This window comes from Oncorhynchus nerka, linkage group LG14, assembly GCF_034236695.1.
Source record: "Oncorhynchus nerka isolate Pitt River linkage group LG14, Oner_Uvic_2.0, whole genome shotgun sequence".
NCBI classification, from domain to species: domain Eukaryota; kingdom Metazoa; phylum Chordata; class Actinopteri; order Salmoniformes; family Salmonidae; genus Oncorhynchus; species Oncorhynchus nerka.
Window position 1 is genome coordinate 73,967,776 of NC_088409.1, and position 121,896 is coordinate 74,089,671.

At 42.4% G+C, this 121,896-nt stretch overlaps 3 protein-coding genes, 1 non-coding gene and 1 pseudogene across 8 annotated transcripts; 4 read left to right on the top strand and 1 right to left on the bottom strand.

Moving 5' to 3' along the window:
* The first annotated feature begins 33,640 nt into the window (after window positions 1–33,640).
* Window positions 33,641–92,347, top strand: LOC115141865 (CD166 antigen homolog A-like). 2 transcript variants are annotated; one of them, XM_029681176.2, is made up of 16 exons: window positions 33,641–33,908; window positions 73,077–73,183; window positions 78,996–79,197; window positions 79,372–79,436; window positions 79,880–79,967; window positions 80,241–80,399; window positions 82,746–82,870; window positions 83,123–83,255; window positions 83,807–83,919; window positions 84,218–84,344; window positions 84,625–84,746; window positions 86,247–86,379; window positions 87,001–87,030; window positions 90,500–90,611; window positions 90,721–90,870; window positions 90,982–92,347. In XM_029681176.2, exons 1-15 carry the CDS (start codon window positions 33,857–33,859, stop codon window positions 90,833–90,835), a joined length of 1,683 nt encoding a protein of 560 aa, XP_029537036.2. In that variant the 5' UTR covers window positions 33,641–33,856; the 3' UTR covers window positions 90,836–90,870; window positions 90,982–92,347. The 2 variants fall into 2 exon arrangements, with proteins under 2 accessions (XP_029537036.2, XP_029537037.2); XM_029681177.2 differs by lacking the exon at window positions 87,001–87,030.
* Window positions 92,348–93,602: 1,255 nt separating this feature from the next.
* On the top strand, window positions 93,603–105,917 carry LOC115141866 (dual specificity tyrosine-phosphorylation-regulated kinase 1A-like). 4 transcript variants are annotated; one of them, XM_029681179.2, is made up of 12 exons: window positions 93,603–94,375; window positions 96,128–96,197; window positions 97,726–97,922; window positions 98,097–98,189; window positions 98,331–98,519; window positions 100,115–100,262; window positions 100,391–100,677; window positions 100,859–101,005; window positions 101,131–101,271; window positions 101,394–101,697; window positions 101,912–102,036; window positions 102,367–105,917. In XM_029681179.2, the coding sequence occupies exons 2-12, from the start codon at window positions 96,188–96,190 to the stop codon at window positions 102,934–102,936; spliced, it is 2,211 nt and encodes a 736-aa protein (XP_029537039.1). In that variant the 5' UTR covers window positions 93,603–94,375; window positions 96,128–96,187; the 3' UTR covers window positions 102,937–105,917. The 4 variants fall into 4 exon arrangements, with proteins under 4 accessions (XP_029537039.1, XP_029537042.1, XP_029537040.1 ...); XM_029681180.2 differs by lacking the exon at window positions 93,603–94,375 and adding an exon at window positions 94,382–95,190; XM_029681181.2 differs by lacking the exon at window positions 93,603–94,375 and adding an exon at window positions 94,382–95,126.
* Window positions 105,918–106,333: 416 nt separating this feature from the next.
* Window positions 106,334–106,405, top strand: trnap-cgg (transfer RNA proline (anticodon CGG)). The gene has a single exon. It is a non-coding gene; the product is annotated as a tRNA-Pro (tRNA).
* Window positions 106,406–107,089: 684 nt separating this feature from the next.
* LOC115141868 (52 kDa repressor of the inhibitor of the protein kinase-like) lies at window positions 107,090–110,640 on the top strand. The gene is made up of 5 exons (XM_029681183.2): window positions 107,090–107,349; window positions 107,806–107,926; window positions 108,097–108,204; window positions 108,367–108,403; window positions 108,501–110,640. The coding sequence occupies exons 1-5, from the start codon at window positions 107,261–107,263 to the stop codon at window positions 110,402–110,404; spliced, it is 2,259 nt and encodes a 752-aa protein (XP_029537043.1). The 5' UTR covers window positions 107,090–107,260; the 3' UTR covers window positions 110,405–110,640.
* Window positions 110,641–118,790: 8,150 nt separating this feature from the next.
* Window positions 118,791–121,419, bottom strand: LOC115141293 (diacylglycerol O-acyltransferase 2-like; annotated as a pseudogene).
* Window positions 121,420–121,896: the final 477 nt, after the last annotated feature.

Below are 121,896 nucleotides of genomic sequence, written 5' to 3' on the forward strand. Positions count from 1 at the left end.
CTTGACGATATCCTGATTTTTTCACCGTCACTCCAGATTCATGTTCAGCACGTTCGACGTGTCCTCCAGCGCCTTTTAGAGAATTGTCTTTATGTGAAGGCTGAGAAGTGCTCTTTTCATGCCTCCTCCGTCACATTTCTCGGTTCTGTTATTTCCGCTGAAGGCATTAAGATGGATCCCGCTAAGGTCCAAGCTGTCATCGATTGGCCCGTCCCTAAGTCACGCGTCGAGCTGCAGCGCTTTCTCGGCTTCGCGAATTTCTATCGTCGTTTCATCTGTAATTTCGGTCAGGTGGCAGCTCCTCTCTCACAGCCCTTACTTCTGTCAAGACGTGCTTTAAGTGGTCCGTTTCTGCCCAGGGAGCTTTTGATCTCCTCAAGAAGCGTTTTACATCTGCACCTATCCTTGTTACACCTGACGTCTCTAGACAGTTCATTGTCGAGGTTGATGCGTCAGAGGTGGGCGTGGGAGCCATTCTTTCCCAGCGCTCCCGTTCTGACGACAAGGTCCACCCTTGCGCGTATTTTTCTCATCGCCTGTCACCGTCGGAACGTAACTATGATGTGGGAAACCGCGAACTGCTCGCCATCCGCTTAGCCCTAGGCGAATGGCGACAGTGGTTGGAGGGGGCGACCGTTCCTTTTGTCGTTTTGGACTGACCATAGGAACCTTGAGTACATCCGTTCTGCCAAACGACTTAATGCGCGTCAGGCTCGTTGGGCGCTGTTTTTCGCTCGTTTCGAGTTCGTAATTTCTTATCGTCCGGGCTCTAAGAACACCAAGCCTGATGCTTTATCCCGTCTCTTCAGTTCTTCAGTAGCCTCCACCGACCCCGAGGGGATTCTCCCTGAGGGGCGTGTTGTCGGGTTGACTGTCTGGGGAATTGAGAGGCAGGTAAAGCAAGCACTCACTCACACTCCGTCGCCGCGCGCTTGTCCTAGGAACCTTCTTTTCGTTCCCGTTCCTACTCGTCTGGCCGTTCTTCAGTGGGCTCACTCTGCCAAGTTAGCCGGCCACCCCGGCGTTCGGGGTACGCTTGCTTCTATTCGCCAGCGTTTTTGGTGGCCCACTCAGGAGCGTGACGCGTCGTTTCGTGGCTGCTTGTTCGGACTGCGCGCAGACTAAGTCCGGTAACTCCCCTCCTGCCAGCCGTCTCAGACCGCTTTCCATTCCCTCTCGACCGTGGTCTCACATCGCCTTAGACTTTATTACCGGACTGCCTTCGTCAGCGGGGAAGACTGTTATTCTAACGGTTGTCGATAGGTTCTCTAAGGCGGCTCATTTTATTCCCCTCGCTAAGCTTCCTTCTGCTAAAGAGACGGCACAAATCATCATTGAGAATGTTTTCAGAATTCATGGCCTTCCGTCAGACGTCGTTGCTCACAACTCGCTTCCTTCGTCTGCGACCGGGCTATCTCCTTTTCAGAGTAGCCTCGGGTACCAGCCTCCTCTGTTCTCGTCTCAGCTCGCCGAGTCCAGCGTCCCCTCCGCTCAGGCTTTTGTCCAACGTTGTGAGCGCACCTGGAAGAGGGTCAGGTCTGCACTTTGCCGTTATAGGGCGCAGACTGTGAGAGCCGCTAATAAGCGTAGGACTAAGAGTCCTAGATATTGTCGCGGTCAGAGAGTATGGCTCTCCACTCAAAACCTTCCCCTTAAGACAGCTTCTCGCAAGTTGACCCCGCGGTTCATTGGCCCGTTCCGTATTTCTCAGGTCATTAATCCTGTCGCAGTGCGACTTCTTCTTCCGCGACATCTTCGTCGCGTCCACCCGGTCTTCCATGTCTCCTGTGTTAAGCCCTTTCTTCGCGCCCCGTTCGTCTCCCCCCCATCCTTGTCGAGGGCGCACCTATCTACAGGGTCCGTAAGATTTTGGACATGCGTCCTCTGGGCCGTGGTCATCAGTACCTAGTGGATTGGGAGGGGTACGGTCCTGAGGAAAGGAGTTGGGTTCCATGTCGGGACGTGCTGGACCGTTCGCTGATCGATGATTTCCTCCGTTGCCGCCAGGTTTCCTCCTCGAGTGCGCCAGGAGGCGCTCGGTGAGTGGGGGGGTACTGTCATGTATTGTCATGTTATGTCTTGTTCCTGTTCTTTCTCTTCACTTCGTTTCCCCCTGCTGGTCTTATTAGGTTACCTTCTCTTCCTTTCCTTCCCCCAGCTGTTCCTCATCTCCTTTAACTACCTCGTTTACCCTCTCCCACCTGTTCCCTTTTTCCCTCTGATTAGGTCTCTATTTCTCTCTCTGTTTCTGCTTCTGTCTTTGTCAGATTCTCGTTTGCTTCACCCTTGTCCCGTCCTGTCGTAATCTGCCTCTTCATCAGATGCTACGTGTGATCAGGTACCTCTGTCCTCTACAACCCGCGCCTACCCGGAGAGACCAGCAGTCTGTTGCCGCTAACCCTGCTATTCTCCTCTGCTGCTAGAAGGGGACTCTCCTGTAAAGATCAGAGGACTTTATGATTTATTTGTCGCCCTCTCTGCGGGTTGTCTATTTTGTCAATCGATACATCTGAAGAGGATCTATGTCTTCCCTGTGTTTTGACATTAAAAGACTCTGTTTCTGTTAAACCGCTTTTGGGTCCTCACTCACTTGCATAACAATACCACTGTGCACAGCTGAAGCAAGTGCCAGACATGGCTAACATGAGGGGACAGGTGGAGAGAACTGAGCAACTATTGGCAAAAGCAGGAAATTAAAACATTCTGCTAGTCGCGGAACTGCGTTTGAAATCTGAACAATTAAAAGTAATTGCAAATACTTATGACGATGAACGAGCACAAACTCTTCAACAAAATCGTTGTCTCCAGGAACAACTCGATTTACCCAAAACTAAATACTCGGTATTCCACTCCAAACTAGATAAATCTGTTGAGTTATCTACAAACAGGAGCACGCAATTTGATAACATGCAGGCAGTTTTGTTGAACGTTACTCAGAGTAACACGGTTCTACTCAAAATTCTGCAGACCAAAGACAGTCAATTGATGAACACAATGACTAAGTTGGATGACAAATCAGCAGAACTATTGAATTCGCTGACCAAATGAATGATGAGAGAACTCGGGTGATGAAGATGGAAATCTTGATTTCTAAGCAAGAGGAAGAAATCTCATCACTGAATCTCTCGCTCTGTACTCAAGACCTCTATCTGCAAACCATGACAGATAAGTTTGAGACTGAAAGTAGCAAGTACGACACTCACGTGTCCAAAATCAGTACTCTAAGCGCTCAAGTGGACTCTGCAATGCAGCAGAATACCACCCTTAGGTACCATCTGGAGGAAATCCAGAATGGTCACGCTCCACAGTGTGACTACCCATCCAAGCAACCGGAGCCCTGTACTCAAAGGAGGGAAGATGATAGGTTTCAGACATTGCCTCCATTAAGTGTCCCTCAGTCTTCTCCTCTTGGCCATTCGGCACTGAGTTATATGGCGCCAACAAAGCCCAAGCTTGGCTTCTCCTCTTGGCCTTTCGGCCCCACTTTCCCCACAGGATGAAGCCAACCCTCTCCGCCCGCTTGATGCGGAATACCTTGATAAACTCGTAAAGAATTTCCCCACCTTTGACCCCGTTCCAGGTCAGCCAAACGATACTGAGACGTTCCTAGCTGACATAGAGGACGCGTTGGATGGCTACCCGAACGCTACGGGTTCTGACAGGGTTTACCTGTTGAAGCGAACATCGAATAGACACGTGACAAGGTTCATTCGCCTACAACAGCAACACGTGCTAAATTACTACCCTAAACTTGCCACAGCTTTGAAATTAGAATTCAGTGGTTCTGCAAATCGAAAACACGATAGCTCACTGGCTAACACGGTCAAACAAGCTCGGAACGAACATCCACAAGCTTACTATCATAGGCTTCGTTCAGCTTACTTTGGCCTACTCACTGAAACAGGCATGGAACACCTGTTACCATTTAAACAAATGTTCCTGTTGAACATGTATCCTACCTTCATTACCTACTTGGGCCCTGCAGCCCACGTTGGCTTGCCTATCTTACAACTCAGAGTGCTTGCAAGCACAGCTTTTGAGGCATCAAAAGTTTGCAACGCTAAGAGCCCTGACCACTCGGTTTTGAAGTTTGACCAGGAGCACTCACTCCAGTTAGAGGGTGCATTATCAGGTATTGGAGCGTTAAGAGAGGACGCACAACAACAGTTTCTACCATGAAACCATGATTCCAATAACCTCTGCGGTTGAAATAACTGTAAAGCACGTCACCATCAAAACGACTACCGCTACAATCGACCTGTTCACTACGTTCCTGCACCCAACCCACACAAAGTGTCAAAGCACAAGGGTAACATAGGGTTGAAGGATGATCAAAACGTAGACCAATGTTCTCCAGAAATTCCACTACATGAAGAACTAAAGCGAGAAACATTTGAGAAAAGCGTAAAAGATAAGTCACAAGGACTAGACGGGGAATTACCGGACACCAGGTCCGCAGGAATTAACACCCATAGCAAGGACGATAAAATTCAAATCTCTCCCGCTCTCACTTGAGACCCTATCCAGGGCTTGCTTGATCAAGAAACAAGCCCACTGGCTTTGTCTATAGACTCTGATACAAAAGTTGCGAAGAAAAAGTTCAAACGCTTCGTTAAAGCCAAGCCCACTCAAAATCGAAAAAGTCGATCTGCTTCCACCTTGAACAGAATTGACACATCACGTCGTTGCGAACGACCACTCCACTCTGTGGGGAATATGTCCACTAAACACGGATCGAAACGCCCATACATGGAAACAGTCCTGGAGGACTGCTTAACTTGTCATGTGCTAATTGATTCGGGTGCGACAATATCACTCTTCTCTCAAACATTGTTTGATGATCTAAAAAGGGCTTTGAAGCCAACTAAACGTTGGGTAAAAGTGGAACGAGGCGACACTACACTTCCGAGGGGTCACTCAGACTACCTCGCCTTTCACATTGAGAGTCATGCTGAAACTACACTTCCAGGACATATCGCTCATTCACCCTGTGTATGTTACCAGCCTCGAAACTGTACCCCTGCTACTTGGAGCAGACTTGATGGATCGGTTACTCCCATTGATGGATTGGAAAACCAACCAGGTATGGTCACAGGCCACAGTGCCTTCTCCACCGAACACACTGTCCTCCCCTAATGCTAGCTGTAACACAGTCATTTCCGAGGAGTATCTGTCAAATGCACCCCTTGGGAAAAAGACGTTTAGAAACCTCTTGGTGCAGAATTCTATCCATGGAGATATTACCATATCTCAACACATTCCATCAGCCAATCTGATTGACCATTCTTGTCATGATTTCGAGCCAGCTGTCTATGTGAATGAGAAACTTCCCTCCTCCTTACAGTCATGCAATACGGTAGTTGAGATGAACTTCTCTTGCCTTTCGGACACTTCCGCAAGCACTGCAGCCGTCTCAGCAAGAAAAACATTGATTTGCAGAGTATACACTGCTTCCGATGACACACCTTATGCTTTGTGGGGGACTGTCAACCCTTACAATGACACTAATGGCGTCAGTCCATCAGACCCGATGACTCCCACTGGTGAAACACTTTGCGATATGTTCGAGTTGCGTCAATTCTAATCTGGTGTCAGGATAAACATGACAATGAGTCACAGATTGTAGACTATGTATTTTTATTAGCTAAGCATTAAGTGATAAATGCAATTTTCATATATATGGGCTCTCTGTCCCACCTCGCAGGGAAAACAGAGAACTGCCTTGTTCTTGACAAAGATATTATAAATATACCCTGACAGAAATAGTTCCTGCTTCTGAGCCGGCCTGTCAGAGTAGAGACTGGGCGTGGTTTAAACTCACCCAGCCTATCGTTGATTGTTGGCGCAGAGGCTGGTCCCAGCCCCCTAAGCGCTTCAGTTGATAGATGTAACTGTTGCTGTGAAGAATATATATGCGCTCATGCTCGATACCGTTATCTCGCACCTGGCTCCTGTTATCTAACAAAAGACTGTTTGTTCTCGCAACACTACGTTATGAATGTGCCCCCCAACTCATTGCACAGTTCCTGTCTTCATGTTATTCTGTATTTTTCCATCATGAGAAAGGCCCATGGCCCTGAAACTGTTAACAATGTTTCAAGTCAGCTATGTTTCAAAACACATACATACATCCACACAAGCCAACAGCAGATAATATTCAATCACAAATATGGTAAAGGGCTATAGTGCATAACACAGAATCCTCATAGATATCACAGACCATGATATCCTCGTCTCAGTTCGCAGGTACTGAAGAGGTTGCCACACGCGGACGCGGTGGTGACTGACAGACCTCGACAGCCACTGAGGGTGTTGAAGCACAAACACCAGGAGATTTGGTTGAAAGGTTACAGCCATTCTCACAATAATGCGGCCACTGACAACTCGTACATAGGGTCCGAACCTTTCGTTTGCGCCTCGGATACCAACACTACATGCTGGTGGGGGGATCCTGAGACACAAATGGAGGGAATAGTAGCCCAGACCCATGATGAGCCTTATCGAGGCCGGTGGGGGGTCGAGACTATGGACAACACCGTACGAGGCTGCCAGAGCATGAATCAAATCTAGTTGTAAACTCCCCTTTGAGAACAGTGAGGAGCAGACAGGCCCCTAGATGGAGATTATCTTAGAACACATCTAAGATAGTACTGAGGTGTACCACACTGGTCGTAAAGGAAGTCCAGTGGACTTGCCCACCTCCAAAACAAATGGCAACAATAATCATTCCTGGCCATGTGTAGTAGTCACTACAAGACAACTAGTAAAATGCTCTAATCATGTATTCCTGTAGGATAACATTTCAGAATAAATCGGTAGGACAACTGGACCCCTTGAGTACCAGTACCAATACCACAGTCAGTCCAGCAACACTCAGTAAGAGGATTAGTAACCTCACAAGTTAAATTGCTATTGATAATAGCGACAAAAGTTATTAGAAGTCATGAACCACGATCACACCACGTACGACTGGTCTAATACGTAGAGTACTTCCGTCATGAGGTTAGCTCCTCCGTGGATAACATAGCTATGAAGTAGACTTCTTCATACCTACCGCCACTACAATAGTGGAAGACAGTGACTGGTAGTAAAACCACTACAGACACCAATTCTGACTGACCTCCAGGCATTGACCTGAAAATTACCTGACGACGTCAGACTCATTCTGAACAAGTTGTAATCTGCCAGGATACTTGGTTTCCTTCCCTTGACATGTGTGCTTGCATAAGCATAAACTCACACGCACAACGGAACATCCAATTAGGATTTATGCTAGGATCACTTAAGGGTCCGAGCAAAATACCAGCCTTAGTAAAGTTGAACATTTATTTTAGGGCCTTTAACTCTACAGCTACAGCACTCACCAGTTTTCTTCTCAGAAGTCCATAGGTCATCCTTGTAGACTGCCCAAAACTAATGCAGTACAGCTGTAGACTTATCATATAGTTATCAACTTAGGATAGTACCCTAAGCAACACCCCGCAAATTAGGAAAGCCCTAGATATGACATTAGACAATGCCATGATAAGGTCATTTTGCCAAGACCATGTACGTAGACAGAATACAGTCCAAGTAGATGATTAAGGCGGCATAACTATATTTTGTTTTGTTTATGCTTTCATTCATTTTGTTTAATTTTCTTCTGCACTTAGAAAGTGATAGAGCCTAAAACAACATCCACATACAACCATCAGTTAGTGGCAAAACGCCGCTCGTTTGGGAGGAAATGTAATGATATATTTCAGGAGTGTGTGTGCGTTGTTAACATCTGCCTAAGTTACTTCCCAGATCTCCCAGTCTGGACGACCAGACGACGGGTCTGCAACGGCGATCCCAATCCGGACATCCACTGCCCAGCCATGGAGCAGGCTTCTTCATTTGCAGACACCCTACCCGGGTCGACCACACCAGAGGGGGGACAGCAACAGCGATCATCAACTGGTCATCTGCTGTCCAGCCATGGAGCGGACTTCTTCATTTGCAGACACCCTACCCGGGTCGACCACCAGATGGGGGCCACATCGATGGTCTTACAACCAGGACAACCCACAGTCATTTTTTATGTTGGTTTGCAACATGCAGGTTAATCGCAAGATTGAACCCAACATGGGGGGACTGTCATGACGTTGGCTTGGGGGATAGGTTTATGACAGTCATAAATACCTCTTCCCCCCTTTTTCCTCTCTACCCTACTGAGGTTACATTTGCAAAACCCTTGGTTAACATAGAGATTCTGGGAATGTGGGGGGAAAGGAACTATATTCTGGTAATCCGAACAATTGAACATATGCATGTGGTGGTACTTAATGAATATGATGTCAGTTCGGTTGTCATCTGAGACATTCTCATCAATGATAAGATGGCATAAACTCTACAGTGGAAAGTCTACACATCAGAGTTAACGGATTCACATGGAATTGTTGTTCAATTTAAATGTTTGAATATTAAATGATTTGTGATGGGATTAAATGTGATTTTAGCTTCTAAAATGTGAAATGTGGGTTTTCATAAGATATTGCTGCTCACTCAGTGGTCGCCCACATGAAGAGACAGAGGTTGTAAACTATGACACACACCCCTTTTCTCCCTTCCTATATAAAGCCTTGACGACAATAGAACTTCCTGTTCCGATGAGGTAGGATGACGGTCCTATGTCAGAATGGTTCAGATAATAACTACAGAACGAAGCCAACATCAGCATGAGCGTTGGTTGCGAATGGTATGAACTTTGAACTCTTATTCACGACAGAAGTGATACCTCCTAGCCGTTGAGTTAGCGACCGCAGCTGCAAACACAGGTTAGGTAGGAACAGACAGCGACGTTACTACAATTTATCCAAGTGACCACCAGAGACATTCTTCAAAGGACAGAGGACTCGGTTTGGCAACACGGTCTTCCATCTACCATCAACCTACTGAAGCGCAGCTCAGAGTAAATATTTATTGCATTTTTCTTTTCCAAATGGGTGGTAATTTAGAGGTATAAAATACTGTATTTACGATAGTCCAGCTTCTTCCCTTTGTTCCTCAGTCTTCCCGCTCCTTCACTCAAACCCAGCCCCTTTTCTTTTGTGTAACAAGCTGTCATATCTGTTCCGCCCGCTAGGGACGTTTTTCTTTATGACGTAATTTGTAATGAGTTATGATTTATTGTGTGTATGTGAATTCTGTGTGATTAGTTAGGTATTTACTAAATAAATAATTAAACCCAATTTTGTATTGCTGATTCAAATTGTTAGCCAGGGTTCTTGCAGATACCCAAGAATTGACAACTTTCAGATTATGAGACTGAAGTAAGATGAAGATTAATGTTGACTGCTATTGATGTAAAATATTACTAGGTCTTTAAGAGTTTATTCAGAAGATAACAGCTCTATAAATATTATTTTGTGGTGCCCGACTCTCTAGTTAATTACATTTACATGATTAGCTCAATCAGGTGATATTAATTACGGATAAATTATTTTATAGAATAGCATGTCATATCACTTAATCCGGCATAGCCAAAGACACGACATATTGGAGCCCCCTGCGTGGAATCTAAAATAGAATGAGACTTTCATTTTCATTCATCAAACAATTGGCATATACATTACTCTTACAGAATGTCCATGTGGGAGAGGGTATTGGAAATGTAATCAAAGTCTATTTATTGGATGTCAACTTGTTTTTAACCAGGACAGAATCATTTATAACTGACTTCTTCCTACATAATATAGGTACAGCAGGTCCCCTTGTTGTATGGGACACTTTTAAATGTGACTTTAGAGGCAATGCAATTCAATACCCATCTTTAAAACAAAAGCAATTTAAGTCAAAATAATTCATATTAAGAAAGGAAATAGAGTGACTAACTACAGATAGATAGCAATAAAAACAGTACCATAGAGGCACATAATACATTAAAAACTAAAATAAATGGAGGAACTTATTCAAGAAAGAACAAGTGTAATATATTATTTAAAAGCGGACTGGATGGAAAAATGCAACATTTCTCTTCATCTTCAGCATAGAAATGCTACCAAAAAGAATTTACTGAAACTTACAAATGACGGAATCACCCATGATTCACCAAACAATATTTTGAAAGATGAATCAAAGTACTTTAAGCATATATTTTTGTTTCAGTCTCCATCTCCACTAAACAAAGTTAATTGTAAGGATTTGTTTCCTATTAATAATGTAAAATTGACAGCTGTACAGAAAGACTCATGTGAATGCCAAATTACAGAGGAGAAACTTAAAGCCTTAAAGTCAGAGAAAACTCCAGGGCTGGATGGCATACCAGTTGAGGTATTCCTTTGATGTATTCAAAGGCCCATTATTAGCACGTTTTAATCACTCCTAAAAAATGATAGATTATCAGATAGATTATCAGATAGTCTACAAGAAGGTCTGATTTCATTATTACTGAAACAGGATCCAAGTGGTAAATTTAAAGATCCAGTCCACTGTAACGTGGTCCCTGTAACGTGTCTGCTGGGAGTCAGAAAGCAAGTTCAGGGAGTGAATACATTTAATGAATGAACAAAACATAATACAAAACAAGAAACATGAACAATGTGCAGACATGAAACTGAAACAGAAACAATAATGCCTGGGGAAGGAACCAAAGGGAGTGACATAAATAGGGCAGGTAATCAAGGAGGTGATGGAGTCCAGGTGAGTGTCATAATTTTAGAAAGAGAGGGTCCAGATTGTCTAGCCCAGCTGATTTGTACTGGTCCAGGTTTTGCAGCTCTTTCAGAACATCTGCTGTCTGGATTTGGGTGAGGGAAAAGCTGGCGAGGCTTGGGCAAGTAGCTGAAAAGACAGAACAAATAGGTACACTTCAACTGTGAGAGACAAAAATCCAGAAAATCACATTGTATGATTTTTAAGTAATTAATTTGCATTTTATTGCATGACATAAGTATTTGATACATCAGAAAAGCGGAACTTAATATTTGGTAGAGAAACCTTTGTTTGCAATTACAGAGATCATACGTTTCCTGTAGTTCTTGACCAGGTTTGCACACACTGCAGCAGGGATTTTGGCCCACTCCTCCATACAGACCTTCTCCCGATCTTTCAGGTTTCGGGGCTGTCGCTGGGCAATACGGACTTTCAGGTCCCTCCAAAGATGTTCTATTGGGTTCAGGTCTGGAGACTAGGCCACTCCAGGACCTTAAGATGCTTCTTACGGAGCCACTCCTTAGTTGCCCTGGCTGTGTGTTTCGGGTCGTTGTCATGCTGCAAGAACCAGCCACGATCCATCTTCAATGCTCTTACTGAGAGAAGGAGGTTGTTGGCTAAGATCTCGCGATACATGGCCCCATCCATCCTCCCCTCAATACGGTGCAGTCGTCCTGTCCCCTTTGCAGAAAAGCATCCCCAAAGAATGATGTTTCCACCTCCATGCTTCATGGTTGGGATGGTGTTCTTGAGGTTGTACTCATCCTTCTTCTTCCTCCAAACACGGCGAGTGGAGTTTAGACCAAAATGCTCTATTTTTGTCTCATCAGACCACATCACCTTCTCCCATTCCTCCTCTGGATCCTCCAGATGGTCATTGTCAAACTTCAGATGGGCCTGGACATGCGCTGGCTTGAGCAAGGGGACCTTGCGTGCGCTGCAGGATTTTAATCCATGACGGCGTAGTGTGTTACTAATGGTTTTCTTTGAGACTGTGGTCCCAGCTCTCTTCAGGTCATTGACCAGGTCCTGCTGTGTAGTTCTGGGCTGATCCCTCACCTTCCTCATGATCATTGATGCCCCACGAGGTGAGATCTTGCATGGAGCCCCATACCGAGGGTGATTGACCGTCATCTTGAACTTCTTCCATTTTCTAATAATTGTGCCAACAGTTGTTGCCTTCTCACCAAGCTGCTTGCCTATTGTCCAGTAGCCCATCCCAGCCTTGTGCAGGTCTACAATTTTATCCTGATAACATTTTATCCCAGTCCGCCACAGGAAGATTTTGTGCTGGTTAAGGGCAGTCAGGTCTGGAGTGAACCAAGGGCTATATCTGTTCTTAGTTCTACATTTATGGAAAGGGGCATGCTTATTTAAGGCATCCTCGACTGACGGGATGAGGTCAATATCCTTCCAGGATACCCGGGCCAGGTCGATTAGAAAGGCCTGCTCGCAGAAGTGTTTTAGGGAGCATTTGACAGTGATGAGGGGTGGTTGTTTGACTGCGGACCCATAGCGGATGCAGGCAATAAGGCAGTGATCGCTGAGTTCCTGATTGAAAACAGCAGAGGTGTATTTGGAGGGCAAATTGGTCAGGATAATATCTATGAGGGTGCCCTTGTTTACAGATTTAGGGTTGTACCTGGTGGGTTCCTTGATAATTTGTGTGAGATTGAGGGCATCTTGCTTAGATTGTAGGACGGGGTGTTAAGCATATCCCAATTTAGGTCACCTAACAGAACGAACTCTGAAGATAGATGGGGGGCAATCAATTCACATTCACACAGGGCACACCTGGGAGCTGAGGGGAGTCTATAACAGGCGGCCTATAACAGGCGGCAACAGTGAGAGACTTATTTCTGGAGAGAATCATTTTTAAATTAGAAGCTCGAACTGTTTGGACATAGACCTGGAAAGTATGACAGAACTTTGCAGGCTATCTCTGGAGTAGAATGCAACTCCTCCCCCTTTGGCAGTTCTATCTTGATGGAAAATGTTGTAGTTGGGTATGGACATCTCAGAATTTTTGGTGGCCTTCCTAAGGCAGGATTCAGATAAAGTATGACTGGAATTTATATATAAATGCCTGGAATATTTTAATTTTGGAGAATCTCTTATACAATAGGTTAAAGTCATGCATAGTAAACCTAGTATCATGGCTCAGGATAAGACCAAGATGCAGACACAGGAGGCGGATATTTCGAATATCAGATATTTATTATAACACAGGGAGCAGGCAAATGACAGGTCGAGGGCAGGCAGAGGTTCATAAACTAGGTCAGAGTCAGGCAGGTACAGGACGACAGGCAGGTTCAGGGTCAGGACAGGCAGAAAGTTCAGAACCGGGAAGACTATAAACAAATCTTGAGAACAGGAAAATGGCAAGACGAACGGGCAACAGACAAACAGAAAATGCAAGTATAAATACACAGGAGAAAATGGGGGAAAATGGAATGGGGGTGGAGACAAGCACAAGACAGGTGAAACAGATCAGGGTGTGACACCTAGCTGTAAAATAGTAAATAATTCTCGAACGTATTAAACTGTAAAACAAGGTTATCCACTATCAGCATATCTATTATTATGAAACGTTAGCTATTAAAATCAGATCCAACAATAATATCAAGGGTCTAGAAATCCACGGCTTAAAAACAAAGGTGTCATTGTAAACTGATGTTTGCTTTTAAACCCACAGCCTCATAGATGATCTAGATGCTTTTTTCAAACCTCTCTGGATTACATGATGAGTGTACTATATTTCGTATTGTATCACAAAAAAATACAACTTTTACATTACCGTGTAGTTAATAAAATGGTCTGACAATGAAGTGGACATACTCGGTATTCATATCCCGAAAGAAAGAAATTCTCACTACAATATATTTTAATTAGAAAGATGGGAAAACAGAAAATTCCTGTCTATTTGTGGTAAAATCACCTTGATTAACTCTTTAGTCATATCCCAATTCACCAATTTACATATGGCCTTGCCTACAGCTAGCAACTTAAATAATAATATTCAATTTTATTTGGAACAGCAAGCCAGAGAAAATCAAACGGGCCTATTGTTCAGAGATAGATGGGAGAGGTTGAGTAGAGCTGAAGGATGGGACTAAAAACAAACAAAAGATAACTATTGTAAAATATACTGTGTCCGTAAAATGTATATGGTATGTATAAGCTGGAAGTAGAAGCCTAAGTGTTGTTGTCCATTAGTTTACTCCAATTAGGGGGCAGGGTAGCCTAGTGGTAAGAGTGTTGAACTAGTAACCGAAAGGTTGCATAGTTCAAATCCCCGAGCTGACAAGGTACGAATCGATCGTTCTGCCCCTGAACAGGCAGTAAACTGACTTGCCTAGTTAAATCATGTTAAGAAAATAATATATATAAATAAATCTTCCATATCTTAATTTACTTCCACAATTAACAAATAATATGTGTAATAATACTGGCAGTTCATACGAAGGATTGTTACCTTTAACCAGGATTAACATTACATTAAAATTACATTTTTGGAAAGCAATTATTATTTCTGTAAACAATTATTGTGATTCATCCTGTATTGTCCCTAACATCATTACCCAATAGCAACAGATATGGGTTACATAAACCACACACACACACACAATCCCCACCGTTCCCCCACAAACAGTCACAAGCTCAGATGTTCAACAATTGTTCCATCCCTGAGCCCAACTCAAGAGAAGACTTGATTTGTGAATACATTAATGTAAAGTATTGGGTGGCAGGCACAAAATGCATCAGTTTGTGCATTTTACCATGGGGCTGGCCATGGGCCTCTTTGTTTTTAATTTTTTTTTAAATGTATTTCACCTTTATTTAACCAGGTAGGCTAGTTGAGAACAAGTTCTCATTTGCAACTGCGACCTGGCCAAGATAAAGCATAGCAGTGTGAACAGACAACACAGAGTTACACATGGAGTAAACAATTAACAAGTCAATAACACAGTAGAAAAAAAGGGGAGTCTATATACAATGTGTGCAAAAGGCATGAAGTAGGCGAATAATTACAATATTGCAGATTAAAACTGGAGTGATAAATGATCAGATGATCATGTACAGGTAGAGATATTGGTGTGCAAAAGAGCAGAAAAGTAAATAAATAAAAACTGTGGGGATGAGGTAGGTGAAAATGGGTGGGCTGTTTACCAATAGATTATGTACAGCTGCAGCGATCGGTTAGCTGCTCAGATAGCAGATGTTTGAAGTTGGTGAGGGAGATAAAAGTCTCCAACTTCAGCGATTTTTGCAATTCGTTCCAGTCACAGGCAGCAGAGTACTGGAACGAAAGGCAGCCGAATGAGGTGTTGGCTTTAGGGATGATCAGTGAGATACACCTGCTGGAGCGCGTGCTACGGATGGGTGTTGCCATCGTGACCAGTGAACTGAGATAAGGCGGAGCTTTACCTAGCATGGCCTTGTAGATGACCTGGAGCCAGTGGGTCTGGCGACGAATATGTAGCGAGGGCCAGCCGACTAGAGCATACAAGTCGCAGTGGTGGGTAGTAATAAGGTGCTTTAGTGACAAAACGGATGGCACTGTGATAAACTGCATCCAGTTTGCTGAGTAGAGTGTTGGAAGCAATTTTGTAGATGACATCGCCGAAGTCGAGGATCGGTAGGATAGTCAGTTTTACTAGGGTAAGCTTGGCAGCGTGAGTGAAGGAGGCTTTGTTGCGGAATAAAAAGCCGACTCTTGATTTGATTTTCGATTGGAGATGTTTGATATGGGTCTGGAAGGAGAGTTTGCAGTCTAGCCAGACACCTAGGTACTTATAGGTGTCCACATATTCAAGGTCGGAACCATCCAGTGTGGTGATGCTAGTCGGGCATGCGGGTGCAGGCAGCGATCGGTTGAAAAGCATGCATTTGGTTTTACTAGCGTTTAAGAGCAGTTGGAGGCCACGGAAGGAGTGTTGTATGGCATTGAAGCTCGTTTGGAGGTTAGATAGCACAGTGTCCAATGACGGGCCGAAAGTATATAGAATGGTGTCGTCTGCGTAGAGGTGGATCAGGGAATCGCCCGCAGCAAGAGCAACATCATTGATATATACAGAGAAAAGAGTCGGCCCGAGAATTGAACCCTGTGGCACCCCATAGAGACTGCCAGAGGACCGGACAGCATGCCCTCCGATTTGACACACTGAACTCTGTCTGCAAAGTAATTGGTGAACCAGGCAAGGCAGTCATCCGAAAACCGAGGCTACTGAGTCTGCCGATAAGAATATGGTGATTGACAGAGTCGAAAGCCTTGGCAAGGTCGATGAAGAGGGCTGCACAGTACTGTCTTTTATCGATGGCGGTTATGATGTCGTTTAGTACCTTGAGTGTGGCTGAGGTGCACCCGTGACCGTCTCGAAACCAGATTGCATAGCGGAGAAGGTACGGTGGGATTCGAGATGGTCAGTGACCTGTTTGTTGACTTGGCTTTCAAGACCTTAGATAGGCAGGGCAGAATGGATATAGGTCTGTAACAGTTTGGGTCCAGGGTGTCTCCCCCTTTGAAGAGGGGGATGACTGCGGCAGCTTTCAATCCTTGGGGATCTCAGACGATATGAAAGAGAGGTTGAACAGGCTGGTAATAGGGGTTGCGACAATGGCGGCGGATAGTTTCAGAAATAGAGGGTCCAGATTGTCAAGCCCAGCTGATTTATACGGGTCCAGGTTTTGCAGCTCTTTCAGAACATCTGCTATCTGGATTTGGGTAAAGGAGAACCTGGAGAGGCTTGGGCGAGGAGCTGCGGGGGCCGGAGCTGTTGGCCGAGGTAGGAGTAGCCAGGCGGAAGGCATGACCAGCCGTTGAGAAATGCTTGTTGAAGTTTTCGATAATCATGGATTTGTCGGTGGTGACCGTGTTCCCTAGCCTCAGTGCAGTGGGCAGCTGGGAGGAGGTGCTCTTGTTCTCCATGGACTTCACAGTGTCCCAGAACTTTTGGAGTTGGAGCTACAGGATGCAAACTTCTGCCTGAAGAAGCTGGCCTTAGCTTTCCTGACTGACTTCGTGTATTGGTTCCTGACTTCCCTGAACAGTTGCATATCGCGGGGACTGTTCGATGCTATTGCAGTCCGCCACAGGATGTTTTTGTGCTGGTCGAGGGCAGTCAGGTCTGGAGTGAACCAAGGGCTGTATCTGTTCTTAGTTCTGCATTTTTTGAACGGAGCATGCTTATCTAAAATGGTGAGGAAGTTACTCTTAAAGAATGACCAGGCATCCTCAACTGACGGGATGAGGTCAATGTCCTTCCAGGATACCCGGGCCAGGTCGATTAGAAAGGCCTGCTCACAGAAGTGTTTTAGGGAGCGTTTGACAGTGATGAGGGGTGGTCGTTTGACTGCGGCACCGTAGCGGATACAGGCAATGAGGCAGTGGTCGCTGAGATCCTGGTTGAAGACAGCAGAGGTGTATTTGGAAGGCCAGTTGGTCAGGATGACGTCTATGAGGGTGCCCTTGCTTACAGAGTTAGGGTTGTACCTGGTGGGTTCCTTGATGATTTGTGTGAGATTGAGGGCATCTAGCTTAGATTGTAGGACTGCCGGGGTGTTAAGCATATCCCAGTTTAGGTCACCTAACAGAACAAACTCTGAAGCTAGATGGGGGGCAATCAGTTCACAAATGGTGTCCAGGGCACAGCTGGGAGCTGTGGGGGGTCGGTAGCAGGCGGCAACAGTGAGAGACTTATTTCTGGAGAGAGTAATTTTCAGAATTAGTAGTTCGAACTGTTTGGGTATGGACCTGGAAAGTATGACATTACTTTGCAGGCTATCTCTGCAGTAGACTGCAACTCCTCCCCCCTTTGGCAGTTCTATCTTGACGGAAGATGTTATAGTTGGGTATGGAAATCTCTGAATTTTTGGTGGCCTTCCTGAGCCAGGATTCAGACACGGCAAGGACATCAGGGTTAGCAGAGTGTGCTAAAGCAGTGAGTAAAACAAACTTAGGGAGGAGGCTTCTGATGTTGACATGCATGAAACCAAGGCTTTTTCGATCACAGAAGTCAACAAATGAGGGTGCCTGGGGACATGCAGGGCCTGGGTTTACCTCCACATCACCCGCGGAAGAGAGAAGGAGTAGTATGAGGGTGCGGCTAAAGGCTATCAAAACTGGTCGCCTAGAGCGTTGGGGACAGAGAATAAGAGGAGCAGGTTTCTGGGCATGGTAGAATATATTCAGGGAATAATGCGCAGACAGGGGTATGGTGGGGTGCGGGTATGGCGGAGGTAAGCCCAGGCACTGGGTGATGATGAGAGAGGTTTTATCTCTGGACATGCTGGTTGTAATGGGTGAGGTCACCGCATATGTGGGAGGTGGGACAAAGGAGGTATCAGGGGTATGAGGAGGGGACTAGGGGCTCCATTGTGAACTAAAACAATGATAACTAACCTGAGCAACAGTATACAAGGCATATTGACATTTGAGAGAGACATACAGCGAGGCATACAGTAATCACAGGTGTTGAATTCGGAAAGCTAGCTAAAACAGTGGGTGAGACAACAGCTAATCAGCTAGCATAACAACAGCAGGTAAAATGGCATTGACTAGGCAACGGGGCCGACAGATAAAACAAACAAGCAGAATGGAGTACCGTGATTAATGGACAGTCCAGCGTGCATCAGCTATGTAGCCAAGTGATCAGAGTCCAGGGGCACAGGTGTTAAATTCGGAAAGCTAGCTAAAACAGTGGGTGAGACAACAGCTAATCAGCTAGCATAACAACAGCAGGTAAAATGGCATTGACTAGGCAACGGGGCCGACAGGTAAAACAAACAAGCAGAATGGAGTACCGTGATTAATGGACAGTGCAGCGTGCATCAGCTATGTAGCCAAGTGATCAGAGTCCAGGGGCAGCGGTGGATGGGACAGGGGGGTTAGCGGACCTGGGTTAAACAAGCTAGCAGTTAGCATGCCGAATTAGCAAGCAAGGAGATAGCGAGGGCTAGAGAGTTAGCCTTTGGAGGACGTCGCGGTGGGGTGAGTCTGTTTATTCCTTTTAATGCAGTGACATCGATAGACCGGTCGTGAGTCCGGGTATTGTAGCCCAGGAGTATGCTAGGAGCACAGGAGGTCTGGCCGGGTTAGCTTCAAGCTACGTGGGTGGAAACGCTAGCCAGGAGTAATCAACCAGGGTTGCTGTTTAGCTCGATAGCTAGTTGTGAAGATCCAGCTGAAAAATGTTCAGTGTACGGTGGGAATCCGGGGATAAAAAATAAATAGGTCCGTTATGCTCTGGTTAGCGTCGCGTTGTTCGAACTGGCGAGAGCTTTCCGAGCTAAAGGTTAGCTGATGACCGGTTAGCTGAAGACCGCTAGCATAGCTGGTGGTTAGCTTCAGTTGAGGGGTTCCGGTTCCGAAGTAAATATAAATACTTTAGGAAAAGTAGCTACATTGGGTGAGGCGGGTTGCAGGAGAGTATTTGGAAGCTTAGGTTTAGCAAAATGTTTTTAAAGGTATGCGAAGAAAAATATCTAAAACGAAACGAAAAAGAGAAAAAAGATATTTACAGAGAGACGATATGACAGGACGACTTACTGCTACGCCATCTTGGATTACCTTGATCTGCTTCACCTGTCCCTGTGATTGTCTCCACCCCCTCCAAGTGTTGCTTATTTTATAAGTGTATTTATCCTTGTTTTTCCTGTCTCTCTCTGTGCCAGTTCGTCTTGTATGTTTTCCAAGTCAACCAGCATTTTTCCCGTTCTCCTGTTTTTTGCTATTCTCCTTTTTCTAGTCCTCCTGGTTTTGACCCTTGCCTGTTTCTGGACTCTGTACCCGCCTGCCTGACCTTTCTGCCTGCATTGACCACGAGCCTGTCTGCCACTTTGTACCTCCTTGTCACGGTCGTCCTCCTCTTCATCTGAAGAGGAGAGGTGAGAAGGATCGGAGGACCAAAATGCAGCGTGATATGTGTTCATGTTGAATGTTTAATTAAAGAAAGAACTGAACACTGAAACACTATACAAAAACAGTAAACATAATAACAACCGTGAAGCTAATGCGAGCTGCGCTGAAACAAGCCATCAACATAGACAATCACCCACAAACGAACAGTGCTACCCAGGCTACCTAAGTATGATTCTCAATCAGAGACAACTAATGACACCTGCCTCTGATTGAGAACCATACTAGGCCGAAATATAGAAATACCCAAATCATAGAAAAACAAACATAGACTGCCCACCCAACTCACGCCCTGACCATACTAAATAAATACAAAACAAAGGAAATAAAGGTCAGAACGTGACACTCCTGCACTCTGATCTTGTATTGACCTTTTGTCTGTCCACGACCATTCTCTTGCCTACTCCTTTTGGATTAATAAACATTGTAAGACTCCAACCATCTGCCTCCTTTGTCTGCATCTGGGTCTTGCCTTGTGTCATGATACTTTGGTGTTGTATAGAGTAGGAATCAGATCCCCATTGGTACACGTACATTAAAATCACAGCAGTACCACACTCTCCAACACATTTACCAAGGCCTGAGTCAAAGAATTAAAGAGGGCTCAAATAGATTTGGTTCCTTTTGAGAAAAACATCACAGGTTGTTTTCATGCAGCAAACAATCCTCAACCATAATCGGGAGAAAAGATTGGATTCCACTTCTTTGTCAGCTATTTTAATATCAGAACATATTTCCCTATGAATGAAAGTACCCGGTGTGAGATGAAACAAAATTGCACAAAACAACAGTTGAAAAAGAACATCAAATAAAAGAAACCGTGTACCCCCCATGTAGAATACTTACAGACAATAATTTATGTGACTACAGGCTACATAGAAATGAATTGATTCTTTTCAGATGTCTTATACTGTCTGGATTCTTACAATAGACCTAGTCATCAAACATTTACATATCCTGCTTGAAATCCACCGTACCATCCAAAGGCTTATCAAAGGCATTGCTATAGGGAGAAAAATATTGCCAAGATGGGCTTTACTGTTAGCTGCTACTTTCTCAGAGACAAATCATATCCTCTTGAAACAGGTAATCCATTTCATAAAGATTGTGTTTCACTAGAACACATTAGTTTTGAATGGCACAATTAGATAATCTCCATATGAAATTAATGCAACAAAGAATAAAAATTAGGCGCAAAGTTCAATTTTTTCAAATAAGCCATTGGGGGAGGCAGTTGAGGTTGTGAGGAGTGAGAAGGCACCAGAGCAGGGACACGGGGGCTTGCTCAGTCAAGTGCTGAATTACTTAGACCCCCCCCCCCCATATGTTCCTGCACTGAAACCTTTTCTACCAAAGGTAATTAAAATCTGCAGCAAGCACTTAACAAGATTAATTCCATCTTGATCTCCCAAATAAGGGGGGTTGCCAACATATGTGTCTCAAAATATGTTTGAGCTAGGAGGCACTGCACTCTAATAAATTCCCAGGTTTTCTAAAATAACTCAAGCAATGAGCTTCAAAGTAAACACACCAAGACAGTCATGGAGGGGGTACAACAACACCTTTTCCCCTCAGGAGATTGAAAAGATTTTGCATGGGTCCCCAGATCCTCAAAAAGTTTTACAGCGGTTGCATCACCGTCTGGTATGGCAACTGCTCGGCATCTGACCATAAGGCGCTCCAGAGGGTAGTGCGTACGGGGTAGTGGGACAAAGCTTTCTGCCATCCAAGACGGTAGGCTGTCATTGTAAATAAGAATTTGTTCTTAACTGACTTGCCTAGTTAAATAAAGGTTTTTAAAAAATATTATAATAATAATTAAAACTGTACTGGAGCTCCAAGTCTAGGGCCAAAAGGCTCATTAACAGCTTCTACCCCCAAGCCATAAGACTGCTGAACAATTAATCAAATAGCCCCCCGGACTATTTACATTGACACCTCCCCCCAAATTCAAATGTCACGGGACTTACCTTCTCCGCTGTTCTGCTTTGTCCCCTAGGCCAACTTTAGAGTGAACTACCTCTGTTGAACCAATCTATTAATCAGTTATGTTTGATGATTGAGCCGTTGACAGAAAGTTGAACTGGATCAGGTGTTACCTGTCTGTAAATTGAGAGAGGGGGTTGGAGGACAGGAGTTCTGTACAGTCATCCCTCTGGCGCTGGACAACATGCTCTCCACAGGTTCTTGTCACCACTCTTGTCATGACAGTAACAAATTACTTTTGCCTGTCTTTTTTGTTTTGACTTTGCAACTTTGGAATTGCGGTTACCTAAACCATTACATAACTTCAGTTGTTCCATGAGGGCTAGAGCCATGAGAGCTAAAACGCTTAATAAGCTAAAATGTTGAATGTAAATTGCCTTTCACGTTCCTTTTCTTGCCCATACCATCAGTTATCAAGGGAAGGATCACTTATACGGCAAGAATGTTAATCAACTCAATCATATAAATACAGTTGTTTTTATCGTTTTGGTGCTATTTTCATAAGTATGTGGTGAATTTTAAAAACTCCGTACAAAAATCCAAACTGGTAACACTTGTAATGTCTCATATTTAAACGTTTAAAATTAATTTTGCTTGAAGACAACCATTGATACAAAATCTAAGTTTACTGTGAAATACCATGAGAACATTGATTTAATTGCCAAAAAACAAGATAATGATATCTTCTCAATTTAGTTATTTGAACAGTCAAATCAAATCACATTTTATTTGTCTCGTGCCGAATACAACAGGTGAAATGCTTACTTACAAGAACTTAACCAACAATGCATTTTTAAGAAAATAGAGTTAAGACAATATTTACTAAATAAACTAAAGTAAAAACTGTTTTTTTAAGTAACACAATAAAACAACAATAACGAAGCTATTTACAGGGGGTAGCGGTACCGAGTCAATGTGCGAGGTAATTTGTACATGTACAGTACCAGTCAAAATTTTGGACACACTTACTCATTCAAGGGTTTTTCTTCATTTTTACTATTTTCTACATTGTAGAATAATAGTGAAGACATCAAAACTATGAAATAACACATATGGAATCATGTAGTAACCAAAAAAGTGTTTTATATATTTTATATTCTTCAAGGTTGCCACCCTTTGCATCTATATTTAACCAGGCAAGTCAGTTAAGAACAAATTCTTATTTACAGTAAAGTCCTAGGAACAGTGGGTTAACTGCCTTGTTCAGGAGCAGAATGACAGATTTGTACCTTGTCAGCAGGGGGATTCTAGCAACCTTTCGGTTACTGGCCCAAAACTCTAGCCACTAGGGTACCTGCCTTGATGACAGCTTTGCACACTCATGGAATTCTCTCAACCAGTTTCACCTGGAATGCTTTTCCAACAGTCTTGAAGGAGTTCCCACATATGCTTTTTTATTTACATTTTATTTAACCTTTATTTAACTAGGAAAGTAAGTGTAGAACAAATTCTTATTTACAATGACGGCCTACAAGCTGAGCACTTGTTGGCTGCTTTTCCTTCACTCTGCGGTCCAACTCATCACAAACCATCTCAATTGGGCTGAGGTTGGGTGATTGTGGAGGCTAGGTCATCTGATGCAGCACTCCATCACTCTCCTTCTTGGTCAAATAGCCCATACACAGCCTGGAGATGTGTTGGGTCATTGGCCAGTTGAAAAACAAATGATAGTCCCACTAAGCACAGACCAGATGGGAGCGCATATCGCCTCGGCGGGAGTCGCCAAGGAGCATGGAAGGACAGCGACGACGCCGGGGTCCACGGCCACAGAAACCCCAAGATTTTTTTAGGGGTGGGGCACGAGGGGTGGCCGCTCGAGCCGAGGAGAGAGCCAGAGCCCCTCTGGGTGTCGATGGAACAATGTAAGGAAGGATACCAGAGAGAGGAGTTAGCAAGGAGTAGGCTGCAGCGCAGGCAGGCTGGAGAGAGGGTCATCAGTCTGGTGAGTCCTGGGCCAGCTCTCCGCACCCTTCCTGAAGTGTGTGTCACCAGTCCGGTGCAACCTGTGCCGGCTCCACGCATCAGGCCTCCAGTGCGCCTTCCCAGTCCGGTACGTCCTGTGTCAACTCCCCGTACTCTCCCTGAAGTGCTTGTCACCAGTCCGGTGACACCTGTGCCGTCTCCACGCATCAGGCCTCCAGTGCGCCTTCCCAGTCCGGTACGTCCTGTGTCAACTCCCCGTACTCTCCCTGAAGTGCTTGTCACCAGTCCGGTGACACCTGTGCCGTCTCCACGCACCAGGCCTCCAGTGCGCCTCCCCAGTCCGGTACGTCCTGTGCCAGCTCCCCGCACTCGCCCTGAAGTGTATCACCAGTCTGGTGCCACCTGTGCCGGCTCCACACACCAGGCCTCCAGTGCGTCTCCCTAATCCGGCACGTCCTGTGCCAGCTCCCCGCACTCTCCCTGAAGTGAGTGTCACCAGTCCGGTGCCACCTGTGCCAGCTCCACGCACCAGGCCTCCAGTGCATCACCCCAGCCTGGTACGTCCGGTGCCAGCTCCAAGGCCGGAGTCTTCCTCTACGCCGGTGCCCAGTCCAGGCACTGTGTCCAGTCCCGCTCCAGGGCAGGAGCCTTCCTCTGCGTCGGTATCCAGTCCAGGCACGGCGTCCAGTCCCGCTCCATGGCCGGAGCCTTCTTCTGCGCCGGTGCCCAGTCCAGGCACGGCGTCCAGTCCCGCTCCAGGGCAGGAGCCCTCCTCTGCACCGATTCCCAGTCGAGGCACGGTGTCCAGTCCCGCTCCAGGGCAGGAGTCTTCCTCTGCGCCAGTGCCCAGTCCAAGCACGGCATCCAGTCCCGCTCCATGGCCGGAGCCTTATTCTGCGCAGGTGCCCAGTCCAGGTATGGCGTCCCATCCAGCTCTATGGCCAGTGTCCTCCTTTGCGCCGATGCCCAGTCCAGGCACGGCGTTCAGCCCGGTGCCATGGCCGGATCTGTGGTCTGGACAGGGGCTACGACCTGCACCGGAGCCGCCACCGACACTAGTCACCCCCCCTACCCTCCCCATTTGGTTTCAGGTTTTGCGACCAGAGTCCGCACCTTTGGGGGGGGGGGGGGGTGCTGTCACGCCCTGACCATAGAGAGCCCTTGGTTCTCTATGGTGTAGTAGGTCAGGGCATGACTAGGGGTGTTCTAGTTCAACATTTCTATGTTGGTGTTTTGTATGGTTCCCAGCCTTTTTATTCTCTATTTTGGTAAGGTTGAGGTGTGACTAGGGTGGGTGATCTAGTGTGTTTATATCTATGTTGGCATGGTATGGTTCCCAATCAGATCCAGCTGGTAATCGTTGCCTCTAATTGGGGATCAAATTTCGGTAGCCATTTTTCCCACCTGTGTTTGTGGGATATTGTTTGTTAGAGTGTTTGGGCACTACTACTTCACGTTCTTTGTAAGTTTTGTATTTTTGTTTCCAGTTTCACTTTGTATTAAAAAGATGTGGAACTCAATGCACGCGCCTTTGTCCGCTCATTTTGAAGATCGTGACACTGTCTTAGGTCAGTTAGGATCACCACTTTATTTTAAGAATATGAAATGTCAGAATAGTAGTAGAGAGAATGGTATTAGTATTTGGTAGCATTGCCTTTAAATTGGATTAAACATTTTGGGTAGCCTTCCACACACTTCCCACAATAAGTTGGGTGAATTTTGGCCCATTCCTCCTGGCAGAGCTGGTGTAATTGAGTCGGGTTTGTAGGCCTCCTAGCTCACACGCTTTTTCAGTTCTGCCAGGATTGAGGTCCAATACCTTGACTTTGTTGTCCTTAGCAATGTCATGACGTTGGCCTGGGGGTAGGTTTATGATAGTCATAAATACCTCTTTCCCCCTTTTTCCACTCTCTACCCTACTGATGTTACATTTGCAAAACCCTTGGTTAACATAGAGATTCTGGGGACATCAGAAGGTGGGGAGAAATTAACCATATTCTGGTAATCTGACCAATTGAACATATGCGGTGGTACTTAATGAATATGATGTCAGTTCGGGTGCCATCTGGGATATTCTCATCAATGATAAGATGACAAACTCTACGGTGTAAAGTCTACACATCAGAGTTATCAGATTCACATGGAATTGTCATTCAATTTAAATGTTTGAATATGAAATGATTCGTGATGGGATGAAATGTGATTTTAGCTTCTAAAATGTGAGATTTGGGTTTTCATAAGATAGGGCTCTACTCAATCAGTGGCCCGCCCCTGTGAAGGTACATGGGCTATAAAACTTTTCAAACACACCCTCTTCTCCCTTCCCATATAAAGCCTTGACGACAATATAACCTCCTGTTCCGAGGACGTGAATACGACGGTCCAATGTCAGAATGGTTCAGATAATAACTACAGAACGAAGCTAAAATCAGAGTGAGCTTTGGTTGCGAATGGTATGAACTTTGAACTCTTATTCACTACAGAAGTGATACCTCCTAGCCGTTGAGTTAGCAACAGCAGCTGCAAACGAGGGTAGGAAGGAACAGACAGAGTATCCCGTCTACCACACAACGACGTTACTACAACGTATTCAATTTACCTTCATTTACCTTCAAGTACCTTCAAGGAATTGAAAAATGCTCCCAAAGATGAACCAGACTTGTGGAGGTATATCATTTTTTGGGGTCTTGGCAGATTTTTTTTGATTTTCCCATGATGTCAGGCACTGAGTTTGAAGGTAGGCCTTGAAATACATCCACAGGTACACCTCCAATTGACTCAAATTATGTCAATTAGCCTATCAGAAGCTTCTAAAACCATGACATCCTTTTTTGGAATTTTCCAAGCTGTTTAAAGGCACAGTCAACTTAGTGTATGTAAACTTCTGACCCACTGGAATTGTGGTACAGTGAATTATAAGTGAAATAATATGTCTGTAAACAATTGTTGGAAAAATTACTTGTGTCATGCACAAAGTAGATGTGCTAACGGACTTGCCAAAACTATAGTTTGTTAACAAGAAATTTGTGGAGTGGTTGAAAAACGAGTTTTAATGACTCCAAACTAAGTGTATGTAAACTTCCAACTTCAACTGTATATTTCTAGATGAAACACTGATTACGTTTGGTGAAGAAGTGACTGTATGATTTTGTGTGTTGTGCTTAGTCAATTGAAAATGTGCTTAGAGTTTTGAAACATCTGCCTTTTTGATTATCCGTTTTGAGTTTTGTACTATGAGTGGTGAAAATGTTACCACATACTTGTGAAAATTGCACCAAAGCAATAAAAAAACTGTAATTTCTTGCTTTGAGGCAAAAGATAATAGGCTAGCTACCCTTACCTAACATTGCATGTATCGATTCCCTTTCTTCTGAATGCAGTACTTTGGAATTTGAAAGGGATTCATATAATTTATTTAAAGCCTGGAAATATGGGAAAGTACAGGCCAAAACAAAGTGGTTCAAAAACTACTCCAGAGAAAATACTTTTTGATGTAATGACAGCTCTTTCAACCCCTAGCCCAAAAATGGTATCCGTAGATCCAGCTGCTTCGTTTGTGGTGGAAAAATAGTGTCTTTAATGTTGGATTTCTGTGTCATCTCTTTGATTTTCTTGACATGCCCTTTTCACTCAAATCTTTCAGGTTTTATCTAGCTTTTTCTGTTATATATCTCTAGCTTTTGCTTTCGAGATTAAATGGCTAATAGAATATCAACCTCCTTTCTTTCTCACAAAGACTTCTGTTTTGTTTGAATTTGGATCTGTAGCAAATGCTGGCGAACAGAAAGAGGACTATTACAACCTCTAAAGTCAAACACAGCTGGGTCAGAGGATTTCCAATGCTTTCAATTGTTATAAAGCCACACTATTAAACCTACTCTATAGTGAATAGGAAGCATATAAAACTGATGAAGTAATTAATACCTTGATACCTAAAGTGTAGTAAGTAAAGTAGTATTAAAGTAATAAACTATTATTGGTTGTAAACATCTTTCACTACATTTTTGGAGAGTCCGCTGTCTTTGGAGACTGAGTAAAATGAATCAGCAAAAGGGTCCACAGTCCCAGACTTGTTCGAGGCAAGACAACATTGCAAAGTTGGAGATCCATACTCTTTGGCAGCTTGGCAGATGCATAGGTTATTGCAGGTCTGTGAGCAAGCCCAAACCATCCCCATGATAGACACAATGTTTATAATTACGTATCAAAATCCAATAATCAAGATACTGTAGTGTTCCAGTGCAATAACTATGAATTGGACTAGACTCCTAAATTAATGTGGGATTTGATCTGGCCTCACATTAAAGAGAGCGAAGTTCAACATTTAATGATTTTCCAGTTTTCCTGTAAAAAAACAACAACAACAACATATATCACGGAGGCACTCCGCACTGCTAAAGCTAACTCTCTCTCCTCTGCTCTCATCCTTCTAGACCTATCGGCTGCCTTCGATACTGTGAACCATCAGATCCTCCTCTCCACCCTCTCCGAGTTGGGCATCTCCGGCGCGGCCCATGCTTGGATTGCGTCCTACCTGACAGGTCGCTCCTACCAGGTGGCGTGGCGAGAATCTGTCTCCTCACCACGCGCTCTCACCACTGGTGTCCCCCAGGGCTCTGTTCTAGGCCCTCTCCTATTCTCGCTATACACCAAGTCACTTGGCTCTGTCATAACCTCACATGGTCTCTCCTATCATTGCTATGCAGACGACACACAATTAATCTTCTCCTTTCCCCCCTCTGATGACCAGGTGGCGAATCGCATCTCTGCATGTCTGGCAGACATATCAGTGTGGATGACGGATCACCACCTCAAGCTGAACCTCGGCAAGACGGAGCTGCTCTTCCTCCCGGGAAGGACTGCCCGTCCATGATCTCGCCATCACGGTTGACAACTCCATCGTGTCCTCCTCCCAGAGCGCTAAGAACCTTGGCGTGATCCTGGACAACACCCTGTCGTTCTCAACTAACATCAAGGCGGTGGCCCGTTCCTGTAGGTTCATGCTCTACAACATCCGCAGAGTACGACCCTGCCTCACACAGGAAGCGGCGCAGGTCCTAATCCAGGCACTTGTCATCTCCCGTCTGGATTACTGCAACTTGCTGTTGGCTGGGCTCCCTGCCTGTGCCATTAAACCCCTACAACTCACCCAGAACGCCGCAGCCCGTCTGGTGTTCAACCTTCCCAAGTTCTCTCACGTCACCCCGCTCCTCCGCTCTCTCCACTGGCTTCCAGTTGAAGCTCGCATCCGCTACAAGACCATGGTGCTTGCCTACGGAGCTGTGAGGGGAACGGCACCTCAGTACCTCCAGGCTCTGATCAGGCCCTACACCCAAACAAGGGCACTGCGTTCATCCACCTCTGGCCTGCTCGCCTCCCTACCACTGAGGAAGTACAGTTCCCGCTCAGCCCAGTCAAAACTGTTCGCTGCTCTGGCCCCCCAATGGTGGAACAAACTCCCTCACGACGCCAGGACAGCGGAGTCAATCACCACCTTCCGGAGACACCTGAAACCCCACCTCTTTAAGGAATACCTAGGATAGGATAAAGTAATCCTTCTCACCCCCCCTTAAAAGATTTAGATGCACTATTGTAAAGTGGCTGTTCCACTGGATGTCATAAGGTGAAAGCACCAATTTGTAAGTCGCTCTGGATAAGAGCGTCTGCTAAATGACTTAAATGTAATGTAAATGTACATTTAAACACAATCCATAATTAACCTGTATCATTGTCTGCATTCATTGCATTAGCTTGTAATGTTATACAAACAGTTGGATTAATGAAACGCTTCAGACCATTGTGCACATGTTGCACATTGGGAGAAAAGAGTAATTAGGTATCTATTAACATAGCCGGGAAGATGTTTTGCTGTCAATATTTTCTCTAGAGGGGGGACCAGATGTATTTTTTTGCCAGTGCTACAGACGGCTATGATGGTCCGCTAATACAGGACTAGTAATGGCCCAGTGCACTACTTTTGTAAAGAAAAAAACATGTTTTATTCTGATTTTTCAGTGGGTGCTGCAGCACCCTCAGAACCCCTACTTTCCCGCGGCTATGTCTATAAATCTCACCTCATTAAACACACAATTTTCAAAAGTTATCATTTGTTTATTTTCTGGGTTTGCTTTCTGATTGTAAGCCTGCAGGCGGAGAAAACATAAGTACGGTTGATTCCAGAGGCATCATTAGCTGACAAACCAACAAATAATTGCAGGTTTGGGTGAGCATAAACATTAGTGATGCCTGACAGCTGCCTGAATCCTAGCAGACAGGCCGATGTCTTTATGAATAAATTCTTCACCTCTCTAGCTAACAGCGAGTAACACTTTGGCATATAACAGGTACCAAACAAACAGCACAACACAGCACAGCACAACACAGCAGCATGCATGGCAGACTACACAGTGAATGCCACAGACTGAGTAATAGAGACTGTGAGTAATTAGCCCAAGAGAAACAATATGATGGGCCTAACTACAATAAAGATGCAACCTGCCTTGTTGCTTTAATAGATAGCATCAATAACCCATTTTTTATTGATTACCTTAATATAATGATGGAGGACCTGAAGGGGATCAAAAAAGTTGAACTCTACAAAGAACAATAACATCGATTCCGACACTGACTCTTCGCAGAGGCAGAGCTAACCTGCCATCGACCACTGGGCGCTCGCACACTCAATCAGATTAACTAGTGAAGCAATCATCGATTGGAGGCTCTGCGGCTGGCTGACACAGGGCCGGCCATTAAGTGGATCCTCATCTCCCATGGACACAGCACAGAGAGAATGTCAGGGTCACTGTGTTCTCCGTCCGCTCTGTTCCACGGGCTTGTCACAGAGCCTATTCACTGGGAGACTAATCACTCCACCACTGGCCCCTGGAGGAGATGTGACCTAGGCCTCCTGCTTCATGGGACTTGCAATATCATGTCCAATATCATGTCCCCAAGGCCCAGTCTGGGGACAGCATGCACTGTGTCATATCATACATGCTGGATGGTGTAATTAATGCACCATGTTTCATTAAAATGTCACACTGCTGTCCTGCTCAATGCTTTATATCGCCTATTCAGAGCATGAGATGATAAAATGCACTTAGGTAATCAATATATCATTATGTTACAGTCACTTAAGACCCTCAAAATAAGTCATAAAAACTCACCAGCAATGTAATGATTTCAACCCATGAAAGATTCACTGTGTCGGTATGTTGACTGCCCCTAGATATAACTAGTTTTATTCTACGAATCCATAGAAACGCAAGGTTATTTTTATTCACCCTGATAAGCAAGGGCAATGTCACAAGATGTCTCAAAAGATGTCAAGGCGAGAACATTCTCTTTCATCAAATAAAAGATGTGAGCATCGGTACAGTGGCTCAGATATGACATGATATGCTGTAATTCATTCTTCTCTGTGAAACCTTATTATTTAGCTCTGTGGATAGCAAATACTTTCCAGTGCATACTAAATAGTACTACTAAATTACTGGGTATTCATTATCATTCTTTCCCTCCTAAACATTTTTTTTTCTTCCCTAGCCACTGTGCTTCTACATCTGCATTGCTTGCTCTTTGTGGTTTTAGGTGGAGTATCTGTATGAGCACTTTGTGACAATTGATGGTGTAAAAAGGGCTTTATAAATATTTTTGATTGATTTTAGTATTGTACTATTTTGTGTGCATCTTTTAGAACTAACAAAGCTAAATTTGCTAGGATTAGCATAATATGTCATTTGTAATCTATAACACAATAAAAAAAAACTCTGCATTTTCTTGCAATCTTGTATAGTATGAGGAGTTAGAGATAAAGTTTTTATGTTCTTGTTCAACTATCTCAACTATATATGTTGGCCATCACTTCTTTCAGATGTTCAGTCTTGGGAGTTATTTGCTTTAGCCTTGTCTACCCTAGCTAGTTTATGGGTCTCCTGAGATCCTAGCTCAAGTGCCAATTATACCAACCTGTTTTTGTTTGGTAATTGAATGCCGAAGTCTAAGGCTTTGTTACCATTCTGACCTAATCATTCTCACCCGTGTGGAAAAAAAAAAAGTTATCTTTTTCTTCCTGTGCAGCCAGGCATATCCCTCTCACAGAATATTGCTTTGTGGTTCACTCCTAATCAAATTGCATTTAGTTTTTCACAACCAGTGCACGCAGTACATCCTTACAAAACCATTGTACTTGAAATCCTTCCCCGGTTAGATACATTTTCACCCCCACAAATCGGCTTTTTACCCAAGCTTGACGACTCAGTTAATAGCACAGTGAGAGCTAAGTTCACAGTGTCTGGTTTTGTCAAACGCAAACTCCATAATCTCACTCACTTCTGATTCTCAGTCCCACCTCTGAATGTCTAGCAGCATTAGAAATTATGCTCTGCTCGTCTGATCAGAGCACCACCTCCTGAAATTGGTGCTTTGGTGGAGTCACTGGCAGAGGCTTCAAGGTAAGATATGAAGCTCAACAGACACAGAAATAAACTCTGAGTCACAGAAACCATCTAAAACCCACGGCCATCTCAGTTAACTGCAGCAGCAGCACACCTCAGCCTTGTACAAATTACCTCGACTAACCCCGCACATTGACTCGGTACCTCCTGTATATAGCCTCGTTATTGTTATGTAATTTGTATTAATTACTCTTTTCTTTTTTTCTTTAGTTTATTTAGCAAATATTTTCTTAACTCTATTTCTTGAACTGCATTGTTGGTTAAGGGCTTGTAAGTAAGCGTTTCACAGTAAAGTCTACACCTGTTGTATTCGGCATATGTGACAAATACAACTTGATTTGAAAACAAGTAAAGCCAGCAGCAGCACAGTCTGAGTCTAGTGGGAGTATTGACTGTATAGTACTACCTACCCAAACATAAGTACTGACAGCTCACATATTCTCCAACCTTTTAAGATACCGCTGTCCTCATTTCAGTCAACACAGGATTCAAGTTTAACACCTGACGTTGCACAATGCTGAGCCTCGAATCAGGACGTTAGTGAGGCGGTAGTTTGAACACCTACTGTCTCTCTCTGCCATCAGCAACTGAAATCAGGATTCAGTATGGGAGGAGCAATGTAATCTAGACATCATGCATTTGACATTTTAGTAATTTAGCAGACACTTATCCAGAGCGACATAGAGCAGACATTGGCAGATTTTTCACATAGCGGGCTCTGGGATTTCAACCAGCAACCTTTCGGTTACTGGCCCAACGCTCTTAACTTCTAGACTACCTGCCACCCTCATCATGCATTTTATTTCAGTCATTAGCATTAGAAACTTGGGTGGCACATAAAACAGCACCTTAGCTATGAGGAGTCACAATAGAAACTGGCTGCAGTGGAGGCTTTAGTGCTAGCCCACACCCCACCCTTTTCACATCCAGCCTGGCCTCAGAGCCATACGAAACATACTATACTTGGGTGTAATCCACGATAGTCTAGCAATCCAAAGGTTGTAAATTCCACTGTTATTTTATTCAATATATCTCTTACAATGCAAAGAGGCAATGTAAAATAACAGTGCGCTGCAGTTATGAATTTAAACTATGAAGAGCCACCTTGAGCCTTCCCACTGGGCAAAAACTGGTTGAATCAACGTTCAATGTGATGATGTTGAATCAACGTGGAAAACTTATTGATAAGGGAAATTCTTGTTTTTTAACCTAAATCCAATGACATGGTGATTTCACATTGAATTCACATTAGTTGACAACTCAACCAAATGTAAATCAAAACTAGATGTTGAAATGACATCTGGCCACTGTGTATGCATATATTTGTCTTATTTCACACATGTACAAGTGTGTATTAATTTCAAAATGTGTTCTTTGCATATCCCAGTCTCCCTGAGAACCTCTGAGTGTGGGGTCACGGACAGGGTCTGCCATTATCAACAGCGAACCTGAAGCAATTTGGGTTAAGTGCCTTGCTCAAGGGCACATCAACAGATTTTTCAAATTGTTGGCTCAGAGATTCTAACTAGCAACTTTTTCGTTACTGGCCCAACACTCTAACCGCTAGTCTGTGTGTGTGTGTGTGTGTGTGTGTGTGTGCGTGCGTGTGCGTGTGTGCGGGTAATGCAGTGCGGAGTGGGTTCCACAAGATTGTGGTAGATCCTGGGCGGAGTTGCTGTAAAATCCTACCCTACAGAGTTTCCCGTCGTGGCTCACTCGATGCGCTCCCACATTTGTTTGCCAAGGCAAGTGAGAGAGCACATGTTATACAGCAGTAACTGCACACAGTTAGTGAACATTTAACCCTGAAGTTTACGGAAAGAAGTTAACTGATCGATAATAACAAACATATTATCGAACTTTAGGAACAGCAGGGCAAGGATATCTGGCATTCGCCAGGATGCATTTTTCCGGCTGTCTGTGTGCCCTCCTCGTCGCGCTTGTCTACCAAGGTACTGTATGTAGCCTATCATGCATCATATCTTACATTGTTTAAAAGAAAACTGATACATTTTGTCAACATTTTTAATAAACACATCATGGGAATTGCATGGTGATGATGAGTTTGTAGACGATACATCTGAAGTGAAAATACATGTCATTCGATTAGCAATCTTGATTTACACTGCGGTTTGTGAATACAGAGTTTTAGCTAGTTATAGTCATGGTTAGAACGTTATTTTGCCGCTCTACCATTATTGCTCATAGCATAACTACTGCGTAACTACAAATTGTATAGCGCATTAAGTGTGTACAACCACTGGCCACACTTCGTGGGAGTGTTGAGCAGGTTTCGCCAGGTGATAGTCATGCGCTCTCAATTTGGGAGCGCTGTCCTCTCATTTTATTTCAATAATTACAACAGTAAATCGACTTTTCACAATAATTTGTGTGTTAATTGTTCATTCCGAAACATATACATTACGCACTCAAACGCACACACTTACCAGTGTTTTCCAACGAGGCAGGAACGCCTTTGCAGATTAAAGTTGGGCTTTTTTACATTCTGTAAATGTCGTTAAAGAAAGCTTTTTTTTCAATCCAACAAGTATGCACCATGTGTTTAAGCATTCAGACGCAACATTTAACCAATCTGCAGTGGAGCTCTGAATAGTCCTTTGGGAGAGGGAAAAACCTGTTCTCAGATCATTTCGTATTATTTTTTACGTAAATCAGAGACATGCCATTTAGTATGAAATGTAAATCAGAGACACTCCATTTAGTATGATATGTTATGTTTCGTATGGTATGTATTAATTTATGGATGTCCATCACCCATTTCATGTGATATGTTACGAAATACAATTAGTATAATATGTTACGAATTGTCAAACTTTCAATATGTTACGAATTTGCAAAATGCATGATTTGTTACGAATTCCAGCTAGGTTACGCTAGCTAGGCTAGGGTTTAGGTTTAAGATTAGGAGTTAGGTTAAATCAAAATCAAATCAAATGTTATTTGTCACATGCGCCGAGGGGTTAGGTTTAGGGGAATAATTAGCTAAAAGGGTTAAGGTTAGGGGAAGGGTTAATTAACATGCTACGCTGTTGCAAAGTAGTAAGTAGTTGAAAAGTTGCTAATTAGCAAAAAAATGTAAGTTGTCCGTGATGAGACACAACCTTTGGGTTGCTAGACGTTTGCGTTATATGCCCGACCAACCAACTGCCCGTTGTTTCTGTCTTAAGCAACCATCTGTCTTATGTAACCATACCAAACATAACATATCATACTAAATAGCGCGTCTCGGAATTACATACAGAATAATACGAAATGCTCTGCGACCAGGTTGGGAAGGGAGGTGGGTGATCTGACTTAGGTCCTCCTCTGTCTGACACTGTCACTTGACATGCCTGTCATTGTAAATTACAGTGTGCCTCACTTGTCACTGTCACCCGCTCTCAGGCGTTTTTGCTTGAACTGGTTGGAAAAAAGAGCCTCCCCTATAATAATAGCATGTCGCGTGTTAACAGTTTTTCTCGTTGGACTGTGTGTTGTCGTTCTGTTGCCAATTGCCGCTGGTTTTAAAATAGTGGAATTGGAAGGCCTTTAGGGTGGGGCTGTAATTTAGGTTTATAGCCCCCCACATCAACATTTGATGAGTTAACATGATGCTGGCAGTTTGGCCGTCAGTCCTCCATAAATGGTGAAACCGTGTGTCTGTTTGCTTGTTCTATGGAGGGTTGATGATGACTTTTCAATGTGCTTGTTACTCATTACAACTTCATATGCAGTGTCATTTTAAGAAGCACTAGGCAACCATCTAGTTATTCATCTTCATCAAATCACAAAATTCCTTAGTCTAAACACCACATATTTCATCTATCACTCATGCCACCTTGTAAATGTAGAATTGGAGGTTATAAACTAAGTGCTCAGTTTGTGAAGGTAGTTTTCAGAATAGACACCATCAGTCAGTAATTAGATACACTGTTGATCTTTTATTCCAAAAATTCTCCTCTGGCAAGATGTTCAGGCCAATCATGACCAAAACCTCCCGCAACCTGAACAGTTTCTTTCCCCTGGCTGTGGCCCTCACCAACCGGCCATTGGGCCCATAGAGACTAAAGGACTATGCACTCTATGCTGCACACAGGATCAAGCCATCTCTGAACTGTACACAAAATAACTGCACTATACTGCATTGCACTCTGTTCATCGCTCTGCATTTAGATATATTCATACTGATACTGTACATCCACTGTATATCAACTGTATACCCATCATATATTTGTTTACTGACTGCACATTCTCTTATATGTTTATCCTCAATCTATCTAGTTGTATATAATGTACCATATGTCAACTTTGTTTAAACTCCACTGTCGGTATTCTGGCTCTAAAGGTTGTCTATCACTAGCAGCACCATATCACCAAGTCACATTCTGAGTATGTGTAAACGTACTTGGTGAATAAAGGTGATTCGGATTCCATTGTTTTAGAGGGAAGCGGAGGTGGTTAAACGCAGTTCCTCCGACTTAAACACTGAGAGCTGTGACCCTCAGCCTAGACCAGATAGTGCTGGAAAAACAGGGCCCTGAAAGACTTTTAGAACAAATAGTCTGCATAGGTGCATTTGTTTTTTTGTTCCCTGCTTTCCCGCCACCCCTCCCCCATTCTCGCCCTACCCCCTGGAATAGACAACACTCAGTCACACCTGGTATTACTCGTCCAGCAAGTAGGGCTCTTCATTTGCTAATGGTCTAATCTGGCCCCTGTTCGCGTGGGGACCACAAGGTTTCATTGTCTGAGTGAAACCTCATTGAAATATATTCATCCACTTTCTCACTCTCCGTAACCAGTTTTTGTCCTGACATGATAGATACATGTTCAGTTGATTGGTGTAGAGAAAGACTGGAGCGATTTGCATTCTCAGTTTGCACTTGGGATTTTGCGCATGTCAATTTGTGTGACTGTGCACGTCACGGCTTGTTTAGAGGCGGGTTTGTCTAGATGTTTGTGGTTGTTCTATCTCCCGTTGACTCCTTATACAATGTAGCCCTTCATGCAAAATGTAGTTTCATGGACGGAAAGCACAATAACATGAAACTCTTCATCCTTAATCGTAGATGTTTATGATCCAGATCCTATTTTCAAAGGAGAGTGTATGTGGGTGGGGCAAGACAGTGATATCAGATAATGCAATTGTAATATCATTATTAACTTGATGTCCTACAGTTAAATAAAGGTTAAATAATAAAAATGTAAATGCTGATGACAAGTTCCATGACAGTGTTACAGGGAGGTGACATGTTAGAATATAAATAAAGTACCACTGCCATGCTGAAAATGCCACACTTAGCTCTGAGGAGAGCGGGCGTCACTCAGGATGACATCATCATTTTGTGTGCTCTACACTTGCATTTACGGGTCTTCAATCTGTAAATCATTCCTGTAGTATCTTTACAGAAAATGTCACCATCCTACATCATAATACTGCAAATATGGATGTTTTTAATGAGTTATTTGTGCATTGCATGACAGCATCAACAGTTTGGTATACAGGACTATATATTTATTCCTATGAGTGTCTTTCTCTCCTTTTCTGAATTCATTTCCTACCCCTCATTTAGATATGCATTACTGAAAATGGCCTTAATCACACATCATACCCAATAAACATACCACTTTTATCTAGCTTTGCAAATGTTCAACTCGCACTGACAGCTCTTCATTTCCTTCAAAGCCACTGTGGGACAGTCAGTGTTGTGTTTGAACTGACAGTTTATGTATGTCATAGGAAATTGCAATGAGCAACGTTAAATGGTCTCATTCTTTGTGGGTATCTCTTGCTTTTCTCAGTCTTTCCACTATATCATTGAAGTGCTAGAAAACTAGAAAAGAAAATAACTTGTATATTTCGATAAGGGGCATCATATTTTGGGCAATATGGGAGTGGGAGGACATATTAATTCTAGTAAACCTACTGCACTATTGTGGCTCTGCCTCTTTATAATTTAATCCAGATTAGAGTCACAGAGACTAATTTAGTTTTAATCCACTTTGAGGCCTCTCGAGAAAAGGGGTGAGTGAAAGATGGAACCTATCCTTTTACCCAAATGCTGTGGATGAGGGTGAGCTAGCCAATAGGTCAGGGTTCCCCAACTGGCCGCCCGTGGGCCGAATTTGGCCCGCAGGTGGTTTTTATTTAACTGGGAGGACAATGTGTACAGAGACAGTTGACTAGGTGGAGGGTCCAGGATCCTACTGAGAGACCTGTAGTGGTTGCAATGGCCCTACTCTCTGTGTGTTCTCAGTCGTTAGTAGGACCAAAATTCAGTGTCTTTATGTCTACATATCATTACGATAACTGCTGGTGAACTGGCCAATATGTACCTATCTATTTGAAGTGGAGCTTTCCCGATACAGCTAATATCACAGGTGAGAGGGAGAGCATACAGCTCTATGAATGAAAACGCATCCCTACACTTTAGGAAAAGGGGTTCCAAAAGGGTTCTTCGGCTGTCCTCATAAGAGAACCTTTTTTGGTTCTGTGGAGAGGGTTCTATATTGAACCTAAAATGATTCTTCCTCGAACCAAAAAGGTTTCTTCAAAGAGATCTCTTATGGGGACAGCCGAAGAACCCTTTTAGGTTGTAGATAGCACCTTTTTTTTCTAGGAGTGTACATGAGTGAGAATGGGCTGTGATATACACACATCTAGCATACTAGATTCATTCACTCTGGTTCAATCTCTGATTTCTCCCCTGAAATGTTCAATTCTCAGTATTCACTTAGTTTAGAGAAAAGTATCGCCACTTTCTGTTAAGAGCTCAGGATTCTCCGACATTATCTGTAGTGAGAAAATGTTTCAGCACTACAGAGCTATAGTCAGGCAGCAATGAGAACATTTAAGCCAACACAGAAAACAGTGTATTTCCGCAATGTAAAAAATAGTATTCACAGTGACTGGACACACACAGCTACAAGATGTACAGCTTTGCTTAAGGAAAATGAAAGGGCTTGTGTGGCCATTGTAATCAGTCTCAAACAATGACTCACTGGTGAAAAAAACATTTTGTCTGCCTGTGACAGTTTTACACACGAGGGTATCAGTAAAACAGCCAAGGGAGTCTCAATTACACTAGCTAGTATGATTAGCTCATCCCAGTTTTAGAAAGGAGCGGGAGATACGTTCGGTTTCAACAGTCATGATTGAGATTTCCCCTTAATCCTCCCCTTATCCAGAAAACTCACAACTCTGCTTGTATTGTCACTGGTTAGACAGGTTATAAAGGCCTGGGTTGGGTTTTATTAGACAGCTTAAGATATATGACATGTTTTACATATAGATTACATTTCCAGTCACACATTCCTGCGTGAAAGCTATAATGTAAAAATGTTGAAGAATGGCACAGAACACCCTGGTATTTCATTGAATGGAGATGCCAGCCTTCGAGTCCGCATATATATTCTACTCCCCATTATCTCTCAGCAATCTTTCTTCATCATAGCACTCCTGCTTTTCACACACAAAAAATATATTTATTTGTTATATGGAGGGAGTAACTACATTTTAGAGAAAGCCTTTAATAACAGGAGTGAGATGACTGTGCAACAGCACTCTCTCTCCCTAGTCCCTTATGCTGAAATGCACCCATTGAAATGTATGAGGGTATCTTTGGTTTTGGGGAAAGCCTACAGATCACTGGAAACGGCTTGGCCCCTGTTTTGGGACAAAAAAAGTGAGGTTGTTTCTCTGTTTTGTTATTCACATTATCCCCCCTGGTTTCTCTGGGTTCCTGCGGACTCCTTCCGACAGTATTGATGCTGACTTCTCCTGCCGTCTCCTCTCTTTGTCATGAAGATGGAACAGCCCACCCCCCCCTGGGAGGGCATTGAGTATCTCCCCCCTGTTCTCCCACCTCTCATATGCGCAAGGCAATCCAAGCCTACTGGGGGAAAGTAGGTCTGCTCCATATGAACGCTAATGACATGGCCCATAATGAATGACACAACAATCTTAGTTGAAATATTCCTTGGAAAGCTTTTTACTAGGTGTCATTTAATTAGAATAGTTCATTAGCTATACCATTAGCTGTGTGCATGAAGAGGAAGGGGAGGTGTTCCCAAGCTCTTTGTTCTCAGAACTCATAGAAGAAAAGGTATCTTGTCTTCTTTTCCTCACATTGCCTGATGGAATCTGAAAAGAGAAAAAGCAGAAAAAGCAGAACTAGCTCTCAATAAGTGAGCTCCCAAGCACTAGGAACTCAACCAGACCCACTAAAGGTCAGTGGGGAAACTGCCAAAATGTACACACCCATAAAGTGATTATATTGCCACCTATTTACATGGAGTCAGGGCTGAAGCCGGTGGTACTATTGTATCACACCTATTTTTGAATCTCTCTGCAATCCAGAGCGGTCTATTGAGATGACAATGTCATTGTCCAAAAGATGAAGCAGAAATAAGAAGCATTGGGCAATAAAATGTCATGCAATTTTCACTTTCCCATTCACTTTTAAATCGCTTTTTGGTCAGAAACAGTCCATCAATAGTGACTGGTCTCTATTCATTCAAACTTTATTTTGCAATTTTCAGCCATGAAAACACAATGTCATATTTAGTGTAGCTCCATGAAGTATCCTGCCCCAGGGATCCAAACATAAGTGTTTTGTGTCTGCATTTGACCTCAGTAGTCCCCCATTCTAGCCTTTATAAAAGCTAGTTCTTTGTACACTGTTGATGTCCCTCATCTATCCTTCTGAGAAGGCGGCACACTACGGAGCCTGGAGCTATCTATGATTACATGCTGCTTCAGATGAACTTGCAGGAGTTCTCATTCAAACCCAGAGAGCGCCTCACTTTCAACAAGGGACAGACACTCAGTCACTGCATATCTCTGCTTTCTGGAGATTAAAACGCCTGTCATTTTTGCATGCCAGGGTATACAAACTCGTAAAAATACAGAATATCATATTCAACCCTTTTTCTTCAGCCCACTCACATGTCAAGAGTGCAGGGTGTACTCTTCCTTAGTTGCTTTGAAGTATTCTTCAAGGTCCTAAACATGTTGCTCAGGCAGTTTCAAATGCATGCTTCCTCTCATGCGTTGGATTCCTGGCTCTAAATCCCAGGTGGTAAAGGACTTTGTAAGAGAGTGGTATTTATGCTGATACTTATCTGGCTGTGGAGCTCTCGCTGCCTGGAATTCAAAGCCTTGTATTAGCCTTGGGTGTATGGAGTTCCTTCACCTGATGCGTACATGAAAAATCCAGAACCAAGGTTTTTGTGATCATTTGTAACAATACATTTTAGTTCATCTTTTATATATTCTAAACATAAATCTGAATGATTATTTTTACCATATGATAAAAGTATGTTAAAAGGTGTCTGGTGAGGTTGAGAACTAGACATATTTACTTGTCACTTACTGACCATAGAGAGCCCTTATTTTCTATGGTAGAGTAGGTCAGGGCGTGACTGGGGGGTTTTCTAGTTATTATTTTCTATGTGGGGTTCTAGTTTAGTTTTTCTATGTTGGTGTTTGGTATGATTCCCAATTAGAGGCAGCTGGCTATCGTTGTCTCTAATTGGGGATCATATTTAAGTAGCATTTTTTCCACCTGTGTTTTATGGGATATTGTTTTAAGTTAGTGTTGTGCACCTATTTGTTACGGTTCGTTGTTTGTTTCATTCTTTCTTTGTTGTTTTGTGCGTTTCTAATAAATAATATGTGGAAACCATATTGCGCTGCAGCTTGGTCCGATAATTATTCCAGCGAACGTGACATTGCTGGTCAGTCACTGGTTGATTCTGGCCTTAAGGGCGTGATCCTCATAAAACTGCATTGTGAACGACCACTGCAATTTACTGTTTATATAGAAGGTATATACAGTACAGTGTATTTTTTAAATTAAATCTAAGTACTCAGAATTCTTCACACCGGCTCTATTATCTTAGATGTTGAACCACTTCACTTTCAATGAAGTAAAATGATGCTCTAGTAAATGTGTCACAGTGTGGATGCCGTTGATAATGAATGCCATGTAAAACTGTGAGGTGTTTCATTAGCTAGTTGCTACTGTGCAGTAGCTCTATTCTAACCCTTCCATTGTCAGACATTAGTGGGTAGGTGAAAAGCCTCTTGTGCACCATTTAGATGGAGAACCTAATTATCTAATGGGACTCATCTTGAGAGGTCAAGTAGCCCCATGTTCCTGCAGAGAATTCTGAAAAGTACTTTACTCCCATCGGAGCTGTTAAACCAGGGTTTCCCAAACTCGGTCCTTGGGACCCCAAGGGGTGTACGTTTTGGTTTTTGCCATAGCTCTACATAGCTGGTTCAAATAATCACCTATTTATCAAACTAATCATCAAGCTTATCTATGCATTGTCATCTCACCCCTACCTACATGTACAAATTACCTCGACTAACCTGTACCCCCGCACATTGACTCTGTACCAGTACCCCCTGTATATAGCCTCGTTATTGTTATTTTATTGTGTTACTTTTTATTACATTTTTTTATTTAGTTTATTTATTAAATATTTTCTTAACTCTTTTTCTTGAACTACATTCTTGGTTTGTAAGTAAGCACCTGTTGTATTTGGTGAATGTAACAAATACAATTTGATTTGATATGAAAAGATTTAATAATTTGAATTAGCTTTGTAGTGTTAGGGCAAAAACAAAATGTGCACTCTTTGGGGTCCCCAGGACCGAGTTTGGGAAACGCTGTGTTAAGCAGTGAGACAGCTTAAGACGAACCACAGGAATTTGCAATGAAACACTAGAATCTGTTCTACAATGATGAGTCTTTTGCTTTAGAAACACCTTTCATGTTAGAGAGAAGGAATTGTGTTTTCTAAAGGAATCACAAACAAATTCAGCTGCATAGTTCCGTGTCAAATAAATGCTGCATTATTCGAAGTGCCAGCCCCAGTATATGAGAGCGAAGCAGTTGTAAAATAAACTTCCAGGTGTTTCATTGTGAGTAATGGAGGTGCCATAACCCATTATGAATGTGTTTACATTCTCACCTGCAGTAGATACAATGAGGAGAGGATTTCTCTTTTCCTAATGTAATGATAGTGATTTCATTTAAATTCTCCGGGTTATGCAATAAGAGATTCTCACAATGGAAAATGCATAACAATTGGCTGGTCATATTAGTTTATGTGTTGTATGGATGAATGGGTATGGCATTCCCCCTCTCTCTCTGAGGAATTCTCTGGATTACCTGTCCCATGCTCTAGACCTTGCCATTGTGTGTTTGCCTATAAACAGATCTGACACAGGCAATGCATCACAGTGGAGAGCATCACTACCCCTGTCTGCCATTACATGCACATTTACCCAGACAGTAATGTCTCCAGATGGCCCCGCCAGTAATTGGATCGCTTTGTCACCCTTTGGCACCAGACAGTACTTTTCCGGGTTCTCATATACATTTGTTATTGATGTCCATGCTTCATAGAGTGTTGTCTCATATTGTGATCCCCACACAGAATGTTGCTGTTGCTTGTTCTTTTGTCCGTGTGGACTGTTGAGAGGCTGTTGTTCTGTACGTACGGAATGTTCTAGGGCAGGTTTTACATTTGACTATTCAAAGTGTGAGGATCCAGCCCAAGAGCTCTCCAAGCCAACGGACTCTTTAATCAGGAGATGTTTGCTGCGTGGATTCATTCTGTTGGAATGATATGAGTCATACAGCTGAAATGTTGCTTATCGACAGGCTTCTGTGAAGTTATCATGTCTTTCTGCTGCTGGTGATAGTGAAGGCAAATCAGCTCATTATCAGGGGAATCTGCAAACCTCCTGTTCAAAAGCACCAATGTTGGAATATGTTCTGTACAGACAGACAGGAGGGGATACTAGTGAAAGACGCATGGCGCCAGGCTAAATGGTTTAAAGCACTTATGTTGATATATGGCTGCTCTCGTGTGATGATGGAAGGAGAAAATGTAATGGCCATTGAGTCATTTGTAGTAAAACTAATGAAAATATGTTACACCTGAGAATGAATGCTCATAAACGAGGGACACCTAAGTGAATGGTAATACTCGATGTGAGGTGACAGTTCTAACAATTTATTGATTTGAAAAGTAAATACAAGTGTTCAACTTCTCTCCTTTGTTTCTGAAGAACGTAATAATCTTACCAGAACGTAACCTTTTTAAACAAGTCATGTTTGCTACCCCACTCTGTGTATAAAATGTATTAATTTTAGTTTTATAATACTCCCTGTGTTTTCAAGCCTTTAAAAAAAGGGAACATTTGTCAGCAGTAGACAGTGAACTTAAATAAGCAATTTTGTCTTGTAATTGTGAGGGGAAGAGTGGCTGAAGTATGCAATTTTCTCAAAGTGCTTGAATGACATTTGAATGTATGCAATTTCTCCCATGGATTTTTGTGACAATGGCACGTTTTATAATAATGGGTCAAAAGCATACTTATATTATCATTTTTCATGTGCCCACATTTGCATATTTACTGTATGTAGTACACTTACCATTTTATGCTAACTGTAATCTCGCCAAAATCCCTGCACAGAAATGCTTATTACATACTTAGTGGAATACAGCCTCTTGAGGATTTAATCACATCTTATGAAAGTTGATAGTAAATTCATTATCTTTTCTGTACAGTTGTCTGTTGGGGAACAGCTTTGCATTGCACACGTTAATTGACTGAAAGCCTACTTAAATTGAAAAATACATCTGCATATTATGATTATGTTGGGAGAGCGCTCAAGCACTGCAGTGTGGTGGTTAGAAAACGACAGGTATTAAAACCTACTGCCTCCCGAGCTTTACAGGCTGCATCCTGCTCAACCAGTTTGAAAAATACTTTTTAATTTAAAAAAAAAAGTTGTATAATTGTAAGTGTCGCTCATTGCCAGCGAGGCCAGGCATGGAGACAGTGATAACAGTGTAGTAATAGTTGTAGTAATACTTGTAGTAATAGTTGAGTTCAGCAGGGCATTGGGTTTTCAACTCATGCTGTCCTGGAGGCATCCATGTTAGTCACTGGACTGTGTGCTCAGTCTGTTATTGGACCAGCGCAGCGTTCCCTCACTCCATTTCTCCTTAATCTCTGTGTTAATCTCTCTGAGGGAGTGGAGATCACTGCACTCTATTCTAGATACATGGCTCAACATTGACCTCAGGGTCAACAGGCAGAACCTTTGGCAGCCTAGCCCAGAACCCTAGAATGGGGGGTGCCAAAGAGTGTGCCAAGTCACACACAAAAGCTTTCTCTGTTTTGTTCTGCACATTGAATGTTACTTCCCGGTCCACTTTATTTAGATAGTGCATCTGTAGATGCTCTACCGACTGTCCACAGAATATCGGTAACATTTGTACTAACTATCTACTAACCCTAGCTCTAACCCTAACCTTGACCCTTATTCTAACTCTAAACTGAACCCTTACCCTAACCCTTATTCTAATCCTTACCCTAACCGTAATATTAGCAAGCAGATGCTTATCAACAGATAGTTTGTTGATATTATGACTGTTTTATCTATTATCTGTAGAGCATCTATCTGTAGAGCATCTAAAGATGCAAAATCTGCATTATACAAATAAAGTGTGACCTCCCTTGTTATACATTTACTAAAGCAGAGTAAACAATATTATTTCTGCAAGGAAGACACTCGAGAAACGACATCTTCCTTTTGGAATTGATAGAAACTGTAACTAGGAGCGTGATATTCCCCTCATAAATCAAATCAAATATTATTGGTCACATGCACTGAATACAACAGGTGTAGACTTTACAGTGAAATGCTTACTTACGAGGCCTTTTCCAACAATGCAGAGTTAAAAAGTAAGAGAAATATTTGCTAAATAAAAAAGGAAATCGTAACTATATAGAGACTATATACAAGGACTACCAGTACTGAGTCAATGTGCAGGGGTACGAGGTAGTTGAGGTAATTGAGGCAAGTCAGTATGTACATATAGGTAGGGGTAGAGTGACCAGGCAATCAGGATATATCATAAACAGGATATATAATGTGTGGGGCGTCAATATGTGTGTGTGTAGGTAGCCATTGGATGAACTGTTCAGCAGTCTTATGGCTTTGGGGTAGAAGTTGTTCAGGAGCTTTTTGGTCCCAGACTTGGCACTCTGGTACTACTTGCAGGGCAGTAGCAGAGAGAACAGCCTATGACTTGGGTGGCTGGAGTCTCTGACATAGCCTTAGACTTTGGACACATTTTCAACCTGTCACAGCAGTCCTCCAAAACATGTGACGTTGGTTGGTGGGCATAACATTTTAAAATACACAGACAGGATGCCCATGCAGGTATTTAATCATCTGTGTGTATTATCTGCATTCCATGTGTTCATTCATGTTATCTGTGTTGCCATCTGAGTGACCTCAAACCCCCAGTGTTTAGAATGTCAAGCAGAACACAAACTCTCCGAATTCACAGCTAATGCCCTCTTAATACCAACCAGGCTGTGGACCTTATTGGAATGGAAGACAGGCCTGGTCTGTTTCACAGTGAAGGGTTGAAAGGTCAGTTCTGTCATTAGATGTTCCACAACACAGTGCACTACTTAATGGGATCATGAGGAAGCATCAAGCACCGCTATGGCAATTACACAAGATGAAAGCCATTGCCGGCAGTCAGTTGAACAAATGGACATATTTGTATTAGCTTTTTTACAACATAATAAGACATACATTATTGATAGTGCAAAGTACAAACAAACAATGAAACTGTAGGTTCTGTTGAGTGTATACACCCATTAATCATTCATTTTGCATCGGGGAAATGTCAACTCCTGCTTCTTACACCATCTAATGAAGCACTTTCAGATCAATAGCTGGATGGTGTTTTGTTTACACATAAATATAAGTGATCAGCCTTGGGGTCGTATCACCTAACTCCCTCCACACACACCCCCATCCAAACAGCCAGGGCAGGAGTGGGGCTACTAGCATGATCGAGGCTATAGAAAAGGGAGAGAGAGAGAGAGAGAGAGAGAGAGGAAGGGGGTAGTAATGAGCCCTGCAGGGGGTGCTTTAGGCGGAGACGCGTGCCTGTAACTGAAACATACTAGATGTTTGAATGCAGGTTAAACTACAGTCATTCTTACACGAAAGGCAATGGGTTAAGAGCAGCCTATAGCTTTGGTTCCTCTCTGTTTTAATCTGACTACTCCAAAGTGCCTTTCCTTGTCATTGTTGATATAATAGGCTAGCCACAAGGGTTTTGGGTGTCCAGGCTTGCTTGTGAAGTGGTTTGTTACAGGGACATTGTTAGAAACCCCCAGGGCTACTAATGAAATTGAACTGAATGGTAAATTGAATGTCAAACGAACCCAGTCTGAGAGAGGACTGGGCCTAGAAATTGTGCTCATGCTCTGCTGCTTGTGTGCTAGCTTGGCCTCAGGCAGGGAAGGATAGGATAAGAATTTTATGGCTGGCCATATGCAAAAAAAAAACGAACATGTGCTGTCTGATGCAATACCTGTTGAAGAGGTGTGTTGAGAGTAGGAACACTTTGATGTCAAGAATGTTGTCTTCAAGTGCCAAGACCATTTTGAAGTTACCTCAATAACACTTTTGTCAGAGCGCAGTCAGACCAAGCCTGTCAGAATGGACCAGTGTGCTATGTAATGATATATCTGTGAGGAGGCCAATGTCTTTGTAAAGAATAGAAAGACCCTCACACTGTTTATGCTCCCAATTCCCCCGTTTTGTCTTTTCCATAGACATGGCGGAATCAATTCAATTTCAGCAGCAATTAGAAGAAACATGTTCTTCAAAGGTCACATGTCGACACAGCTGTTGAGCAGATGTTTAGTGAATAAGCTGGAAAGAAATAACACTGAGGTAAGAATGTCTGATTTGTCATCAAGTTCATTCAAAGTCAGACTCCAAAATGTGGTTCTGACTTGGTAATCAAGAAGCTCCATTAGCCCTCCCACACTGTTCTTTCACTCTGTAGTCTGACTAGTTCAAAGTTACATTAAGTGCTTCCGTAATATACAGTACGTAACCCATAGACTACTAGACTGAGGTAATCTCCGTTTCTGCAGAAGCAGCAGAATGACATCATTGCTACAAATCTGGATGCAGTGAATTAGATTAGGAGTTAATGGACCACAGGGGAAGCAGTGTGGCTGTGCTTTGTTAATGTCCTGATGTGGCTTTAATGGCACGCCGTTAATGGGAGATGTTGGTGGATCTTTGGGGTCAGTACTGTGAGCCTCTGTTGGGGTTTCTTCCCTGTTCCTTGTCAATCATTGGCTCATTGGTGAAATTAGCATTCAGACAATTGCAGACAGAAGTTGACAACAGGAACATAGCACACATGTTTCTGAGTAAGTTCTGCACCCCACCTAAGGGCACAGCTGATTTTTATACATGTGATCACTCCCTAGTGGTATGATCACCTACGTCAATGTATGTGTGTATCAATAAGCTGAGGTTACCTTATAAGGCAACCTAGTACAGTCGTTTCTCTGAATTTATTAGAATTGTCCTCTGTCACACAAGATCAAAATATCAAAACCAGACAGTGGTTACATCTCTTTATCTAGTTTCGGTCTGACTCAGGCCTAGGCTGCAAGCACACTCTCAGAACAGCCAGGGCTTAACCACAAAGACTAATATAGATAGCTTGTGCAACGTATAGTGGGAGAGTTTTTAGACACATAGCAACAGTATCTTATTATAAGGCCTGCAGCAAAACATATGAATCTTAAGGTCCCCCTAATCAATAATGGGGAGGGTCTTTGGGACCCATCCCCTACACCTCCCATGATCTGACCCTCCCTTGTCTGGAGAGAAGTCCCTTAACCACCCCTCCCCTGGGGTCCCCTCCCCGGCCGCCCCCTTCAAATACATCATTCACAACATAATGGATGTGATTTCAGAGTGCACTTATCCCGTAACCCAACAGAAGGCTGCTGTTTCTGAAAGCAGTTCCTGTACCCTCCCTGCTCATCCACAGAGATAATTTATTAGTTTTTTTAAGAGGCTTTACTGGAGCCTGCGTCGGGTTTGAGTGCATAGAAGAGGACATTTGAAAGGTTAATGATTCCCACAAAATCAATTTCAGGCCAACCATGCTGGTCTTTCTAATTTGGTGGTTTTTCTTTTTTCTTATGTGCTTTGTCTCTTCCTGTCTGTCTCGTCCACGTACATACATGCATACATACATACATACATGCATACATACATACATACATACATACATACATACATACATACATACATACATGCATACATACATACATACATACATACATACATACATACATACATACATACATGCATGCATGCATACATACATACATACATACATACATACATGCATGCATGCATGCATGCATGCATGCATACATACATACATACATACATACATACATACATACATACATACATACATACATACATACATACATACATACATACATACATACAGTGGGGCAACAAAGTATTTAGTCAGCCACCAATTGTGCAAGTTCTCCCACTTAAAAAGATGAGAGAGGCCTGTAATTTTCATCATAGGTACACTTCAACTATGACAGACAAAATGAGGGAAAAAAATTCAGAAAATCACAATGTAGGATTTTTAATGAATTTATTTGCAAATTATGGTGGAAAATAAGTATTTGGTCACCTACAAACAAGCAAGATTTCTGGCTCTCACAGACCTGTAACTTATTTTTTAAGAGGCTCCTCTGTCCTCCTCTGTACATACATACATACATACATACATACATACATACATACATACATACATACATACATACATACATACATACGCGAACACACCCTCATTCAACCTAATGTCCTCTCTTTTGTACTGCAGTATGGCACATCAGTCCTTAGACATAATGGCATAGCACAGCATAGATATAGCTTTGTAGTGTCCCAAAATTGAACTCTGTCTGTATTCTTACATAAATCCAGCTATACTAATATAGGTAGCTGCCAAATTTAATTTGGGAGTGAACTTTCCCATATAAAAAACAATTATCAGACTAAACTATAAAAATAAAAAAATGTTTTTTTTTTATTCAGCTTTATGGTAAGCATTTATTCCTAATTACTCTAAACTCCAAGGTAAACAGCATCCCCAGATATTCCTCTTTCTAAGTGAGTGCTCTGCTCAAGCATGTGAACATTTTTAATTAAACAATTTCAGTTAATTGGAAGTTAGAGATACAAGATTTTCTCTCTCGATTGCGCTGTCAGCAAGATTCAAAGCCTTCTTTAAATGAGCATAGGATACATTGCAGGTTGAAAATGGAAAATGTAAGTATTAATCATTTACTGAAATGATCTGCCAATGCTTTCCTCGTTTCATCACTGTAAAATCAACTGAGCTATTTTAGGCATTTACTGTTGGCAATAAAGATCAGTAACATCCATGTTTTATGTTCAGTGACTCCTGAGCTTGAATGCTATTGAGCTGGATCCTGTGTGAATATCAAGGCCTGTTTTCTTCTCTGTGACACTGGGATGTGGAAGGCATCTCTCATGGGAGGGCAGGTGGAGGAAAATGAGGCACCTGTTCACAAACAATGCAAAGACTGCTGGGTAATTTGTTTGCATCACCTAGCGATGGCTTAGGGCTCAGAGGAGACAAGAGACAGAGAGAGGCTTCATATTGTCTGCCTCTTTGTGTTTACTCTTCAAAATAAACTCTGGTGATGGAGAATCTAGAATATACTTTTCAGCAGGTGTTGCTGGTGCCTGTGTTGTAGGGTGATAAAATAAATGTGTTAAAAGGGCAATTCCACCACTTTTCAACATAATTTTTATTATCTCCAGTACAATACCAGTGTCCCTGTCTACATATGTGAAAACGGCGCATTTCCACGCTTTATAGAAAATATAAAAAGTTAAAAAGTTTTACCCGATGACATCTTAAAAAGTTAAAACATTTTAAAAACAGTCATTTTCAAACATTGTGAGATTCGCAGTGATGTGGAGAGCAAGAAAACACCCTCCCTCTGGCTAGAAACTCGTTGCAGGTTTTGAAAATTACCGTTTACATTTTTTACTTTTAATCCTACCTTTTGATGTCACAGACAAAGTTTTTTAGGACCTTTCTTGTTATTGTTTTAACCACAGTTCATAGAAACGCGTTGTTTTCACATACACTCTGTGGACACCACAAATTAGTGGATTTGGCTATTTCGGCCAGACCTGTTGCTGACAGTTGAATAAAATCGAGCACACAGCCATGCAATCTCAAAAGACAACATTGTCAATAGAATGGCCCGTACTGAAGAGCTCAGTGACTTTTAATGTGGCACCGTCACAGGCACTGTCAAATTTCTGCCCTGCTAGAGCTGTCCCGGTCAACTGTAAGTGATGTTATTGTGAAGTGGTAACATCTAGGGGCAACAACGGCTCAACCACAAAGTGGTAGGCAACACAAGCACACAGAACGGGACTGCCAAGTTCTGAAGCGGGTAGCCTAAGATCACCATGCGCAACGCCAAATGTCAGCTAGAGTGGTGTAAAGCTCGCCGCTATTGGACTCTGGGGAGGTGGAAATGCGTTCTCTGAGGTGGTGAATCATGCTTCTCCATCTACCAGTCCGACGGATGAGTCTGGGTTTGGCGGATGCCAGAAGAACGCTACCTGCACGAATGCATAGTGCCAACTGTACAGTTTGGTGGTGGAGGAATAATGATATGGGACTGTTTTTCATGGGTCAGGCAAGGGCCCTTAGTTCCATGGAAGGGAAATCTTAACTCTACAGCATACAATAACCTTCTAGATGATTCTGTGCTTCAAACTTTGTGGCAACAGTTCTCTGTTTTAGCATGACAATGCCTCCGTGCACAAACCGAGGTCCATACCGAAATGGTTTTTCGAGATCGGTGTGGAAGAACTTGACTGGCCTGCACAGAGCCCTGACCTCAACCTCATTAAACACCTTTGGGATGAATTGGAACGCCGACTGTGAGCCAGGCCTAATCGCCCAACATCAGTGCCCGACCTCAGTGACCTTTGTGGCTGAATGTAAGCAAGTCCCTGCAGCAATGTTCCAACATCTAGTGGAAAGCTTTCCCAGAAGAGTGGAGGCTGTTATAGCAGTGAATAGGGTACCAACTCTATATTAATGTCTGTGATTTTGGAATGAATTGTTCGATGAGCAGGTGTCCACATACTTTTGGCCATGTAGTGTATGTAGACACTGGTTTGGTGCTGGACATAATGAATGAGGTTGAAAAGTGGCGGAATTGCCCTTTAACCTGTTGGGTGTCTTTTCAGGGCCACATCCTGGATAGTATTAGAATAGTATCATTATGCACCGATCAAACAAAACATAGGTAACTGTGTATCATGCACCAACTTTATTTATTGGCATTGAGCAGTTGAAAGACGTCTAGTTTCTAGTCCTTCATGTTTTTATGTCTTTCTTCTCCTTTGTTTCCTGAGTATTCCCTGCTACCACAAAGAGAGGGAAAATGGGAGACCTGATACTGTCTAGTGGCAAGTCTGCACAGGTACTGACTGAGGTCTCCTCAGGATCTGTCTTGGACAGAGATGACAGGAGATGGAATTTCAGTCATTAGATGACAATGGATGCGGGACAGGTGGGACTGCAGGCTAGGTATGGTATGAGCCCTTAAGACGTAAGGTGCTTATATTTGTATTTATTATGGATCCCCATTAGCTGCTGCCTAGGCAGCAGCTACTCTTCCTGGGGTCCAGAAAATTTTTGGTAGTTATACATTTTTAAAACATTACAATAAATAATAATAATAAATAAAGGATTTCACAAAATCCATGTGTACATGTGTGTATAGTGTGTGTGTATAGTGTGTATAGTGCGTATGTTATTGTGTGTTTGTATGCATGTGTCTGTGTTGCTTCACAGTCCCCGCTGTTCAATAAGGTGTATTTTTATCTATTTTTTTATCTTCTAATTTTACTGCTAGCATGAGTTACTTGATGTGGAATAGAGTTCCATGTAGTCATGGCTCTATGTAGTACTGTGCGCCTCCCATATTCTGTTCTGGACTTGGGGACTGTGAAGAGACCTCTGTTGGCATGTCTTGTGGTATGGATGGGTGTCCAAGCTGTGTGCCAGTAGTTCAAACAGACAGCTTGGTGCATTCAACATGTCAATACCTCTCACAAATACAGGTAGTGATGAAGTCAATATCTCCACTTTCAGCCAAGAGAGATTGACATGCATATTATTCATGTTAGCTCTCTGTGTAAAACCAAGGGCCAGCCGTGCTGCCCTGTTCTGAGCCATTTGCATTTTCTCCCCATCCTAGCTACTGTTGTATCAACATGTTTTGACCATGTATCAGAACACAGGATAAGACTCAGATGCAGACAGCTAGAGTCACAGATGTTTATTGGCCCAAGCAGGGGGAGGCAAAAGACAGGTCAAAGGCAGGCAGAGGTCCATAATCCAGGGCAGAGTCAATAAGGTACAGAACAGAAGGCAGGCTCGGGGTCAGGTCAGGCAGAGGTTCGTAAACGGGTTAGAGTCAGGCAGGTACAGAACGGCAGGCAGGCTCGTGGTTAGGGCAGGCAGAAATGGTCAGAACCGGGGAAACTAGGAAACAGAACTTGAGAAAGCAGGGAAACGGGAAATACGCTGGTAAGACCTGACAAGACAAGACGATCTGGCAACAGACAAAAAGAGAACACATGTGTAAATACACTGGGGATATGAGGAAGATGGGCAACACCTGGAGGGGGTGGAGACAAGCACAAAGACAGGTGAAACAGATCAGGGTGTGACACCATGACAGTTTACAATCCAGGGTTACTCCAAGCAGTTTAGTCTCCTCAAATCTCTCTTATTTTCACTTTATTCATTACAATATTTAGTTAAGGTTTAGGGTTTAGTGAATGATTTGTCCCAAATACAATGCTTTTGAAATATTTAGGAATAACTTCTGCTCTTTGTTAAGTGTTGCTGTCATTTCAGTCGCTGTGGTAGCTGACGTGTATAGTGCTGAGTCATCCTCATACATAGACACACTAGCTTTACTCAAAGTCAGTGGCATGTCGTTAGTAAAGATTTTTTAAAGTAACTCTTTGTCCACAATATAGCAAGGGGAGTAAAGCCATAACACATACGTTTTTTTCAACAACAGACTATGATCGATAATGTCAAAAGCTGCACTGAAGTCTAACAAAACAGCCCCCACAATCTTTTTATCATCAATTTATCTCAGCCAATCATCAGTCAGTGCTGTGCTTGTTGAATGTCCTTCCCAATAAGCGTGCTGAAAGTCTGTTGTCAATTTGTTTACTGTAAAATAGCATTTTATCTCAAACACGTTTTTTCCCAAAAGTTTACTAAGGGTTGGTAACAAGCTGATTGGTTGGCTATTTGAGCCAGGTAAAGGGGCTTTACTATTATTTGGTAGGGGAATAACATTTGCTTCCCTCCAGGCCTGAGGTCACGCACTTTCTAGCAAGCTTAAATTGAAGATATGGAAAATAGGAGTGGCAATATCATTCGCTATTATCCTCAGTGTTTACTTATTTACACCAATATCTCACCAGTCATCTCAAACAGGCACAGCAGCTCAGGACAAGTTCCTTTTCAGCTGAGGTAGAGAACTCTGTTTATATGCCCCTTCTCCTCTAAGAGCTGCATGTTAAATATATTTTGTGCTTTTCTGGAGTGACTGTCACAGTAACACAACCATTTTTTTTGATGTGGCCAGTAAATAGAGTATTCACTATAGCTGCATCTTTCCTTTCTGGTATTTCCTTCTTCTGGTACACAGGATCTCACAAGGAATGTGTTTCTTACAATGCCCTTCTTGCATCATCAACAACATATTCTTTACTACTCGTCATAGAGGCTGCAAATTGTTGCTACACTAGCTTTGTGTAGAAAATAAAGCCAATGTTCCATCTGGAGGTTTTGTCACCATACATGATTGACTCTAATATCTGGGGAATCTACAGTAAGTCACATCTCCTATAGAGGACTGATTCATCATTGCACAGTTCAACAGAGCCCGGGGAAACACTTGTTTTGGTCTCAGTGTTAAAGAAACTACATGAACATTCAAAAGTACCCTTTTCAATAAATAATTGATTGCAAAATATATAGCCTAGCTTTGAAAGTGAGAAAGAAACCTTGGGTTCCTCCTCATTTTTCTGCGTCTCAGAATCTCTGTACGAAATGTTTCAGTCATAATCCCCTCAGCCATAGAATTGATGACCTGAATTGATAAAACCCCAGCTTAATTTAGTCCCCATTAGAATTCTAGAATATTGCTGTAGATCACTGATAATTTACAAGATAAAGCTCATTTTCTCACACATTGCAAATAAACAGACATAGCTCAAAAACAAAGAACAAATGACAATTACAAGTTAACTTACTTTTAAAGAGCACAACCTGACACCACATTCATGGCGATAGCAGTAACAGAAATGTAGTTTTCCATTGTGTGAAGACACTCACTATCAAACAAGGATTAACACTCAACATATTATTTACATATAAATAAATACAATTATCCAAAATGTGACCAATTTTTGTGACCAGTATTTGAAAACCCACACAAAGTAGACGATATGATTGACAATGATTCTTAATTCTGTAAAAATGTGAACAACTATTTCAGAATGTAGGTAACCTCTCTCAATAAGATTTAGTACAGACCAGGCCTGACACAAAATGTAGAAATAGCAGCCTACTGTGACAACAATTCAGTGAATGCAACAAGTATTAGATAGAGGCAGATAAAGAGAGAAGACACAAAACACAACAGTTCAGAAACAATAAAATATTTGTATGACAAAATATTTCACACTGTCACTTTAGTGTTTAGCCTTAAACATGTCATGGAACTTCTGGAAGCACTGCCCCATCCTGCAAAGTGGCATAGAACACAAAGTGGCACCGTGTGTAGAGCACACAAAGGATGTTTCTACTACACATCTCCAACTCTTTGCCCTGCGTCCACTTCGGATGCAGACCACACACCCTCTCTATTGCCCTTCAAACTTCACCTGCTTTCAAATTAGTTACAACTCAGTCTACACACCCTGGTGCCACAAGCTTGGCTCCCCTCTTCCTGCCACTGTAGCCATATCACAAAGTGGATGTACAAGCTGCATTTTGAATGCCTTCAGTGACCAAAGCCTGCAGTTTCTGGGAAGGGGCTTTGCAGGGTCCCCGACACAATGTATGCATTTATGATGGCAATGTTGAGCATCCCCCAAAACACATACTTCCATCATTTTCTGCCTGCGTGTCCAACATTGTAATAGCTCCTCAGTTGGTCAAGATGGTCAACCCCCTCCTATTTTCTTGTGGTAATCCATTACAAGCTCTGGAACAGATATAAGTTCCTACCACTTTTAAAAACAACTACAAAACCCCTGCCACTATCACTTATGGCCCAGGCTGTGTGGTACAAGGGTGAGACACACTCCATGGAAATGTAGGCTCCCCTCTCAGGTGTACTCTCCCTCTTCTTCCTCTTCTCCCTCTGCTTTCTCCTCTCCCTCTGCTCTGTACTCTACCTCTGCTTCATACTCTCCCTCCTCCTCTCCATGTTTGTCGCCCTCCAGTCTCCTCTCCCTCCTCTTTATTCTCCTCTTCCTCTCTCCCTTCACTCTCCTCTCGCTCTACTCCTTCCTCCTTGCGCCACATCACTATCCCTCCAATCATCTCTAACTCCTCTTCCTCCCTGCCTTTTGCTGCTGAGCCCTGACTTTACACATCACTTCCCTCACTTTCACTGACCTAGAGGAACAGAGTAACAGAGGGAGAGGAGAGGAGCAACAAATAGGATATTTGTGGTTAGGAACAAAATCTCTCTCCCTCTCACACTATTTCTCTCTTCCTTCCTCTTTCTTTTTCACAACCATACACATACTATCTTCCTAATAAGGTCTTTCCATAATAAATTGTGTGATACAGTTACTCACCTCCCCCCCACCCCCACACACACGCTCTCTCGCTCTCTCCCCTCCAATCAACTTCCTTTTTTGTCTGACAGACTAACTACAGAGTTTGCCAGTGTTAGCTGATTAGTTACTAAATTGGGACAGTTTCCAAATTAATTGCATCGGTAGAAACTGGACTAAACAAGCAACTTGTTAGCTATAAACAAATATCCAACTCATAATATGAGCTCTGCACGGGCATCTACTACCCTAACACGACAGCGAAGCTGTCAAATAATAGGTAAACAAAGCAATGTATAGCCTATGAATATCTGCACCTAGCAAACATGACAAACCATAACCCAAGCCCAACAGATAAAAACAAATGACTCTAGCCTTCATTCCGGTGGCTAGTTAGCTGGATGTCTTTATGGCTAGCTAGTGAAAGTGACAACTGAGTTTGACACTTTGTGAGCGCAGCCCTAATTTACTGCAACACACAACTTTTCTTGCCTGACAGACTAACTTGGGTTGTTTCCAAATGAATTACATCGGTAGAAACAAGACAAAACAACCAACTAGTTCGCTGACTATATACAGCTAAACACTGCAACTACTTCCATGAGACAGAGAGCAATCATTCGAGCTCTGTCGCTAATGTGCTCACCTGTACCAACCAAGTTAACATGACAGGATTTGCTAATCGGAGTGTTATTGCCCAAGTTTCACAGCATCAAACATCGACAACACCAAACATATATCTGCTGTTTACTTACTTCCCTCACCTCATCACTTTTCAAAGTGCAAGGACATGTCCAGATCAATTTACTGTAGGGGGTGTAGACATTTCATACATTTTTTCTCTCTTTACTGGTCCCCCATGCGAATCAATCCCACAACCCTGGTGTTGCAAGCACCATGCTCTACCAACTGAGCCACACATCACCAACATAGATGCAGCTTATTTTACAGTGAACAGTCGTGTCCGCTTCTGCGCCATCATTTTGAGTAATGAAGTTTTAAAAACGTTCAAACATCCAATGACAGAATACCCTGTATCCAGTTTCTGGTTGGTGACAACAGCCACGCGAATACGACAACAGGTTGCTAGCAAGTAGATTTTGCGATAGTGACACAGATATTATTGTTAGAAAAACAAGGCTGTTCACGGCCGCTATAGTATTTTAAAGAAAGGCCGTCGACGGCCGCTATGATTCAGTTGCCTTTACCCTGTCGTGTCTAATCATTAACCTAGTTGTGCTGGATAAAGTCTGCTGAACAACATGTAGCTTGTCAGGGGACAGCATCAGGCAGAACAACATGTAGCGTGTCAGGGGACAGCATCAGGCAGAACAACATGTAGCATGTCAGGGGACAGCATCAGGCAGAACAACATGTAGCGTGTCAGGGGACAGCATCAGGCAGAACAACATGTAGCGTGTCAGGGGACAGCATCAGGCAGAACAACATGTAGCGTGTCAGGGGACAGCATCAGGCAGAACAACATGTAGCGTGTCAGGGGACAGAATCAGGCAGAACAACATGTAGCGTGTCAGGGGACAGCATCAGGCAGAACAACATGTAGCGTGTCAGGGGACAGCATCAGGCAGAACAACATGTAGCGTGTCAGTGGACAGAATCAGGCAGAACAACATGTAGCGTGTCAGGGGACAGCATCAGGCAGAACAACATGTAGCGTGTCAGGGGACAGCATCAGGCAGAACAACATGTAGCGTGTCAGGGGACAGCATCAGGCAGAACAACATGTAGCGTGTCAGGGGACAGAATCAGGCAGAACAACATGTAGCTTGTCAGGGGACAGCATCAGGCAGAACAACATGTAGCGTGTCAGGGGACAGCATCAGGCAGAACAACATGTAGTTTGTCAGGGGACAGCATCAGGCAGAACAACATGTAGTGTGTCAGGGGACAGAATCAGGCAGAACAACATGTAGCTTGTCAGGGGACAGCATCAGGCAGGACACCATGTAGCATGTCAGGGGACAGCATCAGGCAGAACAACATGTAGTTTGTCAGGGGACAGCATCAGGCAGAACAACATGTAGTTTGTCAGGGGACAGAATCAGGCAGAACAACATGTAGCATGTCAGGGGACAGCATCAGGCAGAACAACATGTAGCTTGTCAGGGGACAGCATCAGGCAGAACAACATGTAGCTTGTCAGGGGACAGCATCAGGCAGAACAACATGTAGCTTGTCAGGGGACAGCATCAGGCAGAACAACATGTAGCTTGTCAGGGGACAGCATCAGGCAGAACAACATGTAGCGTGTCAGGGGACAGCATCAGGCAGAACAACATGTAGCGTGTCAGGGGACAGCATCAGGCAGAACAACATGTAGCTTGTCAGGGGACAGCATCGGGCAGAACAACATGTAGTTTGTCAGGGGACAGAATCAGGCAGAACAACATGTAGTTTGTCAGGGGACAGCATCAGGCAGAACAACATGTAGTTTGTCAGGGGACAGCATCAGGCAGAACAGCATGTAGTTTGTCAGGGGACAGCATCAGGCAGAACAACATGTAGCTTGTCAGGGGACAGCATCAGGCAGAACAACATGTAGCTTGTCAGGGGACAGCATCAGGCAGAACAACATGTAGCGTGTCAGGGGACAGCATCAGGCAGAACAACATGTAGCTTGTCAGGGGACAGCATCGGGCAGAACAACATGTAGTTTGTCAGGGGACAGAATCAGGCAGAACAACATGTAGTTTGTCAGGGGACAGCATCAGGCAGAACAACATGTAGTTTGTCAGGGGACAGCATCAGGCAGAACAGCATGTAGTTTGTCAGGGGACAGCATCATGCAGAACAACATGTAGCATGTCAGGGGACAGCAACAGGCAGAACAACATGTAGCATGTCAGGGGACAGCATCAGGCAGAACAACATGTAGCATGTCAGGGGACAGCATCAGGCAGAACAACATGTAGCATGTCAGGGGACAGCATCAGGCAGAACAGCATGTAGCTTGTCAGGGGACAGCATCAGGCAGAACAACATGTAGCATGTCAGGGGACAGCATCAGGCAGAACAACATGTAGCATGTCAGGGGACAGCAACAGGCAGAACAACATGTAGCATGTCAGGGGACAGCATCAGGCAGAACAACATGTAGCTTGTCAGGGGACCGCATCGGGCAGAACAACATGTAGTTTGTCAGGGGACAGAATCAGGCAGAACAACATGTAGTTTGTCAGGGGACAGCATCAGGCAGAACAACATGTAGTTTGTCAGGGGACAGCATCAGGCAGAACAACATGTAGTTTGTCAGGGGACAGCATCAGGCAGAACAGCATGTAGTTTGTCAGGGGACAGCATCAGGCAGAACAACATGTAGCATGTCAGGGGACAGCAACAGGCAGAACAACATGTAGCATGTCAGGGGACAGCATCAGGCAGAACAACATTTAGCATGTCAGGGGACAGCATCAGGCAGAACAACATGTAGCATGTCAGGGGACAGCATCAGGCAGAACAACATGTAGCTTGTCAGGGGACAGCATCAGGCAGAACAACATGTAGCATGTCAGGGGACAGCATCAGGCAGAACAACATGTAGCATGTCAGGGGACAGCAACAGGCAGAACAACATGTAGCATGTCAGGGGACAGCATCAGGCAGAACAACATGTAGCTTGTCAGGGGACAGCATCAGGCAGAACAACATGTAGCATGTCAGGGGACAGCATCAGGCAGAACAACATGTAGCTTGTCAGGGGACAGCATCAGGCAGAACAACATGTAGCATGTCAGGGGACAGCATCGGGCAGAACAACATGTAGCATGTCAGGGGACAGCAACAGGCAGAACAACATGTAGCATGTCAGGGGACAGCATCAGGCAGAACAACATGTAGCATGTCAGGGGACAGCATCAGGCAAGAAGAATGGGCACTAAAGAGCACAACACAGATGGCCGGGTGCTCCCATGATATAGCGGCATGGTGCGTTGAACAAAAAGGGCCCTGTGCGATAAGGTTGTTGTGCAAGTGTGCTGTCAGTCATCCATCAACGAGATGATTACACCCCTTCCTCAGAGAGTGAGACAGAGAGATGGAGATAGAAATAAAGAGTGAGATGTGCAGCTGTGTGTCACAAACCTGTTCAACTGGTTGCTCTATGCATGTCAAAAATGTTTCCTAAGAACAGGAATCAGTTGAATAACATTGACTTGGAATCATTGTGCAAATTAGCATATGAAACCCTGCCATTGTAACTGACTTACAATGAGCTTGATGAATCGGTGACTGAACCCCATTGATACAGTATGGACAAGACAAACATACAGTTACTCAGCTTTTATCCTCAGCCTCACATTCCAATCTAGTTACATTAGTTAGCTCATAGTACTGAACAGCTGTGAGGAAATGGTAGGCTAGGCTAAACTGCTCTGTATTGTTTTGTTTCTTCAGATTCTAGATGAAAGAGTTTGTTAAATTACTGTTCTCTGTGCTCTCTCAAGAGACTCCAGGGATATGGGATTCAAAATTCCGTGGTGCTTGCTTAATAATTCACGAATACATGGAAGGAAAAGAAAACTGTCATGCAGAGTTAAGTTTCCTTTTATTTCTGCTGCCTATACAAGTAGTGTTCACTGTAGGAGTCTGGCCTTTCTGAAACCAGTATTGATCTAGTTAGAGTGGTTCTCCTAGCTGCTCTCTAACCCCTGCATTCCCAGTTATTTGCCACGGTGTCTTTGTGGACATGCGCCACGGGATCACCATTCATTGCACAGCCCGTCAGTTTCACCACTTAATAAGTGTGGGCTTATTTTTTGTATCTCTCTCCGAAGAGGTGTGTGGCACAGAAAGAGAGAGAGATAGAGAGGAAGAGGAACAACAGAGAGAGGCAAAGGAGAGGAATGCAGGTGGGGTGTGGTGGGGGGGGGAGCTGATTTCCCCCGTGAGCGTGTATCGGAGCTGTCTTCAGCTGTCTCTCCTCAGGGACAGAGCCACCTTAATCAGGAACATGAAAGTATCTCCCGTCCTGTGGTGCCGCTGTCTGTCTGTCTGTCTCTCTCTCTATCTCTCTTTTATTTGATTTCCCATTTCCACTCTATGCAGTATCAACTCATTTCCACTGTATGCAGTATTAACTCATTTGAACCTGAGGATTTGACTTTGAGGATGTCACATCAGAACTGGTGATCTGAACTTATTAAAAGCCCAATGCAGCCCTTTTTATTTTAATATCAAATAATTTCTGGGTAACAATTAAGTAACATACTGTGAATGTTTTCAATTAAAATGATCAAAAGAAACAAAAATAGCCATTTCTCTTGCAATAATTTTGCTAGGACTGTCTGGGAGTGGTCTGAGTGGGAGGGGAAAACTGAAAATGAGCTGTTATTGGCAGAGAGGTTTGGAACTCTCTTTGTTATAGGTCTATTAACTAATTTACCTCATGGTGATGTCACCAGGCAGGCCAAAACTCTATCTCACCAAAACAGGCTGAAATTTCAGCCTGTCTTTTCAAACAGTTCTTACAATAAAAGGGCACAATTTCATAGCAGTATACCAACCTCATAGTGTGGAAATATATATAAAACACAGGAAATCAAATGTTTGACTGCAATGGGCATTTAAATCTTCAGAGGACATAACCATATCATAATATGTCATAACAGCTGACTTAACGTGACATAACTTGTCATAATATGGTCATAACACTGTCATGACACATATATCTGTTGTGACATATTGTGTTATTTTATGACTGGTTATTACACCTACATAAGAGTGTCAGATACCACAAAACCTACCACACAAGGCAAAACATTCCATTACACCATAGCCTACTTGTCAACAGTATGTTTATGTTATTTTAACATTTTCTGAAATTGACCATGTTAAATTATCATTGTAATTGGCATGGCCGATTAATTCGTTTTCATAACAATCGTTAATCAGCCTGTTTGGATGCCGATTATGGCCGATTACATTTCACTCCACGAGGAGACAGCATGGCAGGCTGAACACCTGTTACGCGAGTGCAGCATCAAAAAGACCTTGTGGCTGCAAGGAGCCAAGGTAAGTTGCGAGCTAGCATTAAACTTATCTTATAAAAAACAATCAATCTTCACATAATCACTAGTAAACTACACATGGTTGATGATATTACTAGGTTACCTAGCTTGTTCTGCGTTACATATAATCAATGTGGTGCCTGTTAATTTATCATTGAATCACAGCCTACTTCAACTTGATGATTTAACAAAAACACATTCGCGAAAAAAGAACAATCGTTGCAATAATGTAACTAACTATAAATATCAATGCCTTTCTTAAAATCAATACACAAGTATATTTTTTAAAACCTGCATATGTAGTTAAAAGAAACTTGGGAAATTGTGTCACTTCTCTTGCGTTCAGTGCAAGCAGAGTCAGTGTATATGCAGCAGTTTGGGCCTCCGGCTCATTGCGAACTGTTGAAAGGCCATTTATTTCTAACAAAGACCGTCATTAATTTGCCAGAATTTTACATAATTATGACATACCATTGAAGGTTGTGCAATGTAACAGTAATATTTAGACTTAGGGTTACCACCCGTTAGATAAAATATGGAATGGTTCCATATTTCACTGAAAGAATAAACGTTTTGTTTTCGAAATGAGAGTTTCCGGATTTGACCATATTAATGACCAAAGGCTCGTATTTCTGTGTGTTATTATATTATAATTAAGTATATGATTTCATATTTGATAGAGCAGTCTGACTGAGCGGTGGTAGGCAGCAGCGGGCTTGTAAGGATTCATTCAAACAGCAGTTCTTAGCAATGCTGGGACGCACAGCACTGTTTATGACTTCATGCCTATCAACTCCAGAGATTAGGCTGGCAATACTAAAGTGTATATAAGAACATCAAATAGTCAAAGGTATATGAAATACAAATGGTATAGAGAGAAATAGTCCTATAATTCATATAATAACTACAACCTAAAACTTTGGGATAGACACCTTTAAAAATTATTTTAGCCTAAAATGACATACCAAATCTAACTGCCTAGAGCTCAGTCCCTGAAGCAAGGATATGCATATTCTTGGTACCATTTGAAAGGAAACACTTTTTTTTGAGTTTGTGGAAATGTGAATTGAATGTAGGAGAATATAACACAATAGATCTGGTGTAAGAAAATACAAAGAAAAAAACACTGTTTTTTTTCTCCCACCATCTTTGATATGCAAGAGAAAGGTCCCGGTTCACACTGGTTGTAATTCCGAGGGTGACCACAAGATGGCAGGCGTGTATGTGCAAAGTTTCAGACGGATAACTTGAAGAATGAGCGAACTACATGACATTTTGTGTGAAGTCACCCAGGTACATTTGGGCAAATCGTGAAGGATACATTTGCATTCATATTACATTTTTCTGCAAGAATATCGTCAAATCTGTATACTTTGACTTTGATTTAGCTTTTCAAGTATTAGTAGCCATATTATAGGTTCAACATTTGCAAAACAACCTGTTTTCATAACTTCATAACTCTGAATATTCTTAGAATTTTTGTCCAAAAGGAAAAGGCATGCTGTCATACAAGGTTAGTAGCTACATTTTTTGACATATACAGGGTTTCCGGATACTCCCGGCCAAAAACTCCCGGCCCAGCTCATTGGCTATCTAGCTAGCTTTGTTGACCCCGATTGGTGCTTATTTGACAAATTTAGAGTCGTTCAAGTGAAGACCGCCCACCTCATCGGCGTGCCATGAAGGCGTTGCTCTCTGACCGAATATGGTGTCCTATGGGAAATACTACACCCCTAATGATATAGTGAAGTCTAGTTATGTTCTAGGATCTCTGAGGAATACATATGAACGTGATTTGACCGGTTGAAGCAACGTTTAGGGTTAGATTTTCACAGATTCCTTTTTTCGCAAATTGAACGAGTGGAAATGCAAAATCGGTCGTGTATGCTATATGGACCTTTTTAGGATATGAAAAGGGATTTATATCTAACTAAACAACACTTCATGTTCTCTGGGACCCTTTGGATGATTATTCAGAGCAAGATTTCAGAATGTAAGTACACATTTCACCTGAATTTATCAAACCTATCGCGGTGAAAAAGGTGTTTTCTTGTTTGGAGCTCTCCTCAAACAATAGCATGGCATTTTTTCACAATAATAGCTACTGTAAATTGGACAGTGCAGTTATATTAACAAGAATTTAAGCTTTCAGTCGATGTAAGACACTTATATGTACCGACATTTTTTTTTCTCTAAAATCTGCGATGGTGACACAAGGCGCTGCATGATTTACAACTGTCCCGTTGACGGGACGCCAATCCCTAAGAAGCTGGGAATATTGAAGACTCATGTTAAAAGGATCCACCAGCTTTCATATGTTCTCATGTTCTGAGCAAGCAACTTAAACGTTAGCTTTTTTACATGGCACATATTGCACTTTTACTTTCTTCTCCAACACTGTGTTTTTGTATAATTTAAACCAAATTGAACATGTTTCATTATTTATTTGAAACTAAATAGATTTTATTGATGTATTATATTACGTTAAAATAAGTGTTCATTGTTCATTCAGTATTGTGGTAATTGTCATTTATTACAAATATATATATAAAAATCGGCTGATTAATCGTTATCGTCTTATTTTGGTCCCCCATTAATCGGTATTGGTATCGGCGTTGAAAAATCCTAATCTTTCGACCTCTAGCATGTATGTGATAGGCCAATCTGGCTAATGATGGTCATAATACTTCTTGACAGTGTCATAAAGTGCATTTTCTTAGTCCAAGTAAAGTAACAGAGGATGGTCAATTAGTCTACTCCCTACACTCAGTAATATATTGGAGGGTATTGTGAGTAGACAAATGTGGGGGTACATGGAAAAGAATGATCTGATTACAGCTAATCAGCATGCTTATCGCAAAAACCATTCCACTACCACTGCATTGGTTGATATGACTGACCAGTGGCTCAATGCTATGGATAATGGCAAGTTTGCAGGTGTACTATTTTTAGATTTCAGTGCAGCATTTGATTTAGTGGATCATGAAATAATTTTGACAAAATTAATGCATTATGGTTTTAAGGAGGTAGCATTGAATTGGGTACAGTCATATCTAACTGACAGGAAACAGTCCACCTATATCAATGGTTCATTTTCTTCCCCTCATGTGTTAAACTGTGGAATACCGCAGGGCAGCTGCCTTGGGCCACTTCTTTATTTAATATATACCAACGACCTTCCCTATGCCTTAGTTGAAACTCAAGCTACTACATTTTCAGATGATACTACAATTTATGCAGCAAGACAATCGGTTCAACAGGTATAGCAGGCTTAACAAGGAGATTTGGAGAATATCAGGAAGTGGGTTTTCCAAAACAAACTTGTTTTAAACACCAAGAAAACCAAAGTTATGTTGGTCTGTTCAACTAGGAAAAGGCCAAAACAGCATGGGATACAATTAAGTATGGGAGGAGTACAAATTGAAGAAGTGGCAGAAACCAAAGTATTGGAAGTGCAGCTAGACAACTGCTTATAATGATCGTCTCAAATAACTAATCTATGTAAAAAAAAATTAAAAAAAGATTAACTTCTTGACGCTACCAATCCCTGTAGCGGGATAATTTCCGTCTGTAACCGCTGAATAGCATAGCGCAACAGTCAAATAATATTACTAGAAAATATTCATATTCATGAAATCACAAGTGCAATATTTTGAAACACAGCTTAGCCATGTGTTAATCACCCTGTCATCTCAGATTTTGAAATTATGCTTTACAGCGAAAGAAATCCAAGCGTTTGTGTAAGTTTATCAATAGCCTAGCATAGCATTATGTACACTTAGCATCAGGCTTGGTCACGAAAATCAGAAAAGCAATCAAATTAACCGTTTACCTTTGATGATCTGCGGATGTTTTCACTCACGAGACTCCCAGTTACACAGCAAATGTTCCTTTTGTTCCATAAAAATTATTTTTATACCCAAAATACCAACGTTTGTTTGTCGCGTTATGTTCAGAAATCCACAGGAAAGAGTGGTCATGACAACGCAGACGGAAATTCCAAATAGTCTTCATAATGTCCACAGAAACATGTCAAACGTTTTTTATAATCAATCCTCAGGTTGTTTTTAAAATATATAACCGATAATATATCAACCGCAAATGTCTTTCACAGTAGGAGAGGGAAAAACAATAGCTGTCCAAACTCTGTTGCGCGAGCAAAACTCATGTGACCACCTGACGCGATGTTATCTTTCTGGCTCATTTTTCTAAACAAAAGCCTGAAACTATGTCTGAAGACTGTTGACACATTGAGGAAGCGATAGGAAAAGGAATCTGGTTTATATCCCTTTAAATGGAGCAATGGGAGGCTATGGAACATGGAGTTTTCAAAATAGAAGCCACTTCCTGTTTTGATTTTCCTCAGGGTTTCGCCTGAAATATCAGTTCTGTTATACTCACAGACAATATTTTGACAGTTTTGGAAACTTTAGAGTGTTTTCTATCCAATGCTAATAATAATATGCATATATTTGCAACTGAGACTGAGGAGCCGGCCATTTACAATGGGCACCTTTTCATCCAAGCTACTCAATACTGCCCCTGCAGCCATATGAAGTTAAAGCGAGCAGTGTGTTAAGAAGCAATGAGGCTTGGCAGGGTCATCTTTTCGGAGGACGCATGTCTCTTCTGAGTCTGTATGGGAGTTGCAGCGATGGGACAAGACTGTTAATACCAATTAATACCAAAAAGGGGTAAAAATCCAAACTGGTGAGATAGCTGCTGCAAGTTATGTTTTGAATTGGCTATCTAGTTAGTCTGTCATCAAGGCAAAGGGTGGCTACTTTGAAGAATATAAAATATAAAATACAATTGGATTTTAACACTTTTTTGGTTACTACAAGATTCCATATGTGTTATTTAATAGTTTTGATGTCGTCACTATTATTCTACAATGTAGACTTTCTTCACTATGCAAATAATAAGTTGTATGGATTCACTTTGTGTGCAGAAAAAGTGTTTAACATAATTTTTTAATTACAACCTCATCTCTGTACCACACACATACAGTTATCCATAAGGTCCCTCAGTCGAGCGTTCATTTTTAACCACAAAGACCAGGGTGTTTTTCCAATGCCTCGCAAAGAAGGGCACCTATGGGTAAATGGGTCAACATTTTTAAAAAGCAGACATTGAATATCCCTTTGAGCATGGTGAAGTTTTTAATTACACGTTTGATGGTGTATCAATATACCCAGCCACTACAAAGATACAGGTGTCCTTCCTAATTCAGTTGCTTGGGAGGAAGGAAACCACTCAGGGATTTCACCATGAGGCCAATGGTGACTTTAAAAAGAGTTACAGAGTTTAATTGCTGTGATAGGAGAAAACTGAGGATAGATCAACATTATCGTTATCCGATTGACAGAGTGAAAAGAAGGAAGCCTGTACAGAAACATGCATCATTTTTGCAACAAGGCACTAAAGTAATACTGCAAAAAATGTGTCAAACCAATTCATTTTTTTTGTCCTGAATACAGTGTTATGTATGGGGAAAATCCAATACACCACATTACTGAGTACAACTTTCCATATTTTCAAGCATCATGTTATGGGTATGTCTGTAATTGTAAGTATAAGTACTGGAGAGTTTCTCAGGATAAAAAAGATACGGAATGCAGCAAAACACAGGCAAAATCCTAGAGAAAAACTTGGTTCAGTCTGCTTTCCACCAGACATTGGGAAATTAATTTACCTTTCAGCAGGCAAAATCTAGACTGGAGTTGCTTACCAAGAAGACAGTGAATGTTCCTGAGTGGCCAAGTTATCGTTTTGACTTAAATCTGCTTAAAAATGTATGGCAAGACTTGAAAATGGTTGTCTAGCAATGGTCAACAATCAATTTGACAGAGCTTGAAGAATTTTGAAAAGAGTAATGGACAAATATTGTACAATCCAGGTGTGCAAAGCTCTTAAAGACTTACCTAGAAACACTCACAGTTGTAATCTCCATCAAAGGTACTTCTACAAAGTATTGATTCAGGGGTGTGAATACTTGTGAAAATTTGATATTTCTATATTTCATTTTCAGTAAATTTGCTAAAAATGGTTTCACATTGTCATTATGGAGTGTTTAAAAAAAAAAGTATTTTATCAATTTTGAATTCAGGCTGTAACACAACAAAATGTGAAGTAAGTAAAGGGGAATGAATCTTTCCTGAAGGCACTGGATATGCCAATGATTTGTTTAGCATAGCAATGTCGAATGAATAGAAATATTAGAATTAAGGACTGGTTCAAAACATGAGAAAATAACTAATGACCAGCCCACTTGGGTAGCAACTTCAAAATGCGAAAAAGATTTTACTTGTTAAAAATTTTAATGAAAACATGTATTTAATATTTGTATAAATATGTTGGAAACCGTTTTATGAAAAGCTCTTGAGCCAGGGGATTATCGTGTGATAACTTCCGACTAAGGGCTGTTTTTAGGCCCGAGGTGATAATCCCTGGGTTCTTATGCCTTACTTCTTAAGTAGTTCTACACACCGTTCTACTACATTTACATTTACATTTAAGTCATTTAGCAGACGCTCTTATCTGTTTTTGAAACTAAACATTAAATGGAGTGTACATGTCATTTGTAATAAAAACATAGTGGGGTTTTACGGCTAGTAATTTAAATGGCTGATTATTCAGTTCATGGTTAACATTGTGTCATGTTGTAAGTGTTCATGATTCCTTTTATTCAAAAAAACACTTAAACAAAATAACAAAGTGAAAACGAACAGTTCTGTCAGGCACTAAACAGAAAACAAGATCCCACTGTCACGCCCTGACCTGAGATATCTCTGCTTTCTTTATATTTTGGTTAGGTCAGGGTGTGACGAGGATGAATACGCTAGTTTTTGTATTGTCTAGGGGTTTTGTATTGTCTATGGGTTTTGTATGTCTAGGGTTGTGTAGGTCTAGGTATTTGCATGTTTATGGTGGCCTGATAGGGTTCCCAATCAGAGGCAGCTGTTTATCGTTGTCTCTGCTTGGGGATCATATTTAGGTAGCCTTTGGTGTTTGTGGGTTCTTGTACTGTGTGCTGTGTTTAGTTGCCTGTCTGCACTATTCATATTAGCTTTACAGTTCGTTTTGTTGTTTTGTTAGTTTGTTCAGTGTTCATTCTTTAAATAAATTAGAATGTACGCATACCACGCTGCACCCCCCCCCCCCCCCCAAGGTGCGGACTCCGGCCGCAAACCTGAACCTATAGGGGAGGGTCCGGGTGGGCATCTACTCTCGGTGGCGGCTCTGGTGCTGGACGCAGACCCCGCTCCGCTTGAGGCTCCCCCTACTTCGGTGGAGCCTCTGGTGCAGGGATGGTCGGCGGGACCTCCAGACTGTAGATCGTCGCTGCAGGCTCTTAACTGGGGACCGACGCTGGAGGCTCCGGACCGGGGACCGTCGCTGCAGGCTCTGGACCGTGGATCAACACTGCAGGCTTCGTGCCATGGATCATCACTGCAGGCTTTGTGCCATGGATCATCACTGCAGGCTTCATGCCATGGATCATCACTGCAGGCTCTGGGCCATGGATCATCACTGGTGGCTTCATTCCATGGATCATCACTGGAGGCTTTGTACGTGGAGCCGGAACAGGTCTCACTGGACTGAGGAGACATACTGGAAGCCTGGTACGTGGAGCTGCCACAACGAGTCCTGGCTGGATACCCACTCTAGCTCGGTGAGTGTGGAGAGCTGCACAGGACACACTGGGCTATGAAGGTGCACTGGAAGCATAGTGCGTAGAGCCGGCGCAGGATATACTGGACCGTGGAGGCTCACTGGAGGTCTGGAGCGTAGAGCTGGCACAACGCGTCCTGGCTGAATACCCCCTGTAGCACGGCAAGTGCGAGGAGCTGGAACAGGCCGCACTGGGTTGTGCTGGCGACCTGGGGATACCGTGCATGGAGCTGGCGCAGGACATCCTGGGCCGAAGAGACACACCGGAGACCAGGAGCGCTGAGCCAGCACAATCCGTCCTGGCTGAATGCCTACTCTAGCACGGCAACTGCGGGGAACTGGAACAGAGCGCACCGGGCTGTGAATGCGCACTGGAGACACCATGCGCATCACCTCATAACACAGTGCCTGACCAGTCACACGCTCCCCACGGTAAGCACAGGGAGTTGTCTCAGGTCTAAACCCTGACTCCGCCAATCACCCCATGTGCCCCACCCCCAATTTTGGGGGGGAGCTGTCTCTTGGGCTTCCATCGTTGTCTTAACTCCTCTTATCATCGCCGTTCCTCACTCGCTGCCTCTGGCTGCTTCCATGGCAGGGTCTTATGTCCTCCACTCCCTTTTCTCCCGGGCCTAGGATCCCTGCTCCTCCTGGCCATGCTGCTTGGTCCTTTGGTGTTGGGATCTTCTGTTACAGCTCTCGTAGGTGGTAGGAAGAGTGGACCAAAGCGCAGCATGGTAAGTGTTCATGATTCCTTTTATTTAAAAAAACACTTAAACAAAATAATAAAGTGAAAATGAACAGTTCTGTCAGGCACAGACACTAAACAGAAAACAAGATCCCACAAAACCCAAAAGGAAAATGACAACTTATATGTGATCCCCAATCAGAGACAACGATAGATAGCTGCCTCTGATTGGGAACCACACCCGGCCAAAAACAAAGAAATAGAAAACATAGACTTTCCCACCTGAGTCACACCCTGACCTAACCAAACATAGAGAATTAAAAAGGATCCTTAAGGTCAGGGCGTGACACATGTTGATGGTCACCTACTCTTGTTGCTGAGAATTACCTTATCTCAACAGGCAGCAGGAGCTTTATCCTCTGTAATCCTGTCATTTAGCACACTGTGATTCGTTCCCATTGTGGTCCATTGCAGTCTGAACAGATAGTATTTTTTTAATACAAACTAATTTAAAGTTCTCCAAGAGGGTGAACACGGCTTTATTTGACTGTTCAAAAATACATATTTGAATTTATCCAATGGAAATAGGATAACTTCACAACTGCTTTGTTTGAGATTATACTGTGGGGGTGTAATATTTAGAACTTGGATTTTAGACTTTTGGTTAAACATTTATATTGAATAAGGTTGTGTTCTTTTTGTAAAGCTTTGTAACTCCCTTTGTCACTATCCAGTATTTGCAGGTCTACCAGGTTCTATTACTGTGTTCAGTTTGACATGTAACCGAATGGGTATTGAGTGTAGAAAGTCACACGTTGGGCTATTAGATCTGGTGTGCACATACAGTACAGGATGCAGGATGCCACTGGTCACTCTGGACAGATCTGTGTGGACTCCATGGTAACCATGGTAAAAGCATTTACTCCCATTCAAAAGTGATTCAAATTCAGTGGTGCATGGGAAGCAAATGAAAACACTTCTAATGGTTACTTACTGCTTGCTGACAGGAACTTCAGCTCTGCCAAAAAAATGTTTTTATTTCTGTGTTTTTCATTGGGGAAAAAACAACACTATATTGAAGTGGCATGTGTAAACAGTGTAGCGAGCTTCTATACAGATAGCATACCCTGCTGCTGCTGCTTTTGTTGAGAAGATTAGGTCCCCTGATGTTGCAATGGAGGTGATCAATTTAGGTTTGAATGTAAAATTGATCTGGACAGTTGAGTACTTAGTTAATTGTTTACGTATGGGGTTAAGGCTTTTTACCAGTAAATCTAGCACGTACAGTATGTTAATTGCCGTCCTTTAGCCTCTGTTCAAGGATTTTTATTGGTTCCATGGCTCTCCTATGTCATTTCCTTTCCTACACACCCCCTAACCCTGACCTGAACTCTGGAAAGGCTGAAATGTGAGTGTTGTTTATGGCTAGCTGAGCAACACCTTGTAATCAGTTGAACCATGGAGGACCTATTTTTTCTCTCTCTATGCCTGTGTAACTATCCCTCCCCTCAGTCCCCTGTTTTTTCTCTCTATGCCTGTGTAACTATCCCTCCCCTCAGTCCCCTGTTTTTTCTCTCTCTCATGCTGGACTTTGTCTTCACAGCAACATATTGGGGGCGGGAAAGGTTGTGAAGTAAAGTGGCTGTAAATAAGCAATGTCAAACGTTGGCTACCCTTGTGCATTTCGTTAATGTGCTATAAGGTAGACAGACACCTGTCAATTAACAACCTTTTAGATTAGATATATTTATGAAGATGAGCTGGAATTCCCCACAAAAAAATCAGTAAGACCTGAATACATTTGAATGTCAATAGATCTCTGTCTGTGTTAAATATTTAATCAAATTTTCCCACTGACTGAGTAAATAACCATGTGTTTTTCACTCTCTCTCTCAGTGAGCGGTATGGATACAGTTATCGGCCTGTATGGAGAGACCATTGAGGTGCCATGCAACAATGGAGCCCCCAAACCAAAGGACCTGTTCATGACCAAATGGAAATACGTAAGTTGTTCATACACTGAGTTTATCAAAACATTAAGAACACCTTCCTAATATTTTGTTGCTCCCCCTATTGCCCTTAGAACAGCCTCAATTTGTTGGGGAATGGACTCTAAAAGGTGTCGAAAGTGTTCCACAGGGATGCTGGCCCATGTTGACTCCAATGCTTCCCACAGTTGTGTCAAGTTGGCTGGATGTCCTTTTGGGTGGTGGACCATTCTTGATACACACAGGAAACTGTTGAGCGTGAAAAACCCAGCAGCGTTGCAGTTCTTGACACACTCAAACCGATACCATATCCCGTTCATAGGCACTTAAATCTTTTGTCTTGCCCAAAAACTTGAAATTGGTGAACATAATTATAGAACAAATCAAATCAAATTGTTTATATAGCCCTTCTTCCATCAGCTGATATATCAAAGTGCTGTACAGAAACCCAGGCTAAAACCCCAAACAGCAAGCAATGCAGGTATAGAAGCATGGTGGCTAGGAAAAACTCCCTATAACACCACGTAATTATGCAGTTAAATTAAATCGTAAGAGAAAATATATATTTTACTAACATGCTTTTATTGATTGTAAAAATTATTTAAAAAGGTATGGAATACAGTTATGGGCATACTTGGTAAATCTATTTCATCATGCCCATCTAGTGTGGAGGTTGACGGGAGAACAATAACAGAACCAGCTGATATTGGCAATAATTTTGCAGATTTTTTTTTACAAAGAAAACTAATTTACTGAGAGATAATGTAAACACCCATTCTTGCAAACAAGCCAATGGATTGATGATCATATTAATAGCAAAATAAACTGTTATTTTATTCTACCATTGGGGTCAGTAGAGGAGGTGTTAAACCTTTTAAAGTCATTACCTATGGTTAATCTACAGATGATGATCTTATGGACAATTTTTTACTTTACTATACTGCTCCCCAGATTGCAGCTCAACTGAAATACATATTTAATTGGTCACTGGAAAATGTTTGGAAGAATGCTAAACTGTGCCCAATCCGAAAGACGGCAAAGAACCCATTACTCCTACCAATAGTCAACCAATCAGTCTACTATTGTGTGTAGACAAATATGGGAGTATCTGGAAAATAATTATCTGATCACAGCCGATCAGCATGCTTATCGCAAAAAAACATTCCACTACCACTGCATTGGTTGACATGAATGCTATGGGTAATTGCAGGTTTGTGGGTGTACTATTTTTAGATTTCAGTGCAGCATTTGATTTCGTGGATCACTAAATAACTGGGACAAAAATACTGCATTATGGGTTTAAGGGGGCAATTGGGTACAGTCATATCTAACTGACAGAAAACAGTCCACCTACAGTATATCAGTGGGTTGTTTTCTTCCCCTCATGCTTTAAACTGTGGAATACCGCAGGGCAGCTGCCTTGGGCCACTCATTTACTTAATATATGCCAACGACCTTCCTTATGCTTTATCTGAAACTCAAGCTACTATATTTGCAGATGATACTACAATTTATACAGCAAGACAATCGGTACAGCAAACAATCGCTACAGCAAGCTACAAGTAGATCTTGGAAATATCAGGGAGTGGGTTTTCCGGGAAACAAACTTGTTTTGAATGCCAAGAAAACCAAAGTTATGTTGGTCTGTTCCACCAGGAAAATGTCAACACAGCATGGGAATGCAATTAAGCTTGGGGGAGTACAAATTGAGGAAGTGGCAGAAACCAAACTACTTGGTGTGAAGCTTATTATTATTATTATGGTCGTCTCATATAACTAATATATGTAAAAAATAAAAATAAAATAAAAAATTTAAATGTAAAAACTCCATGCATGATCAGAAGGATAGCTAAATATTTACCGGGAAAGATTCTGAAGCTAACAACCCAAGCATTAATTGGGAGTGAACTACTGTTCTGTGGTCTGGGGAAATGCATCATCAAATCAAATGTTATTGGTCACATACATGTCATTAGCAGATGTTATTGCGGATGTAACAAAATGCTTGTGCTTCTATCTCCATCAGTGCAGTAATATCTAACAAATTACACAACATATACCCAATACACACAAATCTAAGTAGGAATGAATTAAGACTATATACATATGGACGAGTATATATGGACGAGTGATGTCAGAGCGGAACGGACTACAGATACAGTAGAATAGTATAGAATACAATATATACATATGAGATGAGTAATGCAAGATATGAAAAACATTATTAAGTGAATGAGATACCGTAGAATAGTATAGAAAACATTATATTCATATGAGATGTAGCAATTGATGCATGATTGCAACAACACATCATTAGTAACAATTGCAACAACACATCAGTAGGGTAAAACTAACCTGTCTCACAACGGTCTAAACCCAGCTCACGTGCCCTATTAGTGGGTGATCAATCCCAACGCTCTGTGATTTCTGCTTCACAATGAAAGGAAGAGCCGACATCGAAGGATCAAAAAGCGACGTCGCTATGAACGCTTGCCAGATTTGTAAACATTATTAAAGTGATTAGTGTTCCATTCCTTAAAGTGGCCAGTGATTTCTAGTCTATGCCTATAGGCAGCAGCCTCTAATGTGTGGTGATGGCTGTTTAACAGTCTGATAGCCTTGAGATAGAAGCTGTTTTTCAGTCTCTTGGTCCCATCTTTGATGCACCTGTACTGACCTCGCCTTCTGGATGATAGCGGGGTGAACAAGCAGTGGCTTGGGTGGTTGATGTCCTTGATGATCTTTTTGGCCTTCCCGTAACATCGGGTGCTGTAGGAAACCACATATCCTGAGGCTGCATTCATTGAAGCTGGGGATTTTAACAAGGCTAATCTGAAAACAAGACTCCCTAAATTCTATCAGCATATCGATTGTGCTACCAGGGCTGATAAAACCCTGGATCATTGTTATTCTAACTTCCGTGACGCATGTAAGGCCCTCCCCCGCCCTCCTTTCGGAAAAGCTGACCACGACTCCATTTTGTTGCTCCCAGCCTATAGACAGAGACTAAAACAGGAAGCTCCCGCGCTCATGTCTGTTCAACGCTGGTCCGACCAATCTGATTCCACGCTTCAAGATTGCTTTGATCACGTGGATTGGAATATGTTCCGCATTGTGTCAAACAACAACATTGATGAATACGCTGATTCTGTGAGCGAGTTTATTAGCAAGTGCTTCGGCGATGTCGTACCCACAGCAACTATTAAAAATTCCCAAATCAGAAACCGTGGTGGCAGCATTCGAGCGATTCACTGCTTTTAACCAGGGCAAGGTGACCGGAAACATGACCGAATACAAATAGTGTAGCTATTCCCTCCGCAAGGCAATCAAACAAGCTAAGCGTCAGTATAGAGACAAAGTAGAGTCGCAATTCAATGGCTCAGACACAAGAGGTATGTGGCAGGGTCTACAGTCAATCACGGATTACAAAAAGAAAACCAGCACCATCGCGGACCAGGATGTCTTGCTCCCAGACAGACTAAACAACTTCTTTGCTCGCTTTGAGGACAATACAGTGCCACTGAAACAGCCCGCTACCAAAACCTGCGGGCTCTCCTTCACTGTAGCCAATGTGAGTAAAACATTTAAACGTGTTAACCCTCGCAAGGCTGCAGGCCCAGACGGCATCCCTAGCCGCGCCCTCAGAGCATGCGCAGACCAGCTGGCTGGTGTGTTTACGGACATATTCAATCAAACCTTATCCCAGTCTGTTGTTCCCACATGCTTCAAGAGGGCCACCATTGTTCCTGTTCCCAAGAAAGCTAAGGTAACTGAGCTAAATGACTACCGCCCTGTAGCACTCACTTCCGTCATCATGAAGTGCTTTGAGAGACTAGTCAAGGGCCATATCACCTCCACCCTACTTGACACCCAGACCCACTCCAATTTGCTTACCGCCCCAATAGGTCCACAGACGACGCAATCGCAACCACACTGCACACTGCCCTAACCCATCTGACAAGTGGAATACCTATGTGAGAATGCTGTTCATCGACTACAGCTCAGCATTTAACACCATAGTACCCTCCAAACTCGTCATCAATGTCGAGACCCCGCCCTGTGCATCTGGGTCCTGGACTTCCTGACGGACAGCACCCCAGGTGGTGAGGATAGGTAACAACATTTCCACCCCGCTGATCCTCAACACTGGGAGAGATGATCGTTGACTTCAGGAAACAGCAGAGGGAGCACCCGCCCTATCCACATCGATGGGACAGTAGTGGAGAGAGTAGTAAGTTTTAAGTTCCTCAGCGTACACATCACGGACAAACTGAATTGGTCCACCCACACAGACAGCGTGGTGAAGAAGGCGCAGCAGCGCCTCTTCAACCTCAGGAGGCTGAAGAAATTCGGCTTGTCAACAAAAACACTCACAAACTTTTACAGATGCACAATTGAAAGCATCCTGTCGGGCTGTATCACCACCTGGTATGGCAACTGCACCGCCTGCAACCACAAATTTCTTTAGCCTCCTGAGGTTGAAGAGGCTCTGTTTCGCCTTCTTCACCACACTGTCTGTGTGGGTGGTCCATTTCAGTTTGTCAGTGATGTGTACGCCAAGGGACTTGAAGCGTTCCACCTTTTCCACTGCGGTCCCGTCGATGTAGATAGGGGTGTGCACCCTCTGCTGTTTTCTGAAGTCCACGATCATCTCCTAATCAGCAGGTGAGATTAGGAGGCTGCAGATTGGACAGAACAAAGCAGCAAGAATTGGTGGAGATATGATTCTTCTGTTGTAGTCATGCACAATGCTCTTGGGTGGTCATCAATCAATAAAAAACATGCTTATTTTATTTCACAATGTACACCATTTAAAACGGCCAAACTCCATTCACAAAAGTATTCAGTTAGTAAGAGACAGACATTCAGTCAATACTAGGAATAGATTGTCCACCATCTATGTGTTATCCAGACAGAAAAGAGAAAAAGGCTAAATAACATTTAGATTCAGAGCAATAAAGAAAATAAATAATTTATCTGGGCAAACCAGAAACCTTTCAATATATAAATTCAAACAATACTTTAGAACCATTTAAATATAATAAATTGGAAGGTTGTGCAAGGCTATGGTAGACGAAGGAACAAATCTATATTTTCAGACAGTTAGAGTATTTATCTGGTCAATATGTCAGTGTTTTATGTCTGTTGTTTGTAACAGTGTGTTATATTTGAAAATGTGTTTGTATTATAAACTGTATTTTAATGTTTAAAGGACTCTTGGAAGATTAGTCAAAATGAAGACTAAAAGATCCTAATAAAAATCAAATCAAAATCACCCTCTGAATGACACACACACAATCAATGTCTCACTTGTATCAAGGCTTAAAAATCATTATTTAACCTATTTCCCCCCTTTTAACGACACTTGTTGAAGTGGATTTAACATGTGACATCAATAAGGGATCATAGCTTTCACCTGAATTCACCTAGTCAGTCTATGTCATGGAAAGAGCAGGTGTTCCTGCCTAAAGTCCACTGGGCTAATGTTGGAGAGACTGATAGAGACTGAGACAATCACATATCTGAACCCCACCCTGTCTGGACACACGTATACACCTTTAAGTGTATCTCCACTGTGAAGACCACAAGGAGATTTCATATTTTGTATACTATATGTGTACATGTTCTCTTTACACCTTCAAGCTTCGACAGCATCAATGGTTGATATTCTAAAATAGCTATTAATAAGTCACAAACTAAGTCTATTGAGCTCCTGCACCATTAGTGGGTGCATGTTTTGTTCAATGGTTTTTATACCAAGACAATCTTAAAGTAGTGCAGCTCCATTAGCTAAGTTTTTAAAACCCAAACTGTTTTATATTTACAGGACGATGGAGACCTGCTGACCCAGCTTAAAGACCAGGACGCCTCTGTCATAGCCACTGACAAGTACAAGGACCGTGTCAGCATGGCCGAAAACTCCAGCCTGCTGATTGCTGCAGCAACACTGAAGGACGAGAAGACTTTTACTTGCATGGTGGTGGCTGGGGCTGACATCTCAGAATACCCAGTCAAACTCCTTATCCACAGTGGGTACATAAGGGCAATAGTGCAGCCATACTAATGCATGCTATGGAATGGGTCTTTGTGGTACAATTCAATGCTGTGCTGTGCTGTGTGATATTATTATGGTTAGCCCTGGTGATAGTGAGTGCTCTCTGAGATGCCTACAGCTAGTTAATGTTATGAACTGTGTTCTACAGAGGCTCCAACCGGAGTGGAGATCACAGCCCTAGCCACGGAGCTGGAGATTGGCAAACCAACCCAGGTAGGTTCATCATGTGCTTTGCTTATGCCTACATTATGTTAAGCAGGACATCAAGGGAAATCCTTCATTGCAGATGAAGTATCTTGAGGCAAACTAAGGAAGGATGGTGCTGCTGGAATGATGAGAGATTTAAAGTGATCTTGATGAATTAGTAAACAGCAGAATATCCCTCCTCCAATTAAAACAACCATGGGATCTAAGAGGGGGTTTAAAATGCTTTGGGCATTTCATGCTACATGAGGGGAGTTCACAAATGCAGTAAAGCCAACACAGATGAGAGCTAGTTTGCACAGATATTTGATCAATTTAGCAACAAAAATATTGGAATTTTACTGGGCTACTTTCATAACATAAGGATTTTCCAACCTTTTGTGTGCCCTTGTGGATTGTTCTAAAAGAGGATTTTGCAGTTTTTTCTTCACTTTGTTTTATCATCTGCACAGCTAGGGCAATGCAGCACCTCTGATGCCAACCCAGCTGCCAGCATCACATGGTTCAAGAACAAGAAACCTCTGGTGGCTGATGGGAAAGGTACGTTATTGACATTCTGATGGATGTGGTAAATAATGAAGATTGCACATATTCACACATTTCACTTGTTCGGTGTGAGATTCCACAAGAACCGAGCAGTGAAATATCACCTCTAGAGCTACATATGTTCTTCAATACTCAATAATAATAATGTGACTGTTTCTACAGGATCTAAAATGTCAGTGACTTGGTGATCATATTATTATTTATCTCTGTGTCTGTAGGCTACTCTGTGACCATACCATTTCTAATCAGTATTGTTGTGATTTATAGGCATTATAATCAGTTCCAAAGTAAAGGTGGACGAAGTCACTGGCCTCACCACCACCTCCTCCATTCTGCAGTACACAGCTGAGAAGGAAGACACAGCAGCTCTGTTCACCTGCGGGGCTTTGAATACCTTGTCCTCTCCAGTCTCCTTCACTGTCACCTGTAAGTAACCAGAGAGCCACCAAACTACTCCAACTACCCAAACTAGCCCAACTGCCCCAAAGACCTAAACTGACCAAACCAACCTCAAACTGCTTCAACTACCCTTACTACCTAAACTACCCAAGCTACCCCAACTACCGTAACTGCCTCAACTATCTGACACAACTTCCCTAACCGCTGGTTGTCCTAGGAAGGCTATTGATCTGCTATCAGCCTCAGCAGTCAGCAGTTAGTGTATCGACAAACAGATTTATGGCTATTTTATTTTCAAGTTATTGTTGGAAAGTTTGTGCCTCTATGGCTTTTTTCTTGCAGCCCAGACAGACAACAACAATGACACCATAATGGCACTAATTTAAAAATGAGGTGAACATGAGTCTGTTGTGGGAGTGTTTTGGAGCATAGCGTTCAATGAATAGCATAGTCAATGTTATTTGCTCTAGATGGCTCTTTAAATAGGACAGGGCTCAGATGCTGTTTGAATCCTGTTTTTAAAGAAATGTGGGCAATTTGGCTCGTCTGGAGCAGTACCATTGGCGTTTGAAAGGAGCTTTTTGTCTAGAGCCTTGGGGTGTGACTGCCATTCGAACAGCTCCACCGCTGCATTCAAAAGCAGCCATCGCCACAGAACACACTCAGAAATGGAGTGTACAGCTCTGAGGACTTCACTAGCTTGGCTAGTCTGCTCCCTGTGATGGTCTCAGAAGCCCTGTCTGTCCAGGGTCACTGTCAATCACCACATTCTTATCGGCAGACTCAACAGCCTTGGTTTCTCAAATGACTGCCTCTTCTGCTTCACCAACTACTTCTCAGACTGAGTTCAGTGTGTCAAATTGGAGGGCCTGTTGTCCGGACCTCTGGCAGTCTCTAGGGTTCAATCCTCGGGCCGACTCTTCTCTGTCTACATCAATGATGTCGCACTTGCTGCTGGTGATTCTCTGATTCACCTCTACGCAGACAACACCATTCTGTATACTTCTGGCCCTTCTTTGGACACTGTTTTAACCAACCTCCAGGCAAGCTTCAATGCAATACAACTCTCCTTCCGTGGCCTCCAACTGCTCTTAAATGCAAGGAAATCTAAATGTATGCTCTTCACCCAATCGCTGCCCACGCCTGCCCGCCCGTCCAGCATCATTACTCTGGACGGTTCTGACTATGTGGACAACTAGAAATACCTAGGTGTCTGGTTAGACTGTAAACTCTCCTTCCAGACTCACATTAAGCATCTCCAATCCAATCCAAAATTAAATCTATAATCAGCTTCCTATTTCGCAACAAAGCATCCTTCACTCATGTTGCCAAACATACCCTCGTAAAACTGACTATCCTACCGATCCTTGACTTCGGGCGATGTAATTTACAAAATAGCCTCCAACACTCTGCTCAGCAAATTGGGTGCAGTATATCACAGTGCCATCCGTTTTGTCACCAAAGCCCCATATACTACCCACTACTGTGACCTGTATGCTCTCGTTGGCTTGGCTGGCCCTCGCTTCATATTCATCGCCAAACCCACTGGCTCCAGGTCATCTATAAGTCTTTGCTAGGTAAATCTCTGCCTTATCTCAGCTCACTGGTCACCATAACAGCACCCACCTGTAGCACGCACTCCAGCAGGTATATTTCACTGGTCACCCCCAAAGCCAAGACCTCATTTGGCCGCCTTTCCTTCCAATTCTCTGCTGCCAATGACTGGAACAAATTGCAAAAATCACTGAAGCTGGAGACTCATATCTCCCTCACTAGCTTTAAGCACCCGCTGTCAGAGCAGCTCACAGATTTCTGCACCTGTACATAGCTCATCTGTAAATAGCCCATCCAACTACCTCATCCCCATACTGTTATTTATTTTATTTATTTTGCTCCTTTGCACCACAGTATCTCTACTTGCACACTCATCTTCTGCACATCTATCACTCCAGTGTTTAATTGCTATATTGTAATTATTTCACCACTATGGCCTATTTATTGCCTTACCTCCCTTATCCTACCTCATTTGCACACACTGTATATATACTTTTTTTATTGTATTATTGACTGTATGTTTGTTTATTCCATGTGTAACTCTGTGTTGTTGTTTGTGTCGCACTGCTTTGCTTTATCTTGGCCAGGTCTCAGTTGTTCTCTCAACTAGCCTACCTGGTTAAATAAAGGTGAAATAAAAAAATAAAACTGTGTGCCGGGTCTCAGCCTGACTGTGTCCTCCTCCTCTCTGACCCCTTTTCTCTCTCTCTCTCTCTCTCTCTCTCTCTCTCGCTCTTTCCCTCTCTGCTGTTCACTCTCTGCTGTTCTCTTGCTCCTGTTTTCTCTCTCTTGTTCTGTCTCTCTGTCCTCTCCCAACAGACCCCACAGAGAGGATCAGTCTGCATGTCATTTCGAAAGGGCCCCTAATGGAAGGAGCCAACGTGACTCTGAAGTGCAAGGCCGACGGGAACCCACCTCCCACCAGCTTCAACTTCCACATTCTGGCAAGCTCTCAGTGATATGACTCCATTACCCTCCCACACAACCAGAAACCCCACCTGGCATACTGTATGCCCTTAGTTCCTACTCTGATCCCATTAATTACTTGCCTTCTACTGCTATTGTCCTCTTTAACCCAGTCGAACCCTACACCTTGTCAAACTCTACACATCCTACACCATCCACCCTGTCTTTAAAGCGCTACACAGACTCAAGCCCATCTGAGAGTTTCAAAATGTATTCTTATGTTCCTAAAGGGAAAGGTGGTGAAGGTGGAGAACTCTGACTCCTACACTGTGACTGATGTCACACGTGAAAGCACAGGGGAATACAAGTGTTCTATCATTGACAATGCCAAGATGGAAGACTCCAAGAACATTACCATCAATTGTAAGTCACTCTTTATCTACAGATATCTTGATCAATGGTTTAAGTTATTGATTATGCGTTCTTCAATTAAGTTAGGTATTATCTTCAACTGAGATACTGCCAGCAATTTCTTTAACGATGCTAGGCCAGCAATGAATTCATGGGAAATACCAGCCATAATGATAACCCACTTCCTCCTGCTATAGATTGCAATACTCATCATCTAATTCATAATTAATTTGATGTCCGGCTGTATAACCTCATTAGGGTTAGTTTTCTCAAAGGGGAACATTGTCAGAGTATATTTCCGTTTGCAACCTCATCCCTCAGCAGGAAAGGACATACGGTTTGTTATAGAGAATAGAAGCTGAGCATCTCGTCTCACGCTGTGAGGTGAAAATGCTTGGAGAGCTCAGGTCCTTTAATGTGTTAAATAAGCTGGATCAATGAGGAGGTGCTGGGGCTTCTGTAGGGAGCTGATATGGTTTTCAACAGGAGTGCTGTTGCCCCTTCTCCTCCAGACTGTTAAACTGCCTGTTTACAGTGTGTCCTCCTCCCTTTCTCCCTTTCAGACTTGGATATGAGTTTGAGCCCCTCAGGGAAGGTTATGAAGAGCTTTGGTGAAGGCTTGGCTCTGACCCTGCAGACCCATGCATCTGGAGAACTTAAGGTGTCTTGGACTAAGGTAAGACTAAACAGTACCAAAGTTATTATAAGGCCAAGATTTATGTTTTTGGTTGGAAATGGGTGATAAAACCTTCTCAAAGCGATAAGATGACTTCACGTGTTTAAAAAACAAAATGTAGGTTAAGGTAGCCTAGTGGTTAAGAGTGTTGGGCTGATAACCTATGGGCTGATAACCTACAGGTTGATGGTTCAAATCCCTGACCCGACTGCGTGAAAAATGTTGATGCTCCCTTGAGCAAGGCACTTAACCCTTGTTGCTCTGTCTGGTAATTGTCAGTTTTGTTCATTCATTTCAGGACAATGGCAAGTTGGACAGTCGTCCCACATTTGACAAGTTGACCTACTCTGATTCTGGAAAGTATGAGGTTGTGGTCACCATGGGTCCTCTCATCAAGAAAGCCTCTTTTGAGTTGGTCGTTGAAGGTAAAGATTTTGTGACAGTTACTCAGATATGGCTTTGCTGTTGTTACTGGGCACATTCAACACTGTTTCTCAAAAATCGATTTTTGTACTTGTTCCTAATGATAGAGATTTTTATTCAAAGATCCCGATTTCCCAGTGGATGGCAGTCTCACTTGAGGAAGAGGCTTTCTCCATATTTGTTTGTATTGTCCATACCTTATCTGGTGTTGTGGCATGGCATGGTGTGATCATTTTCTTGTTTGTTCTGGTGTAGCTGAGGAGGCTGTGCGTCTTCTTGCAGGTGTTCCAGTCATTCGGCGGGTGGCCAAGCGGCGCAGCGAGGACGGACAGCATAAGGTACTTACCTGCGAGGCGGAGGGCTCCCCCAAACCCACTGTGGCCTGGAGCGTCAACGGTACCTCGGTATGAACAAACACAAACATCTTCACTAAGGCGCCAGGACACTCCACTGACACACAGGAGGCGCCATTAGACTTCACACCCATTGAGACATTCATTATACAGACCACACATACTGTATTTATCCATCAGTTACTGTAAAACGCACAACACCCTTATCTATCTTGGAATTGCAGCAAAGACTCACAAAATCATTAGTCTATCTGGAATTCTCTCAAAGCAACACTTTGTGCCATGCACCCATTTATGTGTGGCGTTTCACCACATGAACGGAACGGAACACACAAATCCTCGCCATCTTTCCGGATGTGTTACTGCCAATATGAAAGCAGCTCCTGACCTTATAAAAATAGTCCATTTAAGCTTCCTTTTATTGGAATCTGTCAGGAAGCCAGGGAACTCTAAATCTGGGAGGTTTACAGTCAATGAACCTTTGGATGTCTTTGTAGTGAATCAGTGCTTGTGGGTTTTTACTCTCCACACTCTATTTCAGACAAACAGAAACTTCCCCCATTATATTTTTCACTATGTAACTATTTGTGACTTCCTAAGTAACTTGTCTTCTTGAAACTTTTCTGACTGACACTTTCCAAATGGATGGGCTCAGTGTTTTTGTATATAGGTTTCCTTCTCTCAGATGCACACCACGTTTATTATGCATTAGCCTGTCATGAAAACAAAGGCTTTTTGTTCTTGGCGTACCTGTGTGTGCACTGATAGCACAGCTACACAATGAGCCAGCGTGAGATGATGTGCACCTGTCTGTGTCTGTGGGTGTGTGTGTGTGTGTGTGTGTGTGTGTGTGTGTGTGTGTGTGTGTGTGTGTGTGTGTGTGTGTGTGTGTGTGTGTGCGTACGTGCACGTGTGTGTGTATTTTTTGTATGGGTGTGGGTCCATGACCACGCACACACACACATTGGGTCTGCATGACTAATCCAATCCAAGGCGGCACTGACCTCTTTCAATGACTATTCTAAGGCTGAGTCACTCACACACAGTAATTTAGTCACAGCCCACATTGCTGCGCATCTGGGGACAAACACACCAGTGCATTCAAAGTTTAGTCTTTCGTCTCTTATTGTGTGATAAAGAGTTCTTTAAAACAGTAAATAGGATAAGAGATCAAATGTAAGCTTAGTGCAGGCTCTTTTCATAGCAGACGCACACTGTTAGCCTGTGTGTCTGGGGGTTTCTCTAGTCACCTCCCTCTATGCCCTCTATGCCTCCTTATCAGGAGTAGGTTGTGCCTCACAAAAATACAACACCAACTCCTAGTGATAGTACATAAAATGCACATATTTGATTTGATTCTACAATGTTCATTATGCCATGGAATAATATAAGATTCCATATATCCCTCGCAATAGATTTATATGATATGCATCTTTGTGCTATTACTGAAGAAGAAGCAGCTATGTTCTGCCATCGTTAAATCTCTATCAGATACACAAGATACAAGATAAGCCATTGTACACTAACTAACTGCGTCTATTTGATTTTCAGGCTGATGAGAGTCCCTATGTCAATGGAAAGATCACACACAAGCTGACCATTGTGCCTACAGTCAACCTGACCGTTGTCTGCACTGTGTCCAATGAGCTTGGCCAGGACACCAGGACTATTAACGTGTCGACCTGTAAGTACAGTGTGGTGGTATGGCCTACAATTCCCTGCCCTATCCCCTTCCTTCCTCTCTAAATGGTAACTCACTAATTCTTGCGTGGGTCTGGTCTATCACCCTCTTCCGACGCTAACAAACTCACCCACTGTCTGTATGCATGATGATTAGTCAAATAATATGGAACTGTTTTATGGAGGGAACCTTGGCCATTGGGGCCTAGTTCTTGTCTCTAGCCAACCTAAAACATGCTAGTATGCATACTGGGCATACTATGCATGCTCCTTGGCAATAAAAATCTCCCTTTGGTTTCTGCAGTATCTGAATAGATAAATCAGTATAGACAGCCATATCTCACTCATCTTTGTGTGTTTTGAAAGGAATTTGTCCCTTTTTAATTAGACTCTTAGACTCTTAGTCACTTTTGGTCTGTTTGTCGGGATGCTGGACTCTATCCTTTCCCCTCTCTGCGTCACGTTCTCAGTTTGCATGCGACCGGAAAATCTGCACAACTCACAGCGTTACACTCAAGCTAGAGTCTAACATAGCCAATAAAGCACTGTCTGACCAATGACATTATACAGTATACTTAATTGATTTCTGGGTTGGACGTTAATATCCCTTTATATCTGATTTCAGTATTTGAGGAGGTGAGAATGGATAAACAAGGTAAGTTGTGATGGTCTTCTTTATCATTTCCTGTAGCAAGAGGGAGGAGAGGAGGGATTCTGTATAAAATATATAGGATTCCCAGAGAAAGTGGAATCTGCTATTGTGTATTATACCCTTCAGAGCGCAATATCAGATTAACAGTATCCAGAAATGTCCCACTGCTGAAATCTGTTCAACAACAAGATGTGGTGCTGGGGATGTTGGAAATATTTGTTAAGATAAACATACAAATTCTGAGGATCAGAAGGAGTGGAGCCACCAGCATCCTGACAAAATCTCTCAATGTTATCTATCCTTTCATTTGCCAAAATTGTATTTATTACCCGTTCACAAGGAACAGATCACATTTTCACACATGGCTTAGGGGTAAACTGGGTTTGCATACTGTTCGTATGTAGTCAGTGATACATTTATTTAAATCATAATACAGAAGGTTACAAATTGTATAACAACCATCTAATTTTGTGGCATGTTTGTGTATACCTTATTCATTCATCCATATGTATTAATTCACATTTAGTTTGTTTTTTTTTACCTCTTTTTCACCCCAATTTCATGGTATCCAATTGGTAGTTAGTCTTGTCCCATCGCTGCAACTCCCATACAGACTCAGGGGAGGTGAAGTTCGAGAGCCGTGCGTACTCCGAAACCAAACCGCACTGCTTCTTGTCATAATGCCCACTTAACCCGGAAGTCAGCCGCACCAATGTGTTGGAGAAAAACACCATACACCTGTCGACCGTGTCAGCATGCACTGCACCTGGTCCGCCACAGGAGTCACTAGTGCGTGATGGGACAAGAACATCCCTGCCGGCCAAACCCTCCCCTAACCTGGACGACGCTGGAAAAATTGTGCGCCGCCCCATGGGTCTCCTGGTTGCGGCTGGCTGCGACAGAGCCTGGACTCTAATCAGGATCTCTAGTGGCACAGCTAGCACTGTGCCTTAGACCACTGCACCACTCTGGAGGCCATTTATTGACATTTATACACTGGTTTGGGCAGTAACTTTTTTTTTAACTTAAAAAAAATAATGTTTTACCCTCTTTTCTCCCCAATTTTCTGGTGTCCAATTGTTAGTAATTACTATCTTGTCTCATCGCTACAAGGTCAAAAGCCATGCTTTCTCCCAAAACACAAGCAAACTGCTTCTTAACACAGCGCGCTTCCAACCCGGAAGCCAGCCGCACCAATGTGTCGGAGGAAACCTTGGTTAGTGCGCACTGCACCCGGCCCGCCACAGGAGTCGCTGGTGCATGATGAGACAAGGATATCCCTACTGGCCAAACCCTCCCTAACCCAGACGACATCACCCCACGGACCTCCCGGTCACGGCCGGCTGCCACAGAGCCTGGGCACGAACCCAGAGTCTCTGGTGGCACACCTAGCACTGTGATGCAGTGCCCAAGACCACTGCGCCACCCGGGAGGCCCGGGCAGTAACTTTTAACAGTTACATGTAATCTGATTACAGAAACAATAAACTATAATTGTAATCAGATTACAGATACTTTGGAAAACCTATATGGTCCTGTGTGGCTCAGTTGGTAGAGCATGGCACTTGTGTTTACAAGGGTTGTTTGTTCAATTCCCATGGGGGCCCAGTATGAACAAATATAAAAATCTATGTACTGACTATTGTACATCACTCTGGATAACAGTGTTTGTCAAAAATGTAGATGATTACATTTAGAAAGGACATTTTTGAAAACATACATTATGACACCTTTCTATTTTCTTAATGACATTTCGTTCAGACTTGAAAAAAGGCACGTTTAACTCCATTGGTCCTAGGACTCCCACAGTGAAAAAGCTGAAATTCACTGCTTTCATTAACCTGCTTGCACTGCCCTCATATTTATCCTCACATTGAAGTGTTTTACCATTTTCTTTTCAGGACAACCATGGCTACAGGTAGAACACAAAACAATGGCTTGTGAGCGTCATAGAGCAAAACGTGTTAGTGAGAGTCTCAGCCAGTGGAGGCTGCTGAGTGGGAGGACAGCTCATAATAAGGACTGGATCGGAGCTAATGGAACGGCATCAAGCACATGTAAACCATGTGCTTGATGTATTTGATACCATTCCACCCATTCCGCTCCAGCCATTACCACAAGCCTGTCCTCCCCAACGAAGGTGCCACCATTCTCCTGTGGTCTGTATAGATAGATCGTAATAGTTTGTAGCTCAAACCGTTCTGACTTTACAGATGTTTTTGTGAGATGAACCACTTCTGGGATCCGCCCTTGTCTCACAAACACCACTCTAGCACAGCCCCTGTTAATTACACACCCTAATGGATAGTATCAGCGGATGCAAAAGAAATAGAAGAATCTAATGCAGCAGTAGTCTGGAGCTCAAACACGCAATGTTTAAAAGGGGTTAGAAGTCCAAAATGCACCAGTGTGACCATGGGACTCAAGTTAAGTTTGTTCCACCTGAGCATTTTACTTGCCATTACTGTGAGATGTTGTTGTTGTTTATCAACCTTAGTTGAATGCATTGACTGTAAATCACTGTGGATATCAGAAGTCTGCTGGCACAATCAAATCAAATTGTATTGGTCACATACACATGGTTAGCAGATGTTAATGCGAGTGTAGCGAAATGCTTGTGCTTCTACAGTTGTGGCCAAAACTTTTGAGAATGACACAAATATTAATTTTCACAAAGTCTGCTGCCTCAGTTTGTATGATGGCAATTTGCATATACTCCAGAATGGTATGAAGAGTGATCAGATGAATTGCAATTAATTGCAAAGTCCCTCTTTGCCATGCAAATGAAATGAATCCCCCAAAAAACATTTCCACTGCATTTCAGTCCTGCCACAAAATGACCCGCTGACATCATGTCAGTGATTCTCTCGTTAACACAAGTGTGAGTGTTGACGAGGACAAGGCTGGAGATCACTCGGTCATGCTGATTGAGTTCGAATAACAGACTGGAAGCTTCAAAAGGAGGATGGTGCTTGGAATCATTGTTCTTCCTCTGTCAACCTTTGTTACCTGCAAGGAAACACATGCCATCATCATTGCTTTGCACAAAAAGGGCTTCACAGGCAAGGATTTTGCTGCCTGTAAGATTGCACCTAAATCAACCATTTATCAGATCATCAAGAACTTCAAGGGGAGCGGTTCAATTGTTGTGAAGAAGGCTTCAGGGGGACACAACATTGTGGACCGCTATTAAAAAAAATGGTATAGAAAGTATTTTATTTATTTTTGGAAAACAATTACATGCCCAGAAAGTATATTGTTACCAAATACATTGGATGAAATAGTTCAGACCGGTAAAATACAAATTACTAAATACTTAAAAGAAATTGAAATAAAGGATTACATTCAGAAAGTAGCCTACCCAACCCTGTTTATGCATACATGTACGGAAATGTATTTTTTGCCGTCTCTTCATTTGCAGAATGTTCTTTCTCCTAGTTTCTGATTTATCCTCTCTCTTTGTACCTTTACAGACTCATCCGATGAGGGTGACACGACAAAGTTGGTGGTAGGAGTTATTGTTGGTCTGCTCCTGGCCACCGTTGTTGTGGGTCTAGCGTACTGGCTGTACATGAAGAAATCCAAGTAAGTGCATCAATTCAAAATGCCATTCGTATATAGCATGTTATGGTGAAATATGTATTATTATTGGAGGGCTGTGATTAGTGTTAAACAAACTGGTTTGTGTTAAAAGGCAAGGCAGCTGGAAGACCGGTGAGAAGGAGGATGGATCCACTGAGGAGAGCAAGAAACTGGAGGAGAAAATAGAAGAAAAGCTGGAGGAGAACAGTCAGAAAGTTGAGGTGTAAAGAAAATAAATGTTTAAAGAATGAGAGAAAAAAAGGTAAAGAACTTGTTTTGAAAAACATATCTACTACTGTATATTAGAATATTTGCTTCTTTTGTTTTAGATTAAAATATGCCGGTAACATCATCACTTTTTATTTTTCTGCAGTGTGGAAGCAGCAACTAGAAGATTTTGCACACTTCTGTTAAAATTTGAAAGGGGGCATTGAATTGGATGAAGATCATTTGGATTCGGACTTATACACAAAACTTTGTTTCCTCTCAATATTGAATGAAAAAAACTGGCTAAATGAACGGATATGTGTTGTACATAAGCCTAAATTGTCTACACTCTAGATAAAATGCATTAACTTTCCTACTATAATAGTTTTTGTTTCAAGTGTTGGTTAAGAGGGATTTGGTCAAATTGAGAAAAATTACAATTGGAGTGTTTGGCTTGGATTTAATTAACATTATTGCTGGTAGAATTACTACTGGACCAGTTGCCTTTTCTGTAAGGATGTGTACATTGGCCTATACCTCCCTGACTCTCAATGCATCCCGAAGAGCTGAAGGTCTTCACCGCAGTTACGTCTCAGTTCCATATCATCAACACAACCAAACACCCATCCACACAACCACAGTCAGTGCATTTTGTCTGTTTTTAATGGCACATACACTGCCATTTTTGTAGTCTCCATTGGGAAAATAAATTGTAGAAATGTTAATGAAAGGGCTAAGGGTATAGGCTACATAAACAGCTTTGGGTGTTGTAAGGTAATATGAGTTAAGCATTATACCAAGATGCATTGCCTTGGAAGTAGAGGATCTGTTGTACAAATTATTTCATGACATGGTTCCTGTTTATTTTTTAACATTTTTTTTACCATCAAAAGTATCAGGAGATTGAGTCATGCTGTTAGGCATCCATTACACTCTTACCATTTGTTTGTGTATCAGTGGGTCGTGTTTAATTTGAATGTAACCACTACATTACAGAATATGTCTTATCTCAGTTGTGTTCATAGTGTTTATTTCTGTGCATTCATGTCATTTTTTATGTGGAAAGAGACAAGTTGTCCAGCAGTTGGTCAGGGTTATGAGGAGCATTTAACGAACCTGTAAATATATCAGATCTGGATGTAATTGTGATTTGTTTAGGTTATATTTCGCTATTTATATTGTTCAAGATTACACAAATAGCATCTCTGTTAGTTATATTCAATTATTCTCACAAATTCCACCACTTAGTTTTAAAGGTACTGAACAATTGATAGTACTTTCTTGCAGGTATTTGACAATGATAATTATAATGTAAGCCTTCTGTGGATTTCTATGAGATTTACCATATGATATCTCATACTGTCAGCTGGCTGTTTGTTTCCTACATTGTAGTTAATCTGCAACCATCAAATTGGAAATAAGACCAAAGAGGGTAAATGTTGCCATGCAAGTATTGTAAATACTGGCTTTTGTTTTTGTACTTTTGTTTAAAATAAAGTGTAGCCTACATTTTGAAGAAAGTTGTTAAAGTTTTGTTTTGTTGGCTCTGTCATTCTTCTCACAATACATCCTAAAAATGATCACCCTTCGGTCATCATGGGCGGCAGGGTAGCCTAGTGGTTAGAGCATTGGACTAGTAACCGAAAGGTTGCAAGTTCAAATCCAAGAGCTGACAAGGTACAAAACAGGCAGTTAACCCACTGTTCCTAGGCCGTCATTGAAAATAAGAATTTGTTCTTAACTGACTTGCCTAGTAAATTAAAGGTAAAAAAAAAAAAATAGGTACATATACACACCAAAATCCCAGAGAATCAATCTCTATTCATCCCTATAATCCATAAATCCATATTTTACAATTGGACCACTATTGAGCATGCCTCAACACTAATAGCATGACTCTGATAAATCAATATAGAATCATACAAGAACATGATAATCAGAAATCCAGAACTGCACATAGAAAGGATGTATGCTGCCATCCATTGGCCAAAGAACATAGCACATGGATAGCACACTTCATCCTCATTCAGAGAGATCAAAAAGGTTACAAATAAGATCCCACTTGGATATTTAAATTGGGTTACTTTCTGTAGTTGGATCTGATTTGTGAATATCTTATCACATGTTAAATGTTACTAGTAAATTGTCAAGCATCAGGTTTTGCTAAACTGAGTTCATGGAAACTTAGAGAACCGTTAAACTGACAGCCATACAGTATAGGCTACATGTGGGTGCCCTTTATACCTCTAGTCTCTGCTGTAAAGCACAACAGCCACTAAAAGAAAAACTGAATTTAATTCTGTCCTGATAAGGAATGTATTTTATAGATGTGTTCTATGCAACAATATCACACAGCTTGATCATATTCAGGAATCATGATGTCAATCTGACTGTTTTTTTATTTATTTTTTATTTAACCTTTATTTAACTAGGCAAGTCAGTTAAGAACAAATTCTTATTTAGGTCTGCATGTCTTGCATTTCATTTTCTACTAATTTATTTTTGCAGTCATACATACAGTTTTATGACTGCCTCAAAAATGCATCCAAAAAAGTTTGGCAAATTCCTATTCATGCATTTTCTCAAAATAATTTAGAAATCCTATCTGGATGATTTTATTCTACTTTAGAATGTTATAGTTAAATTGAGACAATTTCTTCATCAGAATTACTGATTGATTGACAAATTATGACAGCATGCAACGTTGAATCTATGGTTGAATTATTGTCGTCATTGATTCATCCCGGATTGGATAGTTTGATTGACAGTTGTCATAGTAACAACTCAGGCCATCGCCATTTTGTCAGAAGGTTTTTTTGCGGATTATTTTCAAATGTTCTCCCTTCCCGCCGGAATAATGCAATCACTGGATATACCATTGACATTTGTGTTGAAAACAATGCGTCGAATGGATCGAATTTAGACAATTATGAAGCAAATTATGTAGCATAGTTTAAATATATTTAGGGAGAGCCGCACTTGGTCTACCGGGCCGGTTCACTGCGCAGGTTTGGGACGCGCGCCATTTTGTGAAAATTGACATAAAAATTATTGTCCAAAATAAGCGTATATTTTAGGGCATGATATTTGTTTCATATTTTGGGGATTTAGATTATTATTCGTTATGATTGCCTACGTCCGTGTTTCCCGTGGTGAGCTTGCAAGAAAACGGAACAATCTGAATGTAGCAACCTTTTATTTAGCTATTGAATTCCTAGCTACAGAATCTTGTTAGCTAACCTTAGCTAGTCAACAGCAGTAGCCACGTTCGTTTTGTCAACTAGATAGCTAGCATACGAGCTAGCTGGCGCTAGTCATCAGCTGATGCTAGTCGAAGTTGGGTGGATAACTAATTTTGTTGGTTGGGAACGCATTTGATCGTCAAGAAGTTTTACTTGGCTGGCCAGTGGGGGATACTTTTCACCTTCGCGTTACGGGAATTGAGTTGACTGACTGCTACCGTTAACTTAGCCGACGATTGAGGGCGGAGAAGCTCAAACTGGATAAGTTGCCCTATCATACAGGTTATTTGACTTTAAATGAAGATCGTGCCATCAGAGGTGAGCCCGTATATGAGGCTGACTGTGTGTTGTGTAAGAAAGGTAGCTAACGTTACATGGGGTGGCAATTAGCTAACTAATAAACTATCTAGCTAATGATCAGCAACCATTGCATTGGCCGGAGGATGTCATCAGAATGTCGCTAACATTAGCCAGTACAGATTTGCTAGCAAACGTTAGCGCTCTGGATCTAGCTACACCTAACATGTTTTAAACCTAGCTAGTGAGCTAACAACATTGTACCTTTAGTTGTAGCTAACGTTACGTCAGAGTGCTAACGGAAGTTAATAGCTAGCTAACGTTAAGTGTTTATGGGCAAGCATTTCTCGTTAGCTAGCTATGGTCGTTAACGTGCCAAACCTGTTAGAAAGGTGTGGGCAAGGTAACAGTAACAAGGTAGCCAGTTAACAATTCAGGGCCCATATCTTGCGTTATTGGCTTGCTAATAAGTTGGCAAGCTCGCCACATAGCTAGCTGGTCATCTAACGCGTAGCTTGCTAGTAGGCCCATACAGCTCGCTCGCAGAACACATCGTCACTGCAATCACTCTGGCGAGAGGAAACGGGTGGCTTGCCTTAACGTACCAAAGCTAGAAGGGTAACGTTAGCTAATGAACAACCAAGCTAGGTAGTGTTTGTCATTGTGGACGAAGCCAGGCTTTGCCGTTGACAATTCTGCTCTTGAGAAGGCTAAACCTAACAGATGATTTCCTTTCCAAATTCCAACCATGGCGAGAAATACTCCATCACCTGTGAGTAGTTAGCTAACAGTTGACAATTCCTTATTTTGAACTGATGACAGCCCGATTTGAAAGTGTAAGTATGTAACAAAACTGAGGGAATAATACATGTCATAGGATAGACATAGTTAGATATGAAGATGCATACACACAATTCGTATTATAACGGTATATCAGTGTAACTAGGCCTGTGTTCATGTCTCGACTCAATAGCCAGAAAAGGAACTGTTCAGAAGACGGTCCTGAAAACGGAATGTTATGATCGTTTATGCTTTACAAGTAATTACCTTGTTTTTCCTTAGTGGAACAGTTGGATGCGTTATTTCTACTTTATATGCACTGTTCTGAATAATTTAAATGGTATACAGTTTGTATTCAAAACACTTGCATTGCAATATAGGCTTATACTGCATATCATATTTAGCAACCCTTCCCACACTGAAAATACTTCAGCTCACTGTCTATACATAGTGTAATATTTTATTTTATTAGTTAGTTGCTGTTGAGGCATTCGGGCCATCTTGATCACAGGCATATCAAGTTAATGGCTTTGACAATGAGTATAGACATTCTGAGTGGAGATCTCTAGTTTTACTAGGTCCAAAACAATGGTCAACCTGATTTGACCTGCTTGTTAGGATGGCACCTGTCTCGGTGTGAACCATGTTTCTGAACTGTTCTTGCAAAAAGTAAACAGATTTATACTTCTTAGATTTATATGGTTAATTGTCAACATGCTAAACACAATCTTTGAGTCATTGGTTCAATGAAATTTAACCAGACTGACTGGGAAAATGTGATTTGTTGGATTGATTAGAGCTTTCTATTTGCTAGAGTTACAGAATGTGAATTTTACAATATATATTTTCAAAAAAAAACATTGAGAGTCATCCTTTCCAATGTTTTTGTATTTTTCCTCCCTCTTTTTTCCACCAAAGTTTTTGTGCTATTGGAAAGTAGATCCCACCAGAAATGCACAGTCAATGATACTTATCTCTTTTTGTTCTTCATAGTGGGTTGTGGTTTGCTGCTGGACTCTCCTCCCAGGATGATATGAAATTTTACAGGAGACGATGCATCCAGGTTAGCTGCAATATCTGCAATATTTTCTCTTTGGTGGGGAGGAGGCAGTCTTCGGACAATTTGGAATTGGGATTACATTAAATGGAGTGAAGTTTAAAATAAACCATGGTGCACCTCAAGATGTCAGCCAAGAAAGTGGAGAAGAAAGAAATGCCAGTCATCCTTACAGATGAATCTTTTGTATTTAGTGAGCTTGGAAGGATGCTTCAACAACTGGCAAGCATTATTATTGAACAGTTATACAAAGGACAAGCGTGAACTGACCAGCCCCAGATAATTATATAAAGGCCTATATAATATTACATGTACAATATTACACATGTAATATAAATCACAATTTATAAGGAATAGTACTGTACTACTTATAGTGAGAAACGGGGTTAGACTAGGCTACCTTATTTGATTTTTGTCCGATTCTGAGGTCACCCCATGATCAGTTATACCTAATACATGTGTTATTATTGTATGATGTGTCAGAAATGGCATATTACAATTGTATAATTCTAAACTGGATTCTCCTGGAATGTAGCTACTGTACATCTTTATTTCCAAGGTTCTCCTAATATTATCTATCAGTCTGGATATATTTGTTCCTCCACAGCTGGGTCAGCTCTGTTTCTAGTGCTCCCAGATGGAGTGCAGGTTTTAGGCTGTGCTGCTATTTTGCTGTCAGGCTCTAGTGTACTGAAAGCGGCCTCTAAGTGTGCCAAAGTTCAATTTTATTTCTTGTTTATTTCTTGCTTTCTCATTGGAAAATGGGAGCCGCTCTGCCCTGGCAACAAAAGTAGGCTATTTGCATACTGCGTTGTGATTGGCCTGTGCATTGATGGGCTTGCCAAATCACGCTGTATCTCTGTGGTGATAGGCTATGCTAATTAGGTGCTGTTGCTGGGATTCTGAATAGTGGTTACTGTGTAAAGCTAGTGAATTGTGTTGTCTGGTGAGATGCTGATAGATGAACAAGCTACGTAATACTTTTCTAATTTCTTTTCACATAAAGAGAAGGTTGTTTAACTACCCAGGCTATATAAATATTGCATCTTTATTCCTGATCTAAAAGTACATATTCTATAGCCTCCCGCTGTTCTGACGGCACCTTCTCATGGATGCTAATAAAACAAACATACTGTATATAATTTGAATAACAACGCTATTTAACAGTAAGAGTTAGGCCTATGTCTTCCTACTCATGTCAATTATATGAGAGAAATTACACTGACCGTAACATGTTAGTTAGAATTTACCAACATCCCATTTTGGAATTTCAGTTGATAATCATTGAGATTCATACTACATAGTAAAGGTTAAAGCTGCGTGCCTACATTTCTAGACCCCTTGATGTGGTATTTTAGATCAGTTTGTTACTGCAGGAACCTGCCATTGATAGAGTAATCTGTCTGAAAAATCAACTTGATTTTTCACTACTTCAGGGAGTATACGTTCAAGTTTGTATACGTTTTTAAAATGTGTGTGTGTATATATATATATAAAATCAGCATTAACTCATATAAATGTTGACTTATTTCAGGAGGAGAGACTTCAGCATGCAAACCTTCGTCCGTCCGGCTTGCGCCCTCTTTTTCTTTCCACGCTGCTGGTCTTCAGATGGCTGCTCCAATGCCCCATACACACCAGCAGTACAGTGACCGCCACCAGCCAAGCACTGACCAAACTGCTGCGGTCCTACCGTACAGCGACCAGGCGCAACAGCTCACTGCCAATCCGGTATACAAGCAACCCACAAACCTCTCAATTTGTCATTCACTTTTAAACACACACTTGCCCAGTAGAAATCAGAACTTTAAGTAGCCTATCATTTTGATTGCAAATTGTAAGAAAAGTTCATACACCTTTTTTTTTTGTCTGAGATATTAATGCTTTTCTTGTGATTTGTTACAGAGGCACATGCCCCAGTGCTTTCGTGACCCTACTTTGGCTCCCCTGCGGAAGCTCTCCATAGACCTTATCAAAACCTATAAACAGATCAATGAGGTGAGACTGGTTTCTGCTGTTTAATGTACTGCAATTGCAACAACATAAAAAATATTAGTTTTGAATATTTTTCATGTAGTCGGTTAGATCAGGAAGTACATATGCTAATATCTGTATTGCGGTTCTTTCCTGGACTCTAAGGTGTATTATGCAAAAAAGAAGCGGCGGCACCAAACGGGTCAGGGTGAAGACTCCAGTCACAAGAAAGAGAGGAAGGTCTTCAATGATGGCTATGACGATGACAACTACGATTACATTGTCAAGAATGGGGAAAAGTGGATGGACCGCTATGAGATTGACTCCTTGATCGGCAAAGGGTCATTTGGACAGGTATAATTTTGTAAATGATTCAACATTATTATCGTGATCACTTGTGTAGCTAGTGTGATTAAAACATAAGAAAATACAGTACCAGTCAAAAGTTTGGGCAGACTTACTCATTCAAGGGTTTTTCTTTATTACTTTTTTCCACATTGTAGAATAATAGTGAAGACATCAAAACTATAAAAATAACACATGGAATCATGTGGTAACCAAAAAAGGGTTAAACAAATTTAAAATAGATTTTAGATTCTTCAAAGTAGCCACCCTTTGCCTTGATGACACCTTTGCACACTCTTGGCATTCTCTCAACCATCTTCACGAGGAATGCTTTTCCTACAATCTTGAAGGAGTTTCCACCTATGCTGAGCACTTGTTGGCTGCTTTTCCTTCACTCTGTGGTCCAACTCATCCTAAACCATCTCAATTGGGCTGACGTCGGGTGATTGTGGAGGCCAGGTCTTCTGATGCAGCACTCCATCGCTCTCTTTATTGGTCAAATAGCCCTTACACAGCCTGGAGGTGTGTTGGGTCATTGTCCTGTTGAAAAACAAATGATAGTCCCACTAAATGCAAAGCAGATGGGTATCACAGCAGAATGCTGTAGTAGCCATGCTGGTTAAGTGTGCCTTGAATTATAAATACATCGCTGACCGTGTTACCAGCAAAGCACCATCACACCTCCTCCATACTTCATGGTGGGAACCACACATGCCGAGATCATCCCTTCACCTACTCTGCGTCTCACAAAGACACGGCGGTTGGAACCAAAAATCGCTCATTTGGACTCATCAGACCAAAGGACAGATTTCCACCGGTCTAATATCTATTGCTCGTGTTTCTTGGCCCAAGCAAGTCTCTTCTTTAGTGGTGGTTTCTTTGCAGCAATTCGACCATGAAGGCCTGCTTCACGCAGTCTCCTCTGAACAGTTGATGTTGAGATGTCTGTTACTTGAACTCTGTGAAGCATTTATTTGACCTGCAATCTGAGGCTGGTAACTCTAATGAACTTATCCTCTGCAGCAGAGCGTCTTCCTTTCCTGCGGTGGTCCTCATGAGCGCCAGTTTCATCATAGCACTTGATGGTTTATGCGACTGCACTTGAAGAAACGGTCAAATTTCTTGACATTTTCTAGATTGACTGACCTTCATGTCTTCCAAGTGATGGACTGTTTCTCTTTGCTAATTTGAGCTGTTCTTGCCATAATATGGATTTAGCCCTATTTGGTGAAAGACAATCTCCTGTATACCACCCTGCCTTGTCACAACACAACTGATTGGCTCAAACGCATTAAGAAATTCAACAAATTAACTTTTAACAAGGCACACCTGTTAATAGAAATGCATTCGAGGTGACTACCTCATGAAGCTGGTTGAGAGAATGACAAGAGTGTGCAAAGCTGTCATCAAGGCAAAGGGTGGCTACTTTGAAGAATCTCAAATATGATTCCATGTGTTATTTCATAGTTTTGATGTCTTCACTATTATTCTACAATGTAGAAAATAGCAAAAATAAAGAAAAATCCTTGAATGAGTAGGTGTTCTAAGACTTTTGACTGGTACTGCATGTGTTGGTGTTTTTTCTCTCCTTGTGATTGCTGTAGGTTGTAAAAGCGTATGACCGTGCAGAGCAGGAGTGGGTTGCCATCAAGATCATCAAGAACAAAAAAGCTTTTCTCAATCAAGCCCAGATTGAAGTGCGTCTCCTAGAGCTCATGAACAAACATGACACTGAGATGAAATACTACATAGGTAATGCACTCTAGTGCTTGTCTATTGTCCAAGCCATTATGGAGTACTGTTATGTTTTACACATACAGGAGAGATTGGTGTATCAGCCAAATTTGACTGGCAGAATGTCTCTTTTTCCTATCATGTAGTTCACCTGAAACGTCACTTCATGTTCCGCAACCACCTCTGCCTGGTGTTTGAGATGCTCTCGTACAACCTATATGACCTGCTGCGGAACACCAACTTCCGTGGCGTCTCTCTCAACCTGACCAGGAAGTTTGCCCAGCAGCTTTGCACTGCGCTACTGTTCCTGGCCACGCCTGAGCTAAGCATCATCCACTGTGACCTGAAGCCTGAGAACATCCTGCTGTGCAACCCCAAAAGGAGCGCCATCAAGATAGTGGACTTTGGCAGCTCCTGCCAACTGGGACAGAGGGTATTCTAATCTACTACTTATTGTCTTGGTCCAAAAGAGTTTAACCTTGTCTTTCACAAGTCTAATTTCTTGGATATGTTCTGTATACCTATGTATATTCTGTTCTCAAGCTTTTAATGCTGATATCTGTAATGTTATCTTTAAGAATGGGTTGTGATTTACTCTTTTTGTCTTTCCTCAGATATACCAGTACATCCAGAGTCGTTTTTACCGCTCCCCAGAGGTGCTGCTGGGCATGCCCTATGACCTGGCCATCGACATGTGGTCCCTGGGCTGCATCCTGGTAGAAATGCACACCGGGGAGCCCCTCTTCAGTGGCGCCAATGAGGTACAGTAGGCTTGACTGACTAGCTGGAGATCTTTTTAAATGTAGCCAACTCTTAGTAAATTAATTTGATACATGCAATTAACATTAATCCATGGCAGTATTTTGTTCTGTTCTATAATTCTCAGGTGGACCAGATGAATAAGATAGTTGAAGTTCTAGGTATCCCCCCCAATCATATTATGGACCTAGCCCCAAAAGCCAGGAAGTTCTTTGAGAAGCTATCGGATGGCACATGGAGCGTTAAGAAGACCAAAGATGGCAAAAGGGTGAGTGTTCTGCAGTTCCTCTCTCAATGTGGTGTCCTAACAGTGGCTTTTGGTAGTGTTGTGTATTTAAGTTCAAGTACCTGACACCCCCTCTCTCTTCCCCTTGTCTTTCCTCTGAGCAGTATAAACCTCCAGCCTCTCGAAAGCTCCACTCCATCCTGGGTGTGGAGGCCGGGGGTCCAGGTGGCCGGCGGGCGGGGGAGTCTGGCCACGCCGTCGCTGACTACTTGAAGTTCAAGGACCTGATCCTGCGGATGTTGGACTATGACCCCAAGAGCCGCATACAGCCCTACTACGCCCTACAGCACAGCTTCTTCAAGAAGACTGCAGACGAGGGGACCAACACGAGCAGCAGTGTGTCTACCAGCCCAGCGCTGGAGCAGTCCCAGTCCTCTGGAACCACCTCCAGCACCTCCTCCAGCTCCGGTAACACTCCCTGGCTCAATTGACCCTCTTTCTCTCCTCGGAATATTGCGGTTGCGGGCTCATATCTCAAAGTGGTGCCTTTTCAGTGCACTGGTGGGAAACCCAACAGTTGATGGTGCTTAAAAAATATATACTATTTTAAACCTTTGCTAGGTTGTCATTTTTTAGATGTGGTGTGATGGGCTGAGGTTGTGCCCTCGTCTCTCTCTCGCAGGAGGATCATCTGGGACAAGTACCAGTGGCAGAGCAAGGTCTGACCCCACCCATCACCACCTACACAGTGGAGGGCACTTTGGAGCAGTGCTGCCAGCCATCGATGGTGACACCCTCTGTCCACAGGTGACATGTCTTTGTCATTCATTTGAAGAAGCTAATTAATCAATAGACAACATGTTGTAAGTCCTAATGTAGTCAATATTATTTAAATGCACTGGGAATGTAATGGTATGACATTTTCGAAGTAGCATTTGCCAAGAGTATTGAAATTTACATTTTAGTCATTTAGCAGATTCTCTTATCCAGAGTGACTGAGTTAGTGCATTCATCTTAAGAGCTGGGTGGGACAACCACATCAGTCATATTAAGTACTTGTTTCCTCAGAGTAGCTATTATCAAAGTCAGAGCCAGTATGAGAGATTAATTGATTTGGTTTCTGTTATCCACTGACAGGCAAGAAAGACTTACCCTCCCCCATTGGTGAGGGGAGGCGGCGTTGGACCAGAGCCAGTGGCCGGAGAGACCCACCCAGTTCAGGAGACCACCTTCCATGTCCCTCCTCAGCACCCCAAGGCCCTGCACCCCCACTCCCACCCCCATCATCACCACGCGCAGGTGATGGCCACAAGGCCCCGGCCACGGCATTACACCTCTCCCACACACAGCGCCTCCACGCAGGACTCCATGGAGGTGGTGCATGGCCATCTGTCCATGACCTCCCTGTCTTCCTCTGCCTCCTCTTCCTCCACATCTTCCTCTTCCACTGGGAACCATGGCAACCAGGCCTACCAGCTCCGCCACCTGCCCTTTGGGCATCACGGCGGGCTGAGCATGGGGTTGGGCGCCTTCTCGAACCCCCGGCAGGAGACTGGCATGGCCCACCCTGCGTACCCCATGGGCACAAACACTGGGCCGGCTCACTACCTACCAGAGGGCCACCTGGGCATGAGGCAGGGCATGGACCGGGAGGAGTCTCCCATGACTGGAGTGTGTGTGCAGCAGAGTTCCATGGCCAGCTCGTGACTGCACTAACATTTGGCTGTGTGTTCCCCCTGTGCGTTATTTTTAAGGTGGTGTTTTTTACTACAGATGTGTCGAACTAAAGCTGCTCACGTCAGAAGGGAGATATCACTGAACCGCTACTACAGAGAAGATCCTTTGTTAAAAGAATGTGGTTTCCGTTTTTCCTTTGCAATCATTACACATAGTAATGTTGCAAAATAACCATAGTAAAATTGAGACATCCATCTGCCATTTCACAAAATTCATGTAACAAATAACCACCGTCTGGTATTACGTGGCAAAATCTTCTGGTGAGCATTGGGGATACAGTTGGAAGCAGTTTTACAGGTAGCTGTCAGTAATGAATTGCTAACACCTCTTATTTAAAACTGTGGAATTTCTGACATTTTTGTTCCACAGTTGTTGATTGTTTTACCCTTTTTTTAAAGTGAATTGTCACAAAAGAGCTGCTTTTAAAACATGTAGCTTGACCTGAGGAAAGTGTTTGCAGTGATATTTCGTGTTGTCTGTCGGTATTGTGTAACTCTGTGAGAGGGGAGCACATAGCAGTGGAGTTCCTACAGCGTGCGCTGGCCCAGACAGTGGAGGAATTACCCTGCAGGTGGAAGCTGTTGAGTGGGGAGGTTCTGAGGGGAGCGCTGCCCCCATTAGGTCCAGGGGCCTGGTGAGCTGGGTCCGGCCTGGCACAGACGAGAGATTGGCTCTGGAGAAGAAAAGGATCCGGCGACGCGCGGGAAAGACTGGTTCAGTCAGTGGCTGGTTCTCAGATAACCCTTTGGCCTTACGACTCATGGACTTGGAATGGGACGGAGCTGGACATTATCATTTGAATTAACATGGCTTTCCTCTATTTTTTTCTCTCTAGACAGCCCTTAATTCTTTAAGGAGAATAAACATAATAGAAAAAGGTCATTAAGAATCATTTCTGAGGCCTTTCTCTACAAAGATTTCTTATTAATGGGGCCCCACATTACAGGGTCTTCTTGTACACACCAATCTCCTAAACATTACTTCCTCAAATCTTGTTCACAGATTAAGGATTTCACAGTGGAAAGAACTATCTTTTCCCTTTGCTTACCCCCCCCCAAATCTGCATGTAGTTCCTCATCTGAACGCCTGCACAAATTCTCCATCTTAAACGGAAACTGAAAAGAAAAACGAGTTAAGTGACTGCCTTTTTTCCTCCTCAAATTATGCTGTGAATTTTACAATAATTTATTTCCCCTTTGGATATTTTTTATACCAAAGCAGTTGTTTTTAAAGCATATTAGGTGTCTGTAACCAATAATGTAGCAGTTCACCACTTTTGACTCCGTTTATCAAGATCTTATTTTAACATCAATACAAAACAGCAGCAATATATTGCTCTAGCAAAACTGGAACCCCTTGTTGAACTTAGCTACCATATATTTTAACAGTTAAGGTTGCAATGTTTTACCAAACCTGTTTCCATATTATTTGGTTGACTTTAATTTGTGGAGTCTCTCTTTTAACCTTAGTATGTTTAGTGACATTGGTAGTTACTCTGCAGGCTCCAGAGTAGCAGAATTAAAAGCTCATGGTTCAATGGAGACAACTGCATTCTATTTCTGCATTTTCCCCCACGTATACTATTTTTAAGGGTTTCGCTGCCTTTCATACATAATTTGGTTGACATGCTAGCTACTGCCATAACTCAAGACTATTTTAGTTTCATTACCCTGGCAGTGTCTAGACAATTGTTTCAAAATTATTTGGCAGAGCACCTTGTGAGCCTGGTCCTATTCAAATGGAAAGCGTGCCAGCAGCCCTCTTGCTAATGTCCTGAGGATGATGCTCAACTTAGGCAGACATGCATGTCCGTAGAACTCGACAGTAAATAAAATACATGTTTCATTCAGTTTATTTTATATCAGGGATTTTGAAGTGCTTTTTTTTTTTTTGGTCATCTCTGGAAAAATAACAAGACCAAAGTCCTGCTCATAACAGCCTTAGTTAAACACACACAGACCGCAGGACACCATTCTATTGTCATCATAATTCAGGGGAGAGACCATCACAAGGACAAATCATGTTTGGTATAACCACAAATGCAAAGCTACCTGTAATGATATTTTGATTTTATCTAAATGTTAAAATTATAATCACAATCATTTTTCATACCCCTCATGATGTTTGAGATTCAGAAATTGACAGTGGTTTTGCTGGCACTCATACTGGTACTAAACATTCCAAAATAAAGGTTAAAAAAAAATATTTAAAAATAATAATAAACTTGAGTGACTCTTAAGTGTGAGCCTGTTTCAGATCATGCTGAATGACCTTTGATCTAGAGCAGTTGTCATGACATGCAGCCCCTTTTTAATAGTTGAAATAGAATTGATGTATATATTTATATTTTTTAATAAAGGAAGTATAGAACTCACTACCTTGCTCCTGCTGGAATGATGATTGTTTGTCAATTTGGTGACCATTCAGTGGCAAGATCTCAGTTTTCTTAGTCAGTGGTGTATCATGGTCTCTGGTCAGAGGTACTTGACTACATCAGGACAACACTATGAGGTAGGGTTTGAATCAAACAGGGAAAGCTATATCTTCAAACCTTAATTTTCACAGGGTATATTGTAAGTGCATGTACATCCACAAACCTTACATTTTGGTTGTATGAGAAGCACATGGTGGAAAAAAAGTGGTTCCATTTTCAATAAGGCTGTTATGTTTGGGTTTCACACATTTGAGTACTTGTTGACATATCCCTCACCCTACAGAAGCGCAAGTCCTCAGATTTCATTTGAATATCTTTTCCTTCATTTTTTGTTTTTTTTTCATCAATTTTTGTACATGCAACATGCACTATAAAACTGAACAGCATGGGGAAAAGGATAAGTCCATGTATCCACAGATTGTAAGATCTAGTCAAGACTTTGCTGTGTATATGACAATGCCCTTTGTATTATATTAAGACAGTCTTATGTATGATATATAAAAAGAAGTTAATTGAACTGTTGTGAGCCTCTGTTCCTCAACTTATCTTCACACACCGATATGTATTTCTTCCAGGAATACACTGTCTATTGTCTCAATGCTATTTATACCTGCACAAATACCAAATAAATTATCATGATAGTGGATACTTTTCTGCTCAATAATAACTGTTTAACACCATAACTCCTTTGTGTAGCCTATAATTATGATTCACACTCAAAATATACTGATCAGCACAACAAACCGGCAACGTTATCGTACTAGTGTTGTAAGAAAGCCTGAGTGATTCTCTCCACAACAGCAAGCTATATGTAATGGGTGTAGATGAGATGTATTGTGATTGAAGTGACCTTATGAACTCTTTATTGTTCGCCAAATTATCACTTGGATTTTCTGATTTTATAATCATATAGATCAGCTTATTTTACGTTGTGGCTCGTTGGTCTAGGGGTATGATTCTCGCTTCGGGTGCGAGAGGTCCCGGGTTCAAATCCCGGACGAGCCCGTCATTTTACATTTAAATAGCAATGCTAAGATACAAGTAATTGAATGCTGTAACATAGCAACAACGTAGTGAAAAGTGGTATATTTGGTGCAACTACATAGAATATAACAGAGATTGAACAATAACTCTATGACGCAGTGAGTTCTATTTTTGCTGGGTCTAACTCATGCACATGTATAGCGAATTCACCATGTTTCCATCCACAACGTTGACATATTTAATTTTAGACATAAAAAGAGGGCTCGTCCGGGATTTGAACCCGGGACCTCTCGCACCCTAAACCAACGAGCCAGATGAAGCATGTGTTTTGTCTTTATTCACGCTCGTTTATAAGTACATTAGTGTTTGTTTTTTTCATGACTCCGAACCGTAGCCGTTTAAAGTTGACTATATTTCCTATATGTCCAATTGCCATGACAAACTAGCTATATTTTTGCAAATTTGGGGTACCTCTACACGAGTGTAACGAAATCGTTAGTGTAACGTAGAAGACGCACAGTCATCTAGAAGTCTCTATTCACGGGTTTTACACTGATCCGAGGTACGCTTTTCTTTTAACCCTTACAATGTAAATGTGTAATGGTTGTTAGTTAGAGCTGATCCTGGATCTGTGCATAGAGATAACACAAATGAGCACGTGACAAGACATCATTGTGACGTACATTATTTGTTGAACGGAAGCAGTTCGGTTTCCTCTTTCTCAAATCCTCCAGGCCACCCTTAGCACTGTTGCGCGCCTTTTAGGTTAATTTCAAAGTAACAGGTAGCTCTAGCTTGTGTAATATATATTATTCAAACGCAAAGCATATGTCTGAATACTAAATTCATTTGAAATTGAATAGACGTTTATGCACAATGCCCAATTTTTGCGCGGCTCCAAATTGTACCAGGAAGAGCACTCAATCCGATTTGGCTTTTTTCAGGTTTCCAAGAGATCCAGAAAGGTATGACAAAGTCTGATCGTCACAATATGAACCCTTACCTTTCTCGGGGAGTAACTAGTTATACGATAGCTTGCTTGCTAAATGTAGCTATGTTGTGTTCAGTAGCACGCTAGTCATCATCGCTAACTTTCGTATGTGGAAACTAGCTAGCTAGCCAGCTCACTTGCAGCGAGCCAAGTGGTGTGTGTGGCTTACAGTGCTGACATTCGCCTGTAGCTGAGTTTACAGATAAGTTAGCCACCATGGCATTTGTGGTTTAAATCCATCGTACCTCTATTGAAACTTTGGGACATATATACATTAGGTACCACCCCAGCACTAACACACCTAAATAATAAATGAATCAGTCTGGACCATGCTTAATCAGTCTGGACCATGATTCTTTAAAACGAATAGTTTACAGGTAACTAGGCCAATAAAAAAAAATCCACCTAACTCCTATTCTGGTTTGTTCAGATGTAGGCTCTGGGTTGAGAACTGTCGTCGGGCGGATCTGGAGGCGAAAACATCAGACCAACTCAATAAACACTACAGACTGTGTGCCAAACACTTTGACCCGGCAATGGTTTGTAAAACAGTAAGTGCATATGTCAAACCACAAATGTCTTTGTTTGAAACATGCCTACCTCACTGAACAATCTGTCTTTTTAGAGATGATCATAATCTTACATTTGAGAGGTCTTGAGCTGTGTGTTTTGATATTCATGTATTTGAATAACTTGTTTTGTCTTCATTATTGTTTTTCAGAGCCCTTACAGAACAGTACTGAAGGATACTGCTATTCCAACCATATTTGATTTAACAAGCCACCTCAAAAATCCTCATAGCAGACATCGCAAGCGGATCAAAGAATTGGTATAATATCGCTTCTTTTTTTACTAGAACTTTATATCCTTGTGTTGCTTCAAAAAGGAACATTTCTGTTAACTACTACTGGCTATATTTCTTTAGGTCTGTTTTCAATGTAATAGTTAACATAGTTACATTGTCTTATGTTTCAAATAATTATTTTAACAGACTGAAGAAGACATAAGGAGAATTAAAGAGAGAAGATGTAAGTTGCATTGTTTTTGTTTAAAAGTATTGTTGTATCCATACACCTTTTAAACATAAGCTTATATCGAATTTCATTTTTTTTTGTTTCCTTGCAGTGGCATCCTCCATTGAACAGCTCCACTCAAAGAAAGACATTGAGGCAACCGAGGGTCAAGATGCCGCTGAGGAGGAAATCAAGCTGTCCCCAGAGGAGAAGGACTTCCGAGATTACCTGAGGTCTCTGTTTGAGATTGTTTTCATGCTAGGAAAGCAGAACATCCCATTGGAGACCAATGTCCCAGAAGGACTGGAGAGAGATCCCAGTAATTTCCAGGCCTTACTGGAGTACCGCATTAATGCTGGAGATGAGGCTCTGAGGAGACGGTTTGAGGCCACAGCAGTGAATGTGGAGTACCTCTCCACGGCCCAGCAGCGCCAGCTCCTAGACGTCTGTGAGGGCACTGTCAGAGAGGAGGTCCTCATGGAGGTGAGAGAGAGTCGCTTCTTCTCACTGGTCACAGGGGACCTGGTGGAGTTCGCTGGGGAGAGACACCTGCCTCTCTTTCTGCGGTTTGTAGATCAGTCCAACACTCTCAGGGAGGAGTTCTTGGACTTTTTGCCGTTCGAGGGGGACGAGGCCTCACTGGTGGAGAGGCTAGAGACCCAAGTGACAGACGGGTGGGGGCTGAGGATGGAGGACTGCCGTGGCCAGGCCCATGTAGCCACCGGCACCTTTGCCACTAAGATGAAAGCTGTGGCAGTCGGACTGATGGGAAAGTACCCCATGGCAATGCACACGCCTTGTTCCACCTGCGCACTGAATATACACCTGGCCAACAGCCTTCCCTTCCCCAGTGTTCAGGTTGTCATGGCAACCCTGAGAAAGATTGGCAACTTCTTTAAGCAGTCTCCATCCTTGCAGGCTGAGCTGGAGAAGGCCATCTCTGTTTACCACCAGGGAAATTATGAGAAGGCAACCGAGCTGAAGGAGGCCTGCAGCTCTAACTGGACAGTGCAGCACAACGTGTTTGAACTGACTGTGGACCTGCTCGAGTCCCTCCTGCTGTGCATGGACTGCATTCGGGACAATGAGAACGTCAAGTTTCCTGACGCTATGACTGGGGACGCCTACTCAATCGCAGAGACCCTGGCTGACTTTGAGTTTATTGTCACCTTGGTCATCCTGAAAAATGCTCTTTCTTTCACACGAGCCTTCGGCAAAAACCTGCAAGGGGAGGCCCTTGATGTGTTCTTCGCTGCCAACAGTCTAACAGCTGTCCTGCACTCTCTGAATGAAGTCTTCGACAACATCGAGGTCTACCATGAGTTTTGGTTTGAGGAGGCTGTGAATCTGGCGGGTACCATGGAGATCCCGGTGAAGGTGCCTCGTCTGTTCCTCCGGAAGCACCGATCGCCCGACACAGGCGAGATCCCGCCAGAGACTTACTTCAAGGAGTATGTGACGGTCCCGGTGATCCGCGGCATCATCGATGAAGTGGACGACATCTTCTCCCAGAGCAACCTCAAAGCCCTCAAGTGCCTGTCCCTGGTCCCTGCCATCATGGGCCAGATGAAGTTCAACACCTCAGAGGAGAACCATGCAGATGTGTACCGCAAGGACCTCCCCAACCCAGACACGCTGCCCGCTGAGCTGCATTGCTGGAAGATCAAATGGAAGCACCGGAGCAAGGAGGTCCGCCTGCCCTCCACCATCCACGAGACACTTCAGCTGTCGGACGTCAAGTTCTTCCCCAACGTCAACTGCTTCCTGAAGGTCCTGACCACCCTGCCTGTTCTGATGCTGGAGGACAGCGGCAGCTCTGAGACATCCAGGAAACGCCTGCAGACTTATCTCAGTGACACACCTATCAAACACAGGTGCAAGAGTCTAGCTGTGCTCCACATAAACTCTCATGTTAAGCATGACCTGGATGTCATGGTTGAAAAATACTGCAGACTGTACCCCGAGGATGAGCCTGAACCCGAGCCCGAGTCTGAGATCAGCACTGTGGTGATATAGCATATTAAGTTTGAACTTGTGGAGTTTTTTTCCGTATAAAGGGTACAAAAATCAAATTAAAATTACATTCAAATGATGTCTCGCTGTTATATTATAGCTTTAGTCTGATAGTTTCATGAAAATGGTAACTGTAAAATATGACCTAGACAAGGTTTTTTGGGAATAATTGTGTAACATTTTGATCATTAATATTGCTCTGTACCTTAAGAATATTGCCATTAAATTTTTTTTAAATATTTTGTTTTGTTCTAATTAAATGCCACTTGGTGTCTTGAATGATACAGCTCTTTATTTTATGGGAATTCGTCATATGCATTTATGTTGAATTAGGACTATAGGCAATTAACTATAGGCTACCACTATAATTTTGGAGGGGAAATATGTATTTGTCACCATTATTTGCCAGTCTGTTTTATGACAACTTTACAAAAAAGGTTATACAATGTCCTCCTTTGTGCCACAAGCACAAGTCTACCAGTTACTGTGATCTGCCCATGACCTTCCACAGAGGAGGGAAGATGATACCAATATACTATAATCGTATAATGTTGCAATTTTACTGTAGGCTACGTTATTACTTGATGGTAAATAGTTAAACATTATTGTGGTGCAAAATTACCTCTTGGAAATAATTCTGATAATAACTAGACTTTGTAATATGTTTTGGGAACAACAACTTTAATATGGTGCTTTAGTATGTCATCACTTAATTGGGGGAGAGTGTGCATGTGGCTCTATTTGATAGCTGTTTCTGTTTGGTATGTATGACATCCCACAGAGCCCAGAACAAGGCCTCACTCATTTTTTAAAAAAAAATTGCTCTTTTGCATGTTATTTTGGCATTAATACGTGTCACATATCAGTTTGCAAACAAACAATGTAAAAAAATATATATATTTTCATTATAAAGCTGCATACACACATGGTCTTTCTTGCTTTTCTTAAATAATGCAACTCCAAAATGCAGGTGTTTCAGTCTAGCTCAGTGCTTTCTGTGATGAAGGGTCAGCCAGCGGAAAATACAGAGCATAGGGGTTGGTAATCTTCTCTAGTTGCGCCGTGATTGGCTCAGTGTTCTCTCACTCATGGGGACTGCGTCACTGCAAAATCTACAGGGATAGCTTGAAAGTTCAAGCCCCCTTGGGTCCTGCCATAGATTTACATTAGAAGTGCCCATCCAAGAAGGTTCAAGGTCATTGGCCAAAGATACAATTATGTAAAATCACGTTAAATCTACCATAGCCTTGATTGAACTGATCATGTCAACATCGTACTTTCAAAATCTGAGCTAGCAAGCTTGACAAGCAGTCATCATCATTTTCATACCTTGTCATATGAAGAGAAATTATAGATAAAATGTATCAATGCTCATCGGCCATTGGACATACATCACACAACAAGTTGGAAATTGCAAATTCCACAAAGAGTGGTTTGGAAGGAATCCGTTGCTAACTGCAAGCTTTGCAAAGCAATCCCTATTTTGCTTCCCCTGCCTGCTATTCGGTGGAGAGGGTGTGTGGTCCAAGTCTGTGTTTAAGAGTCTCTTTTCCAAGCTTAAAACCGTAGGATAAATAAAGGGGGCATATAAGCAGACTATGAAAACTCTTACAATTTTGATGATGACATTTCTCTAAAACAGGTTATAGGCTACATGTGCACCACCAAGTCAGAACAGTAGGCTAAGTTATGAGGGGGAAAGGGACCAATTTTGTAGGGTGAAGCACATGGGTGACTAACAGCTTAGTACACAACATAAACTTAGTATTACTTTCTTAGCTACAGTATACATATCTCCCTGACATATTACATAACTTATGCAGCAGCATGAAATACATTTTTGGACTCACCTTGTTGTGTTGTGAATGCTTGAACAGGAAGGTGGCGCAGCGGTCCTTTTTGTGAGCAAATTTTGTCATGAAACTTTGTTATCTAAGTCTAGCTTTCATGGTTCCTTCTATTAAGGTAAGTCGTCCAGGTCCTGAGGCAGCAAAGCATCCCCAAACCATCACACTACCGCCACCATGCTTGACAGTTGCTATGAGGTTCTTACTCTGGAATGCACCGTTTAGTTTTCGTCAGGCATAATCGACCATCAAGACGCTTGGAAGAATGTTCTATGGCCAGATGATTTAAAAGTATAACTTTTTTTGTGTTTTGTTTAGTCACCAATACATCAGATAATGAATGATGGGCTCACCATTTAGTCATTTTTACTAACATTTAATCCAGTAGCAAAAAATTCTAGATACCCATTTCATTTATTATTTAACTGTGCAAGTCAGTTAAGAAGAAATTCTTATTTTCAATGACAGCCTAGCCTGCCTGTTCAGGGGCAGAACGACAGAATTGTACCTTGTCAGCTCGGGGATTTGAACTTGCAACCTTTCAGTTACTGGTCCAACACTAGGCTACGCTGCCGCCCCTACAATAGGTGTAGACTTAACTATGAAATGCTTACTTACAAGCCCTTAACCAACAGTACAGTTCATGAAGTAGAAAATATTTACCAAGTAGGCTAAAATAAACAATAAAAAGTAACACAACATAAGAATAACAATAATGAGGCTATATACAGGGGGTACCGAGTCAGTGTGCAGGGGTACAGGCTAGTTGAGGTAATCTGTATATGTAGGTGGGGGCGAAGTGACTATGCATAGGTAACAAACAAACAGCAAGTAGCAGCAGTGTACAGGTGGTGGTGGGGGGGTTATGAATTGTTCAGCAGTTGAATGGCTGGGGGTAGAAGCTGTTGAGGAGCCTTTTGGTCCTAGACTTGGCGCTCCGGCACCGCTTGCCAGATATGATATTATGCTGGAATTCTAGGGTAGGGTCATGATTCAGTTTGTGATAGAAGTCACCTTTAGATAGTTGTGGGTCACATTCATTTACATAGTCACATTTGTTTTGTATGCAAATTCGTCCTCCTTTGTTATTTTATTTTATGGTGATAATAGAAGGATCCTTAAGAGCCATTCTCTCGTCTCTACTCAGGTTATCATAGGATTTGTGTTTCTGTTTGTCTTTCAGTCTAACACCTACATAATTTTCAACAATCCTGCAGAAGGTTTCTACAGATGCATTGCGTTTGGGGGAGGTATGAATTAACCTTTTGCTCTAAATGTGGTTCTCTCAGAGTTGTCAGGCTCCATCTCCTGCTCGGGTCCCACAGTAGGGCAGGTAAGTCTAGTAGTAGACCTATGTGTATATCTCACTGAGGATGACATTTCAAGTGGAGTCATGTAAATTTCACTCTTATTAAAGAACTCACACAATCTCAGATTACGGAAAAACTTAAAAATATCTATATGGTGGTCAAAGTCATTAATGTATGTAGTACAATTGAAGTTGGAAGTTTACAAACACCTTAGCCAAATACATTTAAACTCAGTTTTTCACGATTCCTGACATTTAATCAGAGTAAATATTCCATGTCTTAGGTCAGTTAGGATCACCACTTTATTTTAAGAATGTAAAAGGTCAGAATAATAGTAGAGAGAATGATTTATTTCAGCTTTTATTTCTTTCATCACAGTGGTTCAGAAGTTTACATACACTCAATTAGTATTTGGTAGCATTGCCTTTTAATTGTTTAACTTGAGTCAAACGTTTTGGGTAGCCTTCCACAAGCTTCCCACAATAAGCTGGGTGAATTTTGGCCCATTCCTCCTGACAGAGCTGGTGTAACTGAGTCAGGTTTGTAGGCCTCCTTGCTCGTACACACGTTTTCAGTTCTGCCCACATATTTTCTATAGGATTGAGATCAGAGCTTTGTGATGGCCACTCCAATACCTTGACTTTGCTGTCCTTAAGCCATTTTTCCACAACTTTGGAAGTATGCTTGGGGTCATTGTCCATTTGGAAGACCCATTTGCGACGAAGCTTTAACTTCCTGACTGATGTCTTGAGATATTGCTTCAATATATCCTCATCATTTTCCTACCTCATGATGCCATCTATTTTGTGAAGTGCACTAGTCCCTCCTGCAGCAAAGCACCCTCACAACATGATGCTACCACCCCCGTGCTTCACGGTTGGGATGGTGTTCTTCAGCTTGCAAGCATCCCTCTTTTTCCTTGAAAACATAACGATGGTCATTATGCCAAACAGTTCTATTTTTGTTTCATCAGACCAGAGGACATTTCTCCAAAAAGTACGATCTTTTGTCCCCATGTGCAGTTGCAAACCGTAGTCTGGATTTTTTATGGCGGTTCTGGAACAGTGGCTTCTTCCTTGCTGAGCGGCCTTTCAGGTTATGTTGATATAGGACTCGTTTTACTGTGGATGTAGATACCTTTGTACCTGTTTCCTCCCACATCTTCACAAGGTCCTTTACTGTTGTTCTGGGATTGATTTGCACTTTTCCCACCAAAGTACGTTCATCTCTAGGAGACAGAACGCGTCTCCTTCCTGAGCGGTATGACGGCTGCCTGGTCCCATGGTGTTTATACTTGCGTACTATTGTTTGTACAGATGAACGTGATACCTTCAGGCGTATGGAAATTGCTCCCAAGGATGAACCAGACTTGTGGAGGTCTACAATTTATTTTCTGGGGTCTTGGCTGATTTCTTTTGATTTTCCCATGATGTCAAGCAAAGAGGCACTGAGTTTGAAGGTAGGCCTTGAAATACATCCACAGGTACACCTCCAATTGACTCAAATTCTGTCAATTAGTCTATCAGAAGCTTTTATAGCCATGACATCATTTTCTGGAATTGTCCAAGCTGTTTAAAGGCACAGTCAACTTAGTGTATGTAAACTTCTGACCCACTGGAATTGTGATACAGTGAATTATAAGTGAAATAATCTTGTCTGTTGTCACGTTCTGACCTTAGTTATTTTGTTATGTCTTTGTTTTAGTATGGTCAGGGCGTGAGTTGGGGGGGTAGTCTATGTTCTTTTTTCTATGTTGTGGTTTTGTGTTTGGCCTGGTATGGTTCTCAATCAGAGGCAGGTGTCATTCGTTGTCTCTGATTGAGAATCATACTTAGGTAGCCTTTTCCGACCTGGGTTTTGTGGGTGATTATTTTCTGTTCTGTGTTTTGCTTCACCGTTCAGGACTGTTCGTTTAATTGTTTTTGTTCAGTGTTCAGTATTCTTAATAAAACAATATGGACACTTACCACGCTGCGCATTGGTCCTCCTCTTCTTCCACCCACAACGAGCATTACATCTGTAAACAATTGTTGGAAAAATTACTTGTGTCATGCACAAAGTAGATGTCCTAACCGACTTGCCAAAACTATAGTTTGTTAACAATACATTTGTGGAGTGATTGAGAAACTAGTTTTAATGACTCCAACCTAAGTGTATGTAAACTTCCGACTTCAACTGTAAGTACAAATGATAACCCATGTCATAATAGAGAAATGGCAAGAGACATGAGGGCATAGGTAATGGTAAAAATTGGAAATGTATGTGGCGCATTTTAAATAATCATGCCAATATACATAGCATGCTAATCATATATTCTACAGCTGGTTGTATAGTCTTTCATTTATTGATTCACTTTCAATATTAGGTGTCAACCCAACTTTATGATACTACTATAAAGTATTTCGTTTTTTCCACGTTTTGATTGTTTAGCTGTAAAATCCAGAAAATTAAAACAACAACAATTACAGGGTGAATGGCTCAAAGGCATCATTTCTTTACAATGAACAAACAAAGATATCAAATGTTTTACAGGCATATGTAATGTTTGAGAAGCAACTGAAAGTCAATATGGTGACATACTGTATCTTGTTAAGCTGTGGTAACATTACCACCCGGCACAGCCAGAAGAGGACTGGCCACCCCTCATAGCCTGGTTCCTCTCTAGGTTTCTTCCTAGGTTTTGGTTTTTCTAGAGAGTTTTTCCTAGCCGTGCTTCTACACCTGCATTGCTTGCTGTTTGGGGTTTTAGGCTGGGTTTCTGTACAGCACTTTGAGATATCAGCTGATGTACGAAGGGCTATATAAATACATTTGATTTGATTTGATTACTCCTTCCACAGATGCACATGTGGATGGATGAAGGGCCGGGGACCACTGCACTGACTGACAGGCAGAATAAGGGCTTTCAGTGAGGGCTTAGTGATTCAAACTATGATCAATAACATCAGAGGGCACCAATGAGAAGTCATGGCCTTCATACTTTATTATCGTTTTAAAGAAGGAATAAAACATGTAGTGTGACGACAGTTGAATGTTTTTCGTGTTCTGTGCCCTTCTAAAATAAAGGGGGGGATGTTATAGTGTGTATATGTTTTATTAAAACCTATATTCTTATCACTGTTTTGTGAACAGATAGTCACAGATTATGATAATGTGGAAGCTACATCTTGAGTGTCTATTGACCTCACTTGTTCTTATGTGGAACAATTTGAGGACAAGTGAATTTAGATAAATAGTGTCTCTGAACAATATCTTTAAATATACATTTACATTTACATTTAAGTCATTTAGCAGACGCTCTTATCCAGAGCGACTTACAAATTGGTGCGTTCACCTTAAGACATCCAGTGGAACAGCCACTTTACAATAGTGCATCTAAATCTTTTAAGGGGGGGGGTGAGAAGGATTACTTTATCCTATCCTAGGTATTCCTGAAAGAGGTGGGGTTTCAGGTGTCTCCGGAAGGTGGTGATTGACTCCGCTGTCCTGGCGTCGTGAGGGAGTTTGTTCCACCATTGGGGGGCCAGAGCAGCGAACAGTTTTGACTGGGCTGCGCGGGAACTGTACTTCCTCAGTGGTAGGGAGGCGAGCAGGCCAGAGGTGGATGAACGCAGTGCCCTTGTTTGGGTGTAGGGCTTGATCAGAGCCTGGAGGTACTGAGGTGCCGTTCCCCTCACAGCTCCGTAGGCAAGCACCATGGTCTTGTAGCGGATGCGAGCTTCAACTGGAAGCCAGTGGAGAGAGCGGAGGAGCGGGGTGACATGAGAGAACTTGGGAAGGTTGAACACCAGACGGGCTGCGGCGTTCTGGATGAGTTGTAGGGGTTTAATGGCACAGGCAGGGAGCCCAGCCAACAGCGAGTTGCAGTAATCCAGACGGGAGATGACAAGTGCCTGGATTAGGACCTGCGCTGCTTCCTGTGTGAGGCAGGGTCGTACTCTGCGGATGTTGTAGAGCATGAACCTACAAGAACGGGCCACCGCCTTGATGTTAGTTGAGAACGACAGGGTGTTGTCCAGGATCACGCCAAGGTTCTTAGCGCTCTGGGAGGAGGACACAATGGAGTTGTCAACCGTGATGGCGAGATCATGGAATGGGCAGTCCTTCCCCGGGAGGAAGAGCAGCTCCGTCTTGCCGAGGTTCAGCTTGAGGTGGTGATCCGTCATCCACACTGATATGTCTGCCAGACATGCAGAGATGCGATTCGCCACCTGGTCATCAGAAGGGGAAAGGAGAAGATTAATTGTGTGTCGTCTGCAAAGCAATGATAGGAGAGACCATGTGAGGTTATGACAGAGCCAAGTGACTTGGTGTATAGCGAGAATAGGAGAGGGCCTAGAACAGAGCCCTGGGGGACGCCAGTGGTGAGAGCGCGTGGTGAGGAGACAGATTCTCGCCACGCCACCTGGTAGGAGCGACCTGTCAGGTAGGACGCAATCCAAGCGTGGGCCGCGCCGGAGATGCCCAACTCGGAGAGGGTGGAGAGGAGGATCTGATGGTTCACAGTATCGAAGGCAGCCGATAGGTCTAGAAGGATGAGAGCAGAGGAGAGAGAGTTAGCTTTAGCAGTGCGGAGGGCCTCCGTGATACAGAGAAGAGCAGTCTCAGTTGAATGACTAGTCTTGAAACCTGACTGATTTGGATCAAGAAGGTCATTCTGAGAGAGATAGCGGGAGAGCTGGCCAAGGACGGCACGTTCGAGAGTTTTGGAGAGAAAAGAAAGAAGGGATACTGGTCTGTAGTTGTTGACATCGGAGGGATCGAGTGTAGGTTTTTTCAGAAGGGGTGCAACTCTCGCTCTCTTGAAGACAGAAGGGACGTAGCCAGCGGTCAGGGATGAGTTGATGAGCGATATATAATATACACACTGAACCACTGAATAGTTATATTAAAGCATACAACCGACTAATAATACATGATATTGCATGCCTGCTTGATATAAAATGTTTTACAAATGGTTTGAATAGCTGGGATTCATTGGTTCGTTCACTGTAGTGAAGAGTCAAGACGCCCCCCGTGTGGCCATGCAAGTGACTTGTTAAGACAAATACAGAAGTGATTTGACATCACTATGTTCTCGCTGCAAAATATATTTAGAAAGTGCCAAGAAAACAACCCAGTTCTGATTCAAAAAACAAATGTTATGGATTTAAAATACACATTATCTGTTTTTATTTTCATCAGCAGAACCATGAATTGAAGAAATGTTCTGCCCCCTGGGGGTTATATTGAATTGAATGATGCATCAAATGTGCTTCAGCAGGCTATGGTTCCAGACAGAAAACAACTATCTTCCCCCAGGACACTTCACCTAGTGATTATCCTAGAAAAACCGGCAGCATCTATTGTGTTTCAGTCTGTCTTGACAGGTAGCCTTTGATCTGTGTGATGGTTCCTTTAGTCACAGCTTCAGTCATAATGTACATGGCTTATCTGGAGCAGCCAACGAGTATTGCTTGCATCTGACCCGGCCAGGGTATGACCACTCCTCAGTGAATCACCAGAACATCCTCCTCCCTCAGCTCAAAGTGGGTCTTGTGCTTGTCAAAGAGCTGTGTAAGGGAGCTCATGTACATGGCGTGGTAATGATTCAATTCTTCTTGGCTGGGTGAACTGATCTTGGGCATCTCCATGGGTTTTCCAACTGAAAGGCAAAATCATTTTATCAGTGTTTACTCACCCCAAAATAGATAAAAAATTTACCTGAATTCTCCACATACATACCTTAATGGGGTAAAAAAAAATCAAATTAAAATGTTTGGTTGCACTTTGTTTTAGAGGAAAAGAAATTACTAAGAAATTACATGGTCAAATGGTAATTACATAGTAATAACATATAAATAACTTTTCACACATCCCGCTACTATTTCTAGGGAACATGGTAAGCTTACCAACAGAGTTGATGGGTTTGGAGAAGGGGACCAGGCCCCAAGTGTCAGGGGAGAAGAGTCCCCGGGCCTGAAACACACAGGGGGCAAAGCCCAGGATCTTCTGTAGCCTCCTCTGGATCAGCTTCCACCACGATCCCTCATTCAGTATCAGCTGCTTATAGACATCATTCTCTCCAAATGAGTACACAGGCACCAGGTCAGCCCTGGTAGACAATAACACAATAAGACACAACACAACATAGTCAGTCTCACCTCCAGATGATTAGTTTGACAATCTGTTCAAAGTGTATCTCCTTGAATCAATGTAGCTTTCTGGTGTGGATTGTTTGTGTATACCAAAGCCAGTTTCACAAAGCCCTTGCGGTTCTTTAGGGTCATACAATGAACTCCTAGAGTACCGAGATTCAGCTGCCCCTCCAACACTAATAATGACTGCATTCCCTGTTCCATTACATGACAGAATGAACTCCAGAGTGGCGCGATTCACAGGACAAACCCCTGAAGATGAATAATGAATCACTATTTTTAGGAGCAACATTTACAGAACTACTCAATCATATCTATAAATTAAACCTTTACTGTCCTTGGGGGGAAATTAATCTACAATGTATGTCCATGTTACAAACAATCACTCATTGTTTTAGTATGGGTTGAGACTAACCAGAGACCAGTGTCCTCACCTGCAGACACCAGGTGGAAGTTCCCAGCCAGGGTAGCCACAAATGGTGTTATTCCAGGGAACTTGGCTGAAAAACCATTGGACTCAGTTGGACTCAGACTCAGTGCTCCAATTCCATGTGGGTGGTAGCCAAGGATGTAGTTTCGATTGGGCAACAAGTTGTGAGTCTTGATAAGCTGAAATCACAAGATTGTTAAATATGAGACTCAACATTGAAATGATACTAAATAGCAAATATTGGCTTGAACAACAGTTAATTTGAAATGTGACAAATCAGTGTGCAGTTACTATCACTCACTCGGATACGGACGTTGTCTCGGTAGTAGGTCCACGCTGTCCAGTTCCTTACACACGAGAACCTTCGGCCAGCTAGGAGTCAACACACCATATCATCAACAAAAAGCTACAGTAAGTCTGAAGAGCAACCAGTGCCCTACTCCAACTGTATTCTCTGAAGTAGCGATGTAAATGTAGCGATTAGCTTGCCTTGTTTGTGTGTTCCAATCATAGAAGAGCCAGATGGTACATGAGGCTGTGACACACCAGAGGTCAGTCCAGAGGAGGTACAGCATCACCACAGAGCATATAGGGCCTGGTCCAACACAGACGCCAGGGAATGAAACACAGATTCATTTTGCATTGACAAACATCCTATTAAAATCTGTAAAAATACAAAAAAGTCTACAAAGAAGCACACAAGTTTAGAGAATCATATATTACTATTTGTGCTGTCATAGTCAGTTAGAGGTTTTGCAACCCATTAAGACCATGGTGCCATGTTTATGCCCTCTAGTACGCAACAGTTTTTCAAGAAACCCAATAAAAGGCTGGCCATTTATATGCTAAACATAAATAGAAACCAAAAATCCAGTGCTTCAGCCATTTGACAGTGAAGTGTTTAGAGCTCATCAGGGAATCTCACCCATGATAAGGAAGGAGACGATGGACTGCATGACAGAGAAGACCTGGACCTGCTTCTCCAGCCTGGCCCAGCGCACAGAGAGCAGGGCAGACAGGAGGACGGAGCCAGTGCCTGAAACACATCACATTAGGATTGATTAAGTTAAATGTCAACCCTTTGCTAGTTAAAATGCAATCATATTCTATTCTCATGACCTTGAAAGCTACACAAAATATGTAACCAATATCCAAAATATTCAAGAAATCAACCAAATGTAATTAATAATGAAGATACTGGAATGGATTTATTGCACCCCATAAAACTGATCTTACCTCGCAGGACACTGGTGTATGCCACAAGTATTGTCTTAAAAACCACAATATTGAACATAGAAAGCCAAAAATGTTAGCAGTTAACAGGCAATAAAACTAGTGATCTCTATTACAACCCATGACATCAGTGCTCTCACACTCAGTTGAGCAAGTTTATACTCCTCAAGGGAGGGGCGACAGTGTGAAGGGTGCTGGGATTGTCACAGAGAGCATTGTGTACTCTCTTTATTAGTGCAGGGGACATCTGAACATTGTCCTTGTATATTATCTGTTCCATTATGTCAAAATGACCCAACTGGGCTGTTGCCTCTCTTTAGTCATATTACATGCCATTTATAAACTACGGAAGCAAGCATCCTGGTCTCATGGACTAGGCGTAACATAGTACATGTAAATCCAGGACACTCAAATTAGTGTGGTATGTTAAGTTTGGTATGGTTACATAGAACAGATGGTTAGTTAAGCCAGAAACGAAAGTAGGGTGGTTGGTCAGGGTGAACATCTAGCAACCCAAAGGTTGTGAGTTTGAACTTCA

Coding starts and splice junctions, on each gene's coding strand:
- LOC115141865 (XM_029681176.2), top strand. CDS start 33,857: ATGCATTTTTCCGGCTGTCTGTGTGCCCTCCTCGTCGCGCTTGTCTAC. Junction 79,437..79,879: donor AGATTGGCAAACCAACCCAG/GTAGGTTCATCA, acceptor TCATCTGCACAG/CTAGGGCAATGCAGCACCTC. Junction 84,345..84,624: donor TTTTGAGTTGGTCGTTGAAG/GTAAAGATTTTG, acceptor GTCTTCTTGCAG/GTGTTCCAGTCATTCGGCGG.
- LOC115141866 (XM_029681179.2), top strand. Junction 98,190..98,330: donor CCTATAAACAGATCAATGAG/GTGAGACTGGTT, acceptor CTGGACTCTAAG/GTGTATTATGCAAAAAAGAA. Junction 102,037..102,366: donor GTGACACCCTCTGTCCACAG/GTGACATGTCTT, acceptor ATCCACTGACAG/GCAAGAAAGACTTACCCTCC.
- LOC115141868 (XM_029681183.2), top strand. CDS start 107,261: ATGCCCAATTTTTGCGCGGCTCCAAATTGTACCAGGAAGAGCACTCAA. Junction 107,350..107,805: donor TTTCCAAGAGATCCAGAAAG/GTATGACAAAGT, acceptor TGGTTTGTTCAG/ATGTAGGCTCTGGGTTGAGA. Junction 108,404..108,500: donor GAGAATTAAAGAGAGAAGAT/GTAAGTTGCATT, acceptor GTTTCCTTGCAG/TGGCATCCTCCATTGAACAG.